Source organism: Corvus hawaiiensis, chromosome 1 (genome assembly GCF_020740725.1).
Source record: "Corvus hawaiiensis isolate bCorHaw1 chromosome 1, bCorHaw1.pri.cur, whole genome shotgun sequence".
NCBI lineage: Eukaryota > Metazoa > Chordata > Aves > Passeriformes > Corvidae > Corvus > Corvus hawaiiensis.
The window spans coordinates 16479798-16593464 of record NC_063213.1 but is presented as its reverse complement, the minus strand read 5'-3'; the positions used below and the strand labels follow the sequence as shown (position 1 = coordinate 16593464).

The following is a 113667-nucleotide window of genomic DNA, read 5'->3' as shown; positions in this document are numbered from 1 at the left end:
TTGAAACTATTTTTAAAAATGTGTCTACAGTGGTAATTTAGGTGAATTGTGTGGGACTAGGTGCGGGTATGAGGATGGCTGTGAGGAGGGGAGGTAGCAGCACAGCAGGCTGCCAGGGTGCTGGATGGTAGATGTCCTGAGGATAGCTGAGGTCCGTAAAACGGGTGGATTATGACACGTTTCTAAATTTTGATTTTCCTGTATTGTGGCAATACAAGCAGGGGAGAAAGAGGGGAGGAAGAGGAAGACGAAGGAGAGAGAAAGAAACTACGTTTCCCGGCGTGCCCCCGCGGCCTCGGGGCGGTGCGGGAGGAGGGAAGGGCAGGGAGCCACTGTGGGAGACGCAACATGGGCGCCTGAGGCCGGGGCGGAGGTCGGGGTGGGCTGAGCGCGGGGCCGGGCGGGGGTGCGGACGAGGCCGGTCTGAGGTGCTGGGCGGGCTCTCCCGGCCCCGCCGGAGGGGAGGGCGCGGGGGCGGGGGCCGAGGCCGGGAACGGGGTTGGGGCTGGGGCTGGGTACGGCCCGGCACCTCCCGGCACCGCCCCCGTGCAGGCGGCTGCGGCGGGGGCGCTGAGCTGAGCCTGCCCCGCGGGACGCGGCCCGGCAGCCGAGCAGGAGGCGGTGAGGGGCCGGGGCCATGGCCGAGACCGGCTCTGTGCACGCCACCAGGTTCGAGGCGGCCGTGAAGGTGATCCAGAGCCTGCCCAAAAATGGTGAGTGCGGCGGGGGGGGTCCGGCAGCACCTGCGCCACCGGGGCCGGGCGGGCGGCGGGGCGAGGCCGCGGCCGCGGCAGGATCAGGGTAGCGGGGCCGCCCCGGCCGGGCGCTGTCAGCGGCTGGAGGGCCGCTGGAAATTCGGCATTAGTGCTGCTCTCCGCCTCTCGGGGGAAGCGCCGGCTCGGGGGCTTCCGAGCCCTGCCAGGAGTTCCTGAGTCGGGAGCCTGGACCAGGGGATCTGTCAGCTCCTCGCGATTTCAGCCTCCCTGAAATCCTGAAGTTGCTTTAACAAAGCTGTTACCGTGAGTTCCCCTCTGCTGAAAGAGTTAACAAAATGGAAAAGCAAAAAAAAAAAAAATCAGAACGTATCTTTTTGCTAAGAGTTATGATAATAATTTTTTTTGGAAGTTGATTATTACATACATCATTAATTCTGGTGTAAGTAAAATCGCATTTTTTTGAGGTTCTGAGGTAAAGGTCACTGTAAACTTCTAATGATTAGAATCCAACCTCAAGCTACTTGATTTAATGGATTGGTTATGAATCTTCACTGCCAGCTGTTAAGAGTTTTATATTTACATTTTCTACCTCTACAAAAGTGTGTTCCACAAAGGAAGAAAAGAAAAACAAATCAGGAGGTATATTGAAACTGTTACTGAAAGTGTTGTCAAATACCTAAAGTAAACAAAAACACTGCAGAAGGCTGTGTTTTGAGTTGTGTTTGTTTGGTTTGTTTATTTTTTGAGTTCTGGAGACTCTCAATAAGTTATCATTTGTTAACAGTAAAATGACTTGCAAGATACTTTATTTACTGGGAGCTAAACCTGTCCCTTTAAACTGAGTGAAAGGACATTGGCTTTATGTTAACTTATTACCTTTTTTTGTTCTAATTGTGGAGTCTGACCTTAGCAGTAGTAAAGGTTATAGTCCTTTAAACTCCATCTGAAACTTGCTGTTTGTACAGTAAATATTTTCAGTGGTGCTGGTTCTCGGTAGATGAGGTGAAGATGTTCTCTGTTGTACTGCTGTGAGTCAGGCTGTAACAGACTGCAGGCTGTTTTCTCACAGAACCATTAAGCTTGTAAAATACTAATATTCTTGATGACAATTTAATTGTCTTTTAAAATGCTTTCACTAGGTTCATTCCAGCCAACGAATGAAATGATGCTCAAGTTCTATAGCTTTTATAAGCAAGCAACCCAAGGACCCTGTAACATTCCTCGGCCTGGATTTTGGGATCCAATTGGTAGATACAAATGGTAACTTTTCATGAGTTGTTGTTTTGGGGATTTCTTTTATGCTTGGAGTGGAGATGTTTAGAAGAGTAGCGCTTGGAGAAAGAATCTCACTAAACTCCTTCTTTTTAAAATAAAAATAACATTTACAAACTTTGATGCTCGAATTAGTTTTCTGTTGTATTCCAGCTTTCTAGCTCAAATAATTTATAACTTCTCAGAGTTGGAGGTGGAAATGTTCCCTTGGATTATGCAGGTGGGCAGGTTTTTCTTGGACAACCAGCATCATGGTACCTCTGCAGTGTTTATCCCGTGTTGTAAAGTGAAATTTTAGGTGCTCTGCAGAATAAGTGATGTGGATGAGTGTCTGGAGTTCTTCCTTCTTGAGTTTTCATGTGTGATGTGAACCTGAAGTAAATAAGTGCTCACTGGCAACCACTAATACAGCTTTGAGCTCTTTGTGGGGAGGTTGGGTTTATGTGTCTTTCTGGTTTGTCTGCTCAGTGGAAGGGCTTCCCACTGTCTGTGTTTGCCTTGTCCTGGGAAGACCTCTGATTCACCAAATTGCTAAGTTCTGTTTGAAAAACCAATGTGAATGTTTTGCTTACAGTATTTTAATGATGATTTGTCCTGAAGAAAAAAAATTCTTGCTGTGTTATGGTCGTGGTGGTCTTGGGAATCTGTGAAATGATTCCTAGGACTTTTTTTTTCCTCCTTCCTTCCTCCTCAGCCTACCCAAACCAGAGGGCAGGGGACAGACTAGGGCAATGAGCTTTCATCCACCTGGCTGATTGTAGCTGGAGTGTGAGCCACCAACCTTGGTGGTTTTCTGTGAGTGGGACGAATACTCTGGAATGTCAAGTCATGTGCAAGACTGAGGAAATGTTTTATTACAGTCTGTGTTCTGACAGATTCCTTGTGCAATACTGATAAATTTGGTTAGAGTCTTCTGTCTTGCGGAGTTGGAGAGGGGAAGATTTTATTTAGGTTATAAGTAGCTGCTGTGGTAACTGGGCTGATGGCTACACTATTTGCCTAGTAGGCTGATGTGTCTTTTCCCAATTGCTAAACTCAAAAAGGACAGATTTTTCTTTTTGGCCTGTTCTGCCTCAGTGACAGCTGTTTGTAAGTGCTGGCTGAAGTGTCTGGGCCTGTTTGTTTTATACAGCAGAGGATCTTAAACTCAACTTAGTCAATAGGGTAATGTTTGCGTCTTACTTACAGCTTACTGGGTACAAAATCATAGGCAGTCAGTGAGGAGCTCTTCAGTCCCTAGTCTGTTCAGTTTGTTGCTGCTTCTTCCGCTGTGTGATTATCCTAGCAAATTATATATTTGTACTTAAAAAAAAAAGTGAATCGCTCTTGCATTTTACTTGTGTCAGAGAAACTTCAGACATTACATAACTGACCTACTTAAGGCCAAGTTGAAAAAAATCCAGTATGCCCTGAAGATACTGAAGGTGTGCGACTTTCTTTCCTAGGGATGCTTGGAGTGCCTTGGGAAACATGTCCAAAGAAGAAGCCATGATAGCCTATGTTGATGAAATGAAAAAGGTATGTTTACTAATGCAGGGATTTTCTAGAACAAATGTTCCAGAAATAGAGGAATGTGAGTTGGGTCTTGCTGACTACTACTGCCAAAGCTCGAAATGAGTTATCCCCTATGTGAACTGTTACATTTCAGTACTATACTGTTTGGCCTGTGGGGAGAAGAAAATTACAAAGTTCCTTTGTAAGCTACAGAATTTGTGTTGTTTTCAGAGAAACATGAGAGTTCTAGCTGATTAGAAGCTTCAGTGACAGAGCTAAAGAAAGTGAAATACTGAAATCATGGTTAAGGGGGCAGTAAGGAAAAAAAACTGTACTGCAAACTGCATCAGTTCTTAGAGCTGAGAGAGGTAAGTGATCCTTATCCCAGAAAAGAGACTAAAACAACTTTCCAGAAGGACTTCAGGAGAAAAGGTCTCACTCTCATGACTGGAGACATGAATATAATCATATATGTAAACTTAATATTTTTTGATTTTTCAGGAAGAACTCAGCAACCTGAATTTTCTGTACTTGTCATGAAAATACACCATGTATATTATAGTTGCAGTGAAACTGTTAGCATTGAATAATGTGCTCTGTTTTGGAATAGATGTGTAGCTTGTAAACAGTCACAGTTACCATATTAAGCAGGAATTGCAGCATCAACTAAATTAAACAGAGTTAAAGTTTCATGTCTTTTCACTGAAACTTCTAGAAATTACTTTCCCAGTTTAAAGATTGTTTGCTGTCAATCTGGATAAAAGTATAATTGTAATCTATTATTATAATGAGGTTAGCATCAAAGGGAGAAGATCAAGGGGAAAAAGTTCTACTCCAAATACACGTGCTTTTTTCCTAGGCCACTATCTTGACATCAAATTCTGAACCTGTTTAATGGACAATGCAACAAAAATTTTTACTAGGCAAGGAGCTGGAGTCTGATTTACTGTTCTTTTGCCTGTCCATAGTTTTGGTAATTTAGTTCCTGCTGGTATTACTGTATCTGCTTTAAAATGAAAAATAAGCTACTTCTGAAAACACAGAAGGCCAAATACTGTTTGTTTGATTAAAAATCCTACTAAATTTTAATAATTACTTTGAATGTGTGCCACAAGGTTTAGTGCTTAATTTCAAATCTTGGATTCAATATATGTTGATATTTCAGTAGATTGCCTTGTGGGTTTTTTTAAGTGCAGTAACTGGTTTGGTCAGGACACCAAAACTAAGTGATACTGCAATGTTTGTTCTAAAACAACTCTAGTAAGCCTCCTTCTAGGAAGTCTGCTTACTTGACCCTAATGAACCACAAATACTCTTCCTCTGTGCGGATTACATGTAGGGATTGGAGAGCAAAGGACTTCTTGCCTTGCTCAGCTTTGAAACTGGAGAGTCTGTTTACCTTGCTTTTGGTTTCAGCTCTCACATTTGGAATACTAGCTTCAGCTTTTCCATCCCAATTGATTCTACTTGAAATGTCAATGGAAGTGCATTTCAAATGTTTCCACTGGGTGGTTCTATCAGCACATACTGCACTAATCCTCGTGGACTTACTGTGGGCAGTCTGCTGTTGCTGCATCCATGTCTAAGAGACCAAAAACCCACTTGCAGGCTGATATCCCAGAACTGTGTTTAAGGGTGTATAAGATTCCCATATTCTCCCAGCCCTGGGGCATTCCCTGGCATTTGCACATTGTATTTGGGCTATACATGCATCAGATGACCCTATCACAAAATTCTAAATTTGTTTTGGGTTTTTTTTCTCTCCTTATGTCGTAACCTTGAAAATCACAGTTGAGGAATGTGTCTTGGGTGAGATTTTGAAATGCTGGTGAGAGATGATGAAATGTCTTATTTTAAAATAAACAAAATGCACCTGAGCTCAGATTCAAGGTTAGTTTGTTTCAAGTAGCATTTCTGAAATTTATTTTGCAATGCTGTTTAAACTAATTTGTTTACATTTCAGATACAATGTTTTGTTACATATTACAAATAAGTGATATCTTAGCCTGAAGCATTAACACTATATGGTGATTCTAGTTTAAAACATGAGTATATATGAATTATGTGTCATCCAAGGAAAACAGTAAATCAGGATACATAATAACTTATTTTTCACTGTCAAATTTTGAGATTGCTTATTAAGCCTGGTGGCTATATAAGTAAGGAGTTGCTTTTGTTTGTGGAAGTGTTTTTTCTTTCCATGCTCGCCTAAAAGCTAGCAGGTAGAAAAAATTCTAAGAATTGCTCTAAGTAGCACAGAATATATTGAGGTCTATTTAGAATACATGAAGAGCAGTAATGTGCAGACATCATAGAAATGCATGTATGAAACAGTTTACAGAGCTGACTATAGAAATAAATACGTAACAAATACAAGCCTTATTCTAGAATAGGCTTCTTGTTTCTCTCAATGTTATTGAAGTGAAAAAAGGCAATCACAAAACTGTTCAATCTCTGTTTCATATCCAGCTCTGTATCTGAGTATTTCTCCCTAACAAAGACAGAATGAATTACGTTCACTGGACAGATCAGAGAAGTGGCAATGAAACCGCAGGTCGATAGAATTGTTGTCTCTTGGTATCGTTGACTGGTTTGCAAGTGTTGACTTGCTAGGTGTTAGCCTGCCTGGAGCTCCTGCTTTGTGCAATAATGCTGCAGCTTTTGCTCCTGCTGCTTACTGGTGTGCTTGGTGCCTTTGAGCAGCATGTTCTGTGGCAGCATGTACCTTCATCTGTTGCTTTCTTGGTGCCCTTCAGGAGGAGGAGGTGTGCTGTAGCTGTTAGTTTGTTTCAGTCTGAGTTTCTACCTATAGCTATTGCCACTTTTAAAATATGGTAACTAAAGAAGTAGAGGATGAAAAAGGAACAAAGCTATTGGCAAAAAGCTTGTTTGAAAGGACTTAAACTAGAATGGGACAATAATACCATGTGCTTTTAAAATAGTATCCAACTATTTAATCTCTTCTGTTTAATTTATTTTAGATTTAAGATTTTGCATTCCTATCATATGATCAAAGGTATTGTTTTTGTAATTTAAAATGAAGAAATGCTCCACATGACTTCAAGAGCAGAACTTGGTTCTAGTTTGTTCTTCTTCTGAGTGTGTCTTTGTGCTGTCCCAGTTTTGCTGTATTGTGTCCATTTCTTTGTTTGGGTTTAGAAGCACCTAGTAGTGCACTTCTGATCTGCTCCTTGTGTTCCATTGAAGATGGCAGGGTTTGACAGTACAAAGAATCCTCTAAGACGAAAAAAGTATTTCCGTTTTATTTTCTTTGTGGAAAGACTTGTCTATGAAATAATTATATCAGATAATAGCAGCCTTTTGAATTTTGAGATGGTTTAGTTCGAAATTGCAGAAATAATGGATTCCAAGGTCTACTAATAAATACGGTGTCAAGGGCTGTGTTTTAGTCTTGGCAAATGTGTTAGCTCTCTCATCTTGTCTTCACCTGAAGAAAATTAAGTAGAAGATTCTTGTTCAATAACTTAGTTTTATGTTTTTTCCCTGTAATTAAAAAAAGTTTAAAAAAATCAGAATAACATGTTTAGTGACTTAGTGAAGTGTTACTGAGCTTTACAATGACCAGCAGTTTCTAAAATCAGTTGAAATGAATGAATGAATCATTAAAATGCTGTTTCATAAGATGCTTCATGTTTTGGATTTGTGCAGATTCTTGAGAGTATGCCAATGACGGACAAAGTTGAAGAGTTACTACAAGTAATAGGCCCATTCTATGAAATAGTAGAAGATAAAAAGAACAGAGGATCTGACCTAACATCAGGTTCGGACAAATAACTTTCGTTGTACTACTGATAATCATAACTCAGTGTTTTGGGGGGCTTGTTTTCTGTAAATAATTTAAAAGCTAAATGTTACATGTCTCTGTTCATTCTCTTTACCATATGGCAGTTCGAATGGAGAAAGTCTCTAAGTATTTGGAAGGTAGGAATAATAAATTATGTGTAAATCCATCGTTTCCATTGTTTTGGTGCTGTAGGAACTTCCTGCTAACACTTGTGACTTCTGAGCTTGCCACCTCATTAGGCTGGATTTTGTTTTATTTTACTTTTGGGGTGATTAGATCCAGAAAGTTGCATGTTTAGTCCTTGTAGATGGGCTTTTTGAGCTTCTGAAGGAAGCCTGGAGACAGGAGAGTATTTAAAATAAAACAACTCTCCCAACCAAATCAAGTTGTGCCTTTCTATTATGAAAAGGAACAACTAATGTGTACTGATACATTCTGATGTAGCTGTGGATTATCAAACTGAATGCAGTTCTGGTAATCCAGCTCTGTCATCTAATCTAAAATTAAAAAAAAACCACAGTCAAACCCCATGCTTTTTAAATCATGGCTTCTTTAACACACACAAATTTTCTGATGCTCAAGTTCATTAAAGGAATATTTGAATAGTTTAAATTACTGTCAGGTGGCAAACTTAGTGGTGTCACAGCTGCATAAAAATCAGTGTGTTGATTTATATTTAGCAATACCATTGTGAGGCTGTTTTGATCATACCAGTTATTATGTGTTCATAAGGTTGTCATGTAAGTCTTACAGTTCTTTAAATCTGGCTTAAAATGACATTTAAGAACTGAAATGCAACAGGGCAAAACTTGAAACTGATTTTAAAAACCAAATCCATTGCACAAATAAATTGGTTAATGTCCTTAAGAAGTATGAGTCAACTGGTTAAGTTGCCTTTTGTGTGTGGCTTTTTTCCCCCTACCTTAAAGGAAAATGGTTTTGTTATCAAGCGTCAGAGAAACAGAAATAGTTTTTCATTGTTTTGGGGGAAAAGTAATGGTAGAAGTTTTTACATGGCCATTTTGAAAGTGCATATGACTTTTTCTCAACTGAAGTTGTGTATATTTCATGTGTGGGATGCAGTAAGTTTGCCTGACAGCTGGATTGATAGGCAGGTACGAGTATCAGTAGATTCAGGTCGGTGATCTGTCTAATAAGGATTTACTTAGTCTTGGTGTCTATGGCACAATGCCAGAAGCCACTTCTTTAAAAAATGACTTGCCTAGATACACAGAGAATCATGGAAGTTAAAGTGTACCTGTTTCCATAACAAATCTAACATACTTGTTTTTTAAAGAGGCAGTTTAAACATAAGGTGGTGTAAGTTAAACAGAATAGCAGATTTCAGCTTTACCTTGTTCTGTCATTGTTGCAATAATTCTGGTGATATGTCATCGTTCATACCGCTTACAGGTGCAAGCAATATCTGATTATGCCACAATAAATTACGGCAGAATTTTCACAAAGTCCCTTGTGTGTTACAACTTTACCATTGCATTTAAGGTTTTGAAGCCCTTTCTTTGGCGCTCTTACCACTTTCCTGAATAAAAGCAAAGCTGGAAATAATTGTTGTTGTTTACAGTACAGATATCAAAATATTTCACAGAAGTATGGAAGCATGATTACCGTCAGTCTTTCAGATACACACTAAAGAATAGAACCAACGTACCCAAGTCTGTGTTTGAGATAATACAGACACTGGTGACAATACTGTTAAAAATTGACACATGGTTATGTTTTGATTGTTTGAGTTTATCCAGTCCTGTTTCTTTCCTCACCTCCAAGCCCCTACAGTCTGTATATTCTGTTGTGGAAGGTATGTTTTTCAGGGGTGCACAGTTGGTATGTTCTGAAAACTGGGACCCTTCTCTGGACTACCTTGCTTCATATTGTACCCCGTCTTCTGGTCCATTCTGTTTTGAGTTTGCCTTCTGTTCTTCCATCAAACTTTAATCATGCAGATCATTATCTAACTGTTTAAGAATTGGATGCCACTACCTCAAAATCAACAGTTTCTTGAATTAGTGGAGAAGAATTGTCTGTAAGTTCAGTGTACATCACATATGGATTCTGTATTGTCTCTAGCAGATTGGCCTCAACAGAAAAGTATAGCCTTTTAAAATTGCATTTCTAGTCTTTGTGGTTTCTTTGAAAATGTTAAATACAAACCATTGAAATACTGTCTTTCTGAACCAATAGAGCCTGTGGCTCCTTAATAAAGAACACAGAAGTCTGTCATGTCAGCATTGAAATAAATGACTTGTAACATCTACTAGAAAACCAAGACAAACTTACTGGATCCATGAGTTACAAATATCCAGACTTGAATATGTTGGTAAAGAAAGAAAAACAAATAATTCCCTCCAATAGGCTGAGCAAATCTGAGAGTTATTTTGAAAGCATGTAACCTGGGTAGTGTTTGGAAAGGTCACCCTGCAGCTGTGTGAGAAGCTTGACTTCTCTGGAAAGCTGTGTCAGTAGTCTCTTTCTGACAGGTATGAAGTGCTTCTTTACAGAAAAAGCCACTGACAAATTATTTTTGGGTACATGAAATACTTGACATCAAAGAAGAAAGTGGGCTCTTAGCTGACATAGCACTGCAGAAGGGAAGATGCAACTCTTGCAGCATTATAGAAAGACTCTTGTTTGTAGCTGCTGGAAGAGTAGAGGGACTGTCCCATAAGGTGGGAGGGTGCTTTAGAGGAGCAGCATTTTAACGTTTTGTACTTGCTAGTAAATGCACAAGAAATCTGATGTATAAGCCAATGCTAAAAAGGCAAAGAAGTTTCCAAACACCATTGCTCAGTAAATGTGAAATTTTTAGAATGCACATTCAAGCCTTCTTGTGTAATACTTAAGAAGCCAAAGGTGGGCTAGGATTGGCACCCTAGTCATCTGATACTGTGTGGAAAATATTGAGAGTTTCAGAACCAATTCATGCTTCAGAATGTTCCCCTGAAATGTTTGTGGATGCTTTCTTTTTTCTGAATGAGAGTAAACCAAAGCGGGGCAAGAAAATCCCTGTCTGACAGGCCCACACTAAGTTAAGGTATCTGAACAACTAAGCAAAGTATCTGGAAATTGTTTACAAGTTGTTCAGTAGAATTTTTCTGTATAATCTTTCTGCTTTGTGATAAGACATCTAATCTGTTCTAAAATCCTATCAAATAAAGATGACCCTTTGCCTGCATGCTGAGTAGTAATGGTGTTAGTAAGCCTGTGAAAATGAAGTGCTCCCTCCAGTAACAACAAGCTGAATACTGCAGAGGTGGTAGAAAGTTTCAGCATTATAATACTCTTAAACTTTGGCTTCCTAAGGAGTGTTTCTCGCCCGAAAGCTTTGCTCCCAGCTGCATTGCAGTTGCACCAGATGAAGGTCTATTGAAGTAAGGTGCTGTGTATTGTTGCATATGCTGGTTTTGGGCAATGCTGATGGCAGCATGGGCTGTTAGAGAGGAGCCTGTGCAGGGCACTGCTTGTGTGCATGGCAGAAGTTGGCCTGGCTCACAGGCAGACACAGCTGTTTAACAATTTGCTTGGTGTCTTCCTGCATTGGATGTGGGAGCTGTGTTTAAAAAACAATACTCACTGAGGTCTGTGTGCTTTTAGAACAAACAAATACATGTAAACATTTGTATTTCAAGGGCAGTAGTTAGTACAGGACGTAGGTCAGCTTTGAAAAAAGTGAACCTGTTCTTCATTATTACTTTCCAAGTGGAAATACTTTTCTTACTCTTAAAACAGTATGTTTTCCAACTGTGTTTCTTTAGATTGCCTATGACTAGTTTATCTTTTTGAATAGTTTTGTTTTATCAAAGACCTTCTCAGATTATTTTCAACATCTTGGCTTTCTAATGGGGAATTTGGTGGCTCTTCCTGCTCGTGTGCGAGCCTTTGCTGTGAAACACACTGTTTGCTTCATAAGCTCACTTTTTCATGGCAGTTTGACTTCAAAGATACTTGCTTAACAGATTTCCTTCTCTTTCCTTCCACCTTTCTTCACTAGAATTCTGTGTTGGTGAATCTTCTTAGTCATTCATAAGAAGAGGAAAAAGAGCTAAAATCCATGTTGCTCTGAAGTGCAGTGCGTTATTAGGTTCTGTTAGTGGCTGCACCATAGTGAGGAAGTGCATTGAGGCAGGAGGAGCTGCTGGGTGTGTGGGTGAATGAGGTTTTTAAAATCCCATCCTTTAAACTTTTCTCCCCTTCTAGTTTCCAGTGATAAATTAACAGGTGTAATCAAGGTTACAGATGATATTCAGAAAGGCTAGTGTGAAACCTACTATACAATTTTTTTTGTTACTATCTCAGCAATTTAACCTTCAGAAGTGTCTAGAACATTCTCTCCAGCATTTGCTGCAGGCTGGGATTATTATAAAAGATTAAGGGCTGGGCCAGCAAGTGTCAGTCAGTGGAGAATCTCAGTGAGATGTGGAATCAGTGTCTCAACAAGCCATGACTTGTCCTGTTGCAATCTATACCTGCTTCAGGTTTTACACGCCAAATCTCAGCCTCCTTTGTGACTCGACTCCAAGCTGATGGCTTTATGTCAGTGCTGTCTAACAGTGCTGGAAATTAGGGCAGAGCATCAGTGTAGCTCTAAGCTTGAGTATTTCAATGGCTCTCCTCTCATTCAGAGTGGTAGAGAATATATTGCCACGGGTGAGCAGCAAAGTATCCTATTGTGAAAATGTAAGATTAAAAATTGTTTCTTTCTAAGTGGAGGGAGCTATGAGAAGATTTCTTCTATGAAAAAAAAAGCCTGTCTGTATTGTGATTCATGCTGGGTTGAGTCAGCAGTAACAGTTTTGGTGCATAACTGGTTGTTGAACTTGGATTTTTTTCCTTCCAGCCAGACAAGATTTCCCTGTAAAAGGGAAAGTAAATGTCAAAAGCTCTTCAGGTTTCATAATCTAGAAGAAGATGTACCCACTTGCTATAAAATTCTGGTGTTTTATATTTTAGCTGTCTCATTGTAGTTAAGATCTTGTGATGAAAGAACTGGAATCCCTATTTGTCACAGCTCTGTTCTATAAAGACAAGCTACAAAGAAGCAGTAGATAGAGGTGTGGGAGGCTGGGGAAGGACAGCTGTAGGTAGTCCTATCTTGATTGCTGTCAGAAAAGTTCCCAGTGGACACGGACTGGTGTTTCATGTTTAACTTTGTATAGCAAAAATAATTAATTATAGCCTTTAAGATGCATGGAAAAGACATTTATTTTACCTCTGAGGCTGTGTTTGATACGGGCTTTGTAAAAGGCAGTTCAGATGGTAGGCTTGGAGCAGATGGCAGGAGAACATGATCTTAGTGTTGTTTCATTTTTGTTTGTTTTTTCTTGTACAGGGCAAAACAATTTTTCATTCGGGCTACAATATGTGACTCAGTAATGTGGCCTTGTGTTGTTTTCAAGCATAATTCAGTTTTCTTTATAGAGTTCTGAGTTCACTGTGCTCGTGTTTTGCATTTTCTGGGACAGAACTCAAGAGTGTAATAATGCTCCTTCCTATTTGCCATGCAAAGTGAAAGTTCCAAATGATGACTGTATCTCTTCTGCACAGAAGAGAGCTTAGCAAGTTTTGCTCCTCCCAGAGGGAAGTAGTACCGAACTTGGGGACATCCTGGATCCTGGAGTGATCTTACTATGCTTGCAAGTTACAATATCTAAGAAGCAGCTGTTGTTCATGTTCGTTCTCACATGTTGGCTAAGGTGCTGACAGTAAGCTGGCAAAGCCTGGATCCGTTGGTCTTGCTGCACGTGCACCGCGTAACCAACCTGCATGTGCTTGGTGGCCCTGTGCTCTGGACATCTGGGGGCCTTCGTGGAACTACCTGCTAGTGCTGGGAATGCCTGTGGAGCAGCTGCTGTTCTCCCTGGGCTTCTGTCTGCCAGGAAATCCCAGGAAGGTTGTCTCTACTGCAGAAGGCTGAGGAGCATCAGGGAGGAGGGAAATGCATCCAAGTCAACCCCAAAACTTGGTATCTTTATTTATATGGCACATATTCTGAAAATTCAAGGGAAAAGGTACTGGTGATATGGATGGAAATGACAAACTCAGTAGATAATATCCATTAGATGCTGGAAAGTGTAAAGGTCTGGGATGACTAGTCAGTAATCCTAAGTACTGTACTTGCAAGTTAATATAAATGTCTGAAAAGTTGCTGTTTTCTGTGTTTGTTCTTATCCACAAGCTATTGTTTTAATGCTTATTAATGGTAAATAAAGGGATTAAATTGTTTTATTAAATACAGTGGCATCTCTTTGGGTGTAACAGCCTGAAAAGCACATAAGCAGAGAGAGGAGTGCTGACAAAACAAGGCTGTAGTCTTTTGGAGTATATTAAAAGAAAAATAAAAATGAGGAGAGGCTTCTTTTTCTGTTATAGTAAAGTTTAGGAAGACTAAACCACAAAAAAAAAAGGAAAACTATATAGAGGAAGATGTGACTGCCCCAATATGTGTGTTTAGGGTGTACATTTTTCAGAGAACTTGTACCTAATGCACTTAAATTTAAAAAAAATAAAACCATGGTAGTTAAAGTGATGAATTTTAGATTTTTCAGTCTGTGTTTCTGACAGACTCTTCTAAAATCTCTTTTTATTTGTGATGGGCTCTTGTTTGAGTAGTGTAGAACAGATGTTACAGAGCAGGCTGGGCCCCCGGAAATTTTCTTTGTAGTGTCCTACATTAAAAAGAATGTAAGGAAATGAGGGTATAGAAACTCTTGTTCTAGCTGAAGAGCTTATTGCTCCCAGATGCTTGCATGTACCTCTTGTGTCTCCTGCAGGCACTCCTTGGAGTATTTCAGTATATCAGTTTCAAAATGAGGTGGGGATTTGTGTAACCACGTGTATTGGAAACAGCAGAACATGGTTGCACAAACTTGGAATTGAAGCAGAGAGCCTACTTGGATCGGTAACAAGCATGAAACATCAAGGGTTGATGGCTAGAAAATAATTATAGTTACCTGATTATCAAAACAATTTTGTACAGTATATAGGTCTCCTGGCGGTTTAACATAAACACAGGCGTGCAGGGAGATCCCTTTACAAGGTGATACAAGTATAGGTCATGGAAATAATCTTCTAGTGGCTAAGATTTTGCTGCTATTGAGCAGATAATAAAGTTAAGGTATTTCATGAAAGCCTGTAATTTTTATTAAACAATGAGGGTGTACACAGCTAGCTAAATATTTTATCATGTCTTTCATGTGCTGTTGTAGACTGGCTCCTGATCACTGGTGTTTTCAAAGCATGTGAGAGGCTGTAGTACTTGTATGAGGATGATACTGGGCTAACCATCAGTACAGGTCCAGCAATGCATGTTAATTTTGTATAAGCATTACATGCCTGTTCATAAAACAAAAATACAAGGCATTTGAGAAAAACCTGCTAGGCAAGGTTCTCTTTGCAAAGTGACCTTCAAGCTGGGGCATATCTACAGAGGCATTTAAGCTCTGAACTCCCATCTGGGTAATGAAAACAGCCTCAAAATATGTGGAGAGTTAGAAATCACATACTTCTGAGAAACTTAGCCCCACTATACAGGTCATTGAAAAGAATTGTAGTGCTCCCTTTAAAGAATATATTTAGAATGGCTTTAGAAATCCCTCAATAGAGCTGTAGAGCTGTGACTAGAAAATAAACATCTAGTGAAAGTGTGTAGAGAAGCTGCATGTCTGTTCTTCACATCCTTTCCATCTTGCCTTTTTTTTTTTTTTTTTTTTTTGGTGAAATCGTCTTCCTTTCTATTTCGTCTTGTTACTGTTATACAGCTCCTACTATTTAGCTTTAAAAACTGTCACAAATCTCACAGGTTGATGTTGTATGTAGTGAGATGAAAGTAATAAATGAAGAGGAATTCTATAGTATATAAACTATGGCAACAGAAAGAGCTACTAACATTTTGCATGCAGTTGAAGTGAGTAAATGAAATAAAGGGGTGAGGGGTGGCTGGGTGGGATTAGCACAAACCAAGTAAGGTTTTAAAAGCTTGCTTAACTTGTGTCATTCACATTAAGAATATACATTCCTCACAGAACAGCCATTAACCTACTAACAGGGGATGTAGAAGTCACTGCTACTTGGCTCTGTTTAGTCTTTAACCCTGTCACCCCCAGGATTAGTCATCATATCTGGTTCCTTAGCAGATACTCAGAGCAACGAGGATGGTAGCCAACCTTGGTTTTACCGTGTAGTAAGAGCAGTTGGGGATGGACCTGAGGAGGGATAGCAGTGTAAGGGTTCTGAGGAAAAGCACACAATCAGGCCTGGCCTTTCAAGTGGCCAAACTGTACAGGGTTTTGTTCTTAGAGTCTGCATCAAAGCAATGCCTCTTTATGGTCTTTGGGAGCACTGTTGCTAAGAATGACTTTGTGGAAGAAATATGCTCCTGATGGATTTCAGTTATCCAGGTGTCCTGTGGTGTGATACCATAAATCTGTAACTGTTGATACATTCTCCTAGTTCCTCCTCTTAATTTAAATGTATGTGATATATCACTTAGAAGTTTCCCCAAATGAATAATCTCCTTACTGAAAGTAAGCAAAGAAAAAACATGCTTGAATGTTCAAAGACCTTCCTTTCAAAAAGAAAATAAGTAAATCTTAGGAAAAAGCTTATGGTATAGCTGGGGCTTTTTACAGTAGCTTTGGTAGGCTGAGGAGCTTTACAGTTTTAATTCGCCTTCACAGTTCAGTGTTCCTCCTGGTCTTGTCTTTCCTGTTCACTCCCACGGCTGGGTAGGACGCATGGATGATTGTGTCCCCGCTCCCTTGTTGTTCAAAAGGAAGGGTGATGTGTGCCTTACGGTGCCAAGGGGGCTGTGTCTGTGCCTAATGCTCATGCTGTGAGGACATAACTGTTGCCTTATACTTCTTATGCTGCTACTTCTCAGAAAAACATCTTGAGAACTTGGATTCACAATTAATGAAACACACACATGAGAAAAAAGATGAGAATATGTTGGTATTTCTCTTTTGTGAAACAAATTTCTGTGCCAATAAGAAGTGTCCTTCAACAAGGAGAAAATGAGCAGGTGCTTATATTCTTGTACTGTACAAGACAGACAATTGCTTTTCCAATTCTCGTTTTACAATAAAGCAGGGTTTTTTTAATCTTCAGATAAGAGATGGGTTAGCAATCCAAAACAGTGATGCAGGGTGCTCACAGAAACATTACCTTGCAATAAAACTCAGGTGAACTTAATATTTAACATACTCATTGTTACTATACAGTAAGTTATTTTACCTTTTTTTCTTTTTTTTTAAGTGCTGTGGATAAGCTTGGAAACTAGAGAAGTGTGGGAAGGCTCTTCATGGGAAGGTTAAAGTAGAAAAAAGCCTTAGCCTTAAATTAACCATGCAGCAGAGAAAGTAGTGAAGCTGATTTGGCAACTCCAGTGTAATTGGATACTATTTTGCTGTTTAATGTTAAGCCTAAATGTAAGAATAAATCTTTCAAGGTTCTGACAAGGGAACGTAGCAATTATGTAAATGAAATGCTGTGGTGACAATGAAAACAGTCAGATTTCAGCCGTGGAGCCAGTAAACTGTGTCTCACAGAAACTCTGTACCTTTATACTCTGTCCTGACATAGGAGGCTTAAATGATCGTCAGGATGTATTTGACTGTAACTTTTTTTACAGGATGTCGTAGAATTGTCCTTTTATATACTTCATATTTTTAAAGAGTCTTTACATTTCAGTTCTTTGTACAGTTACAGTAAATTGTGATCAAAGATATGGAAAACAAGGATTTGGTAGTTACTTAGTCTATTTCGATATTTGTTTTTTTAAATATTTATGAAAAAAATGCTCAGTGTATATATTAATGTCATCAACTTTTTCACTGAAATCAGAGAACTTATTTCCATGTGTCGTTTGCTAGGTAAAGATCTGTATAAATGTAAGTCTTCTTACCATATTTTGCATCTGCATAAATTACAGCAGATGTGTGGAATATTGTATTTACCTTATTCAGAATTCTGTTGTTCACATAATTGAATAGATTGTTTCAAGATTTGCCTTTGAACTGTGAGCAGTTTTGAAGCATTTCAGCCCAAAAGGGAAATTCTGTTAAAACACTGACTTCTGGGTTTAAAAGAACATGGCCACATCAGTCCCAGCTGCAGCTGTAACGTAAATACTGTAATAGGCTTGGTCTGAGTCTTCTTCTGGAAGTGGCTGCAGTCTCTTTCCTGTGGGTTGTCTCAGAGTCATTGAGAATATCTGCACCAGCGGTCAGGCACTCAGTGATGGGCCACAAAAGAGAAACGTTAAACCAATTAATAAAGAGCTTACAGAAATAAGCTGCCATTATTTGGTACATCTTCTAATATGGAAATACTTTCCTAGAACTGTGACTGATAGTTTTGGGGGTGGTGGTGTATGTTTGTTTCTTTTAAAATACATCTTTTTTTCTTTGCTTTTTTTCTTAGACCTTAGTAATGTTATGAATTCCACTCCAAATATAAAGGCTGTAAATGGAAAAGCTGAAAGCAGTGATAGCGGAGCAGAATCGGAAGAAGAAGGGCTTCATGAAGAGGAAGAAAAAGAACTGCAGATAAATGGAAAGGGTAAGTTTTCCAGACCATTGGGTCTCCCAGAGTTATTCTTAGTCACCTAAGTGGTGAAGTATCATGAATGCTGTACTTTTCCAAGAGAATTAGATGCGAGTACATGTGAATGCGTATGTGAAAAATGTCTGTGTTTCAACCTAGGCTGTAAGAATTAAAACTAGTACAAATTTGTAAACTATGCCATATGATTTTTGACTTGCCTAGCAAGTTCTGTCAGAAGGTTATCTAAACATCTATACCCTGCATTGTTTTGGGTTTTGTTGCCAGTGCTTTTTTGTAAGAGCTGTGACTGGCTACATGGCCTGTATGAGTAGAATTGAAAATTATTTTCTTCAGAGAAAATAAAACAGAACTTTCAGTGAGATTCATTCAGAGAGTCCATAAAGAATTGGATGCTGAAATAAGAGCATCTGCTGAAAACCAAATGAAATTGCATACTTAGAATTCTATACCGATGTTCTCCAAGGACATTAGGATTATTATTTCGTTTAGCAGAGAGACGTACTTTGGATTTACTTACTTATGTTTAAAGTATCTGCTCTTTATGCAAATTAAATTTTACATTTATACTTTTTATAAGGACAAGACAATCCACACAAATGGGAATCTAGGAGCATTTACATGTTTTGTTCTGCAGATACATTGTACATACGGTCCATTAGCAAGTTAGGTGCTTGAAGAAATATGTTTTGAGCTATTAGGTGTAGAGCTTTCTCTTTGCAAAGTTTTCTTTTCTTTTACAGATTATAAGAATGTGAAACCTGAATCAGCAGCTGCTAAGGATTTGGAAAGTATTGTTAGTAATGGCTGTTATAAGGACAGCTTTATCCCAGATATGCAAAATGGCATCCAGACCAAATCTGCCTTGAATGGCTTGAACCCAGAGGAAGAAGCAAATAAAATGGAGCCAAGCCTAGAAATAGCTCATAATGCTGCTCACCAAGGTATTGTCCTTCCAAGACCATGTTTTCATTTGCATATGTTTTTCATGAAATATATTCTTTTTCTGAAAGCTTAATCCCAGGATTCAGAGAGTAGCAATGGTGTCTTTCAGTTGCAAAAACCTGAAGACAGAATACTAAAAAAAAAACCCAACTAATTCCAGTTTAAAATAAAGCTTTTTTTTTTTACTATGTCCTACAGAAAGAGAGATGAATTCAGAGACGGAGAGGCCCAAGCCTACAGAAATAGAATTGTTTTCTTGTAATATCATTATGTTACCTATGCAAATACTATTTGCCTTTGAAAGTGAATTTGTAGTAAAACAAAAATCACTTATATCTGATCTATCATTCTGAAAGGCTGAACATTTTATAAATGCCAGTTTGTTGAAACTGGGATCTGAATATATACTTTTAATACTAATGTAACTTTAGGCAAAACTACTTTATACTGAGCTTAGGAAGGAGATGGTAATGAAAAAGGCAAAATTAAAATTTATAATGCAGAAAAGTCAATATGAGGTATAGTTTTCCCACAGTAAAGGTTTTATGTAATTCCTAAATTAATATAACATCTTTATTCAGAATCTAAGTTTAGGATGACAGTCGTAGATAGACAGGTCATTAACTGATGCTCACCTACACATTTTAACTCATTGCACTAGTCTTTGCCAGGGTTGGCTCAACTGACTCACATTTACAAAGCAGGTGTGCTATCCCCCCTTCCCTGCAGGTGCAAGTGAAGAGAATACTGAAGAGATCTCAGCAGCTCAGCATTTAACCAGTGATTCAGACAGTGAAGTTTATTGTGACTCTATGGAGCAGCTTGGACTAGAAGAGGTAGGGGTTCAGTATTCCTGGGTGCATTTTGAAGCTGGTATGCTGCTTATTTTTTAATAGGTTCCTCTCCATCAGGTGAACATGGACATGCAGAGGTGAATGATGTGGCTCATGCATGCTGTCCTTCTGTTTGAACTATTTGTCAGCATTTTACAACTTGGTTACTGCTGATCTAAAAGCCTTGAAGCCCTCAGAGAATTTATGTGAGGAGAAGGCTTCAAAAACAACAGTATAAAGAAACAATTGTTAAAAAAGGAAGAACAGTACAAAGAAACTAAGGTCTGTGCCCACAAATTAATTTATGGTCTCATAACATGTGTAGGGACCAAAATTCAGCTATTTTTAAGAAACGGGAAGTATCTTTGTAACAATTCACTTTTTGCTTGCTTTTTTTATGCCTTGATGAATTCTGCATTTGTTTCTTAGAATAAATAAAGAATAAGCATTAGCAGGTGGCCTGTAGACCGGTGCCTGCAAGTAGCCTAGGTCTAAAGTGGGAGATAACAAGGACTTCTGTGTTCTCTTGTATTCTCTTCAGTCATAATGTACATCTCTGACTTTCCTATAAAAGGTGAGCACCAACTGTGCTGCCGTAGTTTTGACTGGATTTGTGCTCCTGCTCATTACTACTCATAACTGTAGCCTTAGGTGGCTTACTGGTCTAGACCTCCTTCAGAGGCCCAGGTTAAGTGTGGGCTTTGTAGATTGTACTCAGATACCTTGTTTCCTAATTCTAGAGAGGAATATGTGAATGGGGCCTGGGATCAGAAAAGCCAGTAAGCACTCGAATATTGCATCATTCTCTTGTCTAGCTTTTCCCTGAGTATGTAGGGAATTAACTTTAACAAATCAAAATTTTGCCCAGTAATGAAGCATGCTGGGAAATGTAATTTGAGAGAAGTGCTGCAAGCTGTCTTATCTAGCTGATTTCCCAATCTTGTGTATTGTTCAAGCTTGTTTGAGATTCTTTAATTGAAGTGGGTGGGTAATTTGTCAGTTTCCCAACCTGCATGAGGAAAGTTCTAGTTTTGCACAAAATAACAAATGTTTAGGTATATGTAAATAAATACACAAGTAGAACTACAGGTGAATGAACTCAAACTAGAAGAGGTTCATTTAAAGAAATAAATATAGCTGTTTCTTGGAAAAAAAGTGGCAAGCACTCTGCCCTTCAGTTCTGATGATCCAGAACTGCTGTTTGACAAATCTGGGCAGCAGTTTCCATTTCTCTGGCCATCCTTTTGGTTATTTTGGCCTCTCCATGAAAGTATTTTTTGGCTAACTGAGGTCCCAAGTCTGCTTCAGCATATCCTTGTGCAAGGGCCTGTCCTTGCCCTATGTCAAGGGCTGATAGAACCACCCATCATAAGACAGTCCTGGTGCAGAACCTGAACAGCCCCTGTGTCATCCTTTTTTAATGTCCTCCTCCAGTACCACCAGTTTTGAGTGAGAAGTCGATAGAATACTCTGCCTTTCCTTTGTGTGGTACAGGGTGCCGCCAAGCTGTTTCGAGCAGGCTGATGATAAAGCAGCGTGCTCTTTTTGCTGTGAGTACAAACTGCCTACCAAAGGTTGCTGACAGCATGGGCCTTCTGACTGCGGATCCCAAATTCAAGTGAAGAGACTGTTTTACTGTCTAGGTAGCAAAGCCAGTTTTACAGGGAAAACTGAATGGTTTTAGACCTTAATGTTCTATTTTAGTAATTATTGAGTATTAGTGTATGTTGGAAATGTCTAAAGAAATTCCTGTGGCATCACTGTTGTGAGATTTGCCTGAAATGCCTTCTCAATTTGGAAATGACATTTAGACAATAGTAAGTATGTTCTACAGGAAAACAACTGCTGCCCTCAAAAGAAAAGTCTTAATTCTGGGCAAAATATTTTCTTAATGTGAAAGTAAAGATGATATTTTTTCCTTTTTAATGTTTAACTGTCATATTTTACAGAATTTAATTACTTGCTAATGTTAATTTGTAGCCCTTGGAGATCATCACATCAGCTAAAGGATCTTTAAAGCATTCATCCCATTTCTTGGATGTAGATCACAGTCTTCTGTTAGAAAATACGGATTTTCCAAGGCACACTTGCATGACTTATGGGAATCTCCAACCTGGAAATACTGGAGAGGGAGTAGCTGAAGAACAAGGTGAAGTCAAATGTGGAGGAGAAGATGGCAAAGCCAGTAATGGGTGTCCTCACAAGGAGAAAAAAGGTGGAGAAAAATCAGATTTCTACAATGTCAGAAGAGGGAGAGGTACTGTGACCCTGCATTTGTGTTCCCCACTCTCCTCACTGCCATAAGTTACTGGTGCCTGAGAAGCACCTGTCAACACGGTCCAGTGGGACAGTCATGTGTATAGTGCTTCTGCTCTTCACAATAAAAATAGATGACAGAATGCTAATACAGTGGGTAACTTATACTCCAGCTGCTGCTTATGGCACCTAGGTTTTTAGAGGTGTAACCCTCAAAACCAGTCTGTGCCTGAGAAGAGTTTCTTTAGAAGTTACGTATTTATTGTTAAATACATAGGCATTTATAGCTCTGTGGTGGTTTATCTGAAACCATGGAATGCCTTGGAAAGGTATCAGTGACACATTGTTTTGTATGTAATTGGACTGTTAGCCACACCTTTGAGTGATCCTGATACTATCCATTATGATTCTTAAAACTTAATGATTCTTAATCCCATAATAGCCCAGATGTTCAATTTATGTTGAACCTCTGCGCTTTTTAATTCCGTAATACTTCTAATACTGTCACCTACAAGAAGCACCGTATTCCAGTGGCATGATCTGTAAAGTCAAGGATAAAATTAGTTTATCTTGTACTTACAAAAAAAAAAGGCAGAAAGTATTTTATTTATATATAGCATGTCTTTTTGTATAGCACCTATAAGTAATCAGATGGAAAAATTAAAAAGAAAATCCAGATAAAACATTTCTGTTGAAAACTATTATAAAGAACATACTATAGTTAACCATCTCCTCTCCTCTCTTGTTTTACTGAAGTTTCCTACTTACAGGCAGAAACATGACAGGCTAGTGGTAGTTGTATCTAGTTTAAGCAAGTATTGTAGATTTCAAATAATTATCTTATCACTGTATTCCAGAGATCTTTGTTTTCCAGCTGGACACTTTGCCAAACTTAAAACACATACTAAGACAGATCTTACTTTTTGCTAGGGCAGAATTTACTACTGAACTTGACTGGTTGTGAATTAACAGCTTTTTCTAAATGTTTTTGCAGTTCTAGGAATTTGAATTGTTCTAGGAATTTGTCACACTGAGGCTGTAGGGAAACATCTCAGATGACATTTCAGTGACCACCCAGTGCTGCTGAACTGTCTGAATATAGCCTGTGACGAGGAGTACCACACTCCAGGGTGAAAATTGAGGGAGGAAATTGAACTGTTAAACATTTTCAGTAGAGTCATAGCCCATTCTGTGTTTTTTGTTTCTGTTTTTCCCCCCTCAAAACAGGACATAGACTTCAGCCTTTAGGACATGGTTCCCAGGGTGGCCAGATGGGCAGTGGAGGGGATGGTGAGCGCTGGGGCTCCGACAGAGGTCCCCAGGGAAGCCTCAATGAGCAGATTGCAGTAGTGCTGATGCGGCTGCAGGAGGACATGCAGAATGTCCTGCAGAGGCTGCATATGCTGGAGGCTGTTGCAGCATCACAGGTACTATTCTTTGGGGTTACTTGATCACCTTTTACTAAATGTCTTTGGATATTTGTGTGCTTTTTCAGATTAAAATTTCAGACAATATTTTCTTAAACTGTAAAGACATTTCAGTTATATTCTGTAGCTGAGTCCAATTGGTACTTACTCTCAGGAGCACAATTCAGGACTCTGGTACATGTGAGCAAAACCATGCATTTTCACCTAGAAATTAACCATATGTTATTTCACTGATTCTGATCAGACTAATCTTAGCCATAGTTACTGATACACATTATACAGTTTCTATATGGAGACTCCGTAGTTAATGTTAGTAGTACATGATCCCAGAGAATTCAGAGTATTTTCAGAGAAAGTGAGAAATGATCTTCATCTTTCAGATGGTAGATGTTTGCAGGCAGAACTTCAGATTCCATTTTTCAGTTAGCAAAAGACTTGATTGTTCATAGCTTTCTTTCCTCGTGAAGTAATCCAGCTTTATTGGAATTGTACATCGTGTCCTCATGCAGCCAATAAAGCTCTTAAGCAAGTGTGGATGTGTATTGATACAGTGTTTCTTTTTCCTTCTGTTTCAATAGAAATACTGTATTCTTCGGGAGAATAGAACATGTTGTGAATATAGTTGAACCAGCAACCTGAAAATGTTTGGTTTTGTTTGACTTGCTGATATATTTCGATCTCCATGAGAATGAGCAAGCTGTACAAGCACTATCCTATGGGATGCACATGTTCCAAATCTAAGGCAGCCATGGAAAAGGACTTATTAAAACCATAATTTTGCTGCATCACAGATACTCAAGAATCTAATGTTTGGTTAAATACAGATTGATTTTCTTTCTTTGCCTGAGCAATGTGTGAAGAAAGAGTAAAAGATTCTTCCCCAGCAGTTCATGCTGTGCTTGCTGTCCTTATGTAAGGAGAAGCAGAAGCTTCTGTTTCACGCTTACATAAATTAAGAAAGACCTAGAAAACCAGCTGCTTTGCTTCTGTGGTAGCACCACAACAGTGTATGGGAATAGTCTTGGAAAGTTTCTTGTACTTCCATTTTCAGGATTGCCTGGAAGACATGGAACAGAGTATTCTCTTTCCTTTATGGTGTTAGACATGGCTGTAGCTGTAGCCTAGGGCAAACTAAAACAGTGCTTTTGACCTTAGTATAGACTGGTGTTGAGACATGCAGTCATCCAAATTAAGCTGCTGGGATTTCTGCTCTGGGTTGGAACTGGGACTAGACCAGAGTTGAGAAAGTTGTAATGACAAATTGGGCAGGGGAGCCTTCAAAAGCTGTAAAAGAGGTCCAGTAAGAGACACTGATTCATTTTCTAAGACACAGAGATGTGATAAAATTACTATAAAGAGTAGTGGAAACATGAGAGGTAAGTTAGCAGCTATGTGGGATCGCATGGGGGTGGTTCTGTGCATTAAACTGTGATATATACAGATTGCAAAGCCATCACAAGATGAAAAACCTCATATTCTTGTTTTGTGAAGCAGAAGAATTTTAATTGCAATTTCCTTTTTTATACTTACCAGCATTTGTTTGTATTTAAAGGCAAAACCTGCAACACTACAGTCAAACTACCAGCCCGCCTCCTCTGTCAAGGTAAAATACTGTTTTTATGATCTGTAAAAAGTGTGAACTGTGAAAAAAGATGAGTTTTTTATCTCTAGCTCTTGGTACATGCTTTTTGTATTGTCTCTTCCTTGACTAGGAGATAAAAAATAATCTGTCTAAGGAAATTACTTGATAGAGTAATCTTTTCTTCTGGTCTTACTATTATTTTCTGCTTTGGTACTATAGCATTTGAAGTGATGGAAATACACAGGTGGTATTCAATATGTGCACATAGATGGGTGACTGGAATTTTTTTCTATTTTCCTTAGAAACCATCATGGTGGCCCTTTGAAATTTCTCCTGGTATTTTAGCTTTTGCTATTGTATGGCCATTTATTGCCCAGTGGTTGGTACATGTGTATCTCCAAAGAAAGCGAAGGTAAAGAAGTGCATTCAATAGAACACATACACTGTGTGTCACTTGTTTAAACCAATAGGTAGTATTACCATGTTATTTAGACAGGACATAAAATTTTTTGTCTTCCAAGTTTGTCAATATAAGAAAGTATTGGTTAATTTGCCTTTATATGTAATATGCTTTATATGTGGCAATTTATGTTTAAATCTGTGAAATGGGATGCTGGATGAATAATTTCGAGCATACACAAGTGGAGTGAGGCTGGATAGCTTGGAAGCGTCTCCATGATCCTCTCACTTCTCATATCCTCTTGAGCTATTTTCGCTGCTTCTAGACTCCCTATTCCCCTTGTGCCATGAGAATTGTTTTCCTATCACATCCTTTGTAGAGTGCCATCTGTCACCTATATTTACAATCTACTAGCACCTTACTATTATATTTTTGTAACATCTACCTTGACTTCCTTCAGCTGAAGGACAGTTGTACTCTGGTCTTGCCTTTTCTTAGCTCTTTAAGCATCAGATCAAGTGAGTGTTGTCTAGTTGCTGTCTGCTTACTTCAGCCTCATACCTGATTTTGTTAGCTTAGTATGCTCTTGGCTTTTACATTTTTTCCTCTGTCAGTCTGCAGAGAGTTTGCATGTGTGTGGATCCTGGGAGAATTAGCTGAATTTGTTCTAGCTTTTTAATGTTTGCTAGTTTTCATGGTATAGTTTTGTCTCCTGTGGTAAACCACAGGAACAGAGTGGTTGAGGTTGAAAGGGGGCTCTGCAGGTCATCTGGTCCAACATCCCTGCTTAGCCAGTTGCCAGTTGCCCAGGACTGTGTACAGGTAGGTTTTGAATAGCTCCAAGGAGGGAGGCTCCACCACCTCCCTGGGCAACCTGTGCCAGTGTTTCTCTCTCCTCAGAAATGCTCCAGTCCTTTAATGTGGCCCTTTGTTGGACTCTCTCCAGCTTGTCCATGTCTCTCATGTAGCCAGAAGCAGACAGAGCACTCCAAGTGTGGCCTCTCCAGTGCTGAGTAGAGAGGAAGGATCACCTCCCTCACCCTGTTGGAAGGGATAATGCAGCCCATAAAACCATGGGCCTTTGCTGCAAAGGCACATTGCTGGCTCATGTTTACATGGGGTCCACCAGCATGCCCAGATCCTTTATTGTCTAGCTGCCTCCCAGCTGGGCAGGCCCCAGCACATACTGGTGGCTGGAGTTGTTTCTCCAGGCAGTGCTGGGCTCAGCACTTCCCCTTGTTGTACTCCATGAGGTTCCTGTCAGGCCATTTTTCCAGCCAGTTGTGGTCCCTCTGGATGGCAGCACCAGCCTCTGGTGTATCAGCCACTCCCAGTTTTAATCTGCAGTTTTGCTGAGGATGCACTCTGTCCCATCATCTAGGCCATTGTTAAAGGTGTTAAACAGGACTGGCCCCAGTGGGGACCCCCGGCATTCACCACTAATTACTGGCATCCAACTACACTCCTGTCGCTGATCACCACTCTTTGGGCCCAGCCCATGGCTTTGTAAACAACACAGCACCCACAAAGGCTGCAAATCTGCCAGGGAGTTCCCCAGGCTCAGAGCTGTCAGCAGCAGCACTGGTGTTGCTGCACTGTGATGAAACCAGAGATTGCACTACTAAGGCTTTCAGGCAGTTACACACATTTTGCTTATTCTTTGCACTAGCAAGTGGAAATTTCCCCTTGTCAGCAAGGACAAAGTTGGGTTTTTATAAAACAAAACATTTTTTTTAGTATTTTACGTGAAGCTTCTATGAACTTCAGTGTTCTGGTAATTGCTCTTGCATGGCTGTGTTTTCTCTCTCTCTCTGAACAGTGCTGTTCTTGAAAACCTTTTTTGATCATCTGTTCTGATCTCTGTAGCACTCTCAATCCAAGCACTCTCAATCCAGTCACAGGTTCAGTCAGAAATCAGTTTTTAGAAAAGCATCCTTTCCAGCAATTTTTCTAGTATTTTCTCATAGTGATTCAGAGCTTTGATGAATAAATACATGGTACACTATTAAAAAAAAAAAAAAAAGCCCTAGGGTATATTACTGTGTCCTGCAGCCATAGGGAGGAGGAGGAGAGAAGATCCAGCAGGCAGGAATTGTGCAGCAAGATTGATTTATTTAATTATTTTACAAACTCTTGACTTTTTTCTTCATAGTCTAATTGGACAAAGGATCAGCCACCCCTTGGGCTGATTGGCTAAAATCCTAAAACATCCATTGTCAAAATAGTTTTCTACTATACCATAAACAAGACTTTTCAAGGCTGCAGGTGTTTCATTGTTTACATAACTCTGCTACCTCTTCTGTGAGAGAGAAAAGTCTCTCACGGGCTTAGAAAACAGCAAGAAAATCCTTGCTAGCAGCATTTTTGTATCCACAGTACACTACTTTTAGTTTGGATTTGTCTAGCTTCAGTTTTCATCCATTAGATTTTCCTGTATCTTTATGTAGCTGACAAAGAGCTTGTGATGTGTTTTTCCATGGGTACTTTTTTGCTATCACCAGGTCATCTCATAATCTCTTGCTTAAACAAAACAAATGGAGCAACTGGAATCTCATTTTAAAATTGTTTTCCAGTCTTAGGATGATTCTTGTGCCTCTTTCCCAAACGCTTCAGTTTTTCAACATTCTTTTTGAGTTCTGGACACCAGTATTTGTACCAGTGGTAAAACCAGTGCCAGTGTGAAACACAGAAATATAGCCCCATGTTTTGTTTACTCATTCATGGATTGTTTTGAGATGAACTTCAAGAACAGAAACAACTAAAGAATCTTCTGTGTTCTTCAGCTTTTCTGTCTGTTTCTGAAGAAGTCTACTCATAGCCCGAATTTAAGGACTATGTGCTTCTGCAGCATGTTTCTGCCTGGAGTTCTAGCTCCTTTAGCAATGCGTAGGAAGCTGATCAAGTACACTCAGTGAGAAAATGGAATTGCAAAATGAGTCTTGCTCTCCTGTCCCGTGGCCAGTTTCAGTTTGTGCTCGGTTAAGGTGTGCAAGCTCTTAGGCAACAGCTGTTCACAGTGCCTGCACTGACCGTGTCTGTACTTTTTGTTTTAAACTACATGAACTGTCCCTGCAGCAGAAACCATGAGTCTCTGCTACCATGCAAACTTCTCTCATGCTGCAGCTGTGGAGCCATGAATTCTAAACTCTTTTGCACAGTGAAGCAAATTCCATGTAACTGGTGGAGGGACAGCCTTCTGTAACCAAGAGCTTTGTGTTTAGCTCTTGTCCCTGGACAAAGGTAGCTCAGCTCCCTCTGAACTCCCCACTGTACAGCATCTCTTAACCTCTCCCCTCTTCCTTTATGGGAAACTTAATGCTGAAAATCTGGGTATTCATACTGGGGCCTTCACTGAAGAAGGCTTGAAAACCTGAGTCCTGAGGGCCCTAAACCCAGATAGAAATATATTTTTATAATAATAGACGTTGTCTAGATTCAGGGCATGATTTTAGAACCCTCTAACTGTAAATTTTTTGGAGTCCTGGGGAAAACAGCTCTTAAGTGCTGCTCTGCTGAGCCAGCACACATGGGGTCAGGGATTGTTCTGAGGAATTCCATCTGCAGTTCCAAATTCTTAGTGAATTTTCTACTCCTTGGTGTAAGAGGGCAAATTTTCAGGTATCTTGAAGCTGTGTTGTGTTTTATTGAAATGGAGACCTTTCACATGTGACCTTAATTGACTGGTTTGTTTAGACAAATGAAAAATCATGTCATATTTGAAGGTATATTAAACTAACTTATTTGTTTCCTCTTCTAGAAAACTGAACTGAGAATTCGTGACTATGCTTAAGGACTTCTAGAAGATGGCCCTGGAAAGCAAAGGAAGTATGAATTCTCATAGAATCTCAGAATTTGGGATGATCTTCCTTATATTACAGTAATATTTTGTACTACCTTTGAGCTAAACGTTTAAGGACTAATATTATTGAAACTTGAATGATTCACAGCTCCTAGGTTACAAATAAATTTAATAATTCCATCCTCAAAACCATATGAACAATAATTATTTTGGAATGTGCTTGTGGATAGGGCTTCAGTAATTACTGGCCTTGCTGATGTCAGTTGATGAAGAGAATAACATCTTTGTAAAAGAATAAGTCAAAAACATGTAAAGCTGTCACTTTAACATTGAAATAATTTTACAGTCCCAAGATCCCTGCCTGTTTTTCCATAGGGTTACATATTACCAGGTGAAAGCTCTAATAAAGCATAAATTCAATGCATTATAAGCTGTTGGAAAAATACAATATTGCTCTGAGGAATTCAACTTGTTATTTTTGCTGCTAAATCAGTGTGGGGCAATTTCCATATATATTGGTCTGAAATGAAGTTGAATCCTTCACTTATCCTGTAAAATTGTAAAGGAGATTTGGGAATTTGTATATATCCTGAAAGTTAGAGCCATTAATAACGGGGACTGTCAAATACAAGTTTGGAAACAGCGTGTGGTACAAGGGATCCATGCAAAGAGGCTGCACCTTATCTTTTTAACTTTCATAATTGTATTCTTGTTGACAACAGCTTATTTTAACTGAAATGCATAGTTTAGGCACAAGGTGCTTTAAAATGAGATGAAAACTAGCTCTGTAAGTCTAGCTCTAAGCCTCTAAAGAGCTCAGTGCACTGTAAGTTTTCTGTTGGCAGTTTACGTTAAAATAAATTAAGATTTAATCTGTTGTGGATTTTCCCCAAGTCACATCATGAAACATATCAATTCTGGTATGTCTCTCTTATCCTTCTACTTCTGATCAAAAAAACCTTTTCAGCTAATTTTGGAGCTGATTTTTTTTTCCCCACAGAGTATTTATTAACCCATATACAGATAGAGGAACAACATCGTGAAATTTGCTTGACTAAAGCATGCTTTACACTTAATTTTAAAATAAATTATAAGGTGTCTAAATCTCTGGAAAATGCAAATGCACTAAAATTAGATTTGACAGAAAACTTACAGTTTGCTATGAAGAATTGTATCACAACATAATCCATGGTTAAGCTCTGAATCTTCAGAAATTTCACCACTATTGATGTGCTTTCATTTTCCACCTGGACTACATCCTATAAATAATTTTTAAGGAAAGTTTTTTTGGTCCTTCCTGAAAATTTTTTATAGTTTGGAAAACATTTTTCATACAAGCTATACTGTATAAAAATGTAATCACAGAATTTAATGTTGGTTTTACCAGAGAAATTTTAATCTTGTTTTTTAGTTACGTGCAGATTTTTTTAGTTACTTTTCCCCTCTTCTGGTTTTCTTATTGTAAAGCTGAATTAAAAAATAAAATAGTTGTAAGCTCTTTCAAGACTTCTGTAACAAGCAGATGGTTTCATGTGCCAGAGATGAGTTTTGGCATGAGATGTACTGAAAACTCAGGTTTGAACAAAGCTTATCCTAGAAGGGAAGTTCCGCTGGGACCTGAAGCCATTGTGCCTGAGCTTAAAATCCTTAAAGTGATTGATTTCTTATCATAAGGGATAGAAATCACACAGGAAGGATGCTTGAGCTTGAAGGTCACATGAAAACCCCAGCCTCCTGAAGCAGCATGTCTTCTGCCAGGACAAAACACCCTGGAGTGCCTCCCCAGCTCAGAACGGTGTCACCTGTAGGAGTCCAGCTCTTAGAGAGGGGACAGACATTCCCAAAGGTACCTAATTGTTAATTTCCCCCTGAAATAAATATAGGCTTGTACTATCCTTGTTATTTATTGATGTTTCAATAAATCACTCCCTTAATATTTTGTATTTTATCTTGAACTTAATATTTACTAAATGCTTTACATCAGATGCTGTGACTGTACAGAAGAGCCTGGTGGCTGTACCATGAAGAATCAGTCTCAACCTGAAAGTTGTAATACAAAACAACATCACTTGAGTAACAATTCACTTGTAACTCAGAACTGGGCCTATCTCAAACTCACCATAATTTGAACAGGTTCCTATTTAGCTGGTATTTTAGCCTAAAGGTAAGGAAATCTGATTTTTATTTTTTTTTAATCATTTGCCCAGGTGCAAAGAGACACAGCTTTGATGTGGAGGCAGTAATAGAAGCAGATGGCTGGAGGTCAGACCTGGGTTACATAGTTTCAGCCTGTGCTCTCCTCAGGAGGGCTGGGAGCCAAAGCCCTTCTGCAATAGCGCTGGAAAAGGCCAAACCCAGCCCAAACCTCCACTTGTGAAGCAAACATCAGGCTGGTTTCCTGCAGCACGTCAAACTTCACCTGAAAGGCAGAAGTTTGCTCTGTATCAAACCAGATTAGAGACATTGCACCCCCTCAGAGCTGCTCAGCTGAGAGCATGGAAGCAGCGCCAGGTCTGTGTGTGTGCATGGTGTGGTTGTTCCATCCTCAGGGCTCTGTTTCTTCTGTTCTGGTGCTGTGGCAGCACAGCAAGTGCTGAGGAGATGGAGCCATCTTTTCTTGACTCATTCTAGTTATGCAGAGGAGGAGACTCCCACCCTGCACCAGTTACAGGCCCGCTCAGGACTCTGCTCTGCTGCCATTAAGTACACAAATGTAGCTGGTACTAAAGATTGCAGGCAGAGGCTAGCAAGTTATGAACTAACTGAAGGACATACACTGTATGAGAAAGTAGTAGGTATTTCCTTACTTAAAATCACTGTCTTTGCTGAGGTAGTGGGATGCAGTCAGGGTTTCTTTGTGTAAAAATCCATCTGCCCCACTCCCAGCACGGGCAAAAGTACCATAGCTTAAAGAAAAACAATATGCAGAAGCAGCAGCACAACTACACTATTTTATTTTATATATTTACACAAAAGTAAAGTAAATTTTGAAGAGTGAATTTTGAAGTAATTCTGAAGTGAACTTTTGGAGAATGGAGTATAGAGGAAAAGAATGTATTTTATTGCCAGAGTAACCATGAGTAAATCTGATCATGCTGAAACTAGAACCTCTGAGCTTGACAACACATGGCAGCACTTCAGCACCTTGGCCCCCAAATATTGCCCCGTGTGTGTAGGGGAGCCCAACAGCACATGAGGGCTGGGAATAACTGTCCCAACACTGCTGCTTCTGTATAACAAAGTACTACACTGATCTCTACAGTAGTTTTTAGATGGACTGTGCTAATGGCCGATAAACTGTCTCCCAAGATAACCTGGTAGCTACAGAATTTATATGTAGGTTTTGCACATAAAGTTTACGCCTTCAGGGAGCACCATGTAACAGCTGGAGTACTTGTCAAGTGGTACTCCACAGCTCCTACGGATCACAAACTTTTGCCAGCCTACACAATTATTTGTAGACCATTACTAATGAGAAGAAACTTTAAATCTCTTCCAGCTACTATATTACACCTTTTAAACTTTTACCTGTAGTTTCAAGTCAAGCAACAAGTGGGGCAAAACCAGTGGGATTAAGAGTTGACAAGGAATTCCACGTTGAACAATAAAGCTAGGATTCACCTTTTTACAAAAGATAAACCCCACCAACCAAAACAGCCCACAACAAACGAAACCACATTGGGGAGGCCAGTGGGCCTGCTGGACAAGGAACAAAAGGAGTCCTACAGTGAGATAAGTCCTAGGTTCCTTTCCAGCTTATGGTGGCTCAAAAGCTTCCCCCCAGAATGCTCTGTTCTGTTATGTTAATATACCCCAGTTCTGCTCCCCTGGTTGGCTCCACTGGCCACCACAACCCTTGTTACCTGATACACCCTCAGAGTTTCTCGATTAGTTCCCTTACCCTGGACCCCCCATTGCTCTGCCCCAGGACTTCTCTGAAACTTTGCACGAGTGCGGATGCATTAAATCTCTCCTGTAGAACCCTATGCGAAAACTCTTCCTGCTCATTCATCGTCAGACTGTTTTAGCTGGCTGTCTGTTGTGTGTGCGTGCAAGTGTGCTGGCTGCACCAAGAGGCTTCCTTGGAGGCACTTTTGGGAAGGTCATGGCATGTTACCATCTAATAGAACCGCGACAATTGGCGCCCAAACAGGGACTTCTTCAGAACACCCCTAAAAGTGTCTCTAGCAGCCTGCGCTGCTGGAAGTTCATGTTTGGCACAGCTGCTTCACCGAAGAGGAAGATTACAGGGTCAGTCAGAAGTGGCGAAACAGCTTGCCCAGAAGGTGTGGGGATGCTGCCAGGGCCCCCAGGCGCACCTTGGTGCGGGCCACCAGGACACAGCCACTGTGCATTCCTCCGCAGGACCCCACCGCCTCCAGCAGGCTGTCCAGCGAGTGCTCCTTCAGCCGTTTCAGCAGCAAGTAAGTGACGGCCTTCAGCTCCTGCTACAGAAGCAGCAGCAGTGCCCACACCTCCTGTCCCCCGCAACTCCGGGAAGCTGCTGTTGACCACACTGTACAGGCAGTGGCAGCGCTTTCTTGTTCCCCCGGGCCCTCCAGCAGCAGCTGGGGGAGGACGGCAGCGGGAGGAGGCTGTGTTGCCCAGCTGCCGCTCCAAGAAGAGGCAGCAGGTCACAGTCCAGCTGGGGGCGCGGAGCCGGCCCCATGCCACTCCACCAGGAGGTCCCCATGTGGTGCTGCCTCAGCTGCTGCTCCTCCATCTCCCGCCGCAGCAAACTGCATGCGACCGCAGAGAGGGCCCCTGAGAGTTTTCTTTGACCCCAAAGTTTCGTGAGAGAGATATTAAGTCACTTTTCTCTCTTTTCCTTTTATTATTTTTCTCTCTGCTGTTAAGAAGATGGGAGATGGGAGCTAAACTGAGCCACTCCCAGCAGGACATTTATATCCAAATCAACTCAGTTCTTTTGTTTAGGGAAATTGCTGTTTTTCAAGGGGGGAGCTGAAGCATTTCGTTCACTGGCTGTGTAAACATTTTCCTTGCATTTCACAGCACTCACTCCTTTCTAAAGACTTTTGGGATCAAGTTAGGACAAAGTTGGACGTTCTACAAGCGAGAGGGGACTTAGTGGTGGGAAAGTTTTATCCTTTATTTGCAATGATTGTTAAATGCGTTAAAGGCATTGAGGAGTGTTCAGGAAATGTTATCCCCAGTTTAAAAACCCCCTCACCATGTTTCTCTCCCCCTGTTCCCAATCCCCTTTCCCTGCCTTGGAGGGGAGCGAGGGATGGATCTCACCCAAGGGCGCAGGGCTGCTGCCGTCTTCCTGGCACTTCCCCTTCTCAGGACGGCACCAGTCCTGCTGTCCTGGCTCTTCTCCAAATCTCCCACCTATACCCACTTTCCAAGCTATGTTCCAACATGGCGCCAGCCATGTGGTGCAGGCTATTTCGCAATCTTGTAACCTCCCCCCCCGCCCTCTCCTGTACATGTCATCACGCACGACATGTCCCCCAACCCCACTGCCACCCCTGGCCAGCCCCTCCCCACCAGCTCCCGAACTCCTGAACCTGAAAGTGGGAGCAGCACCAGCCCAGTGGGAGAGGCCCCAGCCCCCACCGGGCCACGGTGGCGGAGCCGCACAGCCCGCTGTGTTGCACACTGGGATAACCCCTCCTCCTTCTCCTGAGAGGGAGACAGCAACCTCTCAGATGCTGAAGATTATTGGGCAAAAATAAAGAAAAAAGTGGCAAGGGGGGGGGATTGGGAACTGGCAAACAGGACTGAGGTTAAAGCAGCTCCAGTTCACTATGATAGAGGGAGGAGGAACCTGAGGTGGGAGGCAATCCCTTATGAACAGTTAAAAGAGTTATGCAAGGCCACGAAAGATTATGGGCGGGGGTTGCCCTACTTTGAAAACTTGCTCCAAGTCACTCTCTCCGTCTCACCCTAGTGCCCCAAGATATTAAAAACATTATGTCACATCTCCTCTCTCCCACGGAATATATGCTGTGGGAAAGGACATGGAAAAGACAATTAAGACAGCTTCTACAAACTTATCAAAGAGACCGTACTAGGGCTCATTTGACAGCCAAGCATCTGAGTGGAGAAAGTGACTTTGAGCGCCCCCAGACCAGGCCCAAATCATCCCCAAGGATGTCCTAGGAGACATAAAAAGAGTGGTAGAGGCAGCACTTCTCCAGGTCCCAGATGATGCCACTTCCACCCTGAACTTTTCAGATGTTAGGTAAGGCACAGAAGAGACTTTTACTAAATTTATTGATCGTCTAAACAGTTCTATTGAGAGGCAAGTCGAGAATGCAGAAGCCCGCAAAGAGATTTTGCATAGTTTGGCAATCACCAACTCAAATTCAGAGTGTAAGAAAATTTTAAGGGCCCTCCCTTTTGACTTTAAGCCTACAATAGACCAAATGATCCAAGCCTGTGCCAAACTGACATCCACTGAACACATAATAGCAACAGTGGTCTCAAGAGGGGTGGCTGAAGCCTTAGTGGCATCATCAAGGGATAAGCAGAGGTGTTTTAACTGTAGAAAGCCTGGACATTTTATAAAAGACCGCCTAAAACACCGTGTAGCCAAAGACTTTCACCAACCGGGAGGGTGCCCACACCACCAGCATTTGAGAAACAGATATTTTGCAATCTCACGACCTCCCTCCGCCCTCTCCTGTACACGTCATCACGCACAATGCATCCCCCATCGCCGCTGCCGCCCCTGGCCAGCCCCTCCCCACCGGCTCCCTCACTCCCAAACCCAAAAGTGGGAACGGCGCCAGCCCGGTGGGAGAGGCCAGTGCCCAGCCCCAGTGTAGGCAGAGCGCGGGATGGCCTTAGCTACACCTTTTCGGGAGCAGTGTTTCCCTCACTCCACGCAAGAGAGAAGGCCATAGATACCATCTGACACTTCCTCCTGGTGTTTGCCACCCTGGGCATCCCTGCAAGCCCAAGGTAGCTTCCAGGAAAGAACATCAAGCCTTACACCGGCCCAGCAAACACTACCCATGGACACAACCCCACCAGAAACCAACAACAACCTAAAGACCAAAGAAATGCAGCCCGGAGACAGTGCAGATCTCCATTACAGACACCGACCTGCCATCCCGTCACCAGAACTTTAACCACGACATCGACCAGGTGTCGACTATTATGGTGCCTCCTTAAGTCTTTCCCAAATCGCCTTCATTATTGTAATCCCTACCCCCTTCATCCTCCTGTTGCTTTCCCACCAGCTAATACTCCCTACCTCCACCCCTCTGCTTTGCCCTTCCCGCACCCACGCTCCCCAATACCCCTATTGGGATGCTTTCTGTTGCATTGCATTCCCCTTTTATTTACTCCTTGTTACCCCTTCCTCAGCCACGTAACCCCATACCCCGTCACCTTACTACCACCCCCTTTTTCCCACGCTTTTAATTAATAAAGAAAGGGAAATGCAAAGAGGGAGAGAAAGGAAGGCCCCCCTCCTGAAACTTTGCAAATTTTTTTTTAACAATCTTGTTTGAAAACCCCTACAGAAGCAGCTACCCAAGCCCTTACCCGCACCCAACACCATGATGCCTAGCACCTGCCTCACCACTTTCTTCTGGATGCTCTTGGCAACATTGGCCATGGATGCTTGGTTGGTAGTGAAGCCCAAAGAGAACATACAGCGAAAGCATCCATGCCAGCATCCAAAAGATGAAATACTTAATCACAGACTTGAAGAAAGAAAAACCACCTCAGTGGTTTGAGGGCTTGCTGGGAGACTGGGGACTCACGAGGTGCTTAGCTTCCCTGTTGAAAGTTGTGTTATGGATTGTTTTAATAATTTTAGTTGTTTGTGTGTGTTCAGTTGCTTAAAACTTTTGCTGTTGAGATCCCTAGGAAAAGCCCTTTCAATTAATATAGAAGGGGTGTAGTGAAGGCCGGTGGGTCTGCTAGACAAGGAACAAAAGGAGTCCTACGGTGAGATAAGTCCTAGGTTCCTTTCCAGCTTATGGTGGCTCAAAAGCTTCCCCCCCAGAATGCTCTGTTCTGTTATGTTAATGTACCCCAGTTCTGCTCCCCTGGTTGGCTCCACTGGCCACCACAACCCTTGTTACCTGATACACCCTCAGAGTTTCTCGATTAGTTCCCTTACCCTGGACCCCCCATTGCTCTGCCCCAGGACTTCTCTGAAACCTTGCACGAGTGCGGATGCATTAAATCTCTCCTGTAGAACCCTATGCGAAAACTCTTCCTGCTCATTCATCGTCAGACTGTTTTAGCTGGCTGTCTGTTGTGTGTGCGTGCAAGTGTGCTGGCTGCACCAAGAGGCTTCCTTGGAGGCACTTTTGGGAAGGTCATGGCATGTTACCATCTAATAGAACCGCGACACCACATCACAAATCTCAACAATCAACATCTGACATTCAACTCCATGTTTGCTATAACCAGGATAAATACAAGATAATGAAGAGAACAGGGTATTGCAATATCTTCAGGGCTAATTGGGAAAAATTTAAATTTTGGACAGCAGTGTAGTGATAACTTTACAATAAACATTCATATTTGTTAATTGGCTTATTTACTGTTCTACATAGTCTATGTTTTTGTACTGCATTAATCAACTGGCAGATACCTCACAATCTTAGAATAAAGTTTTTATAGAAGCTTACTTGACCCTTGTAGATGATTAAGAACTATTTCAAGAGGTTAGAAAAGATTTTATCAGTGCAAAAAGTTTCTTCCACCTTGATGGGAATGTGTAATACTGCCAAATGGCAACAGGTGTAACCATTTGTAAAGCACTGAAGACAAAGAGCTGTTGTGGTGTTCAGTTTATATTATTTCTTCAACATGTAATCATAGATAATTCTTCTAAGACTTGCTTTCTTAAACCACACTACTAGAAATGGAAGAATAAATTGCATAAAATACCAGTGATTAAGGTACCCTCCTGCCCCGGTTTATACATTCTAACTGTACACAGGAAAACCACTAAAGAACTTCTTATCACTTTCAGAGAATGTTGTCTATGAATACTGCTTCAGTAGTGCATTAATTTGTTTGCACCTTTTCCATCATGTAACAATTTCAGTGAGACTGAACAATTTAGAAGTTTTCTGAAACTGCAGTCCTTAGCACAAGGAGTGAGATTCACTGTATGTTTTGCAACTTGCCAAGATTCTGTTTCACAAATTTGAGCTATCACACAAGAGCTGGGATTGGTCGTTCTGAGCTATTAAGAATCAGCTCTCTTTAGATCTTTCTAGGAAACTTCCTTTTTCTTCACCATTCCCCCATTCCTTTCCCAACAACCTGAGGGGACAGCAGGAAGCCTAACAGACAATGTTTGCTCAGAATTCCATCAATAAATCCTGTCTTCCAGGAAGCAGGGTAATGAAGGGACAACTCACTAGCACTACAAAAAGGGTCAGTTCACGAAACCAAAAGCCACTTGGCAAAAATCAGTGCCAAAATGCTTGGCTTCTGGCACATGGCCCTTGGCTGGCAACAACAGCTAGCACAAATGATCTTTATCTAACATGTATAAACCTGAAAAATTAAAATCTTCTTTAAGTTAGAGGTATCTATGCAAGAAAAATACTGAAGATTATTTAAACAGGATTATGTACAAATAAACTTCTAGAACCTAGCAGACAGAAGTTTTGTATTGCATTTAAAGATAAATTTAAATATACTTCCCCCTAATTCAGGTTTATAATACAGAATATACACTTCTATCTTATGTTCTAGTCAAAACCCAGTCTCTGGCTGTGAGTTTACAGAACAGTCTGTTAGTCTGCAATACATTATGGTCTTCAATATTTGGCAGCTTCAGTATGAATACTACTTGTCAGAAAACAGAAAAATCACCTGTCACTTGTCATCTGACACAAGTGAGCACATACACACTGGGCATTTTCTATATAAAACCAGTTACTACTAAAATGTATGTTCAGTCCAGTTTCCTACAGCCCAGGTGGCTACAATGCAACAATTTGAGCAGAGCAGTTGTTTAACAGACTTGCCCCAAGTATCCATTCCCTGCCCCATTTCTTCAGGGAAGGATAATAACCAGAGGAACTACTGCCAGTCTCATGTGCCACTTCTAGCTGTGTTAACTTGGAATACTTTTGTATCTTCTTGTCCCTTCCGGGGAATAAGATAAACAGAAGACAAGACATTTCAATGCTGCATTAAGATTTCAATTTTCCATCTTGAATAGAAATGACTAGTTTTGCACAGTGGCTATATATTCACACTGATCAGAAAGGACTGCTCCCAACCCAGTCTGTCACCACACTGAACTTACCAATAGGTAAGTTATTAATTAGATACAATTAGAATTCATTTATATCCTTTCCATATTACGTTTAGCTGGGAAATAATGCCACACTTCCTAACTGGAATAATTGATTGCTATTAAAAAGCCCCATTATTGCCAAGAGTTATTAGCTCCAAGAAACACAATGCTCTGGCCTCTTAGTAAGGTGCAGTGAGATAAAAAGTAGGATGAAGGCACTTGATACCAGTTTCATACAGTAGTTTCACTTTAGAATAAAGGAAGCTATAATAAAAATAGACTGGTAACTTGAAACACACTAAATTTGGCCAGGAAACTTAGCTAAGACCAAACTAGGGTTACAAGACAACCTGTAAGTGTGCAAAACCACAGAGAATGTTCACTTATCTTGATGCTATAAGCTAAATCCAGACACAGTCAGGTGCTGAGCATTGTTTCTAGCATCAAAGTAAGAGGTGTCAGTCTCATCATCCGGTTGAGGTATAAATGGCATAGTTTGATTCTGGAGATTATCCCAGTCCACCCCGTGAAAGAGGGGGTGATGCTTCAGCTCTGAAACAGAAGTTCACATAAGCATTATAAACTTATTTATGTCCAAGCCCCATAGTGACTTTGTTCCCTCATCTATAACTGTCAGTAGATTTGCTCTATATTCCTTTTTAGAAGTTCATAGAAGTGTAAATTGCAACTGGGCTTTGATTATCCCCAACTTTAGTAGGATCAAACTGTTGGCATGACAAGTAACTGCCAGCCCCATCCAGGGAACCTGTTCCACACAGTGCACAGAGCCAAAGGTGGCTTTAAAGCTGCTCTTACCCAGAAAGATTGAACTTAGAGAAGCACAGCAGCACAACATAACTGAGATTTCCCAGTGCAAAAGGCTTCATGCTGTAGCAATAAAAGGGAGAGCACACATCTTGGAGAGGGGAGAGAAGATGACAGTGATGGAAACTTAGATATGAGAAAAACTGAATGGTTGTCCTAAAAACTACTCATCCAGCTTCCCTTCAGTGGACTATAAATTGGACAAAGAGGCCAGATATAGTTTAAGTCTTGACAAAGAATGACTGTCGAAGGTCAGAGTGGAAGAAACAATTGTGTCATCTATTTTAAATTTCTGTCCTTGACAGGCAATTAGATTTCACTCTAAAATCCAGAAATAAAGACAATAACTTGTGTTTAACTAAAACATTTTCAAATTGCTTTTTGGGAAATACTAACGCCACAGGATTTTCTGTTGACATAATCTTAATTCATAATCCTGTGCCTTCACTAATTTGATTTGGTTTGATTTCAGCTTCTAGTATTTAGTCTCTTTATGTGTAAGCATTTCCATAGTAATTTCCTTCTGTAGTGACTTCTTTCTCTATTTCCAAAATATCTCACTCTAAATTTCTTTCATGTTATCAACTTTTTTAAAATAAAACATAGCCACTGTTAACAATAGCAAATGTTTAAGCCCTTCTACAAGGGAAAAAAAAAGCAAACTTTGTATAGTAAGTATTGTCCAACTTCATATTCTTCTATGCATTCAGCAAAGACAGGCTGATTCCTAAGAAAAAACACTCTCTCTGAATTAACTGTTTGTTGTAGGAGGCTTCTCTCCCAAACTATCATCTTTTAATCAAAGTTCCCAATGTCATTTAGGTTAAAAATTCTAAATACCAATTAGATAAGAGAAAACTTTGGTACATCAGATGTCAAACACTAAAAATGCATAGCAGAACAGCAGTAAAGCAAAACAGAAGTTCAATCTAAAAAAAAACCCCAAAAAATCAACAAAACAACCCACCCCCAGAATTACCTTGTTCAAAAAGGAAAAGTCCCCCAAGAAATACAGAAAATACCACAACTTGTTAAGTTCTGTGGTACTATACGTGGAACCTAGTTAGGCACTGAAGTTTATTAGTCTAAGTTTCAGGAGGAGATCACCACTTTGAAATTTGCAATTAGTTGCAAAGAACAATTTTAATACTAACCCTTCAGTCCAGCTCTCTTAGTAGTGTCAATTGTTAGAAGAATATCTATTGCATTTTGGGCATTATCAGACAGCTTTTCTTCACCCTCAGGCCAGGGAATATCTATAGACAAAGATACAAATGAATTGCTAACTCAAACCATAAAATATTGGAAATGCACAGTTACCATGATTAATGAAACAGATTACCTCTTTTCAAAATATTTTGGAAGACCTGTGTTGGGGTTTCATCATTAAAAGGTGGAATTCCAGTTAGAAACTCAAACAGACAAACTCCAAGGGCCCACCAGTCCACAGCAGAACCTGGTAAAATAAATCCACATCATTACACTTACACAAATGATACTTGCAAAGACTTGAAGACTAGCAGAAACTGAGGACTGTTTAAATTCTGCAAGTTTCTTGAAAATTATGAAGAGACAAAACAAGTTATATTTAATATTCATGCAGATTAGAAATATTAAAAGGCTTTTTAAAGCCACTCTGCTCCTTAATTCAATATAGATAACACTGGGTTTTACTGATAAAACCAAAGGGCTCTTAGTAACAGTCTAATTATCAACTCCCATCACAGAGAAATCAGATTGTTCAAGAATCTCTTCAAGAGATTGTTTTGTGATAAGAAACAGATGCCTCGTGACTGCTCTAGAGTCTGGCTGAACACTCCATGTTGCCGCCTGTGCCTTTCTCTCGGTTCTTTAAAAAGTCTCCCAAACTTCAAACTATTGAATCTAATTTTCATTTGTCTAAATTATTGTGAACATCATGAAGACAGCTTGCAGAAATGAGCCAGCACACAAGAAGCTGGCATTACCTTCCATTACACTGAATTGACTGGGGCAATGTGTAGTTACTAGCTATCTCTGCTCTGTAATTACATGGTTCTGGTTTTCCACTTTCCAGGGGTTTGTTCCTTTTGCCAATCTCTTAATTATCTACATCAAAACAAGCAGCCAAAGCAATCCCAGACACCGCTGCATGCATTCTAAGCTTTCTGCATCTTCAAGCCATGCCCACTCCACTGTAAAAAGAATAGATGCCACAATTGCTGTTTAAAAAAAAAAAAATTGAACTAAATCTAATTGTTCTTGGCTTTTCTGACATATAAAAAAACCTAAGACACCTCCAAGAAAATGAATGTTTTGAGCCATTTCACAAAGACTACTGTTTAGTAATGTTTAGAAATGCTGAAAACCAAAGTGTTTTACCAGTAATCTAATAAATACACTTTTAGCAACTTTTAGCAGCAGTAAGAGTGCCCCACCAAGCTAAGCACATCAAAGCATTGAGTTCACATCCACTGTTGTTAGAGTACTTGAATGTTCAGTAAAATACTCCCAGCTCCAGTCAAAGTCTAATAAGATCACAACTCTGAACAATGTAATAACCAGGTTTCAGCAGCAATTTTTCCCACACAAAGTCTAACTAAAATTAGATTAACTCCTACCATATCCCTGCTAAACAGGACCCAAGGACAGCATGCAGCTGTGCCAGGGGATGTTTAGGTGGGATATTAGGAAAAGCTTTTTCACCCAGACAGTGGTTGGGCACTGGAACAGCTCCCCAGGGAAGTGGTCACAGCACCAAGCCTGACAAGGGTTCAAGAAGCATTTGGATAATGCTCTCAGGCACAGGTGTGACTTTTGGGGCTGCCCTGTACAGGGCAGGAGTTGGACTCGATCCTTGTGGGTCCCTTCCAACTTGGGATACTCTGTGATTCTGCGATTTGAAAGAAGCAATAACACCAAGCCTTGAGCACCTGAGCCTTCCTCGCCCAGAGACAAAGTAAATCAGACTGACTGCAATAAAGTGAAAGGCAGCAATGAGAAAAAGAGTCTCTGGCTTTACCTCCTGTTACACAATTTCAGAATGCTGACTTTCTTTCTGAAGTACCTGCTTACATGTGTGATTCCTGATAGCTTAGTCACACTAATACTGATGTTTCCTGACTCTTGTGAGCATCACACATTTTTATGTGGAGGAATACTGGACATGTCTTTCTATATAGAAACATTGTTCACCCAAACAATGTTCTCAGAAATTGTAATCCAGTTACACTTTGACTGTTCAGTTACACTGAACACTTCAGTTCTGCACAGAATATAGAAAACTCACCAGAGATGAGACTCCCTGCATATGAAAAGACAATGAAGTAAAAATATTACAATTATTGCCAAAAAACCCATAACAAATACGAACATTGAATATCAAGTACGATATGAAGGCATAGGAATGAAGATATTTTTCTAAGGTGGTATTCCACAATAAAGAAAGATGGTAATGTTAAATCTAAGTCAGAAACAAAAATAAAATAGTTTTGTAACAATTAATTTAGGATTAAAAGTACATTTACAAGCATCTCAGCATGTGAAATATTTAGTGAGGGAAAATTTGGAGTTCCAAAAACCCTTTGGCTTTGCTGAAAGTAATGGGAGATTTGTAATTTCCTGACATAAACCCCAGACTCTGCAAGTTTTCACTGAAGTCCCGAAAACCCAGTAACCACAGAGAAATCACATTGTGACCAAGTTTCACATTGTCTAAGTAGCACTGACTACATTTCCAAAATATTATCCAATTTCAACATCTGCCAGATAACCAGGAATCCTAAATGGAAGTGCAAAACAACAACTACATATGTTTAGTATTTTCAGAGTTTTTACACTCTGAAATTTTAAATTGCTAAATCTCTTCATGGAGTTTCAGTTAATTTATATTAGCAGAATTTTATTGTTCCACAGGATACCTCTCAATTAAGGTCTCTCTCTCATATAATTTTCCCAAGACTTGTAGCTCTACAAAATAGTAGCATACTTTTGACAGGGAAATAAAATGCAATTATACCTCAACAACTGTATAGGAGATAGATACGCTGCATTTAATTTTTGTTAATGCTTCTTGCAAGTTAGCAGAAAACCATTTCAGACTTTTTGTTAATTTCAGTGGATCTCAGAATTTGAGACAAAGAAATTTATGCCCTTCAAAGTTGTGCTATTTTAGTACAGTATTTTGAAAACAAACAAACCAATCTCCAAAAATTTGATGGCTACTGCTGCACCCTTATATAGAAGATCCTGTCAGATGTCTGAAGTGTTTCATGAGGTCACTCAACTCAACTGATTTTAAGGCAACTTCATTAAATTGTCTAGCTTCACATAACACTTTAGTATCAATAAACACAGAAGACATTCTAAAAATAACTGGAGGCATAATCCTGTCACTCCAAAATTTCACTAAGTTCCTCCTTTCCCATCCCAAAGAATCTTTAAGGACACTCAGGATGACCAAGTTGTTATTCCTAAGCCACATACAGGTCTCAGGCTGCCAAAGCAGCTTCCAATGCTGACTGGCAGCAAGCAAGACTGATGGACTACCAAGACCTCTAGTTATAAGAAAGCAGTAAATGAATGGAAGCAGCAGCTGAAGCAAACACAACCATTCATGATGGCAAAAGCTTCGCACTAGCTATTTTTGAAGAATTCCCAATCTTACTGTTTGAAGGGTTTACAGTTCTAGTGACATTTAGAAATGTAAAGATGTCACCTTTCAAGTACTTACAAATGGCTGGTTTGTCTTACCATGAGGCTGTGTCAAAAGCAGCTCAGGAGCCAGGTAGTCTGGGGTCCCCAGGATGCGTTCACCTTCTACAGGGGCAGCTCCTCTTCTAACACTCTTTGGAGTCCTGTATGGTGTGCCAGCATCCCCCCGAAGAGGGGTCTTAAAAGATGGGACAAAGATTTCAGATGTCAAACAAAACCAGCTCAGAAACTCCCATCTCCAGGTTTAGTCATGGATGTAATAATTGATACTGAAGTTCAAGTCAAGAACAAGTTACAAAACATTCCCTGCAAAGTATGTGTGAAATGTGCTTCCATTGCTTTATCTCAACAGTCTTGAAGCATAGAGATGCCTACTGTTTGAGAAACTTTTCCCTAAGTTCTTCCTCCAGTGTCACATCCACAGCAGCTATCACTGTTTACATCAATCTTTGTAATAGGCTTTTAACTGGCATCTGACAGTATACATTACACCATCACTTTTACCAGCATAAAAAAAGAGAAAGTAGCAGGTACAGTGGCAGTTAGGAGCAGCTGAACAGCATTTACAGACTGTCCTGGGAAGGGTGCAGGGAGAAAAACAATAAAAAATAATCAAAGACTTCCCATTACATTACACAACCTATAATGCTCACAGTAAACACTACACTGCACTAGAAGCAGAATGAGACAAAACAGCACAGGCTTTGTTCACTGTAACTACAAAGATGTCTCAGGGATGGACAGTCAATGCATGTTGAGCCAAAGGCAAACAGTGAACACAAAGCTACTGCTAAACTCTTACAGAAATTATCATTTTGGCCACACAAGTGCAGTAAATGAACCCTGTCTGCAAAGGTAATTTTGAGACTACCTCAAACTACTCAAGTTTTCCCTAAATTTACAACTGAAATAATTTCAGGTCCCTAATGTCCAATGCACGCACAAAGTTTCTACCTGTCTCCTTACCTACCTGATAGACCTGATATGGTCTTCCTTTCTGTAATGGAGTGATAGCTGTTGGGTAAGAGCCACTGCAAGCAGGTGAAAGATCCATTATATCTAAGGAAGCCATGCTACATGGATCAGATACATTAGATATATTGATTGGACTATTATAACTCCGAAAAACAACAGCATTTTTTTTTAAGAGACTCAGTGCTTCCATCATCTTTTCTGAAGGAGAAGATACTGTGTCAAGGTAAGTTTCTTCCATGTGTTTCTGGTTATTATCCTTTATCTGATGTAATGGCTTGCAGTCCTGGACTGTATGTGCCCCCTCTCCGATCTGTGAGGCATCTCGGGACTCTGATGATGTTATTAGCACAGCTTCAGGTTTTGGTTCCTCAAAGGAGAGGTCTTTAACACTTTTGTCCAAATCTAAAAGCTGCTTTTCTAGATGGCTTTCTGTAACAGACACTTCAGGAAGTAAGTCAGAATCTGCACTGAAGACTCCCAAAGGTTTTTCATCGTCAGTGCCTAAAAAACTTGAGTTCATGTACTCCTTTTCATCATCCTTTCCACAGTCTGCATCCAGATCACACAGAAGATTTTTGGCTACAGTTGGAGTAAGCAATCTTTCTACTGTCTCCTGGTTATTAATAAAACTCTTAACTTCTTCCTTGCTTTTGCAGGTGTCACACAGGCATCCATCATTACAAAGCATTAAGGACTGAATTTCGGTTGTCAAACCTGTCCCTTTGTTTGCTGGAAATTCAGAGATCTGACAGCCACGTTTATATTCTGCATTGCTTTTTTTAACATAGTTAAGTTCCTGACAAGGACTAGTGTCAACTGATTCAAAGCTTCTTTTTACACCTGGCTTTTCAAACATTTCTTCCTCTTTGACAGGCTCATTCTGCCTTGAAGGGGACTGTTGTAGACTGGAAGTCTCTGCTGTTTCATTAGTCATGTCTCTTTTATTTACAAAGACTTTTTCTTTCCAAATCTTATTTTCAGAAATACACTTTCTCACTATGCCTTTCACACCCAGAGTGCTCACGGGAGTATCTGCTATATTCAAATGTTCACTTCCCAGCTTCTGCCTACTGCCAGAATCATTGCTGCAAATGGGAGAAATGGCAGACTCAAGTTCTTTTTTCTTTAAAACTTCAATACCTTTGCTATTTGGCAACATAACATTTGAAAGGAGAGCTGACCCACTGTTACTGGTTTTGCATGTTGTAGAACAAGGTTGATCTTCACTTTGCTGCAAAGGAGCACATTAAGTTTTGAGTATCAAGAAAAATACAATTACAGCACTATAGCAATGTTTAATACATGTGAAATACTTTATTACAACCTCCATAATGAAATGCAGATTTGCAAGCATTACTCATTCTTTCTAACTACTACCAGTGAAAAACCATAGTTCAAAATACGAAAGTCAAAACCAAATAAGGGTAACTTGATAATTGGGCTTCTTTTAAGAACATAAAATAAGCTTGCTAGAATACAATAGAAAATACTGTATTTTTAAATGCCTAAGGATGAAACAAGAGAGCAATTGAAGCTTTATTAGTGATTTTACGTTAAGAAGTTAAGCTACGAAGTTTTCCATTTCCAAGAAAGTCCAAAGGAAAGAATCCCATCATACTACCCCCTGTGGTATATTACACGTCAGAGATGACAAAAGGAAAATCTGATATTACTAATGTTTTGATAGTACAATACCAAAACCAAGGCCTAAGAAACAGATAGATACAGAATAATAAATTGTTTTAAATGTAAGTTGGTTTGTATGCTCTAAATAGGAATCATGGCAAGGAACTACATAGCACAGCAGCATTTTCTTTTAGGTCTGTGTTTGTGCAGAATTTCAATAACAGTTTAAAATAGGATAAAATATTTTAGGATAAAATATTATCAGCTGTAATTATTGGTGTTAGATTAGTTGATACAAAACCCTTCAGTAATAAAATCATTAAACTCTTTCAGGTTTAAGAGCTAGTAGAAGTTTGAACTGTATTTTATTATTTTCCCAAGTTCTGTGTTTTGAAGAAATTCTTTTGTCTGCAATGCTGAGCAAATAAAGCTATAGGGATAAGATCAGCTTCCAAATAGCCACTGCTCCCAGCAATGCCCACCTTGTGCAGGATAGGGCTAAACCAGTGATGGTCAGTGAAGCCTTCTCTTTCACTCCTTTGTTGCAGGCTCAATAGCATTTGCTTTTCCTGTTATATTGCAGAGGACTAATATTTGTTCGAAGAAAAAGGTTATATCAGTTTGATCCAAAACCCTCCTCAACAGGAATCATAACCCCTGTTCCTTCTACTCTAGGAAAGTTTCTCAACACTTGAAATAACTGAGGCAAGTAAGTAGAAGACGTTTGCAACACTGCATACACAAGTACAAACTAATTTTAATTGAGAGTGGGAAGATGAAACAGTCCTGACCTCTACGTCTTTCTCCCACTTAGGGCTGCCGCAGTTTTCTGATTCCACACTGGACAGGTATGTGTGAGACTGACTACTGGCACTGGAGGTACCAAACCTTTTTCTTGACTGAAGCAGAGTAGGAGTTAAACTTCTCACTGGCATCACAGGTGTCAATTGAGGATTATCCAGATCTTAAGAGAAAAAAAAAATTCAAATGTTGATACAAACAGACAACAAATACTGACTGACTTCACACTATGTTAAGCTTTCACATCAAAGGAAGCTATGGAACACTATGTGTGACAACAATTTCTCTTGTCATCTTTCCTGCAGTCAATTCACGCATTTTTGGAATTAGGGACTTGCCAAGAATATAGAAGCAGTACAAACATTAGCAGCATAGCTGCCTTCTTTCTCATTTCAGGTTAGAAATGAGAAAGCAGCAAGATAAGACAATTTAAATGAAACCATACTACATTAAACAATTTTCAGTGAAAATATGCCAAGAACTGACACTATTTCTGCAAAATGTTAAACGATAATTTTGAATTCAGGGGTCATAATTTGAAAAAATCCAACCAAACAAAACCACTTCAGAAGATGACATAAGTAGAGTCAGTGAACACATGTCAGATGTAAGGCACTGGAGGAATGGTGGACAGCAAGACACCAACGAAATCACACTTTTTATGAAGTGGGTCCAAACTACTCACATAAAATTAAAAGACCACAACCTTACAGCCAGAGTATTCCTCAGCACAAGGCCTGGTATACTCACGTGTTTTGAACAATTTAGTTGAAAGAGGGGTATTTTGCTTTTGGGCCATAGGTACAGGAGAAACCACTCCATGCAGACTGTCAGATGATTGACTTGAATTGTGCCCTGGCACTTTCATTCCAACAGGAGGAGTATACTAACAAGCAGAAAGAAGCACAGTTAAAAGTTAATGGAGTCTGAACAAATTCTCAATCTAGGAGTGAGAGTGTAACTTCACCCATTCTTTATTATATTTGCATTGGAGCTTGGCCATGCCCATTTACAAGTCAGCAATTCAAAATACAGTCCAAGGTAATCACTTCAGAACTTCAAAGTACTCTAAACATATCGTAAGTCATTTCAGCAGCTGCCAAAAGAGATGCAAGAATTATTGAATTAAATTAAATTAAATTAATTATTGAATTAATTGAAATCCATATTGAATTTAAGATAGTAAATAAACTAAAAGGATGAAGTACTTCAAAGACAGTGAAAATTACTTACAAAGCCCAGAGAACTGATAAGAGACAACAATTGTCCTGGAGTACGTGAGTAGTCTTGTTTTGGCTTTGCCATTGATGGGGTAGTAAGGATATCTATCATATTTATCTCTACAGAGAAAAAAACCAAAATCAAATAGGTCAGGTTTTCATTTTGATATTAAACAAAGGCAAAGTTACAGACATTTACTTCAGTTTCACGAAGAGGAAGAAAAAATTTAGTCACATACTCAATTGAAGACTTACCTGTACATTCTTACTCAACCCAAGCTGTTTTTTCCTATACATCCATAAATTTATACATACAGAAGTTGTAGAAGTCCAATTTCTTTTCCAACATACTGTGCTAAAAGCATTACATTTTCTAATTTGATATCAGCTGAGGGAAAGGTATGCATCCACAAAAGGCCAAAGCCACCAGCTGCAACTGTCCCCAGCTGAGTTTGGGGTGGGGGGAGAGCACAGCTCACAGAAGCCAGGTTTACACAGACTCCCCCCAACCGAGCGGGGAGGAGGAGGGTTTGGGTGCATGGTGCAACCTCTGGTGAGAGGCAATGAACACCCATCCTCCGATTACACAAACCGGCCCAGCTGTGGAAGCCCCAACCCCACAGGGCACATCCACAGGACATTTATGTGAGAGGCTTGGCCCCACAGGGCTGCACATTGTGCAACAGACCCAGAGTCTGCTGTGAGCAGATATACCCATCGGACTCTGCCTTTTGGGGGGAACCTTCACCACCACAAGACCAGCTGGAGACATTGTTGGGATCCACAGAGTGGCGATATTTTCCTTATTCTGTCCCTGTCACTCTTTCTGTCCCCTCCACCTATTTTCTACTTCTTTCTTCCTTTCTTTCTTTCTCTCTCATATTTAACATCAAATAAAACCTTTACTATGTCACTTGCATATGGTCTCATTTGCACCTTAATTCAGGCAGAGGCATTTCTAAGAACCTTAAAACTGGATCATAACACTCTCCAAAAGACATCTCAAAAAAGCTACGGAAGATTTTTTCATAGGTGAAAATTCAACCTTGGTTACCTTTTTTTGCTCACTAGCAGTAAGTAGCTTTAAAGCTTCCATATAATGTTCAACTAGACACAATAACCTGTCCCATTAGAACATCAGTTAAAGCAGTATATCAAAAAAACACAGAATACTTAGGATTTTCCTTTATATTCTTAAAACCATGAATCAAACTCCACAGACAACTCTGAATTTCTACATTCCTTTAACTACATAAAAAGGATGCACCCTCCAGCAGCTGTCTCAAAAAACGTAAACTGGTGCTGTGCAGCATAAGTTTGGATGATTTGGCTTAGGAGGTACAAACCAGTTCAGAAATTGGCTATTCACCTTAAGACCTGAAGCCTGTGCCAGATAGTCATGACTATTCAGCTATATTTTCTGCTTCTTGAAAAGAGAATGTTCAGATGCCAAAGCACTGATCTAATCTTCTGTTAAGGACTTAGCACCTTCTCCCGTCCCTCAAATTAATGTCTGGAATGTCCCAGTTAATTTATTGGAAATTAATATATACAAGGACTGAGAGACATGAACTGAAGGGCAGAATTAGTCAGAGAAACAGGAACAATCCAGAATTACTCATTCACCCATTGAAATCTCCTAGCGGACTTCAGAAAACTTTGAAATCCACATCCCTCCAAAGAAAGCGCTCCAGATCATATTTCATACACTCTTGTCCCAAAGAATAAATATTTTACCTTCCAAACTGCAATGCAAAGAGCAGACCCTTTCCTAGCACATAGCTAATCAGTACCTACCTATAAGAAATCAGGTATTACTCCAGCATGTACATTTATTCAATTGAAAGCTGCCCTCTACAGGGATGCAAAGCATTCAAGAACACAGAAATGTGACCCAAAAATACATTTTAATATAACTGAAAGGATAGGGACAACTCTTACCTCTGTTCAGAGTAACTCTGGATAGCCCAAAGTCTGTCAACTTTATATGTCCTTGATTAGAAATGAGCATATTGTCTGGCTTCAAATCTCTGAAAATACAAATATAGTTGAAGTCAGCAAAAAGAGCACTGAGTAACACTAAAAGTTAACTGACCAGAAACACTCAATACAAAACATTGGTTAGAGCTGTTTCACAGTAACATCTCTTAGCCAGCAGAAGATTCCAGTTTGTGGAACACACTAAAAGAATTAAATATATTTAGCATTAAATATGGCACAAACATCTCAGGCTTTGTAAAAACCAGTGTGCATGTCAAGAATTGCAAATTTTGTGTTTCAGCAGGCTCAACAAGTAACCTTCACAAATACCACCATCATAACATTTACTAATGTGCAGCTCCTACAGGTGACAAGCAAACCTCTAGTAAAAGTTTTCATGTGTGTTCTCTGTAGCACTGCTGAATGCAAAAAGAACTCTCACTATGGGGGAGCTTTAGGGTAGTCAGTGTCCCTTTGTCCTACAGGCACATGAGTGCAGTACCCAGAGGGTTCCTGAACCATCACAGCTGCTAATACACCACTGGACTGGGAAAGAGCTGGCAAGGGAAAGCAGCATGCTTTTGTGTGCTCAGCACACATGGACAGATTTGACTTTAGCCATTGTTACACGACACCGCTGCAGCGCACAAGTGCAAAAAGAGCTTTCAGGAGCTCTAGCAAATGAGGTACCTGTGGAAGCTGCCACAATGAAATGGTGACCGTTATGTGTTAGAGTGGAAAAATAAAAAACCCCAAACTACCAATACTTATTTGTTAGAAAAAAAAAAAAAAATTCACCTGTGGATTATTCCATGCCTATGAAGATAGTCAAGAGCCAATGCTGCTTCAGAAATATACTTAACAGCCATTTCTTCATCAAAATATCCATAAATATGGAGAAGAGATTTGACATCTCCACCAATAAGGTACTCCATCACCTGTCATTCAAGTATTTTAAATTTAAAACACATTTCAAAATTGCAAGTAGAATACAAAGTAACTTTCACCCCTAGAAAAATATTATTTCAAGGAGCAGAAGCAGATAGAAGTACCTTTGTGCAAACCTCATTTCCCACACAATACTTTTCACTTGGGTAAAATAACCAAAGTTTCAAGTAACAGCAGACATGAAACATTTTCTTTCTGTAGACCATTTGCTTATTTTATTTGCCTAGATTACTCTTAGAAGCTAATTAAAAAGCTGAGTACAGCTATTTGAGAGCTGACTACAGCAAAAATGCTATATTATATATTTCTATATTAAATATTATGTATTTTAACATATTTATATCAGTATATTAATATATACTTAATTTAACATTGTGTATTTCTATATTACAGAAAATGAAATGCAAAGTACTGTGAAACTCAAGGCCTGAAGCCAAAGAACACCTGTTCTATACAAATCATAGTATCTCAGTATTTTGTCTTGCAATCATTTATACACAATATTTAATTCAGACCTAAGCTTTATGAAATAAGTACAAATTGTCAAAAACGCAAACAGTGAGAGCTACTGTGCATTTAAAACACATGAAAAAGAGAGTAAAAAGAATACACACGTCAAATAAGCCATTATGCAGACACATTATGATGGCCCATGTCATATTCAAAATAAAATACAAGTCAGCAGGGCTTCTGAAACTCACTCTTTGATGCCAAGAGTGCATTTACGGGGTTTTGGTCAGGAAATCTCACCAGTACTTACATTCCAAAATACAATATTATTCGTTATATCTGTGTATATATATACACGCACACACACTCAGACATGATTCTAGCATCTCCTTTGCAAATTTGTCACCCTGAAGTCCTTTACTCCATGCATCATTTCAGAGATTCCAGAAAAAGAAGCCTTTGTTTACACTCAAAATGCATTATAGGAGTGCATAGCAACCTTATCTCCAAATTTCATCAAGCTGTCCTCTGTGTGTGCTTACAGCAATCCACACAAATTGTGCCAGACATTTGGCAGACAGTCTGAATCCTTATGTGGAGGCAGTATATAAAGCCATACACAAGTCCTGCTGTGCTCCACAGTGCTCTGTGTGGACCAGTACTTAGTTCTGCCACTCAGTTATCATCTTGTCATGTAGGCCAACAACCAAAACAAAATTTGACCACAGGCAATAAGTCAAATAGATTTCCTTTAAGTGAGCCATGGAGTACCTTTCAGTCACTTGGATTCTGCTTGAACAGAATGATTTCTTGTTTTCCCTAAGACTTCTACACATCCTAAGACAGAGTAGCTATTAGAAAAGCTTCTCCTATAACAGAGGGGAACATGGGTGGAAAGAGCCCAAAGATACCAGAGGAAGAGAAATATTTTACTTGTTCAACCACTCTGAGAAAGATGTAAAAGTGACTAAGGAATACCATTAAAAAAATGTTTTCAGATATCACTACAGTACACACTCAATTTTCAAGACTACCATAAAACACCACAGCCATTTTTTTACTCACTAAATAGACGTTGTTTGCTGACTGAAGTGAGTAGTATAAGTGCACAATGAATGGACTTTTACTGAGAGCCAACGCATCCCTCTCTGCCTGCACCTGGTGAACCATATTCTTGTTGATCATGTCTGCTTTTTTCATCACCTGAAAAACAAAACAGAGTACACAAATGCTTTAAACTTAAAATGTTAATGATAAAACCAGGTATAGACATATAGCTCTGCAGAGAAACGCCTATTATGCATTACTTTTTTTACGTTTCCTATTCTTTGTGTATTGTGCAGCTTGTTATAAGCCTCTTAATCACAAAGTCAAGTTCGCACAAATAATTGGCAAAGTTCCTACTAATGACAAGCTTAGATTTTAGTCCTTGGTGTAATAACACAAAACGATTTTTGTTGTTTTTTTTAAAAATACGAACGTTTTTTATAATTTATTTTCGTCTTGCCCCCAAGATGGGGTGCTTTCGCCCCCGGGAAGGTGCAGCAGCTGAGGGGGCTCAGTTATGGCAACTGTTTACAAGCGAGAAGCCAGCAGCGCTCTGGCGGCTTGAGGTTTTCGTCGTTATTTCCCCTTCTTTGGAGTACTTATAAAAGCAGCTGTCGTTATCAGAGGCCCCCTGACCGAGCCCTCCAGGGCTTTAGCGAGGGGAGAGCGGGACACGGCCGTGCTGACAGCGCGTCCCTGGGCACCGGGTGTGCCCGAGCGGCGGCCGCTCGCCGAGACCCGGGGGCTCCTGCCGGGGCCACACCTCCCCGTCTCCTCGGGGCGCTCCTTTCCCGCACGGGACTGCTCGGGAGCGGAGGCGGCAGCGCCGCGACCCCGGCGACCCCTCACCTTCACTGCATAGAGCCGGCCCGCCTTGCGGCCCAGGTACACCTTCCCGAAGGCGCCGCGGCTGATGGGCTTCACAATGGTGAACTCCTCGATAGAGGGGGGCCGGGGCACCTCGACGCGCCTCGGGCCGGCGGCTGTGGCGGCGCCGGGACCATCAGCACCAGCCCGCTTTCCCTCGGGCCGCTCCAGAGCCATGGCGCAGCCGGCCCCGGGCCCGCCGCGATTCAAAGCGGCCCCGCCCCGCCCGCGCCGTCACCAACGGGCAGCGGGCACTCTCGCGAGACCCCGCGCGGCGGCCGCGGGAAGCGGCGGCTGTGGCAGCCGGGCCAAGGGCCGGCCCGTCCTGCGCCGCGCTCGGAACGTGCCCGTGACTGTCCACACGCCTTTGGGCTGGCTGACTGCTGCCCAGGTGGTCATCTAGGTGTCCTGTTTGGCACTAGGTTGTAACTTGCTGGGAGCAGGTACTGTTCCCTCATTCCCATGGGAGGCTTGAAGGTGTAGGAATTCAACAGAGCTTGGTGTTGAAAGGAACGAGGGACTTGCCTTTACAAACAAGCTGTGGGCCTGCTGGAAGATAAAATAGTACTGAGAGATAAAAGAAACAATGAGAATGATTCCACTGATTGATGAATGGAAAGAAATTTGTCTTTACAAATAAACTATAGGTCTGCTGATAAATGAAATTGGATATTGAGAGATGAAAGAAACAACGGGAAGAAACGTAAGTTCTGTAAGAATTAAAATTAAGGGGGGGGGGTATTATACATTAGAAGGGAGTCTTAGGTATTAGGCATTTTGGGAAGTCTGTACCTCTCGAGTACCTCAGCCAATGGGGAAAGAGAGAGGGAAATGCGGTTGGGAAATTAGGATAAATAGGAGGCTGCGCCCTCCAAAAATTTGAGAGACCCCATGGGAAATGCCCCATGGTGTCTCCCTCTAGCCGAATAAAGTAATAGGACTCCTCTGTCTCTTTTTTCGACATAAACCTCTGGTGTTTGTGGATTGATTTTCCTGACAGTGTGAGACATAAGGAACTGGAAGATAATATTTATTTAGAAAGAAACAACTGACTTTGGGCCCACATTATCATTTTCTCTCATGCTTCACTCACATCTAAGTTCAAGAAACATTTGGACAACACTCTGGGGCACACGGTGTGATTGTTGTGGTGTCCTGTGCAGGTACAGGAGTTGCACTCGATGATCCTGATGGGTGCCTTCCAACTCAAGAATATTCTATGTTTCTATGATTTTCTCACACTTGCATACTTGATAGGTCCAAGACCAGTGTCCAGATGGTACAGCTGGGAGGGCTTGTGTGCCACAGAACACTCCCCTGTCCAGTTATCACTGTTGCTGTTCATCCCTTACTGTCTCTTGGCATTCTCTGGGTTGGTGATGGCAAACTGCTCCCTGGGTGGGTCATTACTGGTCAGGAGTTACATTAATGTAATCTGTTGCTTCCCACCAATTCTTGATTACTTCACCTGCTATTTATCTTAGGCAGGGTTGTTTTGCAATTGGTTTCCTTATTTTGGGTATCTCCATGGCTACATTCTGCCTCCCTCTTGTGACAGCAGGGGCAGGGATGGCATTTACAATTTACTCTGACCTAGCTGCCATCCTCCTGTTCCCAGAGCACAGGCCTTCTGCTTTGTTTACACTGCACAGCCCTCAGTGTTTACCAGTTTTACTGCTCTCAGCTGTGTTCTAGGTCACTTTTTTAACCCTTGCCTTACTGCTTTTATGTTGCTTTCACATATACATTGCTGTTCATGTTTCATTCACACTGATTTTAATTGTTCTGTTGCAGCCTGTGCACCAGCAAAGAGCTGTCGCTGCAGAGGTCAGCGCAGAACAGTGGCTCTCCTTTCACACAGCAGATTAGTCATTAGGCCCTTGTTTTGCTCCGAGATACATCACTCATAATCTGACCCTGCTCAGAGACCACGCCTTGCTTGTATGTGTGACAGCTGCTGTCCCACAGATCCCAGCAATACCTGCAATTTAATGAGAAAATGTAGAAAGCATGTTTTAAATTAGCTTTGAAATGGTATGAAATGCAATGTATCGTTGTCTGTGTTTGTCATTTAACTCTGCAATGTTAGTTTAGGTGTGTCTCACCAGGTGCAATGCCAGCAGAAAAACACAGCTGAGAGAAGGGGGGGTTGCTTCTTGTGCTGGCATCCTGTGCAGACATCAGGTTATGCCAGCAATGTGAGTGCATCAGGAGCGTGTACTCCACTACAGCCTGAGCTCACTGGAGAGAGGGTAATGCCTTCGCTCCCTTCCCTCGAGGCAGCATGGGCCGTTGTACAGCTATGTGGAAAACTGCTTCATGGGGTGGATCCAGGTAAATGGTCATGACCTTTTAGGTTTTCTTGCTGTTGTCAGGTTAGGTTTCTGCCAAATCAGCAAGCTGAGCTACATGACTTTGATCACAAGAGTGCTAGTGGAAAACAGAAGAGATGTGCACAAAGGCAGGGGGAGGCAGCACTGGGGTTGCACTCATCCAGAGCAGTGTAAGTTGGTGTGGGGTAGCACTTTCAGTGAAGAGCAGTGGTCAGGTGAAAGAAAGAAAATGCTAATAAACCCCCAAGATAACTGGCTTTATGAAGTCCAGATAAATGACATCTGTAGCCCTTCCCTTATCCACTGATATAGTTACTCCATCATAAGAGGCCACTAGGTTGGTCAGAGAGGATTTTTCGCTGGTGAAGCTGTGCTGGCTGTCTCAAAGGACCTCCCCATCATCCATTGCTTTAGAAACATCATACACTTGGCTAATATTTTAAGGAAGAGCAAAGACAATCCCAAGACAAACAGGCTGTCTGGATAAGAGCCACCAGGAGTGAAGTCAGGACTGAGCAGTGACTGGGGAAAGGAAATTCTGGCAGTGGGAGACCCTGACCACCAACTCACTGACCACCTACTCAAAAAGGACCCCAGACTTAAATGGAAGGAAGAACTGCACCTGGAGACCGATTAGCATGAGAAGCGGGATCTATAGCTACCAAATAAGGGGTTGAACTAATTAACCTTAGACTTACGTGATTTATAACCAATGAATGCTGATGCCTTTGTTAAAATGTATAGTGTCAAGTTTTCATGATTGGTGAGCCAGCCCTTCCTGGGTTACCACCTATGTCCCTGCTTAGTGCAAACTAGAATAAAAATTGGAAATACCTCGCCTGGGTGCGTGAAATGGCGCTGCGCGCCGGTTAACGAGCCCGCATTCGGGACAACCCCCGGGGGCCATGACCCCGAGCAGGGGCAGGTCCCTCTGGCAGCTGCACCGCCCCCGGGTGACAGCGGGTCCCCCGCTGGGCCCTGCCCGCCCCTCTGCCCGGGCACCCCCGGCCGCGCCCGCTCCCCTGTTCCGCCCGCGCCTCGAGGCGGCGGCTGCGCGGGGCAGCGGCAGCGGCGGCCCGGAAGCGATTTCGGCTCCCGCCGCTTCCGGGGCGGCTCGGCCCGGGCAGCGCGGCCGCGGGGCGGACATTTCCCGGAGCGGAGCCTCGGGGCCTCCTCAGCCGCCGGCGGCCACAGCGGGCAGGCTCCTGCGGCTGGGCTGGGAGGCGGTAGAGGCGCCTGTGGCCGCCGCCGGCCCCGCCGGGAGGATGTTTTCCTTTTCCACCGTGCAACCCCAGGTGAGGGGATGGCGGGACGCCCCGGCCCGGTGCGGTGCGCGGTTCGCCGCGCCCCGGGCCCGCTGTCCCGCGGGGGCTCGCTTCGTGTCCGGGCGGAGGCGCTCGGAAGGCCCGGGGGTTGTGGGCCGCGGCGGGAGGAGCCGAGATCCCGCCTGCCACGTTCCTGGGGCTTTGGGCGTCAGCAGGGCCGCAGCGCGTAGAGGATCGGGTAGGGGCCCTGGCGGCCTGGGGTCCGTATCGAGGAAAAAAAGTGCTTACGTGGAGGAGAGAGGAAGGTACAATAAAATCTTACAAAGAGTAAAAGCAGGCTGAAATGACGAAATAACCATAGATGGCGTTTCTTAGTATCTGTTTTTGTAGTAAAAGCAAAGGGTGGTGATGTGTGTTACTAAACTGCTGTTAATTTTAACGGGTTGTTGTGAAAGCCAAAAGGAAGTGACTTAGAAGCGTTAGGGGAGGGAAAGCTGTCGGTAATTTGTTGTATAGAACAGTCCGAAAGCAATCGGGAAGACATCGTTAATTAGACAGTGAGTTTGATGGGACTGGTGAGTTTTATGGACTTTGATCTTAACCAGTGGTTTTGGTTTTATTTTTAAGTTTTGTATCAGTATATGATAGTCTTATTCCACAATGCAATATGATTATTCTTTTCACATGTGGAGAATGTATTTATAGCTTTCATTAGAGTAGTGAAATAGAAGAATTTGTATGTTTCTAGGAATGTGTCATTTCACCAGAGTGGTAAATGCAGATGGAAAGTCTGGTTAGTGGTTGAGGTGTTGGCTTTGACCTCTGGAGGCTTTATGGTTTTACCACAAACTCTGAGTCTAATTATAACTTTAGACAATTAATTATGAGGCAGTTTTCATGTCTCACAGCACTGTGTCTTTTGATTGTCTGTCTAGTCAACACAGAGATGGTAGTCCTTTCAGAAGGACATTCAAAGACGTACCCAATTAAGCTTCAATCAGGTATTGCAATCAGGGATCATTCCAGCAGCCAGTTATATTCCAGCTCCTTCCTAGTGACGTGTACTGAGAATGAGGAGTTTCAGAGCTGCTGGAGTTATTTGTACCTTGTATTCACAAGAGATGTAGTCATGTTAAGAGGAGGAGCCCTGATATGTGGTACACCTGGACTTCTGTACTGATTCATGAGGTGGAGTTGGCTGAATGCTGCTGAACTGCAGATTTGACTGTGTGTTTTGCATAGTTTTATTTTGATCCTTAAGTTGAAATCCCAAGGAAGAAAACATAAAGGCAAAATTTGGGAATAGCTTTTAATAATGCAGGAAAAAGTATAGATAATTCAAGTTACAAAAGTATTGCTTTACAGATGAAAATATGAGCTTCTAATCTGTCATACATCCTTAAACTTCCTTTTTTTTCTCCTTAAAAAGAGGTATCAGCTAACACTGTGGTGTTGAAGGTCATGTAGTTTATAGTTAAGACCTCAGTTAAAAGGCAGTGTACAAGATACACAGTTATAAGTCAGAATTTGGAATAGAAGTATGTTTAAATAATTTAAACAAGCTTAAGTCTTTATCTGTTTTTTTTTTTTCCAGGCTACTGTTCCTCTGAGTCACCTAATCAATGCCTTTCATTCACCAAAAAGCTCCACAACTTCTGCCAGCAAAGCATCCATAAAGCCTGTTCAAAGGGACACCTCCCCAGAGCATGATCCTCAGAAGAGTGAGGTACTAAAAACCTTTTCAAGAAGTGATGCTTTGGGTTTAACTAAGTTAGATCTGAATAATATCAGTGGGAGTGACTGTAATATTCTACTGGTCTATAAAATAATGTAATGGGATTAAACAAAACAGGATTTTTTTTTTCAGTGCATTTCTTACAAGCTTTGTAACTAAGCACATTTTTGGGAGGAAAATCATGGAATCTCTCAATAACTGCAGAACACTGGAAATCAGCATGGGACGTACTACTCATCACTGTGTTGTGATTCCATTGTTGGGTTTTTGTGGGGGTTTTTTGTTTGGTTGGTTTGTTGGGGTTTTTTTTAATCTGTATTTGCTTTTGGTGCTGCTGGGATTTTTTTTCTCTAAAGTAATCTTACGTAAAGTAATCTTTCCCTAAGGTAATCTTATGTAAATTTTGAACATTTATATCTATTTTTCAGTCTGTGCTTAGAAATTTAAGAGATCTGGGTTTGTCTGATTTGAAAGCTAACCAGTTCAGAGAGTTGGTGAACAGGCTGCTTCCTGGCTACTGTACAGAAAGCAAAGTCTCCTCGCAGTGGCACACATCATACATCTCTGCTCAATCCTTCTTTGAAAATAAGCATGGTATGTTTAAGTGAAGTGTTTATGAGAGTCGGTGAGAGTTAAATTGTAAAGGTGAATACAGTTATTCTTTAGTTTAATCTCTTGTGCTGTAGATAATTTGTAGTTAAATGTATTTAATAAAAATAGTATTGATGTATTTTTTTTGTATATATATGTTGTCTCTAGAGTGGTGCTTTTGAAACTCAGGAAATTTAGAAAATTCAGTAAATTGTTTCTTCAGATTTCGAGTTGGTTGCTGTTAAACTTTTCTGAACTCAGCTGTAGTACAAGTGCATTTCTCTTAATGATGAGCTTGAGCTGTGAATTTTTCCACCAGTTCGTTTCACCAAGACATTAGATTTTGCTAATCTATTTATGTCATAGACATTTCCAGTTTACATTGTTATTAATTTTTTGCTTGAAGCAATGTTACACAAAGACACTAATTAGAAAGGAGTTCAAGGTGGCAAACTGTTAAGAGTCCATGTAGAGTGTTTCATTGCTGAAATAGACAAGAGTGGTTCCTTGCAGGTAAAGATGTTTTGTTGGAATTAGTCTAAAATGCAGGAAGTAAGACCATTGTAAATACTTAAGAATGTATTAGAAAAATAACTATATAGCTGGCATTTGAGATACTGCCTATATAGTATTGCAGTAGAGAGAGAGAGTATTAAGAATAATATAATATATTAATATATTATATATATTATATATATTATATATTATATATAATAGTATATAATATATTTTACACATATATAATATTAATATAATATAATATATTAAGAATAATATATTATTCTTAATAAAAGAAAAAATATTAAATTGCATTGTGTTGTGAGGTACAAAAAAAAACCCTCAGTGACAGTTACCTGAAAGTGAACAAAATAGTTGGAAATGCTTCAAAGCTTTGATCGATGTTCTGGTGATTTGTTTAATTAAAGATGCCTGGAGGACTGTAGTAAAATAGAATTACTATTTAAGAAAATAAAAAACCAAACTGTGCAAGAAGTAATATTGAGTTGCCATTTAAGATAGGGTGTATTTACACTTCGTTGTATCTTTTTGCAGGTTTTGTGGATGTTTTCAGTGCTTTACGCTCATCTTGTTTGTACAGACAACGTCCTAATCCCCTCCAAAATTTTTGTTCAGATGTTCGGTGTTGGCCAGGTATAAAGCAATAAACTACACTGGTTTTAGTCACTATAGTATTTTTCTATTCTGGAAAAGTATTTTTCCATTTGTTGTAGAAGTGTCACTTGGGAAATACCAGTAAGCTTCCAGGAGAAACTGATGTCGATAGTAACACTTCAAAACATGAAGTTATTTTTGCATCCGAGTAGTATGTTTCCAGAATTTAGTAAACACCATGTTGTTCCAAGATGTCAGTATTTGTGGATCATATTCTTGAAAGACCATAGATGAACTGACTGTTTTTGAATCAATAAATATGTTGAATTCAGTACTCATCCAGGTGAATTTTCTGAGGGGTTTGGTGACTGACAGCATTAGGGAAAACATAATCAAGAGTTCAGGAAGTTCATGTACTGTCCTCAATTCAGTTCTTCTGATGCTACATCTGGGTATATCTATGTTTGTATCCTGTGCTGAAGAGAAACGCTGACAACATGGAGATAGCCCAGTGATGGGTCACAAAGGAAGGGTGCAGATTTTTAAGCATTTAATGTAGGGGGGAAGCTGAAGGATCTGAGGTTTTAGTTAGCAGAATAGAAGGAAAGGAGTGATCCAATTGCTATTGAACCTTTATCAGTTCCCCTTCTCACATACACTTTAAAGAAGAGGCAACTATTCCAAGTAAAAGCATGTAAAATCTCTGAAAATTTTCAAAACGAGAATGGCTAAGTTCTGAAACAGATTGTCTGGAGAAGTTTGGTTATCTTAATCCTTGGAGATATTCAAAACTGAGCTGGACAAGGTCCAGAGCTACCTGATCAAATGTTAGACTTTTTTTTGAGCAGGGCTCAAAGGTCAGCTCCAGAAGTTCTTTTTATCCGGTGCTGTTCTGGAACAACAAAAAGCTTAGTGAAGGCAATATAATTGACTGGGATTGGTGTTTATTTTAAAACATAGTAGTGAAAGAAGATAAATATTCTTAGCTGGTGGTAAAATGTCCATCACAAGGTTTCTGATGTTGTAGGAGATGACTTAGAGTGCGATAAACTCACTGGGATTAAGTGGTCTCATTTCTTTTGTCAATTTCAAAGGTAACAGCACACTGAAGCTGTTCCAGATCTCCTCAGAGCTTTTAGACAAAGCATTATTCCCATCCTTCTGGATTTGCTTCTGAATGTTTCATGTTTGTCAGCCTGCCTGGGTTTAATTGTCTGAATGTCTCCTGTTCCCCAAGTTGGTCAATTAGCTATAATTTATAGCATGAACTCCTGATTATTTTAACATAAAATTTTATGTGAAACAGAAGTTTGCTTGCAAGGTCAGACTACAAATAGGGTTTGTGATGACATAATTATCCATTTACAGTACAGTGGATATGTTGGGAAGATTATATTCCATATTCTTTCATATAATAGTTTCTGAAATTTCTTAAGGCCTTTTTTTTGTAGTGGTAGTAATGATTAGTTTTTAACTGTTGTTTATTTTTACTGCTTAAAGTTTACATACAGTCACGGAACTTTAAGACTTTGAGATCAAGAGCAAGACGTCTGCAGTCAACATCTGATCAATTCACAGAACCAAAAAGTTCACTTTCTTCAATTTTGAAGGTAAATACAAGTAGCGTTATGGAGTTGTTTTGAGCTTACTCAGACCATCTCTTTCTCTTGAATGAACCTTCAGAATTTACCAGTTTTCTTTCACTAGCATGAAAAAAATCTCCTAATTTTGAAACTTGAGCTAATGGCAATGTATTGTTTTTTCTTATTAATACATATATTTGCTTCACAGATCACCAGTAATAAGATTATTTGAATTTTTAGGAGAGCAGTTTCAGCATATAACTATGGTTGTAACTCTAGAAATTAAATTCTTTATACTCTTATTTCTGTGACTTTGAAACTAAAAATAGCTTCAAATCAAAGGATTTTTTTTAAAAACAGAAATACATCTAGTTTAACATACAAGAATGTGTGTTTTCAAGTCAGCAGATAACTATCCAAGTTTGGGGTGGAAAAGCACTAACGAAACCAATTTAACCTGGGTACTCTTTGCTTCTAATTGCTTGTACAGAAGTCAGGTCAATTATGATTTCTGATTTAACTGTGTGTGTAAATTACCTTTGAACTCTTCATCTAGGCATATGTGGTTTATTTAATCTGTGGACTAGGTGTACTGTGGATGAAGATAAACCAGAGCTAGCTGCATGCAGGGCTTCTCCTAAATGTGATAGGGCACATGAGATGTATTTGCTTAAGCTCCATCAAAACTATACTTGCAAAGGTATTTTGCAATTGGAAATAAAGCAAAAAGCTTAAGCTAGTAAGTCCCACTGAATCCAGTGAATAAAGCTGGCTGTGTACAGATCTGTCTTAGGCTGTGTTTTCAGTTTGGAACTGGGATCCAGGAGGGCTCCAAAAATGATCATCTCAGCAAAAATGGGAGTGCCCCTGCTCAAACCATTGGGATTCCACACTCAGGCTGCTGGCCTGTACCATCTAACTAACCCAATAGCACATGAATTATATGGTGTTGGTAGTTTTAATTTTTTCCTATCACCCATGTTAGCCAGGTGGTAAGTTAACTGTTTATCCAAACTTGGTGTATACTAACACTGCTTTGTAAAATATTGCAGGGTTTTATCCTGAGAAAGCGACGGATTGATGTTGAAAACCTAGACACACTAATGAAAACAAAAAATATCCCAGAGGCACACCAGGATGCTTTTAAAACTGGTTTTGCAGAAGGTTTTTTGAAAGCACAGGTATTCCTGCAAAAAACACTTGGTAAGTTGTTTTACTTTACATATCTTGTCTTTGCAATCAGAAAGTAGTTTCTTTCAGCCAATGTTAAATATGTTTTTGTTTTCTTTTACAGATTCCTTAAGAAGATCACGTTTGCTTTCTTTCTTTCTCTTCGTTCTTTGTTTTTATCTTGCTATATATTCGTCATTTTTACCTGGGAAAGGTTCCTTTTCTGATGCTGGTTAGTTAACTTTTTTTTCCACACTGTTTCACTTGAGTTGTTTCTTCCAGTAGGTTTAGCATAAATTAAATATGTTTTGACATTATGATTGGTTTTCATTAGTACACTGAAAAGTTATCATAAGAGTTATTTGCTACTTCTGGCTACAGCCTTTCAGATGACAGCGTGACAAAATGTTCATAAAGACAAAAATGTTCTCTGTCAGTATAATTATTTTATTTCTTTTGGTGAAACAGTTACATAGAACCAGAGAAGTCAGACTGGTCACCAATTAGGTATTTGTCTTTCAATTTAGATGATGTGTTACCTAGATCAACTGTAGGCAAGATGGCTTGATTTTGTAATCCCAGCCTGGTTTATAGCAACTAGGAACTTGGATTGCCAAATTGCCATCTTGAGAAATCTGTTGGAAATAATGGAACAATCAAAAGGCTGAGCTAATGTAACTGGAGATATTCAACTTGATGCTAAGTTACCACCTGGGTCTCAAGCACGTTAGGATATGTGCAGAAACATTGAGGGAGAAGTTCTGGTTTTGTGTACATGCGTCTGGATCAAGAGCTTTCTGTACTACACGTGTCTAAAAGGCATATCACCGAATTAATTGCAAATATTTTAAAGATTTTTTTTTTTGAAACATAGATCTTATTCCTGGTGGACACTTGTAAATGAACACATGCCCTTTCAAAAGGGCAGGTGTAAGGTCAGTGTCTTACCAGCATGTGTTCAGGTGCAGCGCTCAGTCTTGGAATGAAATGACGTTGTGTATAAATTTGTTGTTCGTCGTCTGCTGTTTGCTCTTAGTACGCTTTCGAACATCAAGTATCTTTGATGCAGCAGTTGATCCAATCCAGTTGAAAAATGTCACCTTCGAACATGTTAAAGGGGTAAGATCAAAAGTAAAATGTGTGCAAGTTCTTGTTTTAACTAATTATTATGAGTCTGATGTTTAACTGATCATTTTGAGTCTGATGTTTAACTAATCATTATGAATGTCTTACTCTGTTCAGGAGATTTCTTTGTATGAACTGAATCTTTGTATGCATTGGCCACTCCAAGATGAAGGAAGGTTTTAACCACTCTTTTTTTACTTCGTTTTTGTGGCATTTAATACCTTTTAAAAGGTGCACTCTCCACTTGTTGAATAACAGTTTTAAAGGCAAGAATAGCAAATGGCAGGCCAAATATCAGTGTTAATCTACCTTTTGCAGAAGTTAATTAGTACAAAAAGATAATAATGCCATTTGATCATTTCTCTCTTAGTACCATCTCTTTCAGGTGGTGTTATTAGGATAGGAGATCTGGAGATTCCCAGAAAGAAGTGGGCATGTCACTGCTGATGGGATACCTCTTTTTTTTCTGTTCAGTTGTTCTTTGACTGTTAGTGGCAAAATGAGGACCTCCCCCTTTCCTTCCCTTTGGACAAACAGATAGAATTAATCTCTTTATAATTAATAGGACTAATATCTTGATGTAGACCTTTTGACTTTGTATTTATTTCTTTGGTCAGATCTGGTCTTGAACTGTTTGGTTGTTCCTTCACTAAGTTTTATGCTTACTTAGTCCTGCAAGCTTTTTAAGGATAGGTTGAATTAAATATTGGTATCCACAGAAGGTCTGTGGTACACTTTAATCTTTTTCTGTCTGTATTTTTGATCAATACACAATTAGGGACTTAATTGCTAATACAAAACTTACCTATGAAAACATGCAGTATTTTATAAATGCTTAGTTATATTTGTGGCATGTTTTTCATGTATAGGTTGAAGAAGCTAAACAGGAATTGCAAGAAGTTGTGGAATTTCTGAAAAACCCCCACAAATTTACTGTATTAGGAGGTAAACTTCCAAAAGGTAAGAATCATTGCTCAGCAGAAATGAAAATCCTATGTAGCCATGGCTATGAGGCATGTTCTGTCCTGAAAGACTACTTTACAGCCTAGTTTCTTGCTATTTTTTCATATATTATGCAAATGAAAATTTTGGGGTTAGACAAAATATACTGTGCCTTTTTTAGTTATTGAACTAATAAACAGTAGTACTTTTCCCTGTAAAGCAGGGGCGTTTATTAACCTTTATTTCTTCCTTATGGCTTTTAGCACCTTTAGTGCTTGCTAACTGCTTTAGATAGTTCAGAAACAAATATTTTCATGTAAAAGGATGATTAAGATCATAATGGAAGTCCACACGAATCTGGAATGCATCGACCTGATAAATCTGTTTCCTGTTAGTGCTCTACACTGTTTAAAGACAATTACTTGGAAGGATTTAATTTTAAAAAAAAGGTTCCACAGAAACAGCCAGGAAAATGTCAGTTTGAAGGAAACACTGTTGTAGATTCAGGTGCTTAAGTCAACAGTAAATTTACAAAATACTTCAGGCTTCTGTTTTGATGGTCTTACAAGTCTTTGTTGTTTCTTAAATACGGATCGGATTGTATCTAGATTTGTTACACGGAGCTCCTTCACACTGGCAGTAATGAGCAGTACCTGAAATGGGATCTTAACAACTGTTTGGAGCCAAGTGTACATGATTAGATTTCTTCTAATGCGTGGAAGAAACTAGTCATATAATAAGACTGTGTGGATTTGGTGGTTTTGTTGGGTTTGTGGGGTTTTTTTTTGTCTTTTAGGTATTCTGTTAGTTGGACCACCTGGCACTGGCAAGACGCTTCTTGCACGGGCTGTGGCTGGTGAAGCTGACGTTCCATTTTATTACGCGTCCGGGTCAGAGTTCGATGAGATGTTTGTTGGTGTGGGAGCCAGTCGCATCCGAAGCCTGTTCAGTAAGTGAAATATTTGTGGGTTTGAAGTCTTTTCACGTGCAAGATTAAGTATTCAGCGTTGTTTACATGGCTTGATTAGTTACAATTCTGGTTACTGGAAAGTAATAGTGTATAAGGCTAATAAATAAAGCTTAAATTGTGTAGGTAAATGTCACAATTCTGTGAGCATCAGTTAATTGTAGAATCTTCCTAACCATCACATAAAATTAGAGCAAAACTTAAACTGATGTTAAAACAGTCCCAGAGAAAAGTAGTAATTTAATTAGAAATGTAATGTTCTATAAACTAAATTGAATATTTGAGGTTGTAACTTACTTAGTCATACATAAATTGTTGTAAATTTGAATTGTAAATTTAAGACTAAAAAATTGTGTTAACCTTCTCAATTACTGGCCTCATTTTTAGATTTTTTTTTTTTTTAGTCTTAATGAGAGCTTTATGTCATCATAGCAGTAAGCTGAGATTTCCTTTCTCACACCTACCAACAGGCTCAGAATAAAGGGCATTATAATAAAACTTTCAAAATGAATGTCTAGATTTATAACTTTCACAGAAGAAGCTTCCTATTTTAAGTGTGAAAATATTATTGGGGAGGAGAGAATCCAGCTTCCCTCTTAAATGGAAGATTGATGGTGTCAAATATATACAATGCACAAAGTAGTTTGCATTTGTAGAAAAAACGTGATTTGCTTCACATGGATGGGATGCAAAATGTAAGGCATGTAGTACCTTAAAAATGCATTTCCTTCTGTTGACTGCCAAAGTGTACATGCCTGACTTGTACATTAATATTAATGTTACAGATATATCTGGCTGGGTGAGATGAGTTGCATCCTGGTATGCATGTACCAACTGATGGTCTTCATGTTTATTACTGCATTTTTGTGGTTTTAATACCTGTAAACTTGAGTGTGAGCCCTTCACTGTAAAATAACAAGTTCTATTAAAATAAGTTAGTGATGAGACCCATCACATTTCATATTGTTTTTATTTAATAGGCAAATACTCTCTATCCAAGCCTGTAAAATAAACTCTTGTAGGGAGTTCATACAAAATACAAGAGTTTCTTAGTTTATTTTACTAGTGATTTCTTGCAGCATGATAAAAACAGGCTGATAAGGAGATATGTATTTGAAATGATAGATACAGAGAATACAGAGAGATACAGAATACGGAGAGATACAGAGAATCAAGATTCTATTTCCTTTTTTTTTAGGCTAAAAGCAGGACAGTTTTGGTGATGTCTAATAGAACACTTTATAATCCAAGAATAATAGAAACAGTAGAGTCCTAAACTACATGATACACTGTTTGTTCCTTTGTGTGGTTCAAGGCTCCTTCTGCTATTTTCCTTTTGTCAGGGGAAGCAAAAGCAAATGCACCTTGTGTCATATTCATTGATGAATTGGACTCTGTTGGTGGGAAGAGAATTGAATCTCCAATGCACCCCTATTCAAGACAGACCATTAATCAACTCCTTGCTGAAATGGATGGGTAAATATATGGATTCTGAGGGCACAGAAGGTGCTTGACTGACTGGTATTTTGGATATGTGGGTGAACTTTTTCTTCTTGACAGCTTTGAAGTTTTGTGTAATTTTTTTGTTATGCTTTTAAGGATATATATTTAATATGTTTTTATGGTTACTTTCTAGTGCTGACAAGAGTAGCATTAGTGGCCTTGTTGGAAAGAATATAGAAGCTTCTGAGTTGTAGTTGCACAGAAGCTGCAGTTATTTCAAATAATTTCTCAATTTTTTTAGCCTGGTTATATATCTAAAGGAAGAAGTTCTGCACTGAAATTAGAGCATGTTTTTAACCAGTTGCTGGGTTAAACGTGGTCATTCTTGGATCACATGTGTGAACCATGTTTTTGATGGGCCAGTGAGGTCAGTAGCAGTAGTTATTGACAAAATTGTAATTTCTGTGTCCAGAACAAAAATAATTCTCACCTTGTTTTCCACACAGCTTTAAACCAAATGAAGGTGTTGTGATTATTGGTGCAACAAACTTCCCTGAAGCATTAGACAAGTGAGTATAATGCATTGATTGTTTTACAGACCATGTAGTAAAAAACCCCTGCAACAAAACCAAAGTTGCCTGTGATAATCTTCTAGTATTACAGTGTCATAGCTGGAGTTTTCCCTCTTAAAAAGGATGTGTATTGACCAGTTTTTGGCATTTAATAGGTTGCAGAGTTAAATATGGAGAAATAATTAATATGTTTCTAAGCATTTAAAATTTCTGGAAGTTTTTCAGCAAATTGGTAAGCTGCATCCCTTGTTCACAAAGTAAAATGTTCAAATGCAAAAAGTCTTTTAAAATGAGTTGGCAATAATACCTTTCATTTGTCTTTTTGTAAGTAGGTAAGAAAAATATATTCTTTGTGTATGTTCATGAGACATAATCTATGTAGATATCTATAGAAATAGCAATGGATTTTTGTCCCTTGATATACATTAATTAATTTACTGCAGCATTTTTGAGTCAGTGTACTAAATTGTCGTTTCTTTTAGTGCTCTAATACGTCCTGGTCGCTTTGATATGCAAGTTACTGTTCCCAAGCCTGATGTAAGAGGTCGTACGGAAATTCTGAAGTGGTACCTTAACAAAATCAAGTATGACCCATGTAAGTAAATATTTTACTGTAGTATTTTTTTTGGTAACAGTTTCTGTACTGGATCAGCCCCTGTCATATTAGTCCTTTATTCCATCAGCACATGCAGCTTTATTGTGTTAAGAGAACAAAAAAATTGTCTAGTATCTAGTGTTTTCCTCTAGTCGCTAAGAGTTCATAGTGTCTTGAGAATAAGCTCAATTTCTTTTAAAATGGATTTTTTTTTTTGTTTAATGCATAATTTTCAATAGAATATGATTCTTGCTTAAAATTTCAGGAGCCATATGGACTCTAATAAACAAAAGGGTTTTGTTTTTTTTTTCTCCCCCTACAGCTGTTGATCCGGAAATAATTGCACGAGGCACAGTAGGATTTTCTGGAGCAGAGCTTGAAAATCTTGTAAATCAAGCTGCCTTAAAGGCAGCTGTTGATGGAAAAGAGATGGTAACCATGAAAGAACTAGAATTCTCCAAGGACAAAATTCTAATGGGTAGGATTTTATACAAAAGACATACATGTATATTGTAATACACACATAGTGTGTATTATAAGTATGTTATATTACCTCACACAGAGGTTTTTTTGGGGGGGGAGGGGAGATGGTTTGTTTGGGTTTTTTTTTAACTAATGAAGTTTCCTATTAGTTATTTTTGAATAGAACCTTTTGAGACCAGAGAGTAGTGTGTAAAATCTAGTGTGGAATACATTCTTTAAAATTTGATACTATTTTTAAAGTTAAAAATGCTGCATGTTATACTTCAGCCTAGAGGGAGAGACAGGCTTGACTTCTTATCCTTCCCCTCCTATGATCAGAAGCCTGGACTTCTGTTTAACTTCTCATAAGGTAGCACAAAGCTTAACTGTCTCAGGCATAACCACTATAAATCTGGTCTGTTCATGCTTGAGAGAAGAAATTACATTTTCTCAGATACTTAGACTGCATTTTAAATCTATTCCTTTAAAAGCAGCTTGTCTGTAGAATATGTTCAGGTCCATTTTTAGACATTAAAATCTGACTTGTAAACATTTTGCACTTAATAAGTGTTAGTTCCCTTTGATTACATGTTCCTTGGCTGCTTTGTGCTCTGAGTATATGTAATGTGTGGATTGTGGTGGCCAGCTGTACAAAAAGGTTAATTTAATGTTCCTCTTTTTAAGGACCTGAGCGTAGAAGTGTAGAAATTGATGAGAAGAACAAAACCATCACTGCTTACCATGAGTCCGGACATGCCATCATTGCCTATTACACCAAGGATGCGATGCCGATCAACAAGGCCACGATCATGACACGAGGAACAACACTGGGACATGTGAGTATTTCTTTATCCAGCTCTTCTAGTATTTTAAAATTTTACTTAGTTTATTAATATTTCTTTGTTTAGTTTTATTTTTATGTTGGTTTGGTGATGTAGAGGAATTTGTAGTGATGCTATTTGCTGTGATTATGTTAATGAATATTGTAATCTGTTGAAATACTCAGTTTTGAGCAGTCTCTCGGAAAACCCATGGTCATCTTTTCTGTGTGTTAGAAAGCTTTCTTTCTTCATTTTGTAATAAGTTAGTGTGCGTTAGTATAACAGTTCAGATGTACAAGGAAAGAAATATAAGTAAGTTTGGTTCTGCTGCAGTTAAAATAGCACCCAACAGCAAAATTTTGAAGAACATCCAAAGGACTGTTAAGTAGAAACTCAGCTGTACTTTTAATACAAACATCCTTTATTAGGTTGTTCTTTGTCCAGTGTGGCTTTTTTAAACTTCATCAGTTACCTGTATTGTTTTTAGCATGGATATCCATAAGTTTTTCTACTTTGCCTTTATCTGCCAAGCATTTGAACAGAATAATATTTCTATTACTGTCTCTTCCTGTTGAACTTTTTTCAAGTTAATGTGTTTGGTTAATGAAAAAACCATTGGTCTGAATCCCCTGGGCAAGTTGATTTGTACTCAGACCAAGTGCAAGGAATAAGGAGAAATTGATAGAACAGGTTGTGCTGTTTCTTCTGGTAGTAGGTGTAAGTTGCCCACATTAATGTGGTGCTCAGGGTCTGAGGAGACTGTTTCAGTGGTTCAGCTGAGCACCTCCAAGCAAACCTGAAGAATGCATATACCAGGGGCAGGCCAGAGCATGCAAAGAGTTACATAAAATCTTTATCGGCTTTGGATATAAATAAGAACATTTTTGAGATTACTTCAGTATTTCTTCAGTTTTTGTTACCTGACCACAGTTCTGTATCTTACAGGTATCTTTGCTCCCAGAAAATGACAGATGGAGTGAAACTAGATCCCAGTTGCTTGCACAGATGGATGTCTGTATGGGAGGAAGAGTAGCAGAAGAGCTCATATTTGGAAGTGATCACATCACAACAGGTCTGCTGATTGGTAGTTAAAAGAGTTTTTGATCAAGGCTGTGGACTGGCATGTTTAACATGGTTTCAGTAATGTAACTTAGATCTGTTTGCTCTCTAGGTGCTTCCAGTGATTTTGACAATGCTACTAAAATCGCAAAACTGATGGTGACTCGATTTGGAATGAGTGAGAAGGTAGTATCATCAATCCTTTAATATTTATATGGAGCAAAACCAAGTTCTATTCTGTAGCTAAAGCTATTTGTCTTTCAGTGATCTCTGAGATTAGGGTAAGTAGTTTTCACAAAAAGAGTAAGCCTTATGACCTGGTCTGCTATACAGAGCTCAACTAGAAAACCTGTATATTTGACAGTTTTAAAAATTATCTTGCAGGATTTTCACTCCAAAATTGCCTTGAAAGTTACTAATATCTTCAGAAAATAGTTCCAATAAAGCCAAATGTTTTGGAATTGAGGATAATTTTGAGTCTGGGAGGGTGAAGGGGGTAACACCAGTGAGTTTTCTAGACTTTCTTTAGAAGCTTCTTTAGTCATGTTTATTGTCCATCAGGTGTCAGTAGTCTAGGCATTTTGCTTTGGTTTTTAAGTAAGAAAGCACTTAGTTAGGATCGGTACTGTGACCAATTGAAATGGAATTCTGCAGTAACTACATAGTTGATGAATAGGCTTCTTGTTTTGCTTCTGCTGAAAGCACTTCAGCAGGCATTTGACTTCATGATCTTATGTGTTTGCATGCAAAAGCAATAGGTGCTGAAACTCATACAGTGTTTTATGTGTATGACTGCAACAGCGGCAAGATAAAGTTATTTTTGTTGTTGTTTAGCTTGGTGTTATGACCTACACTGATACGGGGAAAGTCAGCCCTGAAACCCAGTCTGCAATTGAACAGGAAGTGAGGACGCTTCTACGGGTAAGAGCCTCTCCCTCCCCACTCTCATACTTCTGAGATAAATTGAACACCTGATTGCTTAATTCATTTAAGTAATGTATACAGGTTAAAATACACAGGTGGATAAAAGTATTCCCAAGTATTTAATGTAGCTGCAACTTTTAACCTCTGCATATCAGAACTTTTTTTTGATTGTCGTGCACAAGTAGAGTGAATCAAGTTGGTGGCATTGGACTCTTTAATATACTCTTTAACACTTATATTTGGTCAGGATTTGTATTTTGCCTATTCAATTCACAGGAAAAGTATGGCACAAATTGTTTTAGAACAGATGTGAATGTTTTATGTTACTTTCACATTTCATAACTCCCAAGATGAGTAATTTTGTATAAAATCACAGGAATGGCCGTATCAGATCAGTGTTGGCCTTCAGTATCCCTCACAGGGATCAGTGTCAGATGCTCAGGGAAATTTGTAACATTTGATAATCACTGAACTTTCTGATCACTGTTCTGGTAATCTGAATTAGTTTGGTACAGGCAGGAGAATTACTCATGTTGTAACATTTAAATGATTAACACTTTTGCTGTAATTGTTGAACTGACTTGGCCTTGTGAGAACTACCAGGATAGAACTAAAAGCTGAAGGTGGTAATGCTGGCATTGTGCATCTCCTTGCAGCAACTGGTGACTTTAGCTTTCAGCTTTCTAAAACTACATAGTGTTTTGAATTTTTTAAGTATTAAAAAACGATAGTCTTTGAGGAACAATCTGTGAATGCTGTAGCTTTGCTCATAGTGCAAAAAAACCTATTTTGTTATAAAAATCAGGAAATTTTCCAATCTAGTAAGTCTTTCCTAAGTCATATGTAACAATACTAAGGTTTGTCTCAGGATTTTGTTTTTGTGCCTACTTGTGCAAAATGCAAAGGTGGCATAAACTGTTTGGTTTTTTTTCATTAATTATGCCAGCTATATTTTAAATCTTTGTGACTCAGGAGCTGTGCTAGCTTTGAAATATAAGGCCCAACTTCAAATGTTTGTCTCAAGCTGTATTTACCTGGAAACAATTTTTGAAGTGGAATCTTACTGTTGTTCTAAAGTCTTAAAATCTCCTTCTACCTGTTCTTAATATTAGGACTCCTATGAGCGAGCGAAGAACATCCTGAAGACTCATGCAAAAGAACACAAGAATTTAGCAGAAGCTTTATTGAAATATGAGACTTTGGATGCCAAAGAAATCCAAATTGTTCTAGAGGGGAAAAAACTAGAAGTAAGATGATAACTTCTGGGATATGTAACTGATAATTTGAAGAATGTACATCTAGCAATGCCGTAGTCTTACGCAGCATAGCCTTTTTTTCTCTTCCTGATGTGTGTATGGCATTAGTGTCACTTTAATATTAGTCTGTCTCTTGTGAGCTTCTGTTACTCATCTATTTGTTGTGTCTCATGAGAATAAGACACAAAATAAAGCAAAGTTCCTCATCCTCTGCTCCCTATACTCTTCGCACAAGAAGTTATTCAGAAGGATAAATCTCAGGGTTGAATTCAGCATTTTGATTCAATCAAATGTGTTGAAGCTGAGAAGAAAAACATGCAGATACAGTGGTGTGTGTTGGCACAGCTTCCTGGGCCATGCTGCTACATGTGCGTTTGAAGTGATACCCCACAGTATGTGCTCTGGAATGTGTTAAGGAGAGTGACAGACTGAGATGTAAAGCATTAGGATGTCATGTAGCTATTGCTCATGCTCTGTTTGAGGCTAGAGATCACTACTAAAGGCTTTTTATTTAGAAATGTAACAAAACATCTCAAAGGATGAACAAGCTACATTGTGGGAGCACCATGCTAGACAAAAATATTAGTGGTCATGTTTCCAGTACTCTTGGGGCTAAAATACACATGTATGGCTGGGAGAGAAATTTTAATGCAAAAACAACAGGCTAAACGTATCTAAGCCTCTTTGGACCATGTTTTGGGTGGAACCATAGCAGGGATAAGAGAAATACCTGTGACCTCTGATGTGCTGCTGACAAGTTTCTTAAAGTTTTTATTACTGCAGTAGACAGATGACAGTGCTTTGATGACAGTGCTTTTACACTGCTGGAGATTCTACAGAACTAGTTTCTAGTAATACTATGTACGGGCGTTTGATAATCCAACAGATAATCTCTTTGAAGAGGACAACATTGCTCACTGAAGAGTAATTCAGAAAATGTTTGAAGCATGTGTTACTTCAAGTAACATTCCCAGTTCTGTTCTATGGTAGAAGTAGGGAAGTAAAACCTTTTCTTTCAACCTTTACAGAAACCTCGGGAAATTCTAAGAAAATACAAAAAAGGTTTTGAAAACAAGAGCTGTTTCCAATCAAGTGGAAGTGATGGCTAGCAATTATATGCCAGTATTCTTCTGATCTCATGGAACTGGTTTTTAGGAATAACACATATTGATCATAATCCTTCTGCACAATCAATTGTAGCCTTGTGGGATTACAAGCTTCTGTTGCGGAGAGGGCATGTATTAGCATATAAATGTCGAGGGTTAACATACTTGGACATGAAAATAGCTGGGCTGGTGCCAATAAATGTGATTGGAAACTGGTAGCTACATGTAAAACTAGAAGTAACATAGTATTCTAGAATTTTCTGAGTGTAATGCTTGATTTATAACCTAGTTTTTTTAGTAAGAGCACATAGGGTTTTTTCCCCTTTCAAAATGAGATCAACTTTCTTTTTGCCAGTTTTTGTCAGCTTACTATAGTGACATCCCGCTCAGCGTGGGAGTCGAAATGTTACAAAACAGTATAGGAAGTGTCTAGGCTGACTAGTTACAGTTGTACATGTATTTCAGAAATATGCCAACAGAAATATACTGCATATTTGGCATCTGGTTTTGGAGTAATAAAGGTTAATTTTAATTATGCACATTGGTTTTCTGTTTATTCACTGTAAATTGCTATAAAATGTAATACCAAGTTCCCTAGTATGTAAATTGAGGTGTATAAAACATTTAAAATTGTAAATAAATTTAAGAATTATGGCAAAATTGCACTCTCTAAATGAGATTTCTAGGGAATGTTCTCCCTAGAAATTCACACCTATTTTCAATTGCTGCTTCAGTAGTGGGACTTGAAAGGGATCTTTTCCAGCTAAATAATGCAAATTTGCATTTAGAAAGAGAAGCAAAAAAAAACTTCTCTTGTGTGAAGTTACTAATACCTATACTGAATGATCTTGTTTGGGGGTAAGTCCTTGAAGTCCAGCTGATTTTTCTTATTCAAAAGCTTCTTGCTATATGCGTAGAAGTAGGACAGTCTCAAAAATGAAAAAAAATAGTGATATATCATTGGGTCATGAAAGATTGTTACAAGCTTAGCCATAAAGTATAAAAGGTATCTTTGCTTTCTGGCCAACATAACAACACAAGTGTTACTGAAGAGTTTACTGTCTGTCATTCCTAGTTAGTTTAGTGCATGTAACATGTGCGGGGTTTCCAACAAACTTGTCTACTGAGACATTGGATTTGACCACTGGTGTTCTTGGGAGCATCTAGGAGCTGGAATTTCTCCTTTCATAACTACTGGGCAGAGATAGGAGAGCACTGGACTGGGTTTGTTTGGCAGGATTTTTGTAATGAGGAGGCTACATGCGTGGCATCTGGTAGAAGATGCCAGAAGCTTCCCTATGTCCAATAGAGCACTGCTAGACAGCTCTAGGAGGACCTAATCCTGTCCAAGGCTGAGCCCATCAGCCCCGGTGGTAAAGCCTCTGAGACAACACACTTATGAAGGGGAAGAAGCTCTGTCCAAAACCAACTGCAGCCAGAGTGAGAGGAGTGAATATGTGAGAGAAACAGCTCTGCAGACACCAAAGTCAATGAAAGTGTAGCAGGGTGAAAGTGGGAGTCCCTGCCCTGAGGAGGGAGGAGCAGCAGAGACAACCTGTGATGAACTGACCACAACCCCAATTCCTGTCCTCGCCCCTGCTCTTACCACTTGAGGGGGAGGAGGTAAAGAAAAGCAGAAACGAAGTTGAAAACGGGAAAGAAGAGGGTAAGAGAAGAGGTGGTGTTAAGATTCGGTTTTATTTCTGGTTTGATTGGCAATAAACGAATTTCTCAAACTCAAGTCTGTTTTGCCCATGACAGTAAGCGATGAGTGATCTCTTTCTGTCCGTATCTCAACCCACAGGCCTTTTGCCATGTTTTGTCTCCCCAGTCCAGCTAAGGAGGGGAGTATAGAGTGGCTTTGGTGGGCACCTAGTGTCCAGCCAGGGCACACACACCATAACCACAAAAGCAGCTTCCAGAAATGAATCAGAGGGTGTACTAGTTTGAAAACAAACTAGTGGGAGACACCAACTCAGAATAACAATTTAATAGGGAAATAAAATAAGGAAAAAAAAAAAAAAAACCAAAATAAAGGCAGAAAACACTGGGTTAAACTGACAGTCAGGATACTACCAGACACCCTGTTAATGAGGATGGTGGTAGCAGTCCTCCTGAAGCGGTGATCCTCTAGAAAAAGGGTCTGCTCTTCCTCAGAAGGTCCAGTGGTGGCTGTGTAGCTCCTGTCCTCTGGAAATCCAGTGGAAAGGTTTTCTCTGCTGTTCAGAATCTCAGCTTATGTCCACGATGGGATGCTTGGTTCCTCCCTCTGGGTGGAGCATCTCACAATGGGGTAATGAGTCATGAGGCCAAGTGTTGATTAGGCTCATTAACAGAAGATAGTCCGGAGGGAGTTACCTCTGAGTCATGCAGCAGGACAATGATGGGCCATTAACAGAAAGATAGTCTGGTGGGAGGAGGCAAGGAAACACTGCCCCGCTTGATTTCAACAGCTCATGATGATGGTAATGGAATACACTGCAACCCAGGACAGAGGGTGAGAATAATCTCAGTACCTTTAAGTAGGAACAGCCTCCTGCTGCTGAAAACGGGGCAGAGCTAGGTGCTTAGATGGACTGTTTGCTTTCTAAATATGTCTGAAGTGGTCACAAGCAGAGTGACACATAAAAATAAGAAATTCAAACTTAGACATAATTCTGAATGTTCCGTATTCCTGAGGCTGGCATGCCAGAATTCTATCAGCAACCTTAATACAAAGGAAATACAAACTTCCAGTGAAAGTTGTGGCCTGCTCTTCTGGCTGCTTCCTACTCTGTGATGATCTGAGTCAGCTGGAATGTCAGAAGAGTTTTCTAAATCCCAATCCTTTAAATTGGCCGTGAAGTTAGAGCAATCAAGCCTTTCCTAACTTTCTGCTCTCTTGATCTGCTTGGAAACTTTGACTAGAAGCAAGGAGAACTATTTTTGCTTCTAAAACATGGCCAAACAACACAATGAGAGGTGAGAGTATGCACTTCAAATAGGCCACTCTCTCTACTAGCATCAGAAGTAGATTTCCCTTCTCTTTCCAAAAGCATGACTCACATTCTAGTGTTTATTAGGAGGCCTTCCTCTGGTGTTGGCCAACATGAGAACATCATCTGCTCCTTCCACAGCATCATCAGTGCATAAATGGCTGTAACATTTGCCATTAGAGCATTGGTATTGACCATGAAACATTTAATGGGAGAAGGGGGGACTCTAGTGCATGGGGCTGGGGTTTTGTTTCATTTTATTTATTCCCAAATCTAGTTTTGTGGTTAGTGCCCTGTCCTGGAAATTTAATGCTGCCAGTTTTAATTCTGAGATTTCAGCACTGGGTTTTGACATTGAGCTCAGAAGTATATGACTTCTAAGATTAATATGAGTATTCAGTCTTTACTACTCTTTCAAAAACTGTTCTGGAGGAAACTGAAGGATCCTGCCCTGTCTACTGGGTCTATGAAACTGGCCAGAAATCACAGAAAACAGAGGTGGACCCTGTCACACTTGCTCAGTCTCTCAGAAGAAACCCTCCACAGCAGCAGATTTGGACTGAATGGTTTAATAAGTTCTACACCAATTTTTCCAGAATTATAAACATCAGTTACCATAATCCATTTATTTCCAATGGGTCATTCATTATTTTGGCAACAAATGATGAATTGCCTTTCACCTACTGTCTTGTCCCTACAAGTTAGAAGACCACTTTGTATATTCTTAGCTCTTATTCAGTGAAAGCTCCTCTGCTCTATCAACACATCACAGGACAAACAGAATAGAACTTATGGGTTTACAGTTTTAGGGCTGACCTGCTTAAAATGGAGTTGCTTTTTCACTTTGTCCCAAATCAGGGTGTGATTCTCTCTAGTGAATTCTTGCCCTGTCATACCATGGCACAGCATCTCCCAGGGTGGTTACTCAGGAAGTCCACACAAGTTCAATAACCTACAGCACATCCCTTTGCAAACTGCAGCCAACAGAAGCTACACACAAACTTCTTAAAGGTACCAGATGTTCAAGCTTAGCTAGAAAATGGGACACCAAGAAAAGGCTTTGAATAGAAAACGGGACACCAAGAAAAGGCTTTGAAGAGAAAATGTCAGCTTGGGGTGAGTCTTCCCCAAGGGTTTCTTGTGCTGCATTAGGAACAAGCAGATTTTGTCACCTGAGGACTTATGAGTTATTGCAGTCTGAGACAGTTCTGACCTTTTGTAATCTTGCTGTAAAACACCCAGATTTGAGCCTCTTGGGCAAAAATTGCCTTCCAGCTCAGTGCTGGGATGAGTTACACCAGCAAAGCAAACAGGTGGAAAATGCAGTCCACTCATCCCCACTGTGAACACATCCTGACAAACATGTAATGTAGTCCATTAACCTGTCGCAGTGGTCAGTGTTTATAATTATTTTAATACATTCAGTAAACACAAAAAAATATTTAACAACATTAAGATGTTGAGGCAAGAACACACAAAAGTGAGAAATACAAATGCAATCTCTAAGTTTTAATTTCTTCTGTCATTTTTCTTGCCTGGCTCTTCTGAAGCCTTTGCTTCCTGTTGTGTTTATTTTTTTGTCCTTCTTTTTCTTCATGTCTTATATTCCCTGACAGTCATTGCAATTGAATCTACATATAATAAATATAAACTATAGTACATTAAACTTAGTCATGAACAGTCTTTATAATTTCTCAAGCTCTAGGTTTTTAGATTTGCTATTGGGTGATCTGCCAAAGTTTCCAAAAAATGTTAAAAACACTGGAATAAAAACAAGACCATGAAGAGCCCCAAACAAAATAACAAGGAACATGATCTTGAAGAATGTCCTAAAGATGTAGGTGTTTGCTGCAGCCAGGACAACTACTCCTAGTATTGTAGAAACTGCACCTTGAAGTACTGGGTAACCTAGCAGGGACAGAGCTTCAATTGCCCTTTTATTGGCTGATGACTCTCCACTCGCAACAAAGGCATAGGAAATATGAGCAGAAAAATCTACGGAAAACCCTATGCAAATAACCAGGTTGATCATGGATATGGAATCGAGATTGACGTTCCAGAACGTCATGAAACCAGCAACGCCAACTATAACAGAGGCTATAGCAAAAGTCACCCACAAGCAGCACAATGGGTTAGGAATGAGCAGAAGGGAGACAACGAGCATCGCCCCGGCAGCCACGGCAACGTTCTGAACAGTGTTCTGCACTATCACCAGGTACTGGTCGTAGTAGATGAACGCCGGGTGATACACCTTCAGTGGAATGCTGCACTGCTCGGCTGCCTCTCTTAACTGATTGAGGAGATTCTTCTCATCAACGGCTGACGTCACGTTCACTGTCTGGATGAAGAAACGTGAAGCTTCTATTGCATCCTGAGTCTTGTTTATGTCCCACTCAAAACTGGGACGAAATTTGAACAGTACAGTTAAGTTATTAAAGAAGTCAGTCTTACTGTTTATATTTATCAACCCCCTTTTGGCAAGTTCTGTGTATACCCTCAGCCATGACTCTGAGAGGTTCTTATCTACATAGGAAATGTTCTCTAAATTCTGTGCACAGCTCTCAATGCCAAGACGCACCGTCTCATTCCAGTAATCTACGCTCTCAGTAATGACAACCATGACCCTGGGTCCGTATGTCGAGAAGTATTTCTCATCATCATCATAGTATGGAATAACATAGGAGTCATCATTTGCCAGATTCCGGAGATCGATGCCTTCCCTGATCTGAGTACACCCATAAACACTGCCACCCAAGTATGCTCCGTACAGCAACACCACGAGCAGCTTGATCCATTTATTTGTAATAAAAGGGCCATAATACTTTTTAAAGAATATGCTCATTGGATGCTCACCTTCTGGCTGAGATGGCTGCCTGGAACAGCTGCCAATACAGCAAGCATTGTACAAGCAGGAGTTCTCAGCCTGATCTTCACCTACTCCCACACGCATACAAGTCAGCCAGTGGCGGTTCTCTTGCTCCCTTTTGTGATTTAATACCAGAACAGCCCCAAAGAAGGTCATGGTATATACATAGCAGAAGACAAAAGCTGTGCCCGTATAGAGGCAAAAAGACCTCACGGATGGAAAAGCCGTCCAGGTGCCAATGAAGAAGGCCAAAACATCCGTGAGAGTGGTGATGGTCACAGAAAGTGCTGCTTCTGCATAAGTCTCGGCCAGCAGAGACTTAACACTGGATTTCTCTTTTTTCCTTGAACTTTGTTCCCAGGAAGCAATCATGATGAACATGTCATCAACGCCAACCCCTGCAAGAGGAGACACTGTTAATGCTGCGCTGAAGATGGCAGCTTCCACCAACACCCAACAAAACGACCTTATTCACATTTCGGTCTGCATAAAATTTTGAAAAAGGAAGCTGGGCTACTAACACTGCTCTAGTGTTGATGCAACTTACATGAGAATCTGGAAAACACATCCTTCATGTGTAGCTGAATGTGTTATCTTTCAGCACCTCCTGGTGACCTGGTAAGTTGTTGATCCCCCACTGACTCTGCTGAAGGACTGAGCACACCTACTGCATCTCTGACAAGTATCTTGTAGCTGATGTCCACGTGTCTCCTGATGCAGATGACAGATTTCAAAGCATCACATATTCTGATGCTCAACTATTCTTATCACTGGAAGCATCCCCCATTATCTCTAGAATCTCTTCTTCAGCACTGCAGCAACTTAGACCAATAATTTCTTGTTCTGCCTTCAGAAGACAGAAGAGCAGTTGCTACCACATGGGAGAAGAGTGATTCCAGTTTTCCAGTGGCTCACTTTTTAATGCTCTTTGCCCTCCACTTCTCTCCAGTTTATCTTTCAGCACTTACGATTTATTATTCATTTATCTTTACATTTATACTGATGTACTCACAAATATTACCCACCAGATCCCTGGGAAACCCTGCCAGGAAGACTGGATCCTGGGCCTGGGTTTTTGCTAAGATGCCTAAGTGAGAGGAAGTTCAAAAAGGAAGAGCCAATGGGCTTCTCTCAGCTCTGCTAACTCTCAAGACTTTAATCACACACCTTTCAGTATTTTGCCATGTTGTCAAGGGCTCTTCTATTCACTGAAAATTAATCACACAAAAGGGAAAGCAGGGCTGTGCTAACAGTGGAGTGAGATTTAGTCAAGCACAGAAGAAAAGATGAAATCACTACTGGCTACCTGAACAGGCAATTGCCAGTAAACATTCAAAGAGGAATTAAGCAGCACGGCACAAGGTACTACTGGATGGCATCGAGCCAGGCTGCTTCAGAAAGCAAGCAGCCTTCAAAGCAAATCCTCTGATGTACTGAGAATTTGTTTGCTTTAGCGCAAGGAAGACAAAAGTCTGCGTGTTATTTCTGAAGATCTGGCTTAAGAGACTGGCTTAAGCCCTTTCCCAGGTAAACAAAGGGGTCTTTTTGATAGTCAGAGCCACTGCAATTGATGAGCAAACAAAAGCAAATAAAAAATGCATTGGAATTATGCAGGAAACAAAGAAACAATGCCTGCCCTAAGGAGCATTTGCACTGGAAAGCTAGCATGATGCACAGCCTCTGTCAACCTGGGAGCTCCATGTGTTTTCCTTAGCACTGTACCAAGCCCAAGAAAACATCACATGAATACATCATATAGGAGATCAGTAAGGATCAGTAAGGATCTTTGTTTTGCAGTAATTTGCAGCAGCATTATCTAACAGTATTTGGAAATTTCAGCACAGGCTGTTAAGCAGTCTGTGCAACAAGGCTACAATGATACCAGCTTCCTTGGGTTTTTTTGGGGGCAGGACTGCTTGCACAAATGGTGCATCACTTCAGTTGTGTAGCTGAATGAGACTGGTTAGTATATAGCAATATAACTATATATATATATAGCAATATATATAGCAATATAACTATTGCAGAGGATTAATCATCCTGGCTACATTTCCAGGGACACTGGAACAATCCTGGAAAGTGCTAACCTTACCACTGTCTCATTTACAGTTTTCCGGCTGTAGCAGTGGATCTAGATCAGGCCTTGTCTTCTGGGAAAAGCTGCCCCTGCACCAGAACCCATCTGCAGTCCTGCTGTGGGCATGCTGAGCTGAGCTGAGCTGAGCTGAGCTGAGCTGAGGGGCTCGCCCGCCTTTAGGTGTTCTGAGGAGGCTGCACCTCTGGGTATCTCCTCCACTCACTTCAGGAGAAAATGTTGTATTATCTGACATTCACATCATAAAAGACTGACACCATTAGGTTGTTTTAACTTCACTTATAGTCTTTGTAGCTGAATCTGACTCACTTTTTCTACTTACCCAGAATCAGGAATGGTGCATTAGCCACAGTGACCACAAACGGAACTCCACAGAAGAGCATCAGTCCAAAGCTGCTCAATACAGCTAAGCCGGAAGAAAGCACTCCACAGCTTGCAAGCCAGATATTATTTCTTATACAGCTCAGTCTGAAAATATTTCAAGGAATATCTTAGTTATGTGTCAAAAACTTCACCAATGTGTTTGGCATGACAAGTGCACAGATACAGCGATACCCTCTCTCAGAAGAACTCCTGATGAAAGCTGCTAGCAGAGTTTCCAGGTGTCAGCATTACATAAAATTAATTTCTCTAGGAGGCGTTACACACATTATTACCACTGCCCAACTATATTCGGAGGAGTAAAGATGTGTACTGCTCTTTGCATCAATAACCAGAGACGTCAAAATAAGGATACATAAGATCTACCAGTGACACTAGACTTAGGGTGACCCAAAAAACTGGTGAATTTCTAGCAGCTCTTTGATTTTACATGAATTCTTGCTGTAGCATATCACTGGAAGCACCTTTCAGGCAGTAAGTGCTGTGTAGAGAGATTTTCTCAGCAGACAGATTGGCTACCAGCCTTTTGCCAAGATGCCCCTGAGCACTGGTTCAAGCATTCCATAAGGTGCTTTAATAGGTATGATGCTTGATGCAAGCGCTAAACCAGGCTGCTCACCCTGCAAGTAGAATTTCTTTTGGAAGTACAGGACACAAACACTGCAGTACAGTTGTTGAGTGTACAATGGTTCACTTTCCATCAGCACAAAGAAAGGGCAGATTAAGTTCTCTGTGGACAGCAGGTAAGCCTCTGATTCTACTAGCAAGCAGAGCAACTAAAGCTGTACCCAGACTTGCAGGAATCTATGAAGCTAGTGCACATCCACCCGAACCTTAACTAAGTACTGAACACTTGTTCAGGTTCTCATCTGCCATCTAAGCAGCTGGGAAATACACACAGGTAGACAAGAAAAAGCAAAAAAATACATTTTGCCTATAAATTGTCACAGGAAGTCTGCAGCTTCAAGAACACCTTCAATCGGCAAAAGCAGAAACCAGCTGAGGCAGGTAAAGAAGAGCAGACATCACTACTCACTGAGCCATAGCTTAGAGACATTTTACCTTAGGCAAGAGATGACTGCAAAGGTTATTGTCAGGAAATATGTTATGGAGAAGAGTGGGATCACACTCTTGGTATTTCCTTCAAACTCCTGTTGTCTGGACAGCGAGGTAAAGTAGGTCACCTGCCGTTAAAACAACAAGGAAAGAAACAATGAAGCACTTTCCCTCTTCTTCGTGGTCTTTGTACACACGCGCAGGCAAGGCCAAACATCACGTTGGCAGAGGAGCACTGCCCTGGCCCTCGCAGCCCGCCCGCCTTGTCCCGCCGCCGTCTCCTTTCCTTTCCTTTCGGCGAGGGGGCTGCCCGGACATTTCGGGCTCGGCCGCTGCGCACGGCCGTACCCGCCCGTGCGTTACCTGAATGGAGCCGAGGCGCAACTCCGCCACTCTGGGCGAGATGTTCTGCAGGAAGCTCTCCAGCCACCGCCGGCTGTCCTGCGCCTCGGGGCCGTCCTCCCGCAGGTAATACATCAGCTTCAGGGCCCGCGCCCTCCGCACCCGCCCGTCGTCCGTCTCCACGCCGCCCAGCGCGGCCCCCAGGAAGACGCTGTCGTTGACGGGGAAGCGGAGGCTCCCCGAGGCGGGCGGTCCCGCATCGCCCCACCGCGACAGCAGCGGGTTGGGGCTGGCGCAGCCGCCGGCGGTGCGGGCGCAGAGCCGCTCGTACTCGGCGTCGTGCACGGTCGCGTTCAGCCGCAGCACCTCTGCCCACGCCGCCGGGTCCAGGACCGAGGTCCCGTTCGTCGCCACGGCGATGAGGGAGGCGTAGGCGCCCTCGGTGGGCAGCCGCGGGGCGGAGAAGCGCTCCGAGTCGTCGGGGGGGAAGTACCGCCGCACGAAGTCGCGCTCGTCCTTGGCGGGCCCCCACGTCGGTGTGAACTGCCCCTCGATGTCGTTCGCCTGCCGCTGCGGCAGGAAGAGGAAGCCGGCGCCCAGCCCGCCCGACAGCAGCAGCGGCACCAGCACGAAGGGCCAGGGGCAGGCGGCCACGCCGCTCGCCAGCCCTTCGAAGAGCCGGCGCAGCGGCCGCTCCACGCAGTTGGTGTTGCGGCAGGAGCAGCGCTCCGCGGGGTCCCGCGGCCCCGCCATGGGCGAGGCGGGCACGGGCTGCCGGCGGCGCGTCCCACGCCGGGGCCCGACGGTGCGGTCTGTGCCGGCGCCGGAGAGGAGAGGGAGAGGAGAGGGAGAGGAGTTCAAAACCACCCTCTGCTCGTCAGGACCTCGGACCGCGTTTTTCAACGGGCGGAACCGCCCCCGCCGTGACTCAGCGGGGCTTCCGCCGCCTCCCAGGTCCGGCAGGGGGGGCCGGGAGGGCAGACCAGGCTCCCCCCGCCGCGCCCCGCCTCGGGTTCATATCTCCCCTGCCCTCCGTTTCCCCCCCGGCTTCGGCTCCGCGGGGTCCGGCCCGTTTGCAGCGCCCGGCGTGCTGAGCCGCTGCCTTGAGCCTGGCTCTGGTTCCGGCTGCGTGCAGACCCTGCCGCTTCCCGGCACGGCCCCGCGCTTACATTTCATCCTCTAGACATCATCGGCTTTTTTTAGTGTTTTCCCCGAAGCTGCTGCAGTCGTTGCTTCACTACTGTGCATTTTTCTTCTATCTGAGAGCAAAACACAGACGGTGATGCACATCTTGCGGTGTTTGCTCTCTCAGTGTACAGGTTTATAAAACGGGAAAGTGACAGTGAAAGAAATAAAAGACTTTGAAACAAGGGTTAGCAATTCCAATTGGCAAGTCCCAAGAATATCACCAGTGTGATGTGCCAGAGCTTTATGCAGTAGGAATGATAGAAAGGATCTTTCCAAGTCCAGACACTATCCTGCAGCCTGGTGTTCTTGACACCGGTGACAGTGATTTGAGTAGTTTCGGGCTTAGAAGAACATTAAGCTCAGATGCGACAGTGCTAGAGAGGTGTCCAGACAATATGTCACAGGCAGGCACTTCTTCTCATTGCCTTTGAAAGAAGCAACTCTCTCCTCTCCTGCCAGTAGTTGCAGAAAAGTTGTAGGTATCTCTTCTCTCCCATCTAGGGAAGACAGACTTGGCACCTGTGAGTGTAAAATAGCCAGCCAGGCTCTGAGCAGCATTATATATCTCCTGCTGTGCTCAGCATCTAGGGCAGGTTGGATCTTGGTGATTCCCTTTTCCATGCACAGGTGTTCTGAGACAGGTATGTCAGACAGGCAAGTTAGAAGCTATTTCCTGTAGCTTCTAACTTATTGAAACCTAGGAACTGGCTTGTTGGCAGTAGCTACCTAGGGCACTCATTTGGCACAGACTAGTGCCTTTAGGTTAACTCTGAGACTTGGACATCTGGCCTACAGCATGGAAAGATGGCTCCACCAACTCTCAACTCAGAGTGGTGTTCAAGCAGGTAATACATGCCAGTCTTCTCCCAGAATCTGAATGCTTGTCCTTGTTCCCTGGCCCATTCATGCACTTTATATTAAGTTCTAATATGATAAAATATGCTTCTTGGGGCAGGGCCAGGAACTAGTCATAGGACTTCCAGCAAGTCAACCTTTCTGGTATTTTTTGGATGAAGGCACAGTCTCTCTGTTGTTATGTTGCTTTGCTGGAAGCTTCAAAATGAGATTCCAGTGAATTACTGTTTGGCCTTCCTTCCTTCCTTCCTGGAATCCTTCCTTCCTTCCTCTTGTATAGGAGGTCAGGGACTAACTTTCCAATTCCCATACCAAGTGTATAATAAAACTTTGTGATTTTTTGTGGACCCTCTAAGTTTTGTTGTTTCTTTCAACCATGAGCATTTACAAATCTTGGGTGCTCTCTTCCCTTAAAGGGTGTGACATCCCTTTTTTGGCATCACGGACAGGATGCTATGGTTAAAGGGGTCCAGTTGAGATATCATCCGTGAATTCCAGACAGGTAGTGATGGGAAGAATATAAGGCATGCCCAACTCCCCTGGGCACAGAATGTGCAAGTGGAAATTGGTATAGTCCTGAGGCAGCGGTTAAATAGATAAATGTGGTGTTAAGTGAACAAAAGGTATGGAAGGGGAAAAGTAAAGCAGTTTTATGTGCAATTTTTTGCCCAACAGGAGAGGTATGCTATTACCGCAGGCCTAGGCCCTAGGGTATATCACCGTGTCCTGCAGCCATAGGGAGGAGGAGGAGAGAAGATCCAGCAGTCAGGAATTGTGCAGCAAGATTGATTTATTTAATTATTTTACAAACTCTTTTATAGACTTTTTTCTTCATAGTCTAATTGGACCAAGGATCAGCTACCCCTTGGGGGTGATTGGCTAAAATCCTAAAACATCCATTGTCAAAATAGTTTTCTATTGTACCATAAACAAGACTTTTCAAGGTTGCAGGTGGCTTGGTTGTTTACATAGCTCTGCTACCTCTTCTGTGAGAGAGAAAAGTCTCTCACGGACTTAGAAAATAGCAAGAAAATCCTTGCTAGCAGCATTTTTGTATCTACAGTATGCCAACAAACAGGCAGAGGGAGAAATGATTGGATCTCTGCAGGGTTTGGTGAAAGAACTGCAGGATCAGTTAAATGAGAGAGGACATAGGCTTCGGTAGCAAGTGTTGCCCGCTGCCGAGTGCGACGGTGAAAGGGAGAGTAGGCTGCAGGTGAGAGTAGGCTGCAGGCTGCTCGCTGCTGAGCGCCCTCAGGGAAAGGGAGAGGCTGCCGGCAGAGGCGTTGCTTGGAGCGCTCCAAGAGGCTGCAGGCACAGGGGCTGCTCGCAGCTCAGCAGGATCGGGAAGGGGACAGGGAGCTGCAGGCAGAGGCAATGCTTGCGGAGTGCGATCAGGGAAAAGAGGAGGCATTGAGAAGCGGATGTCAGCTACTTGCTCTGCAATTAAAGTTCATATTGAAAACATTCTGGATTTTGATATTCTGTGCCTTTAACCGCTGCTGTGCTAAATTTTGCGAAACTGATAAGTCAAATTCAGAGAGCATCCCACTCATGGAGGGCAACTCTAATCGCAGGAGCCGTCCCCCTGAAAGGTGGAGGAAGCAGCAACAGCAGTATGACAAGCACTTCATTAATTGAAAGTTGAGATTCTACCTGAGGAATATCAAGGCCAAACTGTCCCTGACGGACCAAAGAGATATTTACTATTCAACTCAGCTGCATTTAAAGAGACAGAACAGAGATATCCTGAGAGGGGAAAAAGGACTTCTATCACTAACCTGAGATGTTAAACAACTTAAGCCACTGTTTGGACTAACGCCTCCAGGACTTGTATTGTTTTCTCTTCCCAGGAATGATACTGGGAATGATGCCATGCACCCCCACTGAAGATCAAGCTAACCATTGAAGGACTTCTTATCCTTGCAGGAGCAATCGTTGCCAGTGTGAACTAAATTTGGTTCACACGTCAACAAGCTCAACCCACAAGGTGGAGACCCTCACTTCTTTATTTATGCTAATCAGTATGGCAACTTTAGTACATTCTGCACCACACATGCTTCTCAGTTGTGGGTGCAATTTACTGTGGCAGAAATTATAAAAGAGATGAAAGCAATTTGCCTACTGAAATCCAAAAGGTAACCTGAGGTAATGGAAGTAGATTTAAAAGGAAATTCCACTCTTTGTGTTAACTAGTTAATTTCGCTTATAACCCAACCAACCGTAAAGGCAACGTTTTTGTTTTAACAATGCACAGTGCTATGGTATATACTATATAGCCAAACACTGTGTCAGAATTAATCACAACGGAGCTGCACCCTATCCCCCAGAGCATAAAGTATGGGCCTGAGGGAGTGGATGTGCCTGGATGAGAACCTATTGTGACTCTGTACTTGTAGACAACCTTATGATAGATTCAAGTAGTTACCCTTATATTTGTGTGTGTAACTTTGTTGAAATGATAAGATGTGATTTTATTATTCAGGTCCTGTTATATCTTATCTATTGTTATGATTTAATTATATATAAGATCTACAGTCTACCCCTATTGGCATCAATCTCACCTTGATGAGAAAGCTTCTATTGAAGGAAACACAAGAAAAAGGACAAAAGACTTTGATTATTGTTCATCACCATGTGGAAGAAATCCCCTGGTGCAAGTGAAGAAAGACCTGGAACTCCCATTGGTGGGACATTTTATTTGGATGGTGGAACAAACTGATACATACTTGACACGCCTAAGAAGAGAGCTGAGAGGGATAGCTGGTGCCCCACATTTAAGCGGGTTGTACTTGCCTCTTTTCAAGATCTGTGGGGACCAAGCCATACAATCAATTAATTTTTAATATCTTATGTGGCCTCATCTCTAGGTGGTGTCAGAATGTGCCTGACACTGTCCACTTTAAGTCTACATAAACCAGCCAAGAACAGCTGTAAGAAAAAACCTGAAAAGCAAAAGAACAAGCAGATCCCATTCAAGTGTCTGAGTTGTGTCCCTGTTGCACAGGACTCATGGTCAGATCATTTCTCAGGTGAGCAGGAGACCCGGTCTCAATCCCACCTTCAAACTGAGGTGGCAGAACCTTCTCTCTTCCACAGCAGAGCCCACCATCTGTCTCTGGGGCATTTATACCATGCTCGAAACAAGAAGAAAGAAGAATGATTCAGCCCAGGTCTCTCTCAGGCAGAGCCCAGGTAGGCTTGCAAATGCAGACATGGCTTTGGTTGTGGCCTGAGTGTCACAATGGCTCCAGGGCTGAGCCAGGACCTAGCTGAAGAGACACCAGGGTAGGGAGAGAAAATGCAGTTTTTTGAATGTATGACCTTCTGCACAGCGTTTGAAACTAAGAAACAACATGTGCCTGGCTGGTGAGACTCCCTGCTTCACAGCCTTTTTTTGTTTGAAAACTCTTCTTCAGTTTGCCCCATCAGACTCCATTTCCCTCTACTTGGAACAGGGCTCATCTCCTGCTCTGGCCACTGCTGCCTGTTTTCTCTGCTCACAAGCTCTGTGGTAATATTTATTTATTTTGAAAGGTAAAGCTGTCCTCAGTAATGCAGACAAACATTTTCTTCTTGGTCTCTGTATTCTTGTGTCTCCCAAACATTTACTGAGCCTGGAAGTGATTCCAACAGTTTTGTAGAATCATGGAATAACTTGGGTTGGAAGGATCCTTTGGCACTCGTCTCACATGCGCCCTGCCTAGAGAAGGGCTGCCGTGGGTGCTAGGCCAGGTCACTCAGGGTATTGCCTAGCTGAGTTTGGAGTTTCCTCCAAGCGTGCATATTCCAGAGCCTCTGGGCAACCCGATTCAGTGTTTGACTACTTCATCATGATTTGTCTCCTCATAAATGTGAAGGTTTTGGTAGAGGGGCTGCAGAGGTGGCCTCTGTGAGGAGAGACCAGGCCTGTCCTAAGCTGGTCACAGTTGATGCCAGCAGGATCCAACACACCCAGCTTATGGCATGGCTGGGCCCATCCTCAGGGGAGTCTGTGGCACCTCTGGGAAAGTGCCTTAAAGCGAGGGTAGCAAACACGAAGCAGAAGGAGAAACAAGGCCAGGCCGGGAGGAGATGGAGGGAAGAAGTCCACACTGGATCAGGAGGAGGGAAGAGAGAAGAGGATATGTGGGCAGGGGTTGGATCCAAGGTTTTGCTAGAGCAGGAGCTGAAAGGTGCAGCCTGGAGAAGCTGCTGCCAGTGAAGGAACCAGCCACGTGTGTGCTGGTCCCAGTCTCCTGCACTGGCCACTGCCTCAGCAAAGGAGCTGAGCATGGCCTGGGTGAGGGGACTGAGGAGCAAAAGGTCTGGGGGGCGGGGGGAAGACATGTATGAAGGAAAGCAGGTTTTTTTCCTGAGGGTTGGTTAGTTTTTTTGGTCTCCCTTGATACCAGAATCTGTAATTAATAGATTGTTAATTGGCAAATAAATTAAATTAATGGAAATTCCCTGAAGGAGTAAACAGGTTGTGCCTGTGACAATATCTAACTGGAATTTCTCTCATACAATTTGTGACAGTTGGTCCTTGTTCTTTCCCAAGATATGTCTGAGAGCAGCCTGGCTGTGTCTTCCCTGTACCTTCCCATCAAATGTCTGAAGACAGCAAGAAGATGCTCCCCGCCTGTGGTCATCTCCAGACTAGATCTAGGTCCCGTGCCCTGGTACATTGGGTGCTCCAGGACCCAGCCATCATGGTGCCCCTTCACTGGTCTCACTCCAGTGAGCTGGTATCTCTCTTGTACTAGGGAGCTTTGCCCAGAGCACCGTAGTGATGATGAGTTATTGTGATGAATGGAGGAAGATAATCACTTTCCTTGAAGTGCTGGCTACACTCTTGCTAATGCAGCCCCCAATGTGGTTGGCTGTCACCACCACAAGGTTGTGTTGTTGACTCATGTTCATACACTGCTAACTCATGCTTATTTGTCTGGATGGTGAATATAGACTTAAAATAAAACTGACGTGTAAATTGTTATGAAATAAGGAGGAAGGGATGTCAACAAACTTAGCACTTTTTAGTTTCTCAGCTCCATGAGTAATTCTTTCCAAGCATGCATTAATGACAATCTCTATCTGCTCTGTGTTTCATAGAAAGAAAGTATCTTTGTGATTTCTGTCCTTTCAATAAATCCCTTTAGCCTAAAGTAATTTCCTTTGCCAGCAGGCAAAAAGACCTTTTGCAATCATGTTATTTGAAGTAAAATGCCGTGAGATAGCATTTCATATAAGTTTTCCCAATTTCTTGAAAACCTTGTCAGGAATTCCAGCTTGTATGTTCTATTGTTTGGAATGTTCAGTTTACAAAGGAGAAATGACAATTTTTCTTTGCTTTATTTTAAGTTATGTTAATATTGTTCTTTAACTACTTTTAATTTCTCAGCTGTCTGCTTTCATGAAAAAATAGGAAATCAAAATATTGCAACTAATTTTAAAACAAAATAAATTTCACAGAATAGTTCTGGTTGGAGAGCTGTTTAGAGATCTAGTCCACCCTGCCCTGCTGAAGGGTCAACTAGAACAGGTTGCTCAGGATATTGTCCAGTCCAGTTTTGAACATCTTCACTGGTGGATACTCCCCAATCTGTCTGGGCAACCTGTTCCAGTACCTGAGAATCCTCACTGTAAAAAGGTCTTGGTTTGATTCTTACTATAGAGGTAGTCCAGAAAAGTTGTAAAATCAGCTGTGAACACCAGTGTAGTGGGTTTGGTTTGCAACCAGGCAGAAACACCAATTTAGTGTAGTGGTTTGGTCCAAACTACTCATTACTGTTTACCTTCTGTGAGATAAGAATTAAGAGAAATGCAAAGCAGGCACCAAACTTGAAAGAATATAAAGAAGTTTATTAACAGACCTAAAAGAAGAAAAAAAAATCATACCACACCTTCAGAACACTTCTCCTCCCCCCACCTTTCTCCCCTTTCCCACTGACAATGTAAAAAGACAACCCTTGAGATGTTCAGTCTGTTTACCCCTTCTGTAATAGCCTTGTTCAGTCCATTTAGGAAGAGGAGTCTCTCTTGCCCATGCTATGAAAACATTATCACAACGAGACAGCCGCCCGGGTTGGTTCTCTGCTCGCATGTGAGTCCCTTCCCATGACTTGCAGCTTTCCCCACAACTGCTTTCGAGGGTTCACTCTTGAATTACTGGGGTACAATTTTAAGGTTGAGCCATTCAGAAACAAAAGTTCTCTTCACCCATCTCTGGGAGCATTTCATCTCTAAGAACAGAGGCCCTTCTCCTTCCCTGGGAGCAAAGGGTTTTCCTCATCTTCATCTCTAGGATGGGAGCATCTCTAGGAATTGAGGTTTTCTCCTTTTCCATTTGGAGCAAAAGTCCTCATCACTTCCATCTCTCCCTGTTCAAACTTCTCATGAAATTACAGCTGCATCAACATCTGCCTATCTCAGCGCAGGTGCTTTTGCTCACAAGTTGAACGCTCCACCCCCCATGCCTTCATGAAATTACAACGGGTACTCTGATATATCATAGCTTTACAACAGAATTTCAGCTTTAAGCATCTCCTCTTTCTCTTCCCTCAGGTTTTCAGCTCTCCATAGCACTAAAAGGGTTAATCTCACCCAGGCCTTGCAGCTGGAATGGTGCTTATCATTGTTGCTCACATGATCCTTTGCTGGACAGCAGGGCAGCTTCAGCTGAATCTTGGCTGCACTGGAGAGGGAGAGCCACCTGTCTGCACATAGCAGGGCTGTGGGGAGGTTCCACAGGTGGAACAGGGCCCATCGGCTCCAGGATGGCTGTAGCCCGGCCCTTCTGCCCATAGCAGGGCTGTGGTGGGTTCCGCAGGTGGAACAGGGCCCATCGGCTCCAGGATGGCCGTGGCCTGCCCTGGCCTAGCCTGAGCAGGGCCTGGGCTGGGCCCACTGGCCCCCGCACGGGGCCCGCAGCCACCTGTCCCAGCACTGGAAACGAGAGAGAGCTTGGGGGAGTGTCTATTCTTAAGTGTGGATCACAGAGGCGGTCACAACTTTAAGTGGCTTAAAGAATTGTCCATATTCAAACTGGCCAGCTGATAGGCTCTATCAGGTCCCAGAGGAAGCTGTAAGCACCCCTTAGCAAGAACATCCCTTCCGGGACTATGCTTTTGCTAACCCATGACAACCAGTGCAGCTCTGAAGAACCTAAGGAATTAATTTGTCTTGTTTGTGTATTTTCATGAAGTCTTTGATCTCAGTGGTAGACTGTAGTGAAATGTGACACAACCAAGTCTCAGAAATTACAGTGTACTTTAATTTCAAAATGCAGAGCTGTGTTCTTACATCAGGAATGGATGTTTGTAGTTCCAAGTTCTCAGTCAGAGCATAGATGGCTTATTTCTGACCTTCACTTTGGAATGCCAGGACAGAGGGGCATTTCCAAGTGCATCCAGGCTGCCCTTGGAAAGTGCTTTGCCAATTGTGTGAGACACACTGGACACTGGAGTAAAATAAAGTGACATCAAGAAGTCTTCCATCCCATTTCTTCCACTGTAATGCAGCATAATTATGCTGGTGCCATTTATGAAGGAAATTTGATGGACCTGATCTTTACAAGTGTCCCCCAGAGCACCTGACAGAGAAGTGCTATGCTATGCTATGCTATGCTACGCTACGGTACGCTATGCTATGCTATTCTTTCCATGCATGTGGAAAATGCAGTGCCTCAAAGCCCTGTGTTCAAAGGGAGCAGTTTAATTGTCAAGCTGGGGGCTGCCAGTGGGAGACGTGTGCCCTCTGTGCCTTCACCAGGCAGTGTGCAAGAGAGGATCACGTTTCCCTTGGCCTTCAGGAAAATGCCCACAAAGGAATGATGGGGGTGGCCAGGTGATGGGGGCAGTAGGATGGGAGGTGTGTTGGGGAAGATGAAACAGGAAAGTCTTATAAATATGATTGCCTGACAAAAGATTTTGGGAATATGAAAACTACAGGCAACATCGAAATGAAAGCCACTTTTGAAATACCAAGTCTTAGTTACTGAACAACTGGAAAACAATGGTATGGCCACTGAAGATAATCCCCTCTTGATGGAACAATACCCTCTGCTTGCAAGCGGTCCAAGGGTCAGAGCAGACCCTACTAGCTCAGCAGAAGGGGTCCAAAGAGTAGTTTTTAGAAGTTAAGATGTAACACTCTATGGTAATATAAGAACTCTTATAGGCTGTATGTAAATGCTATAGGATTTGTATCTTGTATTAGATTGGTTAGTGACAATTAGAATATTCAGTACAGAAGATGATTTATTGTATTGTAACCAGGACTTCAGACACTTCCATTCCTTTCCTTACTCCTGCTCTTACTTCCACTTCTACTCTTGCTCTTACACTCTCTCTCTCTCTCTCTCTCACCCGCTTACTCTCTTGCTCTCTTGGGCCTGCTCAGAGCTGAGTCTACCAGCTCTGAGCAGTGCCCCTATACCCACGCCTTTTACAATAAACCGACTGTGTCCCAAGACCTGCCTATAGAGATCTCTCGTCTCCATCCGTCTCCGTCTACGTCCGGCCGTCCCTTAACCTACAGAGGTGAATTCCTGGTTTCCTCTAGAGTGGCTTGTCTGTCTAGAATATAAGATTCCAAAGAGAACCCAGAAGTTACTCTGGCACCAGGACCCAGATATTTATTTGTGTTGAGAAGCTGCTTTTCCTTTGCTTTGGGAGCGCCCAGTGACGCTGTGAAATTGCCATGTGCTGGGTGCTGGCAGGATGAGTGGCTCCTCTGCTGCATGATGAGACTGGTTTCTGTGCTCATTTGATTTTTCATTTTTGTTTTTGGGAAGAATGAAGGTGCCTAAGTGTTTTAACTGTCTGGGTGATACTGTGGTTAGAAACTGTCTGTTTCAATTGAACATTATCATGATGAACAGAATTTCAGTGTATCAGTGTAGGATACCAGAGAGGCAAGGTGAGCTGCCAGATTTTATAACCTTAACTCTGGGAATATTTCTTTCCAAGCTGACTTAAAGAAAACTTCCTGTCTCCACAGTGATTTCATAATCATGAGGTTTTCCATTAAGACTGCATAAAACCCTGGAAGGCGATGATATGATGTAACATGGCACTACCAAAGAACCTAATCAACTTTTGTGCTTGTACATCCTTATAAAGGGTCCCTAACATTTCACTTTCCTTAAGGTACGTGAATGATTTCCCAACTTACTTCCACGAGAACTGCAAAAGGTTTGCCTCTTTGATCAGTTGTTGTTCCTAGGGAGTATGTTATCTTTATAGACTCTTTTTTATTGCATACATGTTTATAAGTTTCCTCATAAAATGGTCATCCAGGTCTCGGAGATCTTCAGGAACTGTAAGCACATTATTTATGGAGAAAACCACAGAGTAAAACTAAAGTCCCTCTCTTTTACTCGTGCTTTGATCAGCCAATGTCTGCTTGAAATTTTTTGTTAGCTGTTGGGGTCCCTCCCCTGCCGTGTAGCCCTGGGAGAGGGGCCCTGAGGGCACAGACACGGGGTTTCCCTGCCCCTGCTCAGCCTCGTTCCCATTGGTTGGTTTGTGTTCCCTGCGCGGGCAGAAGGACCCTTGGTCCCGTGACTGGAACAGTTCCTGGGCAGAGCTCCGGCCATGCGGCTGGAGAAATAAACATCTCTGAAACAGCTAGCAAGAATCTATCTGTCCGTATATATTTCCTTTCCACGGGACTCCTGGTTTGATAGATGCGTGTTGCAGGATCCCCACTGCAACAAATGGTGGGAATGCGGGCAGAACGATCCCCGATCCCTAAGCGACTGATTTGTGTGAGTAAACCCTGGAAACTTTGGATTCCTCTTCTTGGTTTTGCTTTGCTATTCCGTATCTAAACTATGGAGGAACCGTGGGAAGACTCTTGGCTCTCAGAGCCGCATATGGACATTTATCTTAAACTTAAAATGATTCTTGAACAACGATTTGTGAATTTTAGCTTGATTCAAGCTCAGAAAGAACTGAAACACTTCCTGGAATGGTTGTTTAAGAACTTTTTCTATGTTTCTTGGGATTTAATTCTTACCAAGGGCTTTTGGAAAACCGTTTGGACACAGTTAATACTGGAGTCAAAATATATGCCGATGGAAGAATATTTTCGTGAATATTATTTAGTTACCGAGACCGTTGAGCAATGTCAGCTGTGTCCTGGCGAAGGGAAGCCTGGCGCAGGGACCGTGCGGCCCAGGCCACGTGCGCCGAGCGCTCTGAGAGCAGCAGCGAGGCAGTTCCCGCGCGTGGGCGGAGCCACGCGAGCCGCAGTGTCGGTGGCGGAGCGAGGCGCGGCGGGAGCAGCGGGACCCGGCGGTGCCCGCCCGGTCCTGTGCAGCGCGTGGTGGAGCGAGCCCCGTGAACGCCCGGCCGAGAGGGGCGGCACGCGGGCGGCGGCTGGCGGCGGTGGAACGGAGCCGCGCCCGGCCGAGACGCGCGCTGGAGCGGGGCGCGGGGGAGTCATCGCTCGGGGGCCCGGCCGAGACGTGGGTGCAGCGCCCGGCATCGGCAGCAAAGCTGCGACCAGAGGAGGCGACACACGGAGAACTGAGCGGCGCGGCCCGGCCCGGCCCGCGCAGCCCCGAACGCGACCCCGGGAAGAGCGCGCAGGCACGAGCAGCCCCGACAATTCCAACACGGGAGTGACCGAAAGAGACAGCAAAGACGCAGCGAGACAGAAAACAGCAGCCACTCGGAAAAAGGAAAAGATCGTAGCAACTAAGACCTTAGGGATAGTAAAATGGTATAATGTTAAGCAAAATTATGGTTTTATAACAAGGTGTGACAACCAGCAAGACATATTCATGCATAGAACTGCTATTAAAAAGAATAACCCTGAAAAATGGATCCCAAGCTTGGGAGATGGAGAGGTGGTGGAATTTAATATTGTACTAGGGAGAAAAGGGTTACAAGCATCGCAGGTCACTGGGCCTGATGGTGTTCCTGTAAAAGGCAGTATATATGCAAAAAATCGTAGTCATGTTAGACAGTATCTCTATTGTAAGTCCCCCCTACAGTTTCCCTTTCCTAATCCCACCTTTCCCTTTTACCCTATGTCCTATTACCCCCAGTGTATTCCCAATCCGTTTTTTCATCCATGGTTTCCCTCACAAAACCACGCTTTTGCCAATTGTTTCCCCAAAAATCCCTTTCCAATGCCGAGTGGGGGATGAAAAGGGGGAGGGAAGAAGTTAAACCCTCTCCTGCCTCAGTTTCCCCACAAAGCATGCTCAGAGAATTCTGTCTCCCTTCTGTCAGCCCTAAGATGTTCCACAGAATCTGTTTGGACATTTAAAGACTCAGGAGGGTGGTTTGTTTTGTTTTGAAACTGCTCTTGTTATGTTTATCCAGTTGTTTTCATTCTCCTTTTATTAAAATAAAACGGGTGAGGTGTTGGGGTCCCTCCCCTGCCGTGTAGCCCTGGGAGAGGGGCCCTGAGGGCACAGACACGGGGTTTCCCTGCCCCTGCTCAGCCTCGTTCCCATTGGTTGGTTTGTGTTCCCTGCGCGGGCAGAAGGACCCTTGGTCCCGTGACTGGAACAGTTCCTGGGCAGAGCTCCGGCCATGCGGCTGGAGAAATAAACATCTCTGAAACAGCTAGCAAGAATCTGTCTGTCCGTATATATTTCCTTTCCACGGGACTCCTGGTTTGATAGATGCGTGTTGCAGGATCCCCACTGCAACAAATGGTGGGAATGCGGGCAGAACGATCCCCGATCCCTAAGCGACTGATTTGTGTGAGTAAACCCTGGAAACTTTGGATTCCTCTTCTTGGTTTTGCTTTGCTATTCCGTATCTAAACTATGGAGGAACCGTGGGAAGACTCTTGGCTCTCAGAGCCGCATATGGACATTTATCTTAAACTTAAAATGATTCTTGAACAACGATTTGTGAATTTTAGCTTGATTCAAGCTCAGAAAGAACTGAAACACTTCCTGGAATGGTTGTTTAAGAACTTTTTCTATGTTTCTTGGGATTTAATTCTTACCAAGGGCTTTTGGAAAACCGTTTGGACACAGTTAATACTGGAGTCAAAATATATGCCGATGGAAGAATATTTTCGTGAATATTATTTAGTTACCGAGACTGTTGAGCAATGTCAGCTGTGTCCTGGCGAAGGGAAGCCTGGCGCAGGGACCGTGCGGCCCAGGCCACGTGCGCCGAGCGCTCTGCGAGCAGCAGCGAGGCAGTTCCCGCGCGCGGGCGGAGCCACGCGAGCCGCAGTGTCGGCGGCGGAGCGAGGCGCGGCGGGAGCAGCGGGACCCGGCAGTGCCCGCCCGGTCCTGTGCAGCGCGTGGTGGAGCGAGCCCCGGGAACGCCCGGCCGAGAGGGGCGGCACGCGGGCGGCGGCTGGCGGCGGTGGCAATGGAACGGAGCCGTGCCCAGCCGAGACGCGCGCTGGAGCAGGGCGCGGGGGGGTCGTCGCCCGGGGACCCGGCCGAGACGTGGGTACAGCGCCCGGCAGCGGCAGCGAAGCTGCGACCAGAGGAGGCGACTCACGGAGAACTGAGCGGCGCGGCCCGGCCTGGCCCGCGCGGCCCCGAACGCGACCCTGGGAAGAGCGCGCAGGCACCAGCAGCCCCGACAATTCCAACACGGGAGCGACCGAAAGAGAGAGCAAAGACGCAGCGAGACAGAAAACAGCAGCCACTCGGAAAAAGGAAAAGATCATAGCAACTAAGACCTTAGGGATAGTAAAATGGTATAATGTTAAGCAAAATTATGGTTTTATAACAAGGTGTGACAACCAGCAAGACATATTCGTGCATAGAACTGCTATTAAAAAGAATAACCCTGAAAAATGGATCCCAAGCTTGGGAGATGGAGAGGTGGTGGAATTTAATATTGTACTAGGGAGAAAAGGGTTACAAGCATCGCAGGTCACTGGGCCTGATGGTGTTCCTGTAAAAGGCAGTATATATGCAAAAAATCGTAGTCATGTTAGACAGTATCTCCATTGTAAGCCCCCCCTACAGTTTCTCTTTCCTAATCCCACCTTTCCCTTTTACCCTATGTCCTATTACCCCCAGTGTATTCCCAATCCGTTTTTTCATCCATGGTTTCCCTCACAAAACCATGCTTTTGCCAATTGTGTCCCCAAAAATCCCTTTCCAATGCCGAGTGGGGGATGAAAAGGGGGAGGGAAGAAGTTAAACCCTCTCCTGCCTCAGTTTCCCCACAAAGCATGCTCAGAGTTCTGTCTCCCTTCTGTCAGCCCTAAGATGTTCCACAGAATCTGTTTGGACATTTAAAGACTCAGGAGGGTGGCTTGTTTTGTTTTGAAACGGTTCTTGTTATGTTTATCCAGTTGTTTTCATTCTCCTTTTATTAAAATAAAACGGGTGAGGTGTTGGGGTCCCTCCCCTGCCGTGTAGCCCTGGGAGAGGGGCCCTGAGGGCACAGACACGGGGTTTCCCTGCCCCTGCTCAGCCTCGTTCCCATTGGTTGGTTTGTGTTCCCTGCGCGGGCAGAAGGACCCTTGGTCCCGTGACTGGAACAGTTCCTGGGCAGAGCTCCGGCCATGCGGCTGGAGAAATAAACATCTCTGAAACAGCTAGCAAGAATCTGTCTGTCCATATATATTTCCTTTCCACGGGACTCCTGGTTTGATATATGCGTGTTGCAGGATCCCCACTGCAACAGTTAGCTTGTATTTTAAACACTACCTTATTATATTGAATATTTATATATCAGAGAATACTGATCTGAACACGAACTGAACTCTGACTTATTAGAGCTCAGAGACACAACAAAGATATTGCATGGGCTAATGTGAGCATTTATTCTGTTATGCATGGAGGGGATGTCCTTTCAGATCCCTCCCTATTTTATTTACTGGAAGGAAATGTTATACTTCCCTGTAAGGGAAATTTTCTGCCAAACACACAACTAATGTAACTATTGCCCTTCTGCTCCACAGTGTGTCTGTGCCAACAGGATGTTAGAGAAGTTATCTCCATGTCAGGTCAATCCAGTCTCTCCTGGCATATGTCGATTTATTATGGGTGTGCATGTCAGGGTAATACCTTCTTGTGTTGCTGGTGCAAACTTGGAAGTCTGCTTGTCTGGCTCTATCTGTGCCTGTATATTTTTATCAACGTGTGGTTTTAACTTCATTTTGTGAGCCAGAGTATTTGCAAAGATGTCAGGACCTGCTTTACAGAACCCTGTAGAGAATTTCAGCTTCTTGCATTCCTGTCAGCTTGGGACTGTGTTTCCTTGAATCTGACATGTCACATGGAGACTTCATATCCTTAGAAAAAAACTTTTTGATCCCTAAGTATTGACAACCACATTCAATATTACTTCTCGTAAATGAACCAGAATGCATCCTGATCCCACTTTGGTCTTTGCCTTGTACTTTCTTCGCCCTTTTCTTTTTCCTCACTGATCAGCTACTGGAATATGGTCCAGGGAAATCACTCCTGTTCAGTTAGCAATGCTTTCAGATTACTAACTGATTACAAGTGTAATGCTGGCTGCCTTCCTTTCCCTTTACTTTTCTTGGATAGGAATTTATCCTCTAACTGAAAGAGTCTATATCCCTCCTTTCCCAGCCATTCCTCATGTTCCCTGCATCCACTTGGAGTGGGAGTGCAGTGACCACTTGCACTGGTCCAACATCTGGCTCTCTTCAATGCTCCATTCCCTTTGTTGACCAGATGCAGTGATTTAACCCCAGCCAGCAACCAAGCACCACACAGCTGCTCACTCCCTCTGAATTTCAGGTCAGGTTCAGACCAATGTTCCAGCCTGTCCAGTGCAGCAGAACAGAAACAGCAGGAGCACCCTGGCCACCTGCCAGCCCAAGCACATTGCCATGGCTGTTATCAAGGTGTTCCCAGGCACAATTCTGTAAGGTGGTAAGTAGCAGAGCACTACAGCAAGCAGCAAAAGCAAAAAGCAAAAAGCAGTCACTAAGTTGCACTAGGCTCTAACATGCAGTCAGGAAAGTGAGCCCCATGGCAGGCATAGGTGCCCACTCATTACCAGCTAAACAGCACTAGCAGATATAAATTCAGTCTAGCACATCCCAGTCAGATCTGTCATTATCGCAAACCCTTCAAGCCCCATCTTGGGCATGAAAAAGGACTATTGTGGTTTAACCCCATTCAGCAGCCAAGCCCCAGACAGCTGCTCGCTCACTCCCTCACCTGCAGGATCAGGAGAGAGAATTAGAAGAATAAAAGATAGAAAAATCATGGGCTGAGATAAAGACAATTTAATAGGGAAAGCAAAAGCTGTGCAAACAAGCTGAGCAAACCAGGGAATTAATTCACTGCCTCTCATGGGCAGGTAGGTGTGTTCAGCCATCTCCAGGAGAGCACGGCTGCATCATGTGCAGTCGTTACTTGGGAAGACAAAGGCTGTCACTCCAAATTGTTCTGTCTCCCCCACCCCTTCCTCATTTTACTCCCCAGCTTTATATACTGAGCATGATGTCATATGGTATGGAATATCCCATATATTGGTCAGTTTGGGTCACCTGTCCCAGTTGTGTCTGCTCCCAACCCCCCAGGCACCCTCAACTTCCTTGCCAGAGTGGTGGTACAAAAAGCAGAAAAGGCCTTGCCTCTGTGTAAGCCCTGCTCAGCAATAACAAAAACATCTCTGTATTATCAACTCTGCTCAGCACAAATCCATAGCACAGCCCCACGTCAGCCAGTGTGAAGAAAGTTAACTATCCCAGCCAAAACCAGCACACCAGATCTCCATAAATTGTTAAAGGCACTTTGACACTCATCTCCCATGTAAGTAGATCCTTATACTGTCATCATCTAGAGTGGGTGGGCAGTTGTTGCACATAGGTAAAACCTTATAAAATGAAGGCCTTGTTGCCTTTGTAAAATCACGGCTCAGGCCTGTTACTTTGGCTAAGTAGAAAAGGACTGTGGGAAAGAGACACAGCTGAATTAGGGATAGAAAAACATGCTGCGTGACCATCACGTGCTCACATCGTGGTGGGTGGTTGAATTATGTTTGTTATGCCTTAAAACTATGTAAACTGATAACCAGCTAACTGCTTAAAAAGGCTGGGTTTTTGCAATAAAGTGGCTCTCCTTTGCACTTGCCTGGGGAATCTGTGTCACTCCTTATCGCAACAGGCAGTTCTAGGTAAAGAGGCTTTAATTTATGTGTGCTAGATTAGTACGTAAATCGGCAGTTCATGTGCCTGTCTGCCAATTCCATGAAGTCTGTTTAGAAGAATAATGTCTTCTAAAGAACTCTTCTGTCAATAAAGCAAAAATTCTGCTGTCCAGTTTCTTCGGGCTCATTCTAAGGCTACAGGGTTACCAAAACAAGTTTTTAGGAAGAGCCAAATTTCCACAACCAGAGACTAGTGCTGAATGGTTCAATATCCAAAAGGAGATTAGTGATGAGTGGCGTTATCAGGCTTCCAAACTGGGATCAGTACTATTTAATACCTTTATCAATGGCATAGATAGTGGGGTTGAGCACACCCTCAGCAAATTTGTAGATGACACCAAGCTCAGTGGTGTGGTTGACAGCCCTGAAGGACAGGATAACATCCAGAGGGAGCTGGACAAGATTGAGAAGTAGTCCCATGGGAATCTTATGAGGGTCCACAAGGCCAAGTGCAAGGCTCTGTACCTGGGTTGGGACAATCTCTGGTACCAATATAGGCTGGGGGATGAAGGGAATGAGAGCAGCCCTGCTGAGACAACTTGGGGATACGCTGGTCAGCAAGAGGCTGCACTTAGCCAGCAATGTGTACTCGCAGCCCTGAAAGACAACTGCATCCTGGGCTACATCAAAAGATGTGTGGCCAGTAAATCGAGAAAGGTGATTCTGCCCCTCTGCTTTCCTCTTGTGAGACACCACTGTGACAGTGTGGTCCCCACCCTGCCTTTTTCTGCTGAAGTAATAGCCACCGGTGGTGGTTGTGATGGCTCTGTCTGACTTACAGATAACAACACAACAGCTAAGGGTCCTAAATCTTGCTCAACAGCTAAGGGCAGTTAGTTTTGCGCAAGAGCTCAGGGCTAGTTGAGTGTGCAACAACCCAAACTACGTCTGGCATGTAAGTATGACTGTAAGTCAGTCTTCTTATTCCATGAATAGTGGACAGACTGGGCCCGTTGAGCTGTCCTGCATGGGAGTAACTGCATGCCAGGATCTCCCCTTGAGCAGGAATGCCTCTCAGGTCTACTCCTCGTGGCTGAGAGACTTCTTACTGCAACAGATTCTTGGTAAGTGGTTAATAGCATGCTAAACTTTGAAATCATAGCTGAATGATATAAAGGATTAATTGTGTACAGATTATCCTTGAGGCATAAACCATTGACCTAGTCTAAGTCTGCATCCAGCTGCATCTAAATGCCTCTCGGAAAGCAGTTTAGAAAACAAGGGGTCTTTCTGAACCTCGTGACTCAACAGGAGGGTGTCCCTGATAGTTTTGTCTGACTCTGTCCTTTATGCAGTAAAAAAATCAATTTTTTTAAACCACTGTCACATTTACACTGTCAGACTTTGTTAAATTGCTTGTTTGTATCAATAAACATATTGCTACCTCTCTCTTACAGGTGAAGTGCATCACTTAATCTAATCTGTGATACTGTCCTGGAATACAGCATTCAACTCTGGAGTCCTCAGCACAGGAGAAACATGAACCTGTTGGAGGGGGTACAGAGGAGTGCCACAAAAAAGATCAAAGCAATGAAACAGCTCTGATAGAGTTGGGGTTGTTCAGCCTGAAGAAGAAAAGGCTCCAGGAAGACCTTGTTATGTCCTTTCAATACTTAAAGGAGGCTTATAAGCAAGACTGGGACAGATTTTTAATAGGGTTTGTAGTAATAGGACAAAGTTGCATGGTTTTAAACTAAAAGAGGGTAGATTCAGAATAGATATAAGGAAGAAATTTTTACAATGAGAGTGGTAAAACACAGGTTGCCCGGAGGGGTGTTGGGTGCTCCATCCCTGGAAACATTCAAGATCTAGTTGGACAGGGCTCTCTGCAACCTGATCTAGTTGAAGAGATCCCTGCTCATTGCAGGGGGCTTGGACTAGATGACCTTTAAAGGTTCCTTGCAACCCAAACTATTATATTTCAAATCACTTTGAGATCTTTTGCTTAGTGGGAATAGCTTGAGTTAAAAAAATCAATAAACAAAAGACCAAGAAACCAACTCATTCTTCCTTATTGGGAGGACTGTTCGTTGATGTGGAACAGAACCTCTTGCAGAGAGGCAGACCAAAGGAGCAATTATTTTTGGCACAGCACAACACTGCTGTTCCTCTCCTGAAGACTCCTTGAAGATCTGTATTTACCTGTCTTCCTTCCTCTGTTTTGTGATTGCTCTCACAGGGTGCCCTGCTCAGGAAGAAGCAGGGTAACTATCTGCTACAGGATAATTGGGTCAAGTGTGCATCATGTTCTTTATGCTTTCATTTGGAGCATAATACCTGTCTCTGAATGGGATCTTCTCTGGGATTTTGAAAGTTCAAAGGCACTTTTTGGTTCATTTCTTGATTTTGCAGGGTTGTTTTTTTTTTTTTGTCATTTGAGCAAATATGTGGAAGATGAAGATTAGTTCATGCATCTTTTTAGGCTTATTTTCTATGACGTAGGTTGTCAAGAAATCCCATCTCACTTGGCACTTTGAAACTTTTCTACAGCTTTTAGAAGAAATCAACTGTGGATTTATAAGGAAGACTATAGCCAGAAAGGATAAATTCATTTGGTGGGTAGGTGGACTTTAAGACTTTGATGATGGACACTCACCTCGCTGATAGGCTTACAGACTTTGCAGTGCATCCAGAAGCTAAAGGTATATAGCTAAAGGGCTATAATCCCCCAGTGGGATGAAGAAATTGGAGACTCAAGAGGCCAAACAACAAACAGTGCAGAGATTAAGGAGTGGAAAGAAGTCCTACCTACCAGTGAAAAAGAGAAAATGACCACTCCGGGTGGCATTGTTCATCCCATGTTTTACAGGCTGCAGATGGGTAGTTTTGGGTACCTGGACTTAAAAAGAAGTGAACAGCAACCAGGTAAAGAGGTGCCAACTTCAATAGCCACTTATTGCCTACAGCCACTGTCCCGGAAGGGTTGAGCGTGGGTATGAGTGCCTTTAGCTGAGTGGCTGCATGAGGATGTTAAAGAGGGTGCCAAGAGGGCAAGCACAAAGGAGCTTGACTCTGCAGCATAGCAGTGAGGGTGCTCATTTGGGAGGTGAAAATGACTGATTCTGCTTCTGAATCAAGACTAGGGTTTTTTCTGAAACAGCTACTAACTCCACTAGCAAAATAATTCAGTGTAGATGGTCCAAAGTCTTTCTGGTGATTCCCTAGTGATTAGGTGTGTAGATGACTGAGAACCTCATTATGGTGAGCAATTTATTAGCTCTGGCTAAAGGCTGAAAATGTGTCACCACCTTCAGTGTCCACAAAGCTAAATTAAATGAATGTCATCGGTGCTATGTTTCGAAATAATCCACATGTGTTGGTTGTGCTCTGGGCCTGTTAAATTAGATTGAACTCACAGGAGTGTGTAGTGTGTCTCTGGAATCTCATAGGCTTGCTAGAACAGGATGCTTACTTTTTCATCGCACAGAACTTTTGGGTATGAACAGGACAACAAGAGCTCAGGGATCTTTTAAGTTGAAGATAGAGGTATCTTATCAGTTCACATCCTGGTTGGATGGGTGAGCAAGTTTGGGGGTCTTTTGTTGGTTTGGTTTTGTTTTTAATTAAATTTGTCTGTTAAGTCCCAAACATTCACTGGAATCCTGAGATAGTTCTTGAAATCTTTATTTGGATATAGACCATATTGCCTTCCTGTTGACAATGGTAGATAAACACAGTTTGTAAGATGTTTTTTAATCAGAGAACAAAAATAATCTTTGTTGGAGTGCAGCATGGAGTACAGAAAATAAAAGGGTCATTGCATGCTGGTATCTACACCATAGAATCACTTATTTAGTAATTCTTTTCTACTTCCATTACTAATGTGTTTTGGAGCCTTTCCAGTTTTCACAGAACTCTATTGACAAGTTTTAAGTTCCTGCTTCAACAGGGGAGTTGAATCAGATGATCTCCATAGGTCCCTTCCAACCCATCCTATTCTATGATTCTACGAAAACTTGCATTTCCCACAACTTTTGTTGACATGCCAATTAGTCATGCCTGCAGGGAAGCAAGCACACAGGTGGTCAGAAGAGTCACCAATAGTCTTTCTTCCAGGCTGTTGTTCACCTGTTATTTCTTCTGCTGGAGATAGTGCTGTTAAGAATTATAAATACTGGAACTGTACCCTGAACTGCAAATGTCTGAGGTGGATCTGAGTTTACTTTGCTAGGAGCCTACAACACATATTACGTCTCAGGAATACTTCTGTTAGTGAGAAGCTCTGTCTCTTAGTCTGCCCACTTCTTAGTCCCAGAAGTATCTTTACAGTGCAGTGCTTATCTGCATGACCAGTTATATGTTGACTGCTTTTTTTCACTGTAAGTATGAATGTGTGTAATTGGTATATCTGAGATCCTGCAAGGATTATTTAATTCCTTTGTCTTTAGCAAGGATTATTTAATTCCTTTGATTTTACTTATCTCTCTGTTGGCTAATATTAGCCATTTGCACTTCATGATCTGGTGTATGTTTGGGAGGTGTGCATGTCTTGTGTGTGAATGTATGCGAAGTTTATTAAAATAGTTAAATATGTTATTGCTGCCTACAAGACTGACAAAGCAACCTGTACATTTGGCCAGTTAGAGGCTCCCTTCAGTAATACCTATGTATATTTAAATAGTTATATGGTTGTCTCCCCACTTGCGTAAGACCCTTGTGACTTGCCAGAAGATGTAATTTCTGTGAAAACTTGTTTGCTGTCTGTAATCTTGTAATAGCCTGCCAATCTACAAAGGCTGATGCATGCTCTTAAGTTGAGGGCTGCTAGCAGGTTTATAGGGACAAGGAAGAAAACCAGCTTATCTTAAAGGAACAGTTTTGGGTTAATTGAGCTGTTATTTGAGGCCTCAGGCTGCAATTTATTAGCTGTCAAATAGAGAGCTTCTGCGTTATAATTGTTTTGGTTGTAGGCTAGATTACAATGTACGCAATTTATTTTTACATTAAAATTCTTAATTGTTCAATAATTTAATACTGGAGAAAAGTATAAATTATCTGCTCTTGAGCATTAAGGAAAGTCAGTGAGGCATGCAGAGGTGGCAATGGCAAGGCCTATGGCTGAGCATGGATCAAAGGGTACAGGGGGTTTCTGGTGCCAGAGACACCCAAGGCAGGGCAGAAGCTGCTTCCTGCAGCCAGCAGCTTTCGTGAGACAGGCTTATGCAGTTCAGGCCTTGCCAGGAGCCACAGTGGGAGACTGAAATGGCTCTGGGGAGTGATGCGAACAGGATGGGCAGATGGGGATTGAGAGGGTAAACAGGGATTGAGAGAGTGCAGCAGTTTGCACAGATGGGCATGTGAGAAGGGCTGTGCACCCTGCCTGTGGGCCCACAGCCCAGGGAAGTGCTCTAGCTCTCTGCCATAATGGTGGGCATGTGCCTGTCATAGGTTAGCAAGCATAGTCCCGGAAGGGATGTCCTTGCTAAGGGGTGCTTACAGTTTCCTCTGGGACCTGATAGAACCTATCAGCTGGCCAGTTTGAATATGGACAATTCTCTAAGCCACTTAAAGTTGTGATCACCTCTGTGATCCACATTTAAGAATAGGCAAACTCCCCCTCCAAGCTCTCTCTCGTTTCCGGCGCTGGCACAGGTGGCTGCGGGGCCCGTGTGGGGGCCAGCGGGCCCAGCCAGGCCCTGCTTGGGCCAGGCCGGGCCGGGCCACGGCCATCCTGGAGCCGATGGACCTGTTCCAGCCGTGGAACACCCCCCCACTGCCTTGCCATGGGCAGCCGGAGCGGCTCGGTTCCCCCCCCCCCTCCACTTCGATAAGAAAGATTCAACATTCCAGCTGCAAAGCTGCAAGGCCGAGGTGAGATTAACCCTTTTTATTGCTGTGAAGAGCTGAAAACCTGAGGGAAGAGAGAGAGGAGATGCTTAAAGCTGAAATTCTGTTGTGAAGCTATGATATATCAGAGTATCCTGTTGTAATTTCATGAAGATATGGGGGGTGGAGCGTTCAACTCATAAGCAAAAGCACCTGCGCTGAGATAGGCAGATGCTGACGCAGCTGTAATTTCATGAGAAGTTTGGACAGGGAGAGATGGAAGTGATGAGGACTTTTGCTCCAAACGGGAAAGGAGAAAACCTCAGTCCGTAGAGATGAACCAGATGAGGACTTTTGCTCCAAACGGGAAAGGAGAAAACCTCAGTCCCTAGAGATGCTCCCAGAGATAGTCCTAACGATGAAGATGATGAAGACCCTTTGCTCCCAGGGAAGGAGAAGAGCCTCTGTTTTTGTTTCTGAACGGCTCAACCTTAAAATTGTACCCCAAAAAACTTCAAGAGTGGACCCTCGAAAGCAGTTGCGGGAAAAGCTGCAAGTCGGGGGAAGGGACTCACACGCAGGCAGAGAGACTCCTCTTCCTCAATGGACTGAACAATATTTGGAAGTGGGCGGCTGTCTCATTGTGATAATGTTTTCATAGCACAAGCAAGAAGAGACTTCTCTTTCTAAATGGACTAAACAAGGTTATTATGGAAGTGGTGAACAGACTGAGCATCTTAAGGGTTGTCTTTTCACATTGTCAGTGGGAGAAGGGAGGAAGGTGGGGGGAGGAGGAGAGTTCTGAAGATGGTATAATTTTTTTTTTCCCTCTTTTAGGTCTGTTAATAAACTTCTTTATATTCTTTCAAGTTTGGTGCCTGCTTTGCATTTCTCCTAATTCTTATCTCACAGCAGATAAACAGTAATGAGTATTTTGGACCAAACCACTACACTAAATTGGTGTTTCTGCCCGGTTGCAAACCGAACCCGCGACAGTCCCTCAGATAGAAATCCAGTGTTTCTACAGAGAAAGCCTCTGAGATGTTTGAGGCTTCCATGAAGATGGGACTGGTAAGAAAGGAGACTTCAGTAGAGGCAGTAGGTTGCAATAAGTGACCCTTCTGCAGAAAAGGTAAATGTCTGCAAAAGATGTGCACAGGATGTTGCATCAGCTGGCTGAGTTTCAGGAAACAGTTAAAAAACTCTGCAGTACTAGAGAGGCTGAGATGGAGATAAGTGATTTCAGAACCATACATTTGTAGCAGACAACACAGAGAATGTGACATCTTTGACCCTCGTGACCCACAAAAGCCTGACTCTGCTTCATTCCCCACTCTCCATCATTGCAACCAAGAACAGATACGAAGCTTTAACTGCTGTAGACACCCACAAACAAGGTCTGCAACGAGAAACTGTACCAGCAGCATGCAGTGGATGCCACAAAAGGAAATGACAAATGCTTGTAGTGGGTGATGCACTGTTAAGGGGTATTGAGGCACCCATCTGCTGACCTGAGAACTGGACATCCATTGATCACTGCAGCTTATTTGGGTGGGATCGGACCCACCTCTCTAGAAGAGGAAGGGCGATCTTTGGTAGCGGACTGGACAACTTGGTGAGCTTTAAACAGGAGGACTCTGGGTGTGGGGTCCAAAGTGGCAACACTTACACCATTGCAACCAACTGTGCAATCAGTCAGTCCAACGGAGTAGCGACGATTTTCCATATTTGCCTGGCCAGATAGAACCAGAAGGCAGCCACCTCACACCTCAAGTGTATGTTGCTCAATGCACACTGCCTGGGGAACAAACAGGAGGAACTGGAACTTCATGCATCAGTCAGAAAGTTAAGATATCACAGGAATAACTGAACCATGGTGGGACAACTCACATGACTGAAGAATTACGCTGGATGGCAATAGGCTGTTTTCTAAAGACAGGCAGAGATGAAGAGGAAGATGAGTCATGCTGTATGATAAGGAGAACCTAAATATGTAGAAGTCAACTACAGGAGTTGTGGAAGTCCTATTGAATGCCTCTGGATCAAAATCTTCTCTGTGGGCATCTTATAGTTGGCATCTTCTACCAACCTCCAAACCAGAATGACAAGGCTGATGCAGTAATATTTGGGTCACTTAAATAAGCTTTGGGTCAACAGAACCTGGTACTTACAAGTGACTTCAATTAACCCAGACTTTTGTTGGAAGAACAATAAAATGGCTGACATCATCCATCATGTTCCTGGAATGCACAGAGGATTGCATCTCACACAAATGTTATATGTGCCAATGAGGAAAGAGGCACTGCTTTGTAATTGTAAATGTAATCTTGTAACATTTTATTGTAATATTGCAATGTTAGTGATGGCCGTGGTTGCAGTGATCACAACATTGTGGAGTTTGGGATCATGTTGAGTGTGGTGAGTTACTCTGCTGCTGTGGCAAAGAAGCCAACAGGATCCTGGGCTGAATCAACGAGGGCATCACCAGCAGAAATAAAGATGTCATTATCCCACTCTACTCAGCACTTGCCAGACTACATCTGGAATAATGAGTTCAGTTTTTGTCCCCACTGTGCAAAAAATAGGTGGGCAGCTGGAGAGTGTCCAGAGAAGGGCCACAAAGATGATCCAAGGGCTTGAAGCCTGCCATGTGAGGAAAGGCTGAGAGAACTGGGCTTGCTCAGCCTTGAGAAAAGAAGGCTCAGGGGAGACCTGATGGAGGTAATGGTTCTAGTATTTAAGGAGTGACTACAAAGAAGATGGAGAGTCAATTTTTAAAACAAGACACATGGAAAAGACAAGGGGTAACAAGTTACTCCTGTTGAGATTTTAGTTGGACGGAAGATGAACATTTTTCACAACAAAGACAACCAGTCATTGGAATAATCTCACCAGGGAAGTGGAATTCCCCAACTTTGATATTTTTAAAATTCAGCTGGAGACAGGGCTGGGCCATCTGGTGCTTCTTCTAAAAAGATTGCACTAGATGATCCTTGAGATCCCTTCCAACCTGGTATTCTATGATACTATGAAAATGCTTGTTTATATTTACTATAAAGGCTACACATAGCTCAAGGCTGGTTCTACCATTTTTCTTTTTTGGTATACCTATTTGTGCACAGTTATGTTCCATCTTTTAAAAAAAAATAGCAGCTTAAACATCTAAATTTAAGCCTTGATACCAGATGCAGTTACTCAATACTGGAATTGCCAGGGGAACTTCTTGAGATAGCTGAATGCAATGTCATGAACCAGGAATAGAGAAAGAGGGGATTTGACAGGATGTGATATTTCTTTCTGAGAAGCTTCAATTCTGAAAACAAAACTGGGAGTCCTGTTAGATAATAATCTCATTTCACATCTCAGATTAAGTATATGGAAAAAAGAATTTATGTCATCCCTGCATACATGAAAAGGAATATTGAATAGGTATAGAGAAATTATTGTTGTACTGCATTTGCCAGTGAAAGTGGTTTTATATAACTCTAATTACCTAAATTGATCTGATTTTCCCACTGCAGGTTTTTCTCTGTTGTCTTTGGAGAAGAAAGCTAGATGGTTAGCATGGACTATGTGCATAAGACTTAGGTAGCTTAGGCTAAATGGGGCAAACCCTATCTATGTCCCAGCAATGTTCAGAGTTTACAAGGCATGCAGCTTCCAAATTCTACCTTTAGGAAGTTAACAGAAATCCTCTTGTGCTCCATCCTTTCCTTATCTTTCAAATTTTAGGAAAATTTTGCATACATCTTCCTACATCTTCATGATGTCATGTCTTCTATTTGTTGATCATCAGGAAACCAGTTGCTTCTGTCCATGCTCAAACTATTAGCAATGGCACCACATTATGCACAGTTGGTCTGAATGAGGCAGGGCCTGGATATTATTTCAGGCTTTCAGCAAATGCATGCAGACAGCTTTGCATCATTAACTGTCATATAAAAAGCTTTTTTTTTGCAACCATACATGAGATTACTATTAAAGTGGGGGGGAAAAAGAAAAGAAAAAAAAAAAAATTTAGAGGCCAGAAGCTGCTTCTTACTTCTGTTCCTCCTGAGTAGCCCCATAGTGCAGAGCTAATAAAAAGAACTAGGGGTTGTCACATGTGTTACTCTTTGTGGTGGGGTCCTTTATCTCCCTATGGATTAATACAGCTCCTGGCATAGCAGAACCCTGCTGTGCTTG

General features: G+C 41.7%; 4 protein-coding genes across 5 annotated transcripts; 2 read left to right on the top strand and 2 right to left on the bottom strand.

The window, feature by feature from the left end:
- The first annotated feature begins 519 nt into the window (after nucleotides 1-519).
- ACBD5 (acyl-CoA binding domain containing 5) lies at nucleotides 520-31040 on the top strand. 2 transcript variants are annotated; one of them, XM_048294454.1, is made up of 13 exons: nucleotides 520-713; nucleotides 1856-1976; nucleotides 3434-3506; nucleotides 7152-7263; nucleotides 7392-7424; nucleotides 17722-17859; nucleotides 18606-18806; nucleotides 19537-19643; nucleotides 21621-21897; nucleotides 23124-23323; nucleotides 24876-24926; nucleotides 25208-25317; nucleotides 29063-31040. In XM_048294454.1, the coding sequence occupies exons 1-13, from the start codon at nucleotides 638-640 to the stop codon at nucleotides 29073-29075; spliced, it is 1512 nt and encodes a 503-aa protein (XP_048150411.1). In that variant the 5' UTR covers nucleotides 520-637; the 3' UTR covers nucleotides 29076-31040. The 2 variants fall into 2 exon arrangements, with proteins under 2 accessions (XP_048150411.1, XP_048150422.1); XM_048294465.1 differs by lacking the exon at nucleotides 7392-7424 and having other exon boundaries at nucleotides 521-713.
- A 6046-nt stretch (nucleotides 31041-37086) lies between these two features.
- Nucleotides 37087-54993, bottom strand: MASTL (microtubule associated serine/threonine kinase like). Its single transcript, XM_048294227.1, has 12 exons — nucleotides 54767-54993; nucleotides 53936-54073; nucleotides 52271-52410; nucleotides 51434-51522; nucleotides 49506-49612; nucleotides 49023-49158; nucleotides 48263-48435; nucleotides 45841-47076; nucleotides 44910-45048; nucleotides 41521-41634; nucleotides 41333-41434; nucleotides 37087-39905 (listed from the first exon to the last, which is right to left on the bottom strand). The coding sequence occupies exons 1-12, from the start codon at nucleotides 54959-54961 to the stop codon at nucleotides 39748-39750; spliced, it is 2727 nt and encodes a 908-aa protein (XP_048150184.1). The 5' UTR covers nucleotides 54962-54993; the 3' UTR covers nucleotides 37087-39747.
- Nucleotides 54994-58217: 3224 nt separating this feature from the next.
- On the top strand, nucleotides 58218-76385 carry YME1L1 (YME1 like 1 ATPase). Its single transcript, XM_048294251.1, has 19 exons — nucleotides 58218-58412; nucleotides 59977-60108; nucleotides 60546-60711; nucleotides 61762-61860; nucleotides 63322-63431; nucleotides 64457-64607; nucleotides 64699-64806; nucleotides 65611-65693; nucleotides 66569-66659; nucleotides 67438-67590; nucleotides 68952-69084; nucleotides 69558-69620; nucleotides 70106-70218; nucleotides 70541-70696; nucleotides 71365-71516; nucleotides 72447-72573; nucleotides 72673-72746; nucleotides 73395-73481; nucleotides 74597-76385. The coding sequence occupies exons 1-19, from the start codon at nucleotides 58383-58385 to the stop codon at nucleotides 74738-74740; spliced, it is 2172 nt and encodes a 723-aa protein (XP_048150208.1). The 5' UTR covers nucleotides 58218-58382; the 3' UTR covers nucleotides 74741-76385.
- Nucleotides 76386-79374: 2989 nt separating this feature from the next.
- On the bottom strand, nucleotides 79375-86458 carry PTCHD3 (patched domain containing 3). The gene is made up of 4 exons (XM_048294238.1): nucleotides 85583-86458; nucleotides 85226-85347; nucleotides 84105-84250; nucleotides 79375-82085 (listed from the first exon to the last, which is right to left on the bottom strand). The coding sequence occupies exons 1-4, from the start codon at nucleotides 86312-86314 to the stop codon at nucleotides 80506-80508; spliced, it is 2580 nt and encodes an 859-aa protein (XP_048150195.1). The 5' UTR covers nucleotides 86315-86458; the 3' UTR covers nucleotides 79375-80505.
- Nucleotides 86459-113667: the final 27209 nt, after the last annotated feature.

Bases quoted from the DNA above. Each gene is read 5' to 3' on its own strand.
- PTCHD3 (XM_048294238.1), bottom strand. From the start codon at position 86,314: ATGGCGGGGCCGCGGGACCCCGCGGAGCGCTGCTCCTGCCGCAACACC. The intron at 85,348-85,582 runs GTAACGCACGGG...TTTTAACGGCAG, and splicing joins TGCGCCTCGGCTCCATTCAG to GTGACCTACTTTACCTCGCT. The intron at 84,251-85,225 runs GTAAAATGTCTC...AAATATTTTCAG, and splicing joins GCAGTCATCTCTTGCCTAAG to ACTGAGCTGTATAAGAAATA.
- ACBD5 (XM_048294454.1), top strand. From the start codon at position 638: ATGGCCGAGACCGGCTCTGTGCACGCCACCAGGTTCGAGGCGGCCGTG. The intron at 7,264-7,391 runs GTTCGGACAAAT...ACCATATGGCAG, and splicing joins AGGATCTGACCTAACATCAG to TTCGAATGGAGAAAGTCTCT. The intron at 23,324-24,875 runs GTACTATTCTTT...TTGTATTTAAAG, and splicing joins AGGCTGTTGCAGCATCACAG to GCAAAACCTGCAACACTACA.
- MASTL (XM_048294227.1), bottom strand. From the start codon at position 54,961: ATGGCTCTGGAGCGGCCCGAGGGAAAGCGGGCTGGTGCTGATGGTCCC. The intron at 47,077-48,262 runs GTCAGGACTGTT...GCTCCTTTGCAG, and splicing joins AGTGGGAGAAAGACGTAGAG to CAAAGTGAAGATCAACCTTG. The intron at 41,435-41,520 runs GTAATCTGTTTC...CTTTGTCTATAG, and splicing joins CCAAAATATTTTGAAAAGAG to ATATTCCCTGGCCTGAGGGT.
- YME1L1 (XM_048294251.1), top strand. From the start codon at position 58,383: ATGTTTTCCTTTTCCACCGTGCAACCCCAG. The intron at 67,591-68,951 runs GTAAGTGAAATA...TCCTTTTGTCAG, and splicing joins TCGCATCCGAAGCCTGTTCA to GGGAAGCAAAAGCAAATGCA. The intron at 70,219-70,540 runs GTAAGTAAATAT...CTCCCCCTACAG, and splicing joins CAAAATCAAGTATGACCCAT to CTGTTGATCCGGAAATAATT.